At 40.8% G+C, this 143,790-nt stretch overlaps 4 protein-coding genes, 2 non-coding genes and 3 pseudogenes across 18 annotated transcripts in view; 2 read left to right on the top strand and 7 right to left on the bottom strand.

The window, feature by feature from the left end:
- The window catches only part of ZSCAN9 (zinc finger and SCAN domain containing 9), a 6,554-nt gene extending 5,363 nt beyond the window's left edge, over window positions 1-1,191 (bottom strand). Inside the window, exon 1 of one of the 5 annotated variants that reach the window (XM_004474191.5) lies at window positions 1,096-1,191. Coding sequence is in view for 1 of the 5 variants with exons in the window: in XM_023583388.3 (XP_023439156.2) it covers window positions 160-189 (30 nt within the window). In the remaining 4 variants the exon portion in view is untranslated. Of the gene's footprint in view, window positions 1-159 lie in introns of all 5 variants that reach the window. The other 4 variants (XM_023583388.3, XM_004474190.5, XM_004474192.5 and 1 more) reach the window with 4 other exon arrangements.
- A 6,112-nt stretch (window positions 1,192-7,303) lies between these two features.
- On the bottom strand, window positions 7,304-7,385 carry TRNAS-GCU (transfer RNA serine (anticodon GCU)). Its single transcript has one exon. It is a non-coding gene; the product is annotated as a tRNA-Ser (tRNA).
- A 53,978-nt stretch (window positions 7,386-61,363) lies between these two features.
- Window positions 61,364-61,438, top strand: TRNAW-CCA (transfer RNA tryptophan (anticodon CCA)). The gene has a single exon. It is a non-coding gene; the product is annotated as a tRNA-Trp (tRNA).
- A 9,922-nt stretch (window positions 61,439-71,360) lies between these two features.
- On the bottom strand, window positions 71,361-72,919 carry LOC101434281 (probable UDP-sugar transporter protein SLC35A4; annotated as a pseudogene).
- Window positions 72,920-74,160: 1,241 nt separating this feature from the next.
- On the bottom strand, window positions 74,161-76,791 carry LOC105747682 (zinc finger protein ZFP2-like; annotated as a pseudogene).
- Window positions 76,792-82,408: 5,617 nt separating this feature from the next.
- ZKSCAN8 (zinc finger with KRAB and SCAN domains 8) lies at window positions 82,409-103,624 on the bottom strand. Of its 2 annotated transcripts, none has more exons than XM_058285372.1 (6): window positions 102,774-103,624; window positions 93,186-93,695; window positions 92,436-92,568; window positions 90,041-90,120; window positions 89,612-89,735; window positions 82,409-88,969 (listed from the first exon to the last, which is right to left on the bottom strand). In XM_058285372.1, the coding sequence occupies exons 2-6, from the start codon at window positions 93,600-93,602 to the stop codon at window positions 88,008-88,010; spliced, it is 1,716 nt and encodes a 571-aa protein (XP_058141355.1). In that variant the 5' UTR covers window positions 93,603-93,695; window positions 102,774-103,624; the 3' UTR covers window positions 82,409-88,007. The 2 variants fall into 2 exon arrangements, with proteins under 2 accessions (XP_058141355.1, XP_012386704.1); XM_012531250.4 differs by lacking the exon at window positions 102,774-103,624 and adding an exon at window positions 97,434-97,896.
- Window positions 103,625-104,031: 407 nt separating this feature from the next.
- LOC101430778 (zinc finger C3HC-type protein 1 pseudogene) lies at window positions 104,032-108,047 on the top strand (annotated as a pseudogene).
- Window positions 108,048-111,000: 2,953 nt separating this feature from the next.
- On the bottom strand, window positions 111,001-120,784 carry ZSCAN16 (zinc finger and SCAN domain containing 16). Of its 5 annotated transcripts, none has more exons than XM_071211017.1 (5): window positions 120,645-120,748; window positions 119,595-120,003; window positions 118,586-118,724; window positions 118,368-118,503; window positions 111,001-113,426 (listed from the first exon to the last, which is right to left on the bottom strand). In XM_071211017.1, exons 2-5 carry the CDS (start codon window positions 119,964-119,966, stop codon window positions 113,423-113,425), a joined length of 651 nt encoding a protein of 216 aa, XP_071067118.1. In that variant the 5' UTR covers window positions 119,967-120,003; window positions 120,645-120,748; the 3' UTR covers window positions 111,001-113,422. The 5 variants fall into 5 exon arrangements, with proteins under 5 accessions (XP_071067118.1, XP_004474256.2, XP_004474255.2 ...); XM_071211016.1 differs by having other exon boundaries at window positions 113,346-113,426; window positions 119,595-120,047; window positions 120,645-120,755; XM_004474199.5 differs by lacking the exon at window positions 118,368-118,503 and having other exon boundaries at window positions 119,595-120,047; window positions 120,645-120,784.
- A 5,571-nt stretch (window positions 120,785-126,355) lies between these two features.
- On the bottom strand, window positions 126,356-141,065 carry LOC131275354 (zinc finger and SCAN domain-containing protein 31-like). Of its 4 annotated transcripts, none has more exons than XR_011647073.1 (5): window positions 140,989-141,065; window positions 138,755-139,215; window positions 138,476-138,623; window positions 128,090-131,045; window positions 126,356-126,613 (listed from the first exon to the last, which is right to left on the bottom strand). XR_011647073.1 is itself a non-coding variant. In XM_058285375.2 (4 exons), the coding sequence occupies exons 2-4, from the start codon at window positions 139,151-139,153 to the stop codon at window positions 130,105-130,107; spliced, it is 1,488 nt and encodes a 495-aa protein (XP_058141358.1). In that variant the 5' UTR covers window positions 139,154-139,215; window positions 140,989-141,065; the 3' UTR covers window positions 126,356-130,104. The 4 variants fall into 4 exon arrangements, 2 of the variants coding, with proteins under 2 accessions (XP_058141358.1, XP_058141357.1); XR_011647074.1 differs by having other exon boundaries at window positions 126,356-128,271; window positions 130,012-131,045; XM_058285375.2 differs by having other exon boundaries at window positions 126,356-131,045.
- Between the last annotated feature and the right edge of the window lie 2,725 nt (window positions 141,066-143,790).

Genomic DNA, 143,790 nt, shown 5'->3' with positions numbered 1-143,790 from the left:
TGGAAATACAAGGCCATAATGTGCAGAGTAGAGGCTATCAAGTTACCCAGACCTGGGCTTGACCCTGTTCCTAACATTTACTAATTGTGTAACCTTGTATCAGTTTCTTACTTCTCTCAACCTCAGTTTCTCTATGTGAAAAAGAAATAATAATAATACCTTATAGAGTTTGCGGGGGCAATGGCCCATGAATTAGAGACCACACAGGTTACTCACAACGTCTGGATAAAAAGTTTGGACTAGGTATAGAAGAGACAGAATAAAGGGAAATAATGTTCCTGTCCTTGCCTAAATAATGATGCCTTTACTTGAAGTTTTTAAAGTTTATCTTCAAAACAACCATTTAAGGTTGATCTTGTTTTCACTGAATTAGAAAAAGTTAGGTAAATTCCACATCCCGCGAACTTTCCACACCACCCTGTGGCTTCCCGAGGCTAACAGTTAACGTTGGACAACAGACCACTTTAATCCTCTCGATTACCCCTGAGATTTTATTCTAATCATATTCCACAGGATAAGAAACCGAGACCAAGAGAAGCAGGTTTCCCAAGGTCAAAGTCTTTGTGAGGACAGTCTAAGAATCCACAGAAGTCGAGGGAGAAGCTTTCCCCAGGAAAACGTAGAGGAGGCCAGAGAACGTCTGAATGGACGCAGCGGGGAGCGGGGAGCGCCCCAGGGCATGCATCTCTAACAGGCTCCCCGGGGGTGGGAATGCACGCGAAGGCCTGAGATGGCTGAAAGCAGGGAAAGGGGACCGGGAGCTGCCGCGTTCTGCACTGAAGAACCCATCCATTCAACGCCCCCTAATCTGCTCTTGGAACCAGAAAGTGGGCCGTGCACCGGCCCTCCACGGTACTGGCTGCGAAAAGCCCACTTTCAAAAGTGTCTGTAAATTCCTTGCGCAGGTTCCGGGCGTTTCGTACCCTGGGCCCTAATCCTGCTGTGGGCCTGCCGAGCCCTCTCCCCGCCAAGGTCCACTGCTCGGGGTGGCCGGCCAGGCCCAGAGGCGCCGGGCAGGCCTCCGCTCCGGCCTCTCCGGGGCAGAGGTTCACTTCCACACCCTCTCACCCCTCCCGGCTCCAGGGGCCCACTCACGAGACCCGGCAAAGGCGAGGAGGGAGAAAGCTACGGACACGGCCGGACGGCGCCGCCGGCGGAACAATGGCCGCCACGAGCCAGCCCAGCCTCCCGGGCCGGGGCTGAGGCACTTCCGGGCGGGTCTAGGAATCCGCGTCTCGATTCCTACCTCCCGCGCGTCCCTCCCCTTGGAATCCAGCTGCAGTTTCTTTGGCGTCCGGTTGGGTTAAACAGGGAGCTAAATACTCAGGTTTTTTATACGTCTGTGGGCCCCACACAGGTTTTAACTGGACCCACTGATGAAGTACAGATCATTAACTACTGAAAATGATGTTAAAAGCATTTAAAAATTAATACATTAATTATTGTTAATTTTTAAAAAGACACTCTCAGACAATGCCAAAGTTAAAGTAAAAGGTGAAATTTCACCCCGTCCTTCTTAGTCCCCACTTCCTTGAGGAAGCTAATGTCACTGTTAGTTTGGAATTTGTATGTATCATTCTGTTCGCTCTCTCTTGATCTCACACACACATACAGATAATAGGTGGTATTAAGCTATTTTAGATTTAGGTTTTTCTCCCCCACTTATATTTTGCTTTCCACTTCATTTATCTTAAACATCTTCATAGGTCATATATCATATAGGTACCAACTCATTTAGTGGCTTCATGGTAGTTCATCGACACGTGTACCACAACTTATTATCCCTGCCATTGCATGTTGATAGATATCTCCCTCCCTCCCTCCCTCTCTCCCTTTTGTCCCTTCTTTCTCTATTTTTCTTTCTCCACCTCTTCCTGTCCCTACCTCTCCCCTCTTCTTCCTTCCTGGTTTCAAAAGTTGTGTGGATTTTTACTGGTAATACAAAATCAGTCCAAAACCAATTACATTAACTTTATTAGAGCATAATTGTAAGCACTATCCATCACTCGTCAATTTTATTATACTATCCAGAATGATGGCCTTGCATAAATTAAACTATGTTTTGTTTTTAATAGATCTTCATTATTTATTTGATCACAGCAGTAAGAAAGTAGCTCATATGCCAGTGAAATTTCCAATGTCCTTTAACTCCAAATATGTAGCACTGTAAACTTCTTTAGTTGGTTTCCTCAACCTAGCAGAGGCCATTGAGTAAACTCAAGCTTCATGCTTTACTTCAACTTCTTCCAAATATCCAATGCATGTAATCTTTAAGAGTACCAGGGTGAAGAAAATTTGTGTTTATCAGTAGTTTGTTCTTTATATTGATGAGTAATAGTCCATTGTATGTATGTACCATAATCTGCTTATCCATTCACCAGTTTATCATGATTGTGGATAAAACTGCTATAAACATTCATGTACAGGTGACCATATGTTTTCTTTATCTTGTGTAGCGTTTTTATAAAGTAGGTATATGTTTAACTTTCTAAGAGACTGTCAAGCTGTTTCCAGATGGTTGTACTATTTTGTATTCTCACATTTAGATTGTTGCTAGATTTTCTCTAGGTTCTTGGCTAAGCTACATAAAATGAATTTCAAGAGCAAGCCAGGTTAGCTAGGCCAGTAATTTATTAAGGAAGGGAGGAAGAGAAATGGGAGAAAATAACTGATTAAGGGTCCCAGGTAGAGAAGAAGGAGCTGAAGAGATAAAGTGGGCTGATTTGCAGACTACAATTCCCCATTACAGGTTACAAATGCCCTGGTTTTACTTAAGTGGCCATTTTGCTTTGGTGCTGCCTTTTAAACTATTATATTTTTCCACCCCTTTGCTAATGACAGGGAAGGAGTACCAGCTGTTTGCTGTTTTGATTGATTACCTCACCCCTTAATCCCGCTCAAGCGCCCTGGAGAATATTCCAGGCTTCTCCTTGATTCTGGAGGAAATCTTTTTCCCAATGGAAATTCTCACAAAGGTCTTCCAGTAGTCATTTTGGGGGTGCCGATGGCCATGTGTTCAATGGAGGCAGTTTTTCTGCCAGGTTCCAGATCTGTCTATTGATTCCTAATCTAGCCTGCCTCAGTATTGTCAGGTTTGTTTTTTAAAATTATTTCAGGCATTCTAATTGGTATGTAGTGGTATTCTATTGTGGTTTAAGTTGAATTTTCCCATAACTAATGATGTTAGATCTTTTCATGTGCTTATTTGCCATCTATAGATCTTCTTTGTTGAAGTGTAAGTTTGAATCTTTCACTCATTTTCATGAGTGATGGATGGAATAGTTTTTCTATTGTTGAGTTGCAAGAGTTCTTTACATATTCTGGATACATGTCTTTTATTAAATATATGCTTTGCAAATATTTTCTCCTAGAATGAGCCTTGTCCTTTCACTTTTATTAACAATGCTTTTTAACTAAAGAAGTATTTACTGTTGATAAAGTTCAGTTTATCAGTTTTTCTTTTATGGTTTGTTTCTTTTGACCTATTAAGAAATCTTTGCCTAATTCAAAGTCTTCTCAAGTTTTGTGTTTTTTTTTTTTGTTTGTTTGTTTTTAGAAATTTTAAGGTTTTAGTTTTCACATTTAGGTCTCTAGCCATTGTGAGTTAATTTTTTGTAAATAGTGTGAGGTAAGGGTGTAGATTTCCCCCCCAAAATGGCTGCTGTCCAATTGTTGCAGCATCATGGCGTCGTTTGTTGATATCCCCTCGGATATTCACTGGATCACTTTGGCACCTTTGGGGAAAATCAGTTGCCCATATATGTGAGAGTATTTTTGATGTCTGATATCAACTTTTTAAATGGTGGTAAAGGATGCACCAATTTGCCCTCCCAAAGGACACTTTACTCTCCTACCGGAAATAGGTGAAAGTGGCTTTACTACCAAATCCCAGTTCACTTGGTCCTTTGCCTCTTTGCCACCAGGTGCGGAACATGGAACCTGAGTTCCGGCTTTGCTTGATTTAGCCCACCCCAGCTCTGCTGAGAATCTCATGGGCTGAAGCCACTTGCATAGCTTGGTCAAAGAAGCTCAAGAACTCCTGTTTTCACCAGAAACTCTGAAGCTGCCAATCCGTTTCACTCACACACCAGGTCAGTCGTTGCAAGACAGCCGCTCTGTGGTGTGCATTTTGGACTTTGAATAATCTGGCGATCTGAGTTCAAATTTTGAGAAAACCTTGTAGCCTAATTTTGTATTTACCCTGCAGGTAACTGACCTGGAGCAACCCATTTCTTCCTCCTTCTGAGAAAAAACCCTTTCCCGCTTAAGAATATATTTAGCTCCAAAGGAGGAAAAGTAGCAATATTCCAAAGACAAGGAGTTCTCAAGTCATGATTTAATGCCTCTTTATTGTGGCCCAAACTCGGCTGAGTCCTGAAGAACTCGGAATGGACACCGCGCTCAGGGAATTTACGGTCTCCTCGGGAGCCGGATGGAAGCAGCCCGGAGTACCTCGGGAGCCCAGTTTCTGAGATGGGGACACCCATGGCCTGAGGGCGCTTTCTTCGCTGCGGGGCGCGCGGCCCCGCTCACTTCCCGCTTCTCTGAGGGGAGAACTCGCGGTTCACCGGGACGATCCAGGCGACTCTGCCTTCTCCCGTTCCTTTCTCATCAGCCGCCAACGCCCCGACCGCGACACCAGCCCCGGAGGCCTGGAAAGCCTGCAGCGCGCAGACTTGGGGAGCGCGGGTCCCCGCCATCCACGCGCCCGCCCTGCAGGTGGCGGGAAGAGCTCAGGCTCCGCTGCGCCCCAGACACGGAGCGTGGCGGGCGGGGGCGCGGGGAGAGGGCGCCCGCCCTGGGCCTCTGGCCGCGCTCCTGCGCCTCTGCGCTTGCGCCCCGGAGAAATGAACGCCTGTGCGCGCGTGGTCTCCAAAGACTCCAAGAAAACCCCCGCTCCCGCAGCGCCCGGAGACTGGACGGAAAGCGCGGGAAGCAGCTTGGATGGAAAGAGAAAAGGCAGCGCTGCGGCTGTCAGGCTGCGAGAACCCACGTCGAGGGCGGCTGAAAAACGTAAAAATCGCTCTGAGCGCTTGCTGCCTTCTTACCAACCAGCCCCAGGCCCGCTGCGCTCCGCCCGGGCACTCCTGGGCACCCTCCCCTCCCTTCCACTCCCCTCCCCTTCCCTTTTTTCCTTTCCTTTCTTTTTCACTTTTCTCTTCTTTCCCTTTCCTTTCTTTTCTCTGCTTTTCTAATCTCTTTTTCTGGGTATACCTTTTTGCTAACCCGCCCCCGCCTCACGACACCCAGTCTCTCCCAATCTCTCGTTCATCCAGCTTCTCCTAAACCCTCCAGGAGCAGCAGCCCACCCAGCCGGATCCCCGCTTCCCGGGAGCCCCTGGAAGGCCTCATCGCCAACCCGGCCCTGAGCAGCCTTCTCGCTCCGCTCAGCGGCCTTTCCCGGTAACTCTGGAGTAGCCCGTCGCTCTGTGGATTCAAGAAATCAGATTTTGTCAGGCTACGGGTTGCTCCCGGGGGTCTTTGGCTGGGGTCTTCTCACCACATCCACAGTTACCCTCGCTCTTGGGGCACAGCCTCAGAAGCGGCGCCATCAATCCTTGCCGAGGGGTGAGGTTCAAGATCCACGCTCACGCGGACGTAGGAATCGTGGGAGGAACGTGGGTCCTGGGGCGGAGATTTTGCTAAGACTAACAGCAACTAGGTTAACCATGTTTTCGGGGCGGGGGGGGGGGAACCCCACAAAACAACAACAAAAAACTAGTGAAGCAGTTTTCAAACTTAAGCTTAAGTCAAGATCACCTGCAGAACCTGTAAAAGCATAAATCACCAGCCCCAGAGTTTGTATTTTTAATAAATTTCCAGGTGATGCTGTTGCTCTCAGTTCGGGAACCCACTTTGAGAACCGCTGAACTAGAGTAATTTCATCTGCTGTGTTAAGAGCGAATACTCTGAGTCCAGGGATCGAATTTCAGATCTCTGATTAGGCATCTTTATGGTCATTCTCCTAAAAATATATATATATATATATATCAAGTGAGCACTACTCTCAACCCATGCAAGGCTCAACCTCGCCAATCCCTAAAAATTATTAAATCTTGAATAGCCAGTCTAATTTAAACTGCCAGGGATTATGAGAGCATCTGTAACAAATCAAGATCAGCAAGCTAAGATAACCCAAGATTCCTAGTCATTTTCTTCTCACTGTGGGTTCTTTAGCTGGTCTGTGGCAAAGCTAGGTAGAGGTAGGAAATAATAATCCCTTTTATAGGCTGCATAAGCAGATGTGCTCCTGTCCCTTTTCCATCTTGTTGGTTCTGAGTGTAGAGCAATACAATCCCTATGGAGGAAATGTGGAAATATTTTGCATAGAAAGAACCCTGGGACACAGCATATCCATGTCTAGACATTTATGTTATACATATAGACACATTCAAAGTGGCATATGCATTGTTATTTGTTGCTGCACAATTTGTTAAAAAAAAAAAGGGAAAGGAACCTAAATGTCCTGTAATAGAACCTGTACAGCCTTAGAAAGAATGTTTTGTAGAAATCATGTTCTGTAATGATATAGAAAGCTCTTCAAGATATATTAAGTGAAAAAGAGCATGGTCAAGAAAATATGCATAATACTTTTAATAAAAAGAGGTAAGTATATACATATATATAATATACATTCACATTCTTATATACATACACTTTGTTTCTGGACTGATACTTGAGGGCTAATAACTGTAGTTTAACTGGGTAATAACTGGTAACAAGACTTTTCTGTATATTTTTTTATACTTTTTGAATCAGGTGAATATAGTACTAGTACTTATCAAAAAAAGGTGAATAATGAAGAAACACATCCTTTTTAGTTTTGATATATTTCTTTGTAAAGAGAAACATGCTCCTCCTTCTCAAAAACAGGGAACTTTAGACAATTAGGTTTGCTTTTAAACTTAGAGAAAAAATTAGTCTGAAATGCTTTAAATAATTGGTAAAGTGCAATGTGCATACTTTTGTAAATATGACTCTGGAGATGATCTTATCAGTTCTCTTAAATTTTTAGGCAGTGGTTTTCTATGGTCCTCAATTCTCAGATTGTTTCCTCAGTGGGGACCCCTTGCTGAGCAAAATTTGTGAGCGAAGAAAAATTATGGGAGAATGAAACATGAATCAAATATATCAGCTAACGAATTAAGTTCACAGCTACCGGCAATGCTGCTGAGGAAGCGGAGGCCATGGAAGATTACAGGGAATTACTCATTTGGGCGATGAGTAAGAAATTAACTCACTAAAACAACTGGTTTCCCTATCGTTTGAGATGTCTGGAATAAAACCAAACTCCTGTAAGGAACGACGAGGATGGGATTCGAACCCACGCGTGCAGAGCACAATGGATTAGCAGTCCATCGCCTTAACCACTCGGCCACCTCGTCACCCGCAGGATGTCCCTTTCCCGTTTCTTCCACTGTGGAAAGCTGGTGGTTTTGCAGCAACACGTTCCTCGCCCTTCCCAGGCTCGTCCTCGCACGCACACTCTGAGTCAGGTGTCACAAGCGCACGAAACCGACGCCGTGCAGGTACTTGCAAATGCCCGATGACAGATGAACCAGTGCGGGGGACGAGTCAGCCGGCTTGCCGAGCCCGCCGCAGCCCGCTGCCCTGTGTGGCCCCGGGGCACCCTGGGGACCCTCGAGGGCGCCTCTGCGCTGCACGGTGCGCGTGAGGGCCCGGCTCCCCGCCCCAGGGCCCGCGCTTCTCCCGGGACTCCTGCTCTGCGAGGTGCCGGAAGCCCTGCGATTCCTTCCCATTGCTCCTCTAACTTGCTCGACGGCGGGACCGCCTTCCCTTCCCCTTTGTTGCGCCCTCCGGAGCCTGATGTGGGCCAGGCTGTGATAAATCGGCCGCAGGTGAGGACGTGTTTGGGGAAAGGGGAGAGGAGCTCCAGCGGCCGGACGCAGCCGTCCCCGCTCTGGCCAGGGCGGTGGGAGAAGCGAAGGCGCAAGAGTGGGAAAGCTCTGGGCAAGGCGGGCGCCGGGGGACGCCTGGTCCCGCTGGGGCCACTTCCCTGACTCCAGCCCCGCTTGGGAAGCGCAACGACCTGCCAAGGTCCCCTCCAGCTCTGGCGCCTCGGCGATCAACTGACTGTGAAGGAGCGTTCACCCGAGAGTGGGTGGGCAGCTGGGTATTACTGCAGAATTGTGGAGGGAAGTGCTGCTTTCCTGCCAAGATGTGCGTGCTCTTTTTCCTCCCTGTGAGATCCCTCACCTCTGTTCCCAGCTTTGTCGGGAGGCCCCAGCCTCTCTCTCACCTGTTCCTTCACGAAATTTCAGAGTATCTGCTGCCAGCACCAAACATCCGTCAAGGGACCTTTCACCGCAAGATCTGCAAGGGAGGACTGAGGACGCCCCTGGCCCTTTTCTGAAGGAACAACCTCATTTGTTCCTTTAAGTGAGGTATGTTGTAGTTTTCCTTACACTCTGAGTTTTCCACTCCCCTCAAACTCACTCTCTAGACTCAAAGACAACCACTCTTCATGCCAGTAACTTCAGAACTATTCCTAGAGGACCCTTTGGGGGTGGGGGTGGAAAGAGAGGGGTAGGGAGGGGGATTTCTGCTATTAAATATAAGAGTTTTACTGGGGTGTGACTTGGACCACTCTCCCTTCAGCTGGAGGGCAGGAAACATGTTTGTTTTGGGCATCATATTACTCCAGATGGAATCTGCAAACTCTAACTATTGTTAATGGGTTAAGCACAATAGTCTAGATTTAGTACGAAGGTACCATTAAACATCAGAATCAGATACCGGGAAACGGTATTTTTAATTAATTTAACCATTTGGTCTAATAATCCTATTTAAAAAAATCATGAATGGACGGTGGGTGTAGCTCAAGTGGTTGAGCACCTGCTTCCCATGTACGAGGTCCTGGAATCGACCCCTGGTACCTCCTTAAAAACAAAACAAAAAACACATGAGCTTGTGGTGAGTATTAACAGGGTTAATATCAGTAAAATGCTTATTACACTGTTTGCAATTAATAATCTCTATATAATTCATTTTATGTCATTGAAGTTGTTTTTATTACTGTTATTATATTCAGTAAGAAAAGAAAATCACACAGGGAAAAGTATATATATATATATATATATATATATATATATATATATATATATATGGCCAATTTACAGAAGAAAATCAAATGGTTAATGAACATACTAGGAGGTGATCTGCCTAATTTATCTGTAAGCATGTACCATTGAAAACAAGAAATCATTCTTCTCCCCTACCCCAAAATTTAGATTTCTGAAATAATGTCATTGCAGCTCTAAGTTGACCCAACCAGACTGAAGAGCAATTGTGTAAGATCTATTAACATTTACCAGTTCATACTTTTCCTTAAACCCAATAGTCAATCCACAGAGAATTATGCTAGAAAAGTAACAAGGCATCTATATACCTTGAAGACATCATGTTCCATGAAATAAGCTAGACACAAAGGACAAAAGTTGTCTCATCTCACTGATATGAAATAATTAGAACAAGCAAATTCATAAAATCAGAAACTAGAATACCCCCCAGCATGGGACATGACTCCCAGTGATGAGCCTCCCTGGCACCAAGGTATTACTACCAAGCACCAGCTGATGATGTAACTAGAAAAAGACCATGAATAAAGGGTCAACTCAGACCAGCGGAATAACACAGCCTACATGTAATATCAGGTGTTAAAACTGCTTTTTGACTTTGGATAAAAGGGGGAAATGGAAAGGACAAATGAGTTTATATGGCTATGAGTCTCCAAAAAAGAGACAGGTGGTCATCAGAGGGGTAACACTTATGCACACCTCAGCAGGGTGCCAGAGACAGCCAAAGTAGATAGAAACCCAGGTACTGGTTCTCCTGAGGGTTACAGAGACCCACAGGTTCTCTGGTCATGGCAGATGACTCTGGAATTCAGTGCCATGTCAGTTTGCCATACTTTGGGGTTTGTGTTCCTGAGTGTGATGGAGTTGGACTCAGATATGACCTTTCTACACATGCCTCTTCTGTTACTTTTACCAGACCTGTGGTCGGTGCTGGAGTTGGTGTATACTCAGGAGACCTGAATCTCTGGACTGTCCATGTGACAGCCAGGCCCTGGGCCTCAGCAGACTTGCACCTCCTACCCTCTGGTTTCTTGGACTTGCCCTGGCCAGCTGACAGGGAGGTGAAGAGGGTCAACCACCACACCAGGGAGCCAAGAGTGCCTACAACTACAAGCAGGAGATTTGCATCCATTATCCATGTGGAATCTAAAACCCCTCTTGATGTAGAGGGGGACTGGACATAACCATCCCAGGATCCACAGGATGGAGGAATAGAACATGGATTAGAGTGGACTTACTGGTGTTCTGCTGGGGAACTACTGTGGTTAGTAATGGAAGAAATTGTAGCATTGATGTGGAGAATGTGGCCACAGTAGCTGCTGATGGTAGGGAGAGGGAAGAGATATGATGTAGGGCATTTTCAGGACTTGGGGTTGTCCTAGATGGTGCTGCAGGGACAGATGCTGGACACTGTGTGTCCTGCCATAGCCCACTGGGTGGACTGGGGAAGAGTGTAGACTACACTGTAGACCACAGTCCATGTGGTGCAGCAGTGCTCCATAATGTATTCAGCAGGTGCAGTGAATGTGCCATGATGATGGAAGAGGTTGCTGATGTGGGAGGAGTGGGGTGAGGGGGGTGGGGATTATATGGGGACCTCATAGTTTTTAAATGTAACATTTAAAAGAAAATGAAGAAAAAGAAGATAAAAAGGCAAGGAAATGGTTCCCCCATGAGAACCTCCTGAGGAACCAGTTCTTCCAACACCTTCATTTCAGCCCAGTGAATCTCATTTCAATCCTCCGACCTCCAAAATTGTAAGAGAACAAAATGTGTTGTTTAAAAAAAATAAAAGAAAAAGAAACTGGAATACAGGTTACCGGGGCCAGGTTGGAGGTGGGGAAAGGTGAATTAATGCTTAAATTGCACAGAGTTTCTATTTGGAGTGATGAAAAGTTTTGGTAATGTCCAGAGGTGATGGTAACACAACATTGCGAACATAATCAACAGCACTGAATTATATATTTGAATGTGACTAAAAGGGGAAATTTTAGGTTGTATATATGTTACTAGAATAACAGTTTTTAAAAAACCCCATAGGACTGTACAACACAGTGAGCTCTAACACAAACCCTAGTCTATAGTTAATAATACTATTTTAATATTTTAAAAATCAAATGTACTCCACTACGCAAGGTGTTAATAATGGGGGTGGGGTGGGTATAGGGGAACTCTGTATTTTCTGCAAACCTACAATTTCTTTTTAAAAAAATAAGACGAAACATTGCAGAGTTCCTCCTTGAGGGCAAAATCGCTGTTGTTGAGAACCGCTGCCTACCTGCCCTGGCCCCTTGCCAATGCCTGCCCTCCTTCCCCCCTCCCCTGCTCACTCCCTCTGCTCCGGCCACTGCAGGCCTCCTGGGTCTGCACTTGCCTCAGGACCTTGGTCAGCGCCTGCCTCAGGACTATGATGTGCACCTGCCTCAGGACCTTAGCTCTGGCTGTTCCCTTGGCAGGGAATGCTCCTCTTTCTACAGCTGCTGGCTGCTTTCCCCATTTCCTTCAGCTTCTCCATGAGCGTTCCTTTGGCCTCTCTATCTAAAATATAAATCTCCTCCTCCAGCATTCCTATCCCTTCCATACTTATTCCTTTCTCCTTAATACTCACCATTATCATACCTAATATTTCACTTATTTATTTGTTCACTTTGTCTCCCACATTAAAATGATGAGAAGGTTCATATAGGAAGGTGCTAGAGTTTTAGGGTCTTTATGTTCTACGTATTTTGGGAAGGAAAACTGTAAAATTTTTCATTTCACAAACTATGTAGTTTGGTAACTGTGGTAGTCCCATCTCTTTATTATTATTATTATTTTTAAAGCACATAGTAAAATTTTTAAAAAAATCCATGCAGAAGAATTTCAATTCAAAGCCTCCCTGCTGTATGCCTCTTTCAGGAACCTACCTTAAAGCAATTCTTTATCTGAACATTTTCCTGGACCTTTACTAAAACCTACCTGGCTTACATCTGTGGAGTTACTGCAACTCAAAATTGGTCAAGACCTCAGCTAACATAATTTTGTGTCATCCTAACTTTATGGGTCCCATGTGTACTAACAGGCATCGCTTCTCCAGAGCAATAGCCAACATTTCTCAACTAGCTACATCGCACCTAAGAAATTCTCCATTTATCTGCAATCCTATATTAAATCTAAACTCTCTTGCCATCCCAGCCCCATCAAGGATAAACCCCATGGTTAACTGACCATAGTGCAAATATTGAATATGTTTGAAACTGATTGAACCAACATGCCTTTGATCAATTCTGAACTTACATTATTTATGGTGGTTCTTTCCTCAGAAGTGAATAGGGTAATTTTTGCATGAGATATGCTGTTACTTCCAAACTTTCGCCTATAGAAATTGCTCCTTTACACTCTTCTATCTGCTTAAGTACCCCAACTAGTATCTGTAACATGAGCATGTACCTTTGTTGTGGGAAACTGGCTTACCTGTTCCCTATTGTAAATGTTACACCTGTTCTATTGCAGATGTTGCAGTGCTTAGGTATTGCAGCTGTTCCCTAGTATTGTAGATATGTTGCGGTTCTAATAGCAAACAGCTGCTCGGTAGTTTACAATAAATATGAGGTGGAAACTAGAGTGGAGGCTCTCAGTTCCAGAAGCTGTGAGTCCCCTGGTCCCATCTTTACCTCTCTTGTGTCTCTCTGTCCTTTTATTTCATAAAGTTCTGCATTACCTTCCCTTCCAGCTAAACTCTCGTGAGCTGATCACAGCAACTGGTGCCCAACATAGGCCCCGAAGGGAAGCTCAGCAACTGGCGTGCAACAGGGACGTGAAGGGAAGAAGGATCCCTTGAGTGAAACTAAAGTTGGTGTAACCATGGGAGGTCCGTGGTTCAAACCCTGGGCCTCCTTGACCCGTATGGAGCTGGCCCATGTGCAGTGCTGATACGCGCAAGGAGTGCTGTGCCACGCAGGGGCACAAGGAGTGTGCCCCTTAAGGAGAGCTGCCCAGCGTGAAGGAAAGTGCAGCCTTCCCAGGAATGGTGCCATACACACGGAGAGCTGACACAACAAGATGATGCAACAAAAAGAAACACAGATTCCCATGCAGCTGACAACAACAAAAGCGGACAAAGAAGACACAGCAAATAGACACAGAGAACAGATAACCGGGGTGGGGGGAAAAGGGAGAGAAATAAATACATAAATAATAAATCTTTAAAAAAAAAGTAAAAAAAAAAAAAAAGTTGGTGTAACGGTGCAGAGCCCCGAGTGGTTTGGAAAGCCTTCGAAGTCCTCAAGGGTTTGCTTGTATTTCCTCAGGAGATGGAGAACATCCTGCATGGGTGCCAGCTCAGTGGATGGAGCTGTGCCATGGACGCCAAGAGAAAACAAAAGCTCCTGTGGAACCCAGAACCTCCGGTCATGCAGATGGAGAGACAGACGCTGCAAACTGCATGGCTGGCTCTCATTCCAAAGATTAGAATGGTTTTATATCAAAGTATCTAAACTACAGAACTTGTTCAAGCATGGCATCATAAAGCAAGTATGACTTGGGGACAGAAAGAGATTAAGAAATAAATTGAGAGGAGGAAAACTGGAAAAGAAATGTTGAATTATAAAAGGAAGCAATGAAGAAATTCTAGATTAATAGATTTGGAATTGCTTTTGTTTGTCTGTTCAATGTCTGTGTATATTGTAATTTGTGTAATTGTTCAAAAAAAGATAGAAATAAAAATGAAAAAAGAGAGGAAGGAAGGAAAAAAGAGAAAGGAAGGAAAAAGAGAAAAGAAGGGAAAAGAAGAAGGTAAAAAAAGAGAAAGGAAGGGAAAAAAGAAAAAGGAACAAAAAAGAAAAAAGGAAGAGAAAGAGAAAGGAAGGGAAAAAGAAAAAGGAAAGTAAAACAGGAAGAGAAAAAGAAAAGGGAAGAAAAAGGAAGGAAAAAAGAAAAGGAAGAAAAAAAGAGAAAGGAAGGATAAAATGAAAGATGTAAAATTAAGCAAATATTGGAAAAGGTAAAAAGTTTGTGGAAATGCTAACTGAAATGTTATAAGTTGTATTTTGTCCTAAAATAAAATGGTTAATATGGAAATATGCAGGACGGAACTCATATGCATATAGCAAGTTGTAAAAGTAATGTGGTAGGATTTAGTGAGATGTGTTTTGTAAAAGTAAAACAAGCATGAATGAATACAAAAAGTACAAAAACTCTCTGAAAAGGTCAACAATGAACTTTTGCAGTTCTTCAAGGCTTTCTGTCCTAACCTGATGGCAATGAATCTGGCTGCATAGAAGAAACCTGTGGCAGTGACCCTACTTAGAAACATCAGAAACTGGTATTTTAAGGGGCTGGAAAAGGCAAACAATTGGGACAAGCTGTAAGGTCCCTGCTGCTCAATCAAATTCTTAAATGTTTGGGTAAGACAAAACTATATTCTCTGCTCTAATTGATAAACACAATGTTTTCTTATGTGAATCGAGTTTGTAATGACTTAGCCTGTGGATTGGATGTGGCCAGGACTAATACCGAGTACGGGCCTATATAGCCTTGCTGGTTGGGGATTTTAAGCCCATGGGAAATGAAAGTCTTTTCATTAAATGTCTGCTAGTTGGAAGACTTATTGTTTGTTGTTGTATAATCTATGGCACTTACGGATTATGTATAAAATGCTTGAATACTAATCAGAACTTTAATAATGAAACGTATTGTATACTTAAGTGATTTGACGAACTGTAAGTGATATATAAATGTACATTGATGTAAATCTCTTGTTTTAAGTTTGAACAATCCTGGGACTGAATATATTGAGGAAAAAAAATTAATGAGTGTTGGTCAAACCTAAAAGTGAAAATATCATGCAGGAAGCTTTGTTAATCAGTGAAACATCATTTGCGTAGACTTTGCAAAAACAAAAAGGGGGAAATGTTGTGGGAAACTGGCTTACCTGTTTCTTATTGTAAATGTTACACCTGTTCTATTGTAGATGTTGCAGTTGTTAGATGTTGCAGTTCTAATAGCCAACAGGTGCTTGGTAGTTTACAATAAATACGAGGTGGAAACCAGGGGCGAGACTCTCTTTTCCAGAAAATGTGAGTCCCCTGGTCCCATCTTTATCTCCTCTCTTGTGTGTGTCTCTCTCTGTCCTTTTATTTTGTAAATTTCTGCGTCATCTTCCCTTCCAGCCAACCTATTGTGAGCTGATCACAGCATACCTTTACTAGGACAAAAGAGTAAACACACAGCAGTTAAAGTAAGTGGCTTTGGGATTTGTATAGAAAGAAAAGGGAAGATTCTTAGTTTCTCCTAGAACTCCTAAAAATGGAAAAGAAATATATGATTTATTAAAATCTATTTAGCAAACCCAAGGAAATATATTTTATTGAAGTTGAAGTACACATCAAAACACCAAAAAGGAATCCATACATGGCTATGTGAAAAGGGCAGCCCTCTCCAGCTCTATAGATACTGGCTTTACCAGTAATCCTCCCACACTAAAATTTTTTGATTTAGAAAAATTTTCACAAATATTGCAATTTTTATCTAAATGAAAAATACTTCCAGGAATCCCACAATTTTTGATATATAAAGATGGATTGTGTTAATTACAAGATAGCCACTTGGTGGAGCCAAAATCCATCAATAAAACTGCCAGTTTTGTGTATCATGATAAAAATATTGGTGGGGCATCTTTTCTCAAGAATCACAAAAGGTGGCTGAATCTTACGTGTTTTTTTTTAATTGTCATAGTGCTGATAAATCTGTACAGGTGGGCAAAGGTTTCAGGCCATCTCTATTCCCAGAAAATGAAAAATACTGAAAAAATACAAATGCATTATATGCAATGACTGAAGTTGCAAGGATGTATGTTCTAGCAATTGTCTATATATTTCCTAGAAAAATCGAAAACTTTCTTAATCAAAAGGGCACACCACAAGAGTTTCAAGGAAATACTGACTTTTTGTCTGTTTCGAAATTTTGCCACATTATCAGGGTACTTATTTTACTAGATAGGCTCTTAAAGAAACATGAAAGGCCTTCCTTGCTACACTGTTTCATTACCCCTATTATCCTTAGACCTCAGGAGAAATGGAAAGAACCATAGAGATATTTAAGACTAAAATTTACCAACTGTTAGAAAAATTTCACATCCTTTGGTCCTCATGACTGTGAGCTCATCATTATCAAAGCCATGCACAGTTTCCCTGTTTTGAAGTTGTCTTTGGATGGCCAGTAGATTAGGCTCATTGGCTAGTTCTGGTTTCTGACATGCTGACTTGATGATATACTCATTTTTCCCAAAAGAAACACTAACAGAATCTCTGCGTAACCTCCAGCCTAGTGATGGAAGGGATGTCAGTGTAAGTTTGTATTAAGAAACCTGCTGGAATAATGTCAGTTGAAAGAAAGTCAGAAAATAATCTAGGGACTGAATAACATCGTGAACTCAGGATGAGAATTGTGGTTGATAGCTCAAATACAAGAATGTTCTTCTATGAAATAGAACAAATGTACATGACTATTGCAAGATGGTGTGAATGTAAAGAAGCATGGGAAAAATACAATTAATGTAACCTATGGACTATAGTCAACAGCGATATTGTAATATTCTGGCAACAATGCCAAAGATGTACTGTGTTAATAATAGGGGGGCATGGAAGAAATGTACCAAATGTACACTATAGACCTAGTTAGTGGTAATAGTCTGATGATATTATCTCATAATTTGTAACAAACGTTCCACAACAATGTAGCATGTTGGTAGAGGGATGTTGTATGGAAATTCTATACATGTGCATGATTGTTTCGTCAGTTCACAACTTCTCTAATAAAAATGTGTTTTTAAAAAAAGAAACTCATGAGGAAGGACTAAACCAAGTCCTGATGCCCATAACTACTGTTCTAAAACCCCAAAGGATTTTCCCCTGACTGTAAGTTTCCCAGAGCAAACCAACCAACCAACCAAAAAACCCTGAACAGACCTCTGCCTGGAGTCTCACTATAATGCTGAATAAAACAACCTCAAATGCAGTTGTATCCTGAAGGAGAGAGCCCTCCCAAGATCCTCAGAGAAGCAGATAGTGTTCAGAATTAGAGAGTTTCCTTCCAAGGCGGTCAGATCGAGAACACAAGAGATACCTGTCCAGCAGCATGGACAGCCACATGCTGAGTTACCTTGTTTTTATGTATTGATTAATGCCATATTCCCTATATGTTGACTTAAAGCCATTAACTTTATTTTTACTAGAGAAGTGTAGATTTACAGAAAGATCATACACGAAATGCCAGAGTTCCTGTAAACCGATCCCCATTTTTAACATTTTGCAGTAGTTTAGTTGTTACAATTGAAGAGAGACTATAATAATGTACTCTTAATTGTAGTTCATGGGAAACGGACTTGGCCCAGTGGTTAGGGCGTCCGTCTACCACATGGGAGGTCCGCGGTTCAAACCCCGGGCCTCCTTGACCCGTGTGGAGCTGGCCCATGCGCAGTGCTGATGCGGGCAAGGAGTGCCCCCCACACAGGGGTGTCCCCCGCGTAGGGGAGCCCCACGCGCAAGGAGTGCACCCATAAGGAGAGCCGCCCAGCGCGAAAGAAAGTGCAGCCTGCCCAGGAATGGCGCCGCCCACACTTCCGTGCTGCTGATGACAACAGAAGCGGACAAAGAAACAAGACGCAGCAAATAGACACAGAGAACAGACAACCAGGGGAGGGGAGGGGGAATTAAATAAATAAATAAATCTTAAAAAAAAAAATAAAAAAGAATTGTAGTTCATAGTTTATATTAGGGCTTACTGTGTTGTACAGTCCTATGGTTGTGTGTGTTTTTTAAAAAAATTTTTGTCTTAGCAACGTATATACCACCTAAAAATTTCCCTTTTAACCACATTCAGATACATAATTCAGTGGTGTTGTATTTACAATATTGTGCTACCACTGCACATTACCAAAAGTTTTCTATCACCCCAAACAGACAATCTGTACCAACTAAGAATTAACTCCCCATTTTCTACCCCACCCTGCATGCTAGTAACCTGTAACTGGTTTCTTACTCTATGAACTTGCTTATTCTAATTATTTCATATCAGTGAGATTAGACCATATTTGTCCTTTTGTGTCTGGCTTATTTCACTCAACATGATGTCTTTAAGGTTCATCTACATTGTTGCATCCATCAGAACCTCATTCCTTTTCCTGGCTGAATAATATGTCTGGACATGTTCTTGATCATCACAATTGAGGGGGGTGCTACAGGCATCTAATGGGTAGAGGCCATGGATACTATTAAGCATCCTACAATGCACAGGGGGACAGCCCCCCTCAACAAAGAATTACCTGGTTGAGAAACCCTGATGTCGGGCCCTCTAGATCTCTGTTAGGTCTTGACTTTTGCTTTGAGTGAGATGGAAAAGTGAGATTTTGAGCCGAGAACTGGCATCATCTGAATTGTGTTATATTTTAAATGGTTTACTCTGTCTTCTGTGTTGAAAATATACTGAAGAATGATATGGGCAGAGTCAGGGGGCTATTTCAATAATTTAGTTTAGAGATGACAATGGCTTGGACCAGATCAGAGTGGTAACCCTAAGAATGGTGACAATTTGTCAGTTCCAGGACCTATTTTTAAAGGTAGAGCAAACTGACAGATTGCTGATATATGGATGAGATGAGGAAGAATCAGTACTCCAAGATTTTTTTAGTAATTGTAATGAATGGCAATGAGAAAGGCTACAGAAGGGGAACATTTGGAGGGAATATCAAGAGCTCAGTTTAGGGAATATTAAGCTGTCTGTTAGATGCCAAAATGATGATGTTGAGTAAACAATTGGACACAGGAATCTGTAGTTCAGAAGAAAGGACAAAGCTGGAAATATGAATCTGGGGGTTATCAGCATATAAGTGGTGTTTAAAGCCATGAGACTTGATGAGACTCAGCTAGGAAATGTGGGGAAAAGTAGGAGGTCCAAAGAATGAGCCCTGGTTACCAAAGGAAGATGGTGAGATACAAACAAAGGAGCCTGAGAATGAGCAGTTGGGAAGTGTGGTGTTCCAGAGGCCAGGTAAAAAGGTGCTTCTAAAAGAGGAGAAAAGTCCACTCTCTCATGTGCTCATGATTGGTCAAGTAATATGAATACCAAAAATTGGCCATCGTATATAGCAGTATAGTGAAACGGAGGTAGTTTCTGACCTTTGCTATAAGCAGTTTCAATGGCAAGGATTTACCGGAGCCAATTCAAGAGAATGAGAGAAGAGATTAGAGACAGTGAGTAGAGATAATTATTTCTGAGTTGTGCTTTGAAAGGTAAGTTAGAAATGGGATGACAAAAGGATATAGCCAAGAAATTTTTTTAATGAGAGAGACTAAAGCATGTTTACATGTTGATGGGGATGATCCACTAGAGAGAGAATTGATGCTACAAAAGAGAAGGGGATGATACTAGAGTAATATCCTTACATAAGTGGAGAAGGAGGGACTGTCATCAGACAGAAGCTCAAATAGCTTACTCCTTGTAATATCTGAAAAAAGGGTAAAGTGTATGAGCACAAATACAAGTAGGTGAGCAGATGTGTTGGTGAGAGCTTGTGGAAGGTCTCTCTGATTTCCTTAATTTCAGTGAAATATGAAGTAATTTTATTATTTGAGAGAGGCTATTATCTGAGAGAGGGGGAGTATTGGGGATTTGAGGAGAGAGGAGAAAGTATGTGCTAAAGATCTAAGAGAACGGGCTGGTGAGTGGAGAGAGGAATTGTGTGATTGCTGGCTGGCACCATCCCACCCCTTGAAGCCAGTGGCCACCAGTGTAAAGCAAAACTTCTCAGCGTGACGTGGTTTTCCCCAGCCACAGTCAGCTGAACAAGGGTAGGGAGGGAGTAGGATTATTGTTCTTTAGGTAGGATAGTGATTTTGCCAAGAGAGTACACTCAAGTAGAAAGAGGCAGGAACATGGAGCATGTGCAGGGGAGAATTCCAATGATCAGCCAGGAAATCCAGCTGGAGAGAGAGAAATGAGGATGTGAGGGAGGGGAGGGATTAGAGGCACAAAACTCTAGACCCCCCCCTGGAAAATATCTGCCATGCCCACCACCATCTCCAGAAGAAAGAACAATTTTAACTGGGTGTGGGACATAGAGGCAGGTGGGAGCTCAGTGCCAGATTTCATTTCAAACCGAACAGTCCTAAATAAGGAGAGGGGAAATAGTTTAATTGAATTTCTGTATTTTTATTAATTAGATTGTGATCATGTCATAGTAATGAATTCACTTCATAACAAATCATTTCACTGTTCTCTATCAGTGGAAATTCAGGTTGGCTCAACAATTATTAAGTGATATTATACATGATGCACTGGACTAAGTATAGGTGGAAAATGTAGAAATTAGTAAAGCATGGATCCCAACCTAAGACTTGCTATTTTTTCAGATAGGAAAGGAAATGGGAGTATTTCTGTGAATCAGAGAGAAGCCAGAAACAAATAGTAAGCTGGCTTTGAACACTTTCCCTAATATGCCTTAATAATACATTTTCTATTTTCATTAATACCTTGTACACAATCCTGCCACTTAATTATGTTAGAATCAAGGAACGATAGAGTTGGAAAAGTTTTCTGCAGTCTTCCTCCCCTCCCCACCCAAACCTTACTTTTTATATTTATCTCATTCTCATTCATTTTGGAAAACGAGCAAAGGACGTGGCTGCTGAGTCAGAGCTGAAGGGAAATAAGCTTTTTCTCCCTTGCGATCACCTCATTCCCATGGCGGTCACCCGACAATGCAGTGGAACATCAGGAAGAGTGAATTGCCCCCCTGATGCCATCACCTGCCATGGTCTTCCCATCTTCCACTCTTTCCATTGCAAGTCACACCCTGGGACTTGGGGCTTACAGCGGTCTTGGTCTTGATCATCTCCCTCACCTGGCCCCTGAGCTGGACCTGCACACCTGGAGCAGATAACTGTGCCTCTCATCGCCTGACTCTTCCAGCAACATAGGCACCTCCTCGTCCCTGTGCTCCACCACCCTCAGGGTAAGGTGGGTGGTCTTCTCCTTGCCAATGCCATACGATGACAGGCTTCTCTGGGGCTTTAGGGTCTTGGGCCCAGAAGGCTCTGGTCCTGCACAGGAACCTTGGTCCTGGACTGGACATGCTCACTGACTTTCCTCATTCTGTCACCCATGTTAGCAGTGAAGGTCATTAATTCCCAATCCATGGGATGGACATTCACCGGCAGTGAGAACAAAGGGGCAGTTGCCTAGAATATCTGCCACTCTTCATTGTACCCCACCTTCATTGCACCTGCCCTTCCACTGCCTGCCCAGCACCCCTGCTCCTTTCCACCAATCTGTGCTCCTCCCTTGCTTGACATATCTCTTGGAATTGCCAGGTTATAACACTAAAAAGAAAAGCAGCTTCATTCCTTTATATCAATACCTCTTATTCACCCCAAAATACCCTTAGTGATTTCTCACTTTTTTACTTGCCTCCTAACTAGATAGGATTTGTCAAATGTTGTGGTGGTTTGAAGATGTATGTTCTTAAATTTAATCCATTTATGTGGGTATGGGCCCATTGTAAGAAGGACCATTGATGAGGTTTCTTCAGTTAAGGTGTGTCCCACTTCAAACAGAATGGACCTTAATGCTATTACTGGTGTCCCTTACAAGAGAATGAAATTCAGACAAAAAGAGAGAAAACCCTGGAAGCAATAAGCTGGAATCAGCAGAACCTGGAAGAGAAGGAGGGACAGCAGATGCCACCGTGTGCCTTGACATGTGACGGGGGAGCCAATGGAGGAGGGACAGATATGCCACTGTGTGCCTTGACATGTGACAGGAGAGTCAATGGTTGCCAGCAGTTGGTCTGCAGGAAGAAAGCAATGCATTGATTTGGGCATTTTCTTGGCCTCAAAACCATGAACAAATAAATTGCCATTGTTTAAGCTGGACAATTTCATGCTATTTACTTAAGCAGCCCAGGAAACTAAAATGTTAAAAAGTAAATCCAACTACAGAGCTTCAAAAGATGTACACCTTGGGAGCAGATGTGGCTCAGGCAGTTGAGCTCCCACTTCCCACATGGGAGGTCCTGGGTTCGGTTCCTGGTGCCTCCTGAAAACACAAAAACAAATAAGCAAAACAAACAAAAGCTGATGTGGCTCAGTGGTTGAGCATAGGCTTCCCACATATAAAGTCCTGGGTTCATTCCCCAGCCCCGAGTACCGCCCCCCTCAAAAAAAGATGTCCACCAGACTCTTAAAACAATTCCCAGAGAAGAGAGAGTTTCCAAGACTCAGCAGCCTCCATGGATCTCCATGGGGCTGCTCTGCAATGACTTTGGAAGGAAACCCTGGTTAGGACACATAAGCTCTGTGCTGTGACTTTCTGTTTTAACGTCTGGTTCCTTTAGAATGTAACACACATGTTCAAGTGACACCATATGTTCAACGTTACTTGCTAATCAGTGTTGCCTGTGTTTGTTTTTTAAAAAATCTACCTATTATAGAATGTGATCTCCTTTAATTAGATCAGGGCCTCTGATGGGAAGTCACTGGAAAGCTGGGAGGAGCCCCCTCATGCCCCACCCAAAAGCCCCTTCCCAACCTGCCTGTGGGAGACGTGGTGTGAAATTCCTTCATGGGGCGGCCCTCCTCCGTTGAGTACTGCCCGCATTCCAGATTCTCTTCATGATGCCTATACTCTTAGTAAAGAATTGGGTCATTAACAACTTGAGGTTCTTCCATTTTGGGAGGAGAAGGAAGCCTAAATTTAGGAACCCTGGACCCCTAAATGGGATGGGGGAGAGAACCTGAGGCAGTATTTTCATAATTTCAAGTCCTGCCAGCTCTGCTGCGCCCACAGCCCAGTCCCATTTCCTAGCATTTTCCCTGACACTGGCCAGTTCAAGGTCTCACACAGGAGAGCAATCAGAGCCAGGTGACCAGCTTCACCCCAAGGACCCTCCTTCCATTCTGCAGGTGTCCACTCCTGTCCCTCTCCTTCAGGAAGCCTCCCGGCCACCTGCCTCCCTGGACACTGTCCCCTGTCCATTTCCTAAAACCTCTCTCCAGCTCTTGGAGGTGCATTTCCTCTCCCCATTCCTTTGTCAAACCCCAACTTAACAAATCCAGGGACCGTTGGGAGCCACCTCTGCAGTCAAGGAGAAGAAACCGCAGGCTGAGAGAGGCTGAGGGAAGGGACCTCTATGTGGCGAATATGCAAGTGCTGGGGTGGGAAATCCATGCCCGGACTCTTGGGTTTATCTTCAGGCAGCTTTGCTGAGTCCTTTGTCCCTGCACTTCCTCAGACATTTTCTTTCACTTTTGATGGGGTAGAGTCAATAAGCAAAGAAATACTTTCTGACCAGGCATTTCTCCTCTTGGTCAATCCGTTTACACCCCTCCTTCCAAATAGGGCGTGCACTTTCCCTGTTGGGAATTTCCGGATTAGCATGCCCACCTCCCTGGTTGATGGCTGCCCAATCCCACCTCTGGGTCCTGCTGGCATGAAGACTGTGGTGCTCGATGGGTCTACCCTGATGCTTTCCCTCGGCATCGGTCTGTCGGGGGCCTTCCTGAAGGCCAGGGTGCCCACCCAGGAAGGCAGGATTGGTGTGGGGATGTGCTTTGAGCAGCTGCCCACAGAGGCAGGATGAGTGAAACCTGCCTGGAGGGGATGTAGGAGAAATAACCCCAGACTGAGGAAAGAAGGGACTCCAAGTTCCAGGAGTGCCACTTGCTACATTACCTTGGGCAAGTCTGTTCACCTCCTTGGAATGTAGGTTTCCTGATGCATAAGGTGAGATGATTAGAGGCAACTTTGGAATCCTGGGTTATGAGCTCACATAACCCACTCTTTACCTGTTCAGAACCCAGCAAGCCAAATCCACTGCTTGAGAACAATCCAAAGCCAACAATCAAATGCTGATCCTTCCTCCCACACAGCCACAGCCACAGCCACCCACCATTTCCCCACCTTTCCCCCTAGACTCTCCCCACTGCTCTGATGTCAGAGAATACCTAAGAGTTCACTCCCTTGCTCTTGAGATTGAAATTGAGACAAACAGGTAGTGCATGAGCTCTGTGACTTCAGTGGATTTACCTGATCATTTTCCAAATTAACAATTTCCCTCGCCCAAACTCTTAGCACATTGCAACAGAAGCAATTGAAAAATGGCCAATCACCACATCAGGGAACCGAGAGTCTAAAACTGCAAGCAGGAGAATCCCATCCATCAGCCATGTGGGATCTAAGCGCCCTTTCAATTTAGATGTGAAGTAGACATCGCCATCCCAAGGTCCTCAGGATGGAGGAATAAAAAATATGGATTAGAGTTGGGAAAAAATGCTTCAAAATTTTTCAAAGTAAAAAACCTGTAGGAATGCCAAGTTATCATCTTTGCTGTTTTCAACGATCATTTATTATAACTTCACTCACTGATCCCATTTTGTTGTCCAGGTTTCTTTCCTGGAGAACTTGGATTTACAGAGGTGCCCATGTGGAGTAATGAGATCCAAGAGCTCAGTCCAATATTTTAAAAACTGAGCATCTATTTGAAGCTCTTGTAAGACAGTAAATAAAATTGGACAAACTAATTATTACTTAAATATTAGGCATAGTTTTAAAAAATAATCCCCTAATTATGATTGAGTTATATTCCAAAAATTATCCCTTAGTTACTTTTCTGGCACTTGGATGCATTTCTTATAGATATAATATTAATAAAGGTGATTAGATTCCACATAAATAATTTAATCTATAATGGACACAAAGTATATTACTATTATTTGTGTACTAACCAATATTTTTAATATTGTATCCATGAGGAAATGGCTTCTGAATTATAACTTGGAATGCCAGAGCACAATTATGCAACATTAGAGAGCCAAGTTTCTGTTGGGAAGGTCTAACATAGGAAAAAGAGCATCTGTGAATATATAATAAACAGAGTAGCCTGCATTGGGCTAACTCTCCTGCCAATTATACTTACCAATTCTGTATATATAAATGAAATATATATATATATATATATATATTTAAAAAACAACAAACTGTTTGAAGTCAGGAGAAAGTGGAAGGTAACTGATCTTTGTAAAAAGGGAACTATTCTAGGTAAAATCCACATTCACACGGCTTTTCTGAGGGCATTCCTCAGTCCATGCAAACCAGGTAGAAAGAGCTCAAGCAGAAAGCTGCTGTCTTATGGGCCTCTGAAGATGGAATTAAAGGCTGCCAGGGAATTTGGAAATTAAAGGGGGAAATCACAGAAAGGAGGAGGCTACAGAGGGACAAAAACTACATGAAAAGTTCCCTCAAATTCTTAATGACCCCTAAACAACCTCTGGAAGTCTAAAAGAGCCAAGGAGAGATTTCAGAGCTTCCCACCACAGGGAATTCAAGTCCCATTAAATTAGAGGAGCATGGTAAGCACCTCGGGTTTCCACTGAAACCCTGAAAAGGTCAGACCTTAGAAGTAAAAATGACAACCCAGGTCTAAGTGGTTCAGCCTAGGACTAGGGAAAAACTGAAATGACATGTCTGACAAATCCTAAAAACAATCTTTCAGAAGTTCAAAGTGATCAACCAGTTATGTATCTGCTTGCTAAATAAGATTCAACACTCTTCAGAGGAAGATAATGGGATACAGAGTATCTGGGGTATATTACTCACACTATACAGTATAAAATAAAGAAAAATATTAATCACGTGAAGAAGCAGTAAAATTGGACAAATACAGGCATATTTCTAAGATATTATGAGCTTGGGTCCAGACCATCACAATAAAGCAAGTCACACATTTTTTTTTGCTTTTCCAGTACATATAAAAAGTTATGTTTATACTATATTGTAGTCAATTAAGTGTACAATAGTATTATGTCTAAGAAATAATGTACATACCTCAATCTGAAAATGCTTTGTTGCTAAAAAATGCTAACCATCATCTGAGCCTTCAGCGAGTCGTCATGTTTTTGCTGGTGGAGGGTCTTGCCTTGGTGTTGATGGCTGATTACTGATCAGGGTGGTGGTTGCTGAAGGCTGGAGTGACCATGGCAATTTCTTAAAATAAGATAACAATAAAGTTTGTCTCGTTGATGGACTCTACCTTTTGCAAAATATTTCTCTGTAGCACGTGATGCTGTTTGCTAGCATTTTACTCACAGTAGAACTTCTTTCAAAATTAGAGTCAATCCTCTCAAGCCCTGCCATTGCTTTATCAATTAAGCTGATGTAATATTCTAAACACTTTCTTGTCATTTCAACACTTGTCACAGGATCTTCACCAGGAGCAGATTTTATCTTAAGAAACCCCTTTCTTTGTTCATCCATAAGAAGTACCTCCTCATCCATTCAGGTTTTATCATGAGATTGCAGCAATTCTTCTGTACATCTTCAGCCTTCATTTCTAATTCTGGTTTCCTTGCTACTTCTGTCACATCTAAAGTTACTTGCTCTGCTGAAGTATTGAATCTCTCAAAGTCGTGCATGAGGATTGGAGTAAACTCTTCCAAATTCCTGTGAATGTTGATATTTCGACCTCCTTCCATGATTCATGAATGTTCTTAATGGTATCTAGAATGATGAATCCTTTCCAGAAGGTTTTCATTTGACTACACAGATCCATCAGAGGAATCCCATCTATAGCAATGATAGCCTTAGGAATTTATTTCTTAAATAATAAGAGTTGAAAATCAAAATGACTCTTTGATCCATGGGCTGCAGAAGGCATGGTGTGTTACTAGGCATGAAAACAACATTCATCTCATTGTATGTCTCCATCAGAGCTCTTGGGTAACCATGTCCATTGTCAATGAGCAGTATTATTTTGAAAGGAAACTTTTTTTTGTGTGCGTGAGCAGTATTCTCAGACGTGGGCTTAAAATATTCAATGAATCATGTTGTAAACAGTTGTGCTACCATCCAGGCTTTGCTGTTTCATTCATAGAGCACAGGCAGAGTAGATTTAGCATGATTCTTGGGGGTCCCAGGATTTTCAGAATAGTAAATGAGCATGTGCTTCAACTTAAAGTCACCAGCTGCATTAGCCTCTAACAAGAGAGTCAAACAGTCCTTTGAAGCTTTGATACAAACATGGATTTCTCCTCTCTATCTAGGAAAGTACTAGAGGATATTTCTTCCAATATAAGGCTATTTTATCTACATAAAAATCAGTTATTTAGTGTACCTCTTTCATAAATTATCTTAGCTAAATCTTCTGGATAATTTTTGTAGCTTCTACATTAGCACTCACTGCTTCACTTTGCTCTTTTGTATTATGGAGATGGCTTCCTTCCTTAAACCTCATACTAGCTTCAAACTTTTCTTCTGTAGCTTCCTCACCTCTTTCTAATCCTTTTAGAATTAAAGAGAGTTAGGATCCCAGAGCTAGCTCCTGGGATCATGGTGCTCCTGAGGGGTATGGAGACACACAGGTTCTATGGTCATGGCAGTTGGTTCTGGAGTTCAGTGCCTTGTCAGTGGGTCCCACTTTGAAATTTGTGTTCCGAGTGTGATGGAATTGGACTCAGATGAAATCTTTCTATGCATGCCTCTTCTTTCACTTTTACTGAACCTGTGGTTGGCACTGGGGTTGGTATATACCCAGGAGACTTGAATCTCTAGACTAGCCATGTGCTGGCTGGGTCCTAAGCCTCAGTAGAGTTGCAACTCCTACTCTCTGGTTCATTGGACTTACCCAGGTCAGCTAACAGCGAGGTGAATATGGTCAATCACCACACCAGGGAACTGAGGGTGCCTACAACTCCAAGCAGGAGAATTGCATCCATCAACCACGTAGCATCTAAGCCCCCTCTCAATATAGAGGTGGAGTGGACATCACCATCCCAGGGTCCACAGGATGGAGGAATAAAATATGGATTAGAGTGGACTTATTGGTATTCTACTATAGAACTATTGTAACTAGTAATGGAAGAAACTGTAGCATTGATGTAGAGAAAGTGGCCCCAGTAGTTGCTGAGGGCAGGGAGAAGGAAGAAGAGGTATGATGTGAGGGCATTTTCAGGACTTGGAGTTGTCCTAAATTACATTGCAGGGACAGATGCTGGACATTATATATCCCACCATAACCCACTGAATGTACTGGGGGAGAGTGTAAACTACAATGTAAATTATAATTCCTGTGGTGCAGCAGTGCTCCAAAATGTATTCCCCAATGCAATGAATGTTTCACAATGATGAAAGAGGTTGTTGATGTGGGAGGAGTTGGGGGGCTGGGGTATGGGTATATAGGAAGCTCTTATATTTTTTAATGTAACATTTTTTGTGATCTATGTATATTCAAAAAAGTACAATTAAAAAAATAAAGAAAATGCAGGAGAATGCTCTAAGGTCATTAAAAAAATAAAATAAAATAAAGAGAGTTAAGACTTTGATCTGGATTAGGCTTTGGCTTAAGGGAATGTGGCTGGTTTGATCATCTCTCCAGACTACTGAAACTTTCTCAATATTAGCAACAAGGCTATTTCACTTTCTCATCATTTGTGTGTTCACTGGAATAGCACTTTTAATTTCCTTCAAGAATTTTTCCTTTGCACTCACAACTTGGCCAACTGTTTGGCACAAGGGGCCCAGCTTTCAGCCTGTCCTGGCTTTTGACATGCCTTCCTTACTAAGCTAAGCCTAATAATTTCTAGCTTTTGATTTAAAATAAGAGACATACTACTCTTCATTTTACTTGAACACTTAGAAGCTATTGTAGGGTTATTAATTAGCCTAAGTGCAATATTGTTATGTCTCAGGGAATAGGGAGGCCCAAGAAGAGGGAAAGAGATGGGAGAGGCTAGTTGGATGAGTAGTCAGAATACATCCAACATTTTTCAATTAGTTCACCATCTTATATGGGTGTGGTTCACGGCATCTGAAAACAATGACCATAGTAACAGCAAAGGTCACAGATCACCATAACCAATATAATAATAATGAAAAAAGCTTGAAATATTGCAAGAATTACCAAAATGTGTCACAGAGGCAAGAAGTGAGCATATGTTGTTGGAAAATTGCACCAGTACATTTGCGAGGTTGCCACAAACCCTCAATTTGGAAAAACTGTAATATTTTCAAAGTGCAATAAGGCAAAGCACAATAAAACAAGGTAAAAACATTCTGCTCATCAAACCCACAGACTAGGAAAAGTATTTATATGAATCTGACAAAGGACTCATAGAATAAAGAACTCCTACAAAACAGCAATGAAAAAGAACAGCGGGCAAAAGACTTGAACAGACATTTCACAAAAGAACTACATGGATAGCCAATAAGTACATTTAAAGATGCTCAACATAATTAGCCACCAGGGAAATGCAGATTAAAACTTCAATGAGTGCATCTGCCTACCACATAGGAGGTCCAAGGTTCAAAACCAGGGCCTCCTGACCCATGTGGCAAACTGGCCCACGTGCAGTACTGATGTGTGCAAGGAGTGCCGTGCCATGCCGGGGTGTCCCCTGTGTAGGGGAGCCCCATGCACAAGAATTGCACTCCTCAAGGAGGGCCGCCCTGCGTGAAAAAAGTGCAGCCTGCTCGGGAGTGGTGCTGCACACAAAGAGCTGATACAGCAAGATGATGCAACAGAAAGCAACACAGATTCCCAGTGCCGCTGACGAGAATGCAAGTGGACAAAGAACACACAGCGAATGGACACAGAGAACAGATCACGGCGGGAGTGGGGGTGAGGGGGAGAGGGGAGAGAAAGAAATAAAAAATAAGTCTTTAAAAAAAAAACAACAAAAAAATCTTCAATGAAGTACCATTTCATACCCATTTTATTTAGCCAATGGCTAAAATAAAAAAGACACAGATATGAAATGTTGTTAAGGATGTACTTATGGGAGTATAAAATGAGGCAACCACTTTGAAGAACTGTTTGGCAGTGTCTTAAAAAGGTAAACATTAGGGAGTGGGTGTGGCAATGAACAAAAAACAAGAAGCAAACAGACAAGGGAGCCCTCTTGGGGGGGGGGGAGTGTTTAAATGTCACATCCATCCTATGACCCACCAATTCCATTCATATATTTACCCAATGTAAATCAAACCATATGTCCATAAAAAGATTTGTACCAGAATGTTCATGGCAACCTTATTCATACTAGCCAAAAACTAAAATCAAACTAAATGTCCAACAATAGGAGAATGAATAAATAAATTGTGGTTTAGCCACACAATGGAACATTACTTAGCAATACAAAAAAGGAGCAAACTAGTAATATATGCAATTACATGAATTGATCCAGGGGTGGACTGGACAACCTGATCAAAGGGACTCACAAAAATCTCTACTGTTATATTTTCAGAAGTTTTGCAAGACCTTTTTTTTTTTAATTTGAGGTTCCGGGACCTCATATGAGGGAGGCTGGTGCTCAACTACTGGGCCACATGGGCTCCCTTGAGTTGCACCCTTGTCTGTTTTCTCATTGTTTTGCTCATTGTTTGTTTTCTTTGGCAGGCACATGGGAACCAAACTGGGACCTCCCATGAGGAAGGCTAGAGCTCAACTACTTGAGTCACATCTGCTCTCCTGCAAGATATTTTAAAACAGTGTCATTATTAAAACAAATTACAAAACTTACAATTTTAAGTTAACTTACAATTTGCTATTATTAAAACAAATTATAAAAGCTTACAATTTTTAAACAATTTAAACCAGCTCCTAATTATTTTGATACATTTTACCTATGCACTTGAAGTTGTGTCTGTTGTAGCTATAGGTAGAAATACTATATAATTCTGTGATACTGCATATTTCTTCTCAACTCCATGACTTCAGTGACTTCATGCTGTTAATCAGTAATTGTGTGACTATTTACACTGTGGAAATCTGGAAATCAATAAGTGCTTCAAAACAGAGCTTGGTTTATTATTTTATCAGTTGTTTAGACTTAAGAAAATGATGGAGAAAATGTTAATAATGCGTATTAAATTTAAAACTGTGTCATGTCTATTGTAGACAACACCAAAAAATGAGGAGATATTCTACCAGTATTTGAATACCCTTATCAGTTTCAGCAAAGAAGTCCCTCAATCATCGATCAATGAGAGACATAGTATTGGTGCTGTATTAGTTAGTCAAAGGGTTGCTGATGCAAAATATCAGACATTGGTTGGTTTTTTAAAGGGTATTTATTCGGGGTGGGAGCTTACAGTTACCATGCCATAGAGCATAAGTTACTTCCCTCACCAAAGTCTAGTTCCACATATTGGAGCAAGATGGCTGCCAATGTCTGTGAGGGTTCAGGCTTCCTGGGTTCCTCTGGGCTCAGCTCCTCTGTTTCTTCCACAAGGTCAGTTATAGACTATGAGGTTCTCTAGCCTTTGTCTCGCTCCACAAGGTCAGCTGGAGACAATCAGGCGAATGGCTCTGTCTCTTTCCCCTGGGCTCCAGCTTAAGATTTTAGCATCCAACTCCAACATCAAAACTCCAGCATCAGAAACCCACAACTCTGTCCTTTGCCATACCTTTTATCTAATGACATGGCCCAACTAAAGTCCTAATCATAACTCAATTAGGCTTCAGGTACAGATCAGATTACAAACATAATCCAATATCTATTTTTTGAATTCATAACCATATCAAACTGCTACAGGTGCTAAGAGAGGTTTCAGTTGAGAAAACATAATTTTTAGGTGTGAGAATTTTTAAATGAAAGACTTGTTTTTTTCCCCTTCTCCTTTGACCACCTCTACTGTGAGCTCAAGCAACGATGTTCACAATGAGAAGTATATTCCCTGGGCTTTAGCCATGAAGGACCCCCTAGATTTTGAGCTACTGGGAGTGGAAACCTCTATGTTCTCTATAGCACTTACAATAACACGTGTCCTATATTCTCCTGCTAACAGGTCTCTTTTGTTTCTTTCCTTTTGCTATTGGATTTTTGAGCAACTCAATCCTGATCTTTGCCCAGGTGACATCCACTGAAATTTTGGGGACACCTCTTCCCCCTATAGCAACAGAAGAGCTAAAGGGACTAGCTTTTTAGTTCTGAAAAAGTGATAGCATTCACAAAAGCATCAGCCCTCCTCTTTGCCCAGTGCAGGGCTCTGGGTGATGATGCGTGACAAACCATCCTCTTCTTTGGTCAACGGGAGTCTGAAGGAATGAAGGAATCGCAGGCAGATCATGATTTTTTTTTACAGTTTTTGTATTTACTACTTTATGGTTATGAAGGAAAAAATGTGAAGGTTTTGTTAAACTGCAAGAGGAGTTTTGGAATTTGCCTCTTTTCTCCTTGGGCATAAAGATATATTTAAAAACTGAATTAGAGGAGGTGGACTTGGCCCAATGGTTAGGGTGTCTGTCTACCATCCGCGGTTCAAACCCTGGGCCTCCTTGACCCATGTAGAGCTGGCCCATGCAAAGTACTGATGCGCACAAGGAGTGTCGTGCTACACAGGGGTGTCCCCACGTAAGGAGTGTGCCCCGTAAGGAGAGTTGCCCAGTGCGAAAGAAAGTGCAGCCTGCTCAGGAATGGTGCAGCACACACAGAGAGCTGGCACAAAAGATGACGCAAAAATAGAAACACAGATTCCCGTGCCACTGACAACAACGGAAGCGGACAAAGAAGACACAGCAAATAGACACAGAGAACAGACAACTGGGGTGGGGAGGGGGGATGGGGAGAGAAATAAATAAATAAATCTTTAAAAAAAATAAAAATAAAAACTGCAATAGAGGCACTTGAGGATGCTTGGAAGGGCACTGCATCTGGAATGGAGACAGTTAACATCTGACACTAATATTTGCCAACTGAGTGTCATCAAGCAAGTCATAATTGCTCTGAGCCTCAGTTCCCTCTGTGTAACTGAACCATACCCACCTCACTATGGCAGAAAGGAGGCACTCAGTGATTGTTGTGGGTGAATGGGTGGCTTAGGGAACCAGGGCAACCTCTACCTTTACTGAAGGAACTGTAGTTCAGCTGGCTTAACTGATAAACACAGTGGACATAGTCAGTGGGAGGTCAAGATTAAAACCCAGGTGTCCACATGCCTGTTACTACACCACACTGCTCCAGCTATCAGATAATGCTAGTTTTCAAATATCCCTTCAAACATGCAGCTGGAATCACAACTCAGTAAAAAATAATTTTTACAATATTTATGCTTTGCTTTTGTTATTGGCAAAATCTACTTCCTAATTTGACTTTGGCCATTATTGTTTGGATAGGTTTAAAGTTCTCACAAGCAGATAAAAGAGTGAGGAGATAAGAGCAAGAACCATAAAACTTCTAGAAGAAAATGTAGGAAAATATCTTCAACCCCTGATGGTACGTGGTGGATTCTTAAAGGAGATAAAAGGAGGACTGAAATGGACTACTGATATTTACTGTATGTAGAAGTTTTAATTAGCTTTACAGTAAAAGTGTGGAAATGTACAGAGTTGATGGTAACATAATATAGTGAGTAACAGCTAGTTTAGATATGGGAATGTGGCTGAAAATGGTAGTCTAGGGATGTAAATGCCAATCGACAGAATGCTAGAGAATAATCTAGGGACCGAAAAGCACAGTAAACCCAGAGGTGGATGAGAATTGTGGTTGATGGTGCAGATGCAAGAGTGTCCTTTGTGAGCTAGAGCAAATGTACATCACTATGGCAGGGTGGTCAGAATGTGGAGAAACATGGGAAAAATACAACTGGAGTGATCTATGGACTATGGTTAACAGTGAAAGATGTACTGTGTTGATGATGAGGGAATGTGGAAAATGTGTGCCAAATGTATGCTATGGACCTGGAAATAATCAGATGATATCTCATAATCTGTAACAAATGTTCCACCATAGTGTGGTGTATTGATGGAGGGGTGTTGTTTGGGAATTCTGCACATGTTCATGATTATTTTGTAAGTTTACAACTTCTGTTACAAAAATATATTTAAAAAATAATAATAGGATGAGTTGGGGGAAAAATACACCAAATGTAAGATAAGGACTATAATTAGTAGTAAGATTTTGACAATATTCTTTCATAATTTGTAACAAATATCTCACAACAATGCAAGGTGTTGATAGAGGGACCCCTGTATGAGGTTATGTGTGTTTGCTTTGTAAGTTCACAACTTTTACTATGTACTTATTGTTTGTGTATGTTCATGTATAAATGATATTAAAAAAATAATAGGCTGGGTTGGGAAAAAATAGATAGCATAGCAACAAATATAAATGTAAGTAATAATTAAAGTATAATAAAATTAATTATAGCATAATTGTAATTTTTATATTGCAGCTCTATTGGACATAATAATCTCTATGAATGAAATAAATTATTGGTTTAGTTGTTTAATTTCCATTTAGTCCATAATTCTTTCTGTATAATCAAATTCCTAGTTCAGAATCCTTCACATTTTATTGGAATGAATTATAGCAGATAACAATTTGCCAACTCATAATTTTATGAGGCAGAAAAATTCAAAATCTTGTTCAACCATAGTCATGCTAAATCATAATTGATCCAGATGGACTATTTTAATTAGAGTATAAATAAGAAAGGGTTAAAGAAAAATGAAGTATCCAAAAATATATCTCTTCTCCAGTCCTCCTCAATTAAAAGCAAGTGTTTATTTTGTATGAAAAAATTACAGAATACTGATCACAGGAACAGTTTGCCAGTTGCCCTGAGTAATCATTGTTCATATACTATAACATTGTTATTTTACATTTCTTGGGTCTACTCCAGCTCTTCTTTGGATACTATTTGCATGGAATACCTTTTTCCAACCTTTCACTTTTAAGCTGGTTTTGTCCTTAGGTCCGAGTTGGGTCTCTTGTAGATAACATATAGATGGCTCATACTTTTTTATACATTCTATCAGTCTATGTCTTTTGATTGGGGAGTTCAATCCATTAACATTCAGTATTATTACTGTAAAGGCATTACTTCACCCATTTTGTCCTTCAGCTCTGTTGTCATATCATTCTATTGCCTTTCTTCTTATTCTTTAGTTTACCCTTCCTAATAATCTTCATTTCTAAACTTTTCTCCAAATCTCTCACTCTTGTTTTTTCCTTTCATACTGAAGCACCCCCTTTAGTATCTCTTGCAAATCTGGTCTTTTGGTAAAATATTCTATCAGTTTTTGTTTGTCTATGAAGACTTTGAACTCACCCTCATTTTTTAAAAACAGATGTGTTTTTAAAAAAATTTATTTCTCTCTCTTCTCCCACCCTCCCCCCCAGTTGTCTGCTCTCTCTGTCCATTTGCTGTGTGTTCTTCTGTGTCCACTTATATTCTTGTCAGCAGCACCAGAAATCTGTGTCTCTTTTTGTTGCATCATCTTGCTGCATCAGCTCTCCATGTGTGCAGCACCACTCTGGGCAGGCTGCACTTTTTTCACACTGGGTGGCTCTCCTTATGGGGTGCACTCCTTGCATGTGGGGCTCCCCTATGTGGGGACACCCCTGCTCACCCTCATTTTTGAAGGACAGCTTTGCTGGATGCAGAATTCATGGCTGGCAGTTTTTCTCTTTCTGTACCTTAAATACATCATACCACTTTCTTTTCTCCTCCATGGTTTCTGCACCTAATCTTATCAAATTTCCCTTGTATGTGATGCTTTGCTTTTCTCTTGCTGCTTTCAGAATCCTCTTTTTATCTCTGATATTTGTCATTCTGAATAGTAGGTGTACAGGGTAGGTCTATACAGATTTATTCTATTTGGGGTGCTTTGTCCTTTATGTCCTTCATGAAGATTGTTGAGTTTTTGGTCATTATTTCCTCAAATATTCTTTCTGCTCCTTTTCCATTCTCTTCTCCTTCTGGGACACCAATAATGCAAATGTTTGTGCATTTCACATTGTCATTCAATCCCCTGTGACTCTGTTCCATTTTTTTCCATTCTCTTTCTGTTCTCCTGTCTTTTCCAGTTCAGATATTCTGTCTTCAAAGTCACTAATTCTGTCTCAAAGCAATCCAAAACTGCCTTTCATGTATTTTTTAAAAGATTTATTTATTTAATTCCCTCTTGTTGTTTTGGGCTTGCTGTCTGCTCTCAGTGGGGCTGTCAGCTCTCTGCGGCAGTGCAGGCCAACTTGCCTTCATCAGGCAAGCTGGTAGACAGGAGCCCAATTGCTTAAGCCACATCCACCTCCCAGCCTCTCATGTATTTTTAATCTCATCCATCATGTCTTTCATTCCCATAAGGTCTGTTACTTTTCTGTGCAGCCTTTCAAATGGTTCTTCATGCCTCTCAGGGTCTTTTTAATATCCTTTACTTCTTAGGCATTTTTTCTTTAAATTATTTGAATTGATTTAGGAGAGTTGTGTGATTACCACTGATTGTCTTAAATCCTGTATATCTTCAGGATATTTTGTTTGTACTTTTGGCTGGATCATCTCTTCCTGTTTTCTAGTATGGCTTGTAATTTTTTGCTGATGTCTAGGCACCTGAATATATAGGTGAATTTACTCTGATGGCTAATTGCCTATTTTTTCCCCACAGTTCTTCTTTGATATTTGATTCAACTTATTCTCTGTCTTTAAAATTGCCCGGCTTAAGTTTTCAAAATCAGGCCAGGGAGTCACGAGTGGGGCGCAGAGTTTCTCCCAGGAGTTGGATACAGAGACTGCAGTTTTTGTCCATGCAATTTCCAGACTGGCCAGAAGATGGCGCTAGTCAGCACACCTTTCCACAGAGGCGTTTGTCTCAACCTTCTTGTGTTCCTGTGTTGAATCTCCAAATCTGAGATTCAAAGCAGGCTCTGCTGACCAAATTCACTGAAAAAAAGCACCCCGACCTCCTCTCCCTTTTCCCGTGAAAAACAGCTGACAGGGAGGAAGGTGTCTGTTCCCCTCTCCGTCGGCTGCAGTGAGCCGGGGTTTTACCCCAGCTTAATATCTTGGGGGTAGGGGAGGGGAGTCCTTCCTGGCTGCCACCTGGGTTTGGTAACTCACATTTGTTGTTTCCTTTTCTTCTACTCTGTCTCTCACCATCCTGGGAGTTATGTAGCACTGTCCTGGTCTGCTGACTCCCAAAGCAGGTTCCTTGGACAGCTTTTGGCTCTTTCTCCATTTTTTGTTTTGTTTTGTTTTAAGAGCATTCAGCTCTGCCTGTTGATCCATCGCCATCTTCCCACAATCCTGTGAACTTTCTTAAGCCAAAACCTTGTACACTATCCTGTAAATACCGTACAAATTATCTTTGACCATTTCCTTTAGCAATTGGAATGTTTTGTTTTTTGTTTTGAACTTCGCAGGCCTTTTTTTTCCCCCTCTTGGTCTCATCTAATGAAATACCCCTGCTTAGCCTGAAGAATGCTGACCTGCTAATTAGCAAATGGCAGAAAGTATTCCCGTATTAGTAAACTATTACAACAATAATGCACTGTAACAAACCACCCTAAAATTCAGGGACTTAAAACAAGGATTTATTCTCATGCACATGGATTTTCTTCTGCTAATTAAGGATAGATTCTATTGGGTAGTTTAACGCTCAGGTGGACTGGGCTTGGCTCTGAGCTGCTAGGTGTGTCCAGGTCTGCCCCACTCCTGTTTGTTTTAAGCCCCAGGGTAAAGGGGCAGCAGTGACCTGGAGCGAGCTCTTCTCTTTGGGGAGCGCAAGATCCAAGGTATACCAGTCAGGGGTTGAGCAAAGAAGCAGAAACACTAGGAAATACGTATGATAAGGGATTTAAACTTTCACAATAGTGTGAGTTGGTTAAAAAATCTGAGGCTCTTTTTCTGTATGTGGTGCCGGAGCCTGATGTCAACATAGTAGGCAGTCGGAGAAAAGAAGGTCGATGTGAAATGGAGGAAACAAGGACAAGCTGCAAGCTAGAGCACACATCAGTCTCTCATCACCTCCAGTACTCCACCTTCAATGGGAGTGCCCTGTAGGAGAAACCAGGGCCCTTCTTCAAAGAAGTACACATGTTTCCCATCCAGGAACCAGAAAAGCAGATGCTGCAGCAGGTGAGCCAGTAGATAAGAAATGTGTGTGCTGCAGCAGCGTCTCTGCTCTAACCTTCTGAGCCTACAGAAATATGGCCCCTACTTCACTTCTGCCCTCTAAACCTCCTCAGAAAGTCTACTGTGCGCCCGATCAAGGAGCTATGTGAGGAAGGGAATTTGGGGGAAATGTAGTTCTGGCTTAGCGAAGTTGATGCAAAATAAATCCACCAACATGCACATTTAAAGCCATTGCTTACTTTATTTCCACAAATATTCCATCGGTCAAAGCAAATTACATGGCTAAGTGGAGTGTGAAAGTATACTTCACCCACAGAGAAAGGAGGTGGAAAATAAATATTTGCTTTACACTACTCCAAATTACCATATCTCCTCTTTTCCTTTAGCTAAAGAAAAGCAGACACTACTCTAAGTCACAAGGCTAGCCTTAGGAATATTCATTGATGTATCAGGAAAATTCCCAGCATTGAGACCTGTGCAAAGGTGTGTGGGGAGGGAGCAGCTACTGGAACTCAGTGAGGAGAGCTAGAGCCATAGCCAAAGGAGAGGGTCCCTTGAGGAGAGTACAGGCAACACAACTTTTGAGCAATTCAGCAAGGAGGCAGCTAGAGGAATTCATCCTGACCTCACTCTTCCCAGCCTCCATTCTTCTGAAGTTACCACCATTTGTTGTGGGTCTGTTTTTATGAGGGCTGGTGGTGGGTGGGTAAAAACTTTGGAATGAAGTGAATTTGAGGTGCCAGCAGGACATCCCAGTAGACGTTCACAAACATATGACTGGTAATTGGGAAGGAGTAGAAGCTAGAAATGTAAATGCAGGTATAATTTACATAATGGGGATGAAAAAAGGAAAGTGAATAAAATCAAGTATGTAGAGCAGCTGGATGGAATGGGGTGGGGAGGAGGTGGACATTTATACATGGAGGGTAAAGGAAGAAGAAAAGGAGAGAGACCTTCAAGCTTATGAGATACAAGGTGGGCAATATAGCCTGGTGATCCTGGTGCTGTGGCTGAGATCAGGACATGTCTGCTCTACCCCTATATATCCTTTGACAAGAGGCTCAGTCCTCAGACTCACCTAAGGATGGGAGGGAAACAGAGACAATTCATCTCACAGACCAAGGCCCTCAACCGATGCTCAAAGAAGAAAAGTAATTTCAGTATTAGGCAATGTCAAAGTGAATAAAAGAAATCTCAGGAATTTCAAAGGAAAAAATATTGAATTTTAACAGTGCTTTCAGGGGGCACCTTTAATTCTGCCAAATACTTTTGGTTATATGCAAAATGTTCTTTTCTAAATTTTCAGATTTTTTAAGCTTTTAACCTTCATGGAATCACTCTTTGATGTAGCATCACTGATGTTCTTTAGATAATGAAGGTCAAGAAACATTTTATTTCTCTGGGAAGATATCTCATGCTGATAAAATCCTGAATTCTACCTGAAGTTTTCAGGAAACATCTCACCAGTTGTGGTGACCCTCTGGTCTGAGCTTCCACTCCAGGTTTTACCCCCATCACCACACAATGTGACTTCTCTGATGTGGGTCAGTGTGGCTCTCCATCTGAGGTTTCCCACACTTTCCGTATTTTCTTTGGATGTGAAGCAGGCTAGATAGGAAATGAATAGATGGATCTGGAACATGGCAAAGAGTCCACATGTACATCAATATCCCCAAGATAGCTCCTAGAAGACTCCCCCCTACACACAAGATTCTGCCATTCAGAACAAGATTTCCTCCAGAAGCCAGGAGAAGCCCTGGATATTCCCCAAGGACTTTATCATTGGGCCGCCCCAGGGATTGATGAGTGGGGTAATCAATCAAAACAGCAAACAGCTGGAACATCCTCCCCTTCCATTAACAAAGGGGCAGAATAATTAATGGTTGGAAAAGCAAGCATGAAGACCTCTTGCTCTCCTGCCGTTGGACCTCTGTTTTGGCCTTCAGTGCCCTACTTTCGTCATGTCCCCCTGCATGGATCAACGTGCAAGTAAACCCTGGGTGTTTATAATCTGTAATGGGAAATTGTGGTTTGTAAATCAGCCCACTTTATCACTCTTCGGCCCCTTCCTCTCTACCTGGGACCATGATCTCTTATTCTCTCCCATTTCTCTTCCCTTCCTGCCTTAGTAAAGTACTGGCCTAACTCACATGATGAATGCTTGAAATTCCTTTCTGCAGCATAGTCAAGAACCTTGACAAAATCTGGTTACAGATGGACTCTTATGTTTATTGAAATCTGACTTCTAACTGCCCAAACTTAAAACTCTGGAAGGGTTTCTCTCCTGGGTGGACTCTGAAGCGGTGACTAAGATTTGCCTTCTGAATGAGGCTTTGCCACACTCCATATGGATAAGGCTTTTCTGTGCTGTGCAGCTGTTAGTGTGTATATTTCACATGGCTGATAAAGGTTTTCCCACATGCAGTGCAAGGTTGAGGCTCATCCCACAGTGTGGATTATCTGGTGGGACCTCAGGCTTCATATTCAACACATCCCCACACTCATGTGTTGTCTTATCCTTGTGTCATTCCCATACTTTTTTCCCAAATTATCAGTTGGCTCATTATTTTTTTCTGCACTTGACTCACTCGTTCAGATATATTTTTATTATCAGAGATATCTGAGACATATATTATCAAGTTTCTTGCTTCATACCTCAGGTCACCTTTTGAAATAGTAGACCATGAAAATAAGAGGAAAAAAGGATTGGAAATTGCTATGTTTAAGGTTTGAAAGGACAAAGATTTTAAGTTTCAAAAGAAGAAATAGCATATTTTAGTTTTAGTGTTTGAAGAAAGAGGTGAATCGAGGAGGCTAGAGTAGCAGTATCAAAAGTGTGCAAGTGGGGAAAAAATGAAACTTGGCTAGGCAGGATGTAGGTAAATCAGTGTGTCTGTAAATAATGTGGGAAAAGGCAGGAATTAGGGAAGACCTAGAACACTTCGGCTAAAATGTTTTTATTCAAAAGGCAGTGTAGAACCAGAGAAGGCTTTCCATGGGAAAATGCCATCATCAGGAGTTTTAGGAGGAGAAATCGACAGTATTAAGGAATATATTGGAGCAGGCAATACTTAGGGAACAGAAATGATAAGAGAATTACAGATATGGGGGACTGTTAAGACAAAAAGCTTGGGCCAGAATGCATTGCAGATCTGAGCGATTGCACAGCCCTGAGAGCAGAAAAGGATCGAATGTTGGAAAAGTCTCTACTGAGGTGGAGTTGGAAGTAGGGGCCGCAGGAGTAGGCACTGCTCCGAGAGAAGTCGCTCTTCAGCTGTTGCTTTAGTGGGTCGCACAGGGTTGGGAATAACAAAAGCAGTGGTAGACAGAGAAGAGAAGCAGGCAGTCAGGTGGAGCCATGTGTAAGGCGGGCTCCTGGAATTTTGGAAACTTAGCCAGAACGTAAGAAAGCTGCCTTTTAGCTACTGCACAGAGAGCAGAGTGCAATGGGGAGAGGTTCCTCACAGCTACTGCCTTGGGAAAGGAAGGCACTCTCAGAACACTGGCGCCCATTTCTACCACCTGCGCAGACCACACTCCCACAGTGTGCTTGCTCTAAGAGTTAGTTTCTCTTGTGCTGGGGCCAGACATCATCCTCCCAGGGCAGGTGGTGAACGTCTGAACCTACAGTCCTCTCTTACTTCTTCCTGCCTCAGAGGAAATTCAAAACTTCCTCACCTTGAAAGGGGACAAAGGCCCTGGTGTCATGATAATGAAGGGATCTTCACCAAATAGCAAGAAGGAGCAAAAATGCAAATCTTCTGTGAGTTCCTGGAATGAGCCTGGGGTCAGAGTTCAGGAAGTCACACTGAGGGTGCTTCCTTCTCACCTTGAGTCTGAAGAAGGGCTGGTACCTGGGGGACCTAAAGAGCTGAAGGATAGAAAGACCCCAGAGCAAAACCAGCCCTGCCTTGTAAACATCTCTCATTTCTTCATTTCCACAGCCAAAGTGCCTACCTAAACATCTGTCAAATTATACTTAGTAGGAACTATATCAAACAGAAGCAAGAACAGCTAGTATAGAGTAATGGTTAAGAGCTTGGAATTTGGTGTGACAAAATTCAGGCTCCTGTGCTGCTGTGTGCCCTTAAGCAAACAAACCTCTCTAACCTTCAGTCTTCTGTTAGGGGACAGTAAGAAAACAGGGCACTGGGCATTAAGAAGTTTAAATAAAGTCACATAAGGCAGAGTTTTTGACAGACAACACACTCTTTAATGTTAGTTGCATCATTTGTGTAAAACAAAAAGTTTTAGTATGCTCCTGGGAGGTCTTGTGATAATGACTACTGGCCTTCTCTTCCTCAGCTTTCTGCCCTTCTCATTCTGTCCACAGCCTCTGTTGGCCTCTGCTTGGAGTTCTTCCTCTTTCCGAAAAGATTATGGTGTCTAGACTTTATGATCTAGTCAATATTATTTCTCTAGGCATTTATATTTTATGCCTTCTCTCTCAAGGAGAAATGAAAGACTTGATGTCCCATTTGACCAGAGGTTGTAAGCTCCTCAAGCAAATCTTAATGAAGATATATCCTCTTTGCTTACTTAACCTGATGGCCCCACTATGTTTAAGTTCCTGGGCTTGACCATGACTCAAATCTATATATTCCACATCTAATGCTTAGCCTATACCTTACATAATAGGCGCACAGTAAAAGCTGGAGAATTTGAAGAGATAGTAACCATTTCAACATCTTCATATCATGCCGTAACTTCAAAATCTCTGTTGCACAAGGGCCATCTCAGATAAGCTCTTTCAGAATTCATTTGCCATACCCTGACCCTCAACAGCTTCCCCTTACCCCCCAGCCAAATTATCTTCCTTGGCAATGTGGTATTTCTACAATTCATCTGTTTATTTGCTCAACAACACTTATTAAGCACATGTCAAGCAGGTCTCCATTAATAATTCAAGAAATCCCTCCATATTCCTTTAAGATTAGAGTTGAAATGGAAAAAGGGTTTAAATGGCCAATTCCTCATTTTACAAAAGAGAGAACTTAAGTACTTCCTGAGTATTGCTTAGAACTGAAGTCTGAATGTTGAAATACAGCTATGGTCTGTTGGGAAGGGCACTAGACTTTTCCCCATTTACGGAATCTGAATCATACCTATATAGGATGACGGAAAGCCCTCAATAAATGTTTGCTGAATAAATGAATGGGTGGATTTGGGGAAACAATCCAACTCTTCACTTCAATGAAGAATTATAATACAATGACCATACCTGACTGCCCAAATGACACAATGAGAGGGAATCAAGTTTAGAATGCAGGAGGTATCCAGATGCCCATTCTTGTTTCAAATGTTGGATTGTATTTATTTTTCTAATATCCCTTCAGTCAATTCACAAAAAAAGCACCTCAATAAAAATGATCCCTGGTTCGTATTTTTTTTGTTGGCATAATCTGCCTTCCTAATATTTGATTTGGGACACTGTTTTTTATAAGTAGACTTACAGTACCTAATAGCAAAAGAAGGGGAAACAACTCAGTCAATTTGCTTGCTAAAGAGTAGCTTTCAAAAGATAGTATTTCACTAATTCATAACCAGGCCTGGAAGCAAGTAGAATATATGTATGAGTGTGTGAGTGTGTGAGTGTGTATATATATACACACACGCCACCAAATGCTCTACACCTTTGGAAAGAAATCCCATAATGTTTCCTTTTGAGATCACCTTTGTTTATATTACAGTCACACATAAGGGGTCAACAGGTACTTCACTTGCTTTTCTCAAAGCTGTACTTATCAAAGCCTATTTGCCTTTAAAGGACGAGTGCCAACATGTCATCCGCAAAGTCTCCACTGACACCCCCAGTAGAATTCATGTACTTTATTTGGACCGTTTAATATCATTACTTGCTTACTCAGCCTATTCTCTTTGTATGACTATAAGTTCTTCAGGTTCAAATTCATGTTCTGTTTAAGTCCTTGGCATAATCCATCACACGTATGCTGTGCTTTGTAAATTCTCTATCCCTGTGGAAGCATGGGCTGAGTAGGTTAACACTGAGGTCGGCTGTATTTATATATGGAGACTGTTAGTTCTGTGGGGTGAGGAAAGTCTAGAAAGATCAGGTTGACATTCACAGTATGCTTCATTGCCCTGAATTTAATCTCTATCAAGTGTTCACAGCCAAGGAACTCTAGTTATTAGGGGGATTAGCTGGCGAAATGACTGCTGCATCTATTCAGTACGTCAATCAACTTGGGAGAAGAGGCCCAGTTTGCAGAAGAGAATATTCCTTTTCCCCCTCTCTGACTTTAAAGTCTCTGAACTTATTTCCTTTCATTTTAAACATCGAACATCATTTTAAACGTTTCCCAATGTGACCTGAGGAAAAAGTCCAAGAGTTGTTCTTGGCCAGTGCCATTCCTGCAGCTGGGCTCTTCTAGGCCCTTCCATGGGCTGAAGACATTCTGGCACAGAGACAGCAACGATGCCCCCTCCTACTTCCTTACGCTGAAAGCTGGGAGTTCTCCAACTTTAGCTGGTCCCCTATCCATGACGAGTGGTGACGGGTACTGTCATGTTCTATCATGTAGTTTTCCATCTTGCACTTTGACTCTGAATGAACTTAGTGTGCCTTAAATAAAAATACTAGGGTAAGGACTAGATTAAATAATTTAATGTTTCATACCCATGAAATTAAAGATTAGTGTATTGGAATTTAAAGCTAATATACCAAGTAGAAAAACTCTGAAGGTCATTATTGATTGTGCTGTATAACATCATTTCGATTTAAAACAATGTTTCTATGGAAATAATCTCAGGTAGAAATCTGGTTTCCATTTGTCACGGAGAATGCTGTTGGTATGTATTTTATAATGATGTGGGCTATGGGTAGAAGGCTCTTTGTCTCTTCAGAGATAACTAAGTTGTTTGACTTGTGGGTGTGGAACGGTAAGAGGCTGCAGTCCTGCCCTTAGGGACTGGCAGCGGCTCCAGTCCCAAGAAATGTTTAACAATGCAAGGGCTATAAACTTTAAGTATTTAGGGGAAATGCAAAAACCAAATACGCTAAAGGCTTATCTAGAATGTCTGGAGTCCATGCTAAAAGCTTACCTGAGATGTGGAAGATATATGCTAATTGAAGCCTATTGAAAACTGAAACAAAAAGACCATTTGGCCTTTCCTCTCTGTATAAAAGACGTTTGAAAATCTTGTTCGGGGCTCGGGATTCAAACTGAAAGCTCCCGAGTCCGGCCGGCCGTCAATAAACCATTTTTCCTTCTCAAAATCATTCCTGAGTCCTGGCCTCTCTATACTCAAATAATTGAACTTCTCTTAAATTCCACAACATTTTTGGCGACTCCGCAGGGACTACAAATGAAGGCCAGAGATGGTAGCATTTTGCTGCCCCTTCCAAATCCCCGAGGAAGCCGGGAGGACTCGGGTGAACCCCAAATCTGGGCGCCCCTGGATTAAAATTTAATCCAGAAAAGATGTGGGCTCCACCAGAATCTTCCCAACAAAATCGAGGGCAATAGAAAGTCTAAAGAGAAAGATTCTGGGAACGAAAAAGAACTCCGAACATGGAAGAAGGTAAGACTCCCCGGGTGAGCACAGTCTGGAAGGCCCTAGCTTTAATTGCTAGGAAGGGGAGGCTGATCACCTCCCGAGAGAACCCTAGTAGCTCCAGAAGGCTGGGGGGAAGCCGTTCTCTCTAGGCTTGGGAAAAGGAGGAAAACCGGGGAAAAGCCCTGGTGTTTTGAGTTTGTCTAACTGCATGTTAGAATCTGGTACTAGTCTTATATCCACTAAAGGAGTGGAGTCTCGATTTTAATAGGAAGGGCTATTTATAAGTTCAAGTCCTAATGTCCTGGAAATTAGTCTAGATTAAGGGAAACAAAACTTAGTTACAAGAAAATGGATCGGCTTTTCTGGTAGAGCTTGGTCTGGGTGTAAAGTTTAAACAGTGGAAAAGTCTAGCTAAAATCTTTTGTTATAGTGCTAATTTGTGAATGAATTCGCTTTATACCAAATGTTAAGTGTTCTGAGGTTTGTGATGGCTGTAGGGGCAGCCATGGTGAAAATAAATATATAAACTTGTAGGTCAAATTAGTGACCTTTGTGCTTCTGTCTGTGTCAGCTCAAAGCTAGTGTTAAAGTTGTGTCCTTATGTAAAGTGAAATTACAAGTGAGCTGGAGCCCTCCCTTGCCATTGGCAAGGGAGTGAAATGATTCTGGGGCAAAAGCTGAAGAGTCTAGATGTTTGCAGAGTCTAGATGTTTGTGCATGCTCTGCTGTCTTGTCTCTGGTCTAGCCCTTTGCCGGGGCTTAGAGGCCATCTGTGTCCGTGCCACGCACCCAAGTTTGTTAGAAATGTCCCAGTCAGGGTGGCTGAGTCCCTAAGAGAGTTGCCAAATTTGAGTAAGTTCTGTCTGCCCATTTTAGCTGAAAGCTGGAAAGGGGGGAGCGGCTTGCCCCTTTCCAGTGAGTCCACCCTTCTATTCATAAGCCGCATTCCTGTTTGTTGTGCACCCGACTGCCTAGAAGGGGGAGAAATGAAGGGAGTAAAAAGCAGAATCAAAATAAATGCGGTAAAGTTCCCTCCTTAAGGTGTCAAAGCCAAAATACGTTTGCATTCTGCTCAAGTTCTTAGAAAGTATTGTAGTAACCTTAAGTAAGAGAATGTGTTCTGTAAAAGTAAAATTTGTCTTAAAAGTATAAATAATTATAAAAGTTTTACAAAGCATTGTTTAAAGTATTTAAGTGGCTAATTGCAGAAAGTCATTATTTAACAAAACTGAATTGATAATAATAATAATAAAAAGCAATTTTATAACAAACTTATTCAGCAGGCAATCTCCCCTGCCAACTTGCTTCCAAAAAACTGTTTCTGGTATTACATGCTACTAAGTATTTAAAGTAAAAAAAAGTTCATTATTTTAACAAACTTGTTTAGTATTAATGGCAATTATATGTTGTAAGAAGTTTGCCTGGTAACTTAGTATGTGAGATATATAGAGTGTGTTTTTATTGTTAAAAAAACAGAAGATAATTTTGTACTAAGATAAAATAATTAATTATTAGAAAGAGTAGAGTGTAAGACAGAACCTGAATAAATACTGAAAGTGTAAAAAGTTTGTAAAAGGAAAATTTTTATAATTAAATTGAGTAAGATCAATATACAAAGAAAATCTTTTATCAATAGCTTCTTGTGCTTTAACCTCATCATATCCTCAATGTTTGAAAAAGAGTCTTACCTCTTTTAAAAAAACATTTTGTGTTCTAAAAATCAAATCCTAAAAAGTAGCCTTTTATTTCAAACTAACTGCAAGAAATTTATTCTTTTACTTTAAAAGAAAAATTAAAGTAATGGTTAAGTTCATTTAATATGTTATAAGTTAAATAAAAAGTATTTAAAAGTGTTATAAAATTAATAAATTTTTAAAAAATTAATAAAAACTGTAACTAAAAGTTAAAATCATTTATAAATGCATTTATATTATAAAACAGTGAAAAGACAATAACTGAAATTATAGCTGGGTAAATTTAGCCTAAAACTATTATTTAAGTGTAAATTCTACACTAACCTTTCCTTTGTTTATGGTTACTTCAAGCCTAACCTCACCCTTTGCCTTTGCCTATGGTTATTTCATAATTGAGAAGAGCTGAGACATCACTGTCTCCTCTCCTGGTATTAGTAACCCTTTCTCTCATGAATTCAAGTGTAAACTAAATAAATTGCTGCCTGATAAAATAAAGTTAAATGACCACTAGAGTTTTATTATCTCCAAAACCAAAAAGGGAGGTAGAAGGAGAAAAGTCTCCTGCCTTGACGGTCAGTGTTCCTAAGAGTAGCAATTCATGAGAGAAAGCAGTCTGTCTCCCTGAGGCTTCAAATAGCCTCAGTAAATATATATAAAATTAATCTTGTTGCTTATCCAAAATTCTGCTAATTTCAAAGTAAAATATAAAGTTCTAAAACAAAATAGTGCTAAAGCATTGAAAACATTTTAGTTATTACAATCCATTAAGTAAAAAAAAAAATTCTTGTAGTAAACTGCATAGTCATAGTGCAAATTAAAAAGAGTTTCAAAAGTCTTTGAAAAGTTTAAAGTAACTAAAGTCATGTTGTTGTGTCAAACTATTCATGTCTGCCTATTTGCTCAAATTGTTGAAGTTAAATATGCAGTTATATAAGTAATATGTATTTCTAGACCCCTAATTAATTAAGCTAAACAGTATATAAAATAATGCAAATTACAAGTAATATCAATAAGTTGTGTTTGTGTCTAACTCTTTGTGTCTGCCCATTTTTTAAAAAATGCTCAATGTATGTCTTCATACATCAAGATAATATCAAATTAACAAATAAAAATTCTTAAAAGAAGTCTATTCAAATTGTTAAAAATTAAATATGCAGTTATATTTATAAATATTCTTAAAGCCCAAATTGAACTAAGCAAGATGAAAAAGTCATAAAAATCTGATTATAGAAACAATTGAAAAAAGGCCTCCTCTTTGCAAGAGCTTTTAAGGCAATACTATGTGTGGCAGATTAAACCTATCTACTAGGCTAAAAAATTAAGAATCAGTTTGCCTAGTAATTTCCCAATTTAAACCTTTGTCAGCCATAAATTGAAAAAAAAAAAAAAACACACAAAGATTAAGTTAATTTTCACATAAAAAAAATGTTGATGTAACCTAGCGGCCTGCTGCCTCAGTCTCCCACTCCCGGGTTGGACAGCAGTAGAAGAAACCAGTTTAGGCCAGTCCTATGGGCAGTAGAAAGATGCCCAAAAAAGAGCTAACTAAGTCGGTGCCATTTCAGCACTAAATTCTATTCCTTATTTAAAAAAGGAGAGAGCAAGTAAAAACTAAAATAGTTAGAATGTGATAGAAAAAGCAGTTAAATCAAACTTTTGTGTAGAAAAGTTAAATCTCAGATAAGCTGTAACTTCTGAAGTATCCAATCTATGGAAAAACAAGAAGAGCTTGCATGCTAAGCTTAGGAGTATATATAAATTGTGTCATTTTTCTTTGTTCGTAGCACCAGCCATATCTGGCTCTGCACCCCTTCTTGCAAAATTGAGAATAAATTATTTTCTTCTCCACAATCTGGTGAGCCTTAATTTCTCCCAGAAAATTTCTTTCCAACAAAATAAAAGTAATTAGTGGCTCTATTAACAAATTTCAGTAAGTAAAAAAAAGTCCATAAAAACTATAAAGAAATCTTTCCTAAGTTATAATTTTTAAAAAATTAAGTAATTGTGTAATGTGTTTTAAAACCTAGTAGTCAGTATGCATGTGTTTTAAAACCTGGTAGTCAGTTATGCTTTTAAATTAATAATTTTCATAACTTAAAGAAAAAAAGTTTTTAGCTTCCTGTAAAAAAAAAGGAAAACATTCCTTGCATAAACTATTATAGTTTCAATTTTATTTAACTTGAGTGTAATCTCCCATAGTTAATTTATAAACTAAATTAACATTATGTACGAAATCTTTAGAGTAATAAAAATTGTAAGTTCACATTAGTAAAATTAAGCTAAAAAAAATTGTAAATATGCTCTCTTAAATAAAGAGTAAATTTCTTTCATTAGTAATTGTAATTTAGTAAGTTTATTTAAACATAAAGTGTCTAGTCAATGCGGTTATAGTCAATTATAAAGAGTTTGTAAAACATCTTCCAAACTAAAAATGTTTAAATAGTTCTAGTTGTAAAAGTCATTGTTAACTAAAAAAACTTAAATTAGTATTAGTAGCAAAAATAACTTCATGATAATAAACCTGTCTAAAGGCCACTGCAAAATACACATTTAAGTAAATAGTAATAAAAAGTTGTCTCAATTCTATTAGAAATATTCTGTTTTCATTCTAACAATGAAAAATAATATTTTTCCTCTATTACTAAAGTAAAGTACCTACTGTTATCTTCATAGTAAAATTGTGTAAGTAAATAGTCATTTAATATATGTATTGCGTTAAGTTGTTTAAAATATATATAAAACAAAGAATAAACTTTAACATTGTCAAACTCTTGTGCATTCGAACCAGGCCTTGTATACATTACAAGTAGCCTCTCCATGTAAGTTATTAGCTAAGCTAGTCACTGACCCCTCAATTAAAAATATGTGCTATATCAGTCTCTAGTTCTGCTCCTAAAGTCAATAGAAACTATATTGCAGTTTCAAGCTCCTGCAGCAGCCAATAATGACTCAGTACAGCCAAGTGTACAATAGATATCGCCTCCAGACTGGCACTGTTCCATAGTGCCAGAGAGCACTATGCACCAGGCTAGTAGAATACTAGAAAATCTCTCTAAAATGAAAGATGCTGCAACTTGCTCACTGCGTTGAAAAACATGCTAAGTAGAGCCATGATACCAAGATACTGTAAGTAAAACTTAAACACAATTGGCATTATGGCCTGCTCTCATAGAGAAATAACATGTAAAGTATTACAAACCTAAAACTCAAAACTAATAATTGCAACTCTGAATCCTTATGCATTAAGTAATACATTAGTTAATATTAAGTGCTGCACTTTTATCCTGTACTAAATATATGCCTAATAATTGTAATGTTATCTTTCCTATTTTGGATCAAGTGCAGAAGTATATTAGACATGTTAAATTCCTGGTAAAATCGTTTTCTAAACAGTTAATAACATGTCTATAAAATAAAGTGGCAGTCTCAGCCAATCTGTTAGCAAAAGTGAAGCTTACTTGCTGATGGTAAGTCACCTATTAAACAAGTCAAAATTGCTAGAAATTGTACAATGAAAACCAAGGTGTAAAAATCTTTATTCTGTAGTTCTGATCACTCCCACAGGTAAAAACTAAGAGTATTTCCAAATTAGTGTTCTAATCCTGAGTAAAGCCAGTTGCCCAAAAAGTGCCAGTTCACCAGGAGCATCTGACAGAGCGAATGAGTGTCAATCATTGAACAGCTTAGAATGTGTCTTCAAACAAAGCTAAGTGTCTGTTGCAATTTCTCTCTAAAGATAGATAACTTAAAAAATATATATATGCTGTTCCCACCAGCTTTTAAAGAATGCCATCTTTATAAGCACCTAACCTTGTCTACCTCTGTAATCCAATGTGTCCTCTTTTAAAAACAGGTATTCCAAATTTTTAATTAAGTTTGTTTCTTTCAGAGTGAACATCTTATTAACCATATGAAAACTTCATCCAACTTCGTACAGAATGCCAGATCCATCTTCCTCCAGTTAAAATAAATTAAAGAGTTTTTACACCTTATTAGGCAATAACTACAGCCCATGGCCAGCAGGAAGCAGTTACAGAAAAGAGATCGTCTCCCTTCAGCACCCCTTTTAAATTAAAGGTGTAAACTCTTTAAGAGTAAAATAAAAGTAATAAATAAATCTAGAACCTGACTAGAAATCCACGTGAGTGCCAGTGGCAGCAGAATAACTGCAAAAAGCCCCTGCCCAAGATTCTGCTGTCCAGAATAAAAAGTTCTAAACTTCTAAAAACAGTCCTAGATGCTGTACTAAAGACTGATAAATAATCAGTCAAGACAACAAACAGCCATCCACCTCATAGCTCCAACAATAATTATGCCAAAGCTTAACAAGTAAACTTTAACAAAAGAGGAGGAATGATGTGGGCTATGAGTAGAAAGCTCTTTGTCTCTTCAAAGATAACTAAATTGTTTGACTTGTAGGTGTAGAACGGTAAGAGGCTGCAGTCCTGCCCTTAGGGACTGGCAGCGGTTCCAGTCCCAAAAAATGTTTAACAATGCAAGAGCTATAAACTTTAAGTATTTAAGAAAAATGCAAAAACCAAATACGCTAAAGGCTTATCTAAAATGTCTAGAGTCCATGCTAAAAGCTTACCTAAAATGTAGAAGATATATGCTAATTGAAGCCTATTGAAAACTGAAACAAAGAGACCATTTGGCCTTTCCTCTCTGTATAAAAGACGTTTAAAAATCTTGTTCAAGGCTCGAGATTCAAACTGAAAGCTCCCGAGTCCAGCCAGCCGTCAATAAACCATTTTTCCTTCTCAAAATCATTCCTGAGTCCTGGCCTCTCTATACTCAAATAATTAAACTTCTCTTAAATTCCACAACAATAATACTGTGGTGGAATGAATTATGTAACCTAACAAAATACTGTTCTTAATCTTCATCTGTGTTTCTGTGGGTGTGAACCCTTTTGTAAATTGGACCCTTTGAGGATGGATTACCAGGTAAGGGGTGGATTCATGTGTGAACAGGATTGCCTGTTTAGGTGTGGACAGACTGAATCAGGGCGAGCCTTAGTCCTTATGACTAGAGGTTTTATAGAGAGGAGGCAGAGCAAGCCAGAAGTCAGCGGAAACCAGAAGGGCAGACAGAGAGAGGGCCGGCCGTGTGATGGGAGGCAGAGACGCAAGCCAAGGAAATCCAGGGATTGCTGCGAGCCAGCACCAGAAGATGCAGGGCAGAGAGCGTGGCCTTGCCGACACCTTGATTTTGGACTTCTAGCCTTCAAGACTCATGAGACACATTCCCATTGTGTGGTGTTTGTCATCGCAGCCTGACAAACCAAGACAAATACACTTAACTTCTCAGAGGAAGCTGGGTATTTATGGAGTCTTCCTAAGTAAGTAAATGTGACTGACAAAGCAGGACTTCCCTAAAGCATGCGTATGCTAATCTGAGGGAGATAGGTGCCCTTTAGGTGGCAGTTTCTTCTCTCTCTGTCTGTCACACACACATCTCATTTTTCAGTTGTTTCTCTGATCTACCTTTTTCTAAAAGCAGCATCTCTTTCCTTATTAATCCTGACAGGTTATTTTGCAGTTTAATAGAAAATGGCAGGTTAATTGGAAAGTATGGTACTTGCATCTTTGCTCCTTTGACCAAAAACTACAATGGTTGCTCAAGGAGAAAAAAAAACAATAAAGGGATAAAAATAAACAGTGTAGGGAAGCAGATTTGGCTTACCTGATAGAGCATCTGCCTACCACATGGGAGGTCCAGGGTTCAAACAAGGGCCTCCTGGCCCCTGTGGTGAGCTGGCCCACGCACAGTGCTGATGCAAGCAAGGAGTCCCACGCAGGGGTGTCCCCCACATAGGGAAGCCCCATGTGCAAGGAGTGCGCCCCATAAGGAGAGCCACCGAAGGCGAAAAAAAAGTGCAACCTGCCCAGGGAGGCGCTGCACACGGAGAGCTGATGCAGCAAGATGACGCAACAAAAATAGACATAGATTTCCGTGCTGCTGACAAGAATACAAGTGGACACAGAAGAACACACAGTAAATGGACACAGAGAGGAGACAACTGGCAGGGGGGTGGGGGGAAGGGGAGAGAAATTGAAAATAATAATATCAACAGTATAAATCGCAGGAACATCTAGAGAGCCCGAGCCTTTCTCAAAATGGTAATTAAGAGTATAACCAAAGATAGGGTCTTGGTTCTTTGTAACTACCGGCAAGGCATAAAGATTGTTTTACTCAGTTGGGCGAGGGGCTATTACGAAGTAGGCATACCTCTTAGGTTCTCTGATGCTCGAAGAAACTGAAATGGAGATACTATATCCCCAATATTCTTGCACTCATTATACAGTAATAGTGTATTCAGCACAGCTTTCTAAAGTGTGCGGTAATCTGACATATGACTAAAGGCCTTCCACAATCAGGATAGAGATACAGACTTCTGCCTAGAGTGGATCTCTGACCAGGAACAAGGCGTGACCACTGAAGGGCAGCTCGCCCCCATTCCTCACACCGATGGGGCTTCTCCCGGTGGGTATCCTTCGGGCTTGCGTAAGGCTGGTGCGCCCTTAGAAGGCTTCCCCACGCTCTTTATGTGGGTAAGGTTTTGTACCAGTGTGATTTCACTGATGTTCCATGAGCCCTGGCCTCTGGCTGAAGGCCCTCTCACACTCTGCACACTGGAAGGGGGTGTCTCCAGTGTGTGGCTCCTCAGATGTCCGGTAAGGTGTGAACTGTGGAAAGATTTACCACATTCTTTATATTCACAGGGCTTCTTCCCACGGTATATCATCTGGTGTAGAAGCAGACCTGTGCTCTGACTGAAGGCTTTGTCACTCTCCTTACAGTGATAGTGTTTCCTTATAGATATCCTGAGGAGAAAGAAGATCTGATCTATAACTGAAGACTTCCCCACACCGAAAACATTTGCAGTTTTTCCCTAGAGTGAATTCTCCAGTGTTGAATAAGCCTGAGCTCTGGGTAGAGTCTTCCCACACTTTAAAAAAAATTTTTTTAGGAGATGCTGGGGATTGAACCCAGGTCCTCGGGCATGGGAAGCAGGCATTCAACCACTGAGCTACATCTGCTCCTCAATGAGAGTTAAGTGTTGGCTTTTTGTTTGTTTCTTTGTTTTGTTTTTGAGAGGTTCCAGGGACTGAACCTGTGACCTCATACATGGGAAGCAGGTGCTTAACCACTTGAGTTACATCGACTCCCTTTTCCACATTTCTTACCATTATGTCATTTCTTTTTCATGAGGTTAATCTTTTGCTGTTTTAATTTGTCCTTGTATTGAAAAGTTTCTCCAGCTCTTGGATCTTGGAAAACATCTTCACTGAGTCTACTGGATGTATTCCTTGATGAATATCTTTCTGGAGAAATCTGCACTGGAGCCAAATCCCCTTCATATTCCTGGTCTTTGCTCCTAAAACAATATGTGAGAACTTAAAATACATAAGTAAATGTTTCTTGTTATTAAATCCATAAGATACAAATTAAAATGTTAAACATTTTCTTAGTTTAGTCATTCAACAGGTACCATAAGCCAGACATTCTGACACTCTAGGAGCAAAACCAAGTAAAACCTTGTTCTTATAGAGCAATTAGTGAGGGAGGCAAATTCAGATCAAATACTCATATCAACAAAGATAAATTTTCTACTGTGTTAAGTGTCACAATGTTATGAATGTTTAAAACAGGAGATTTCAATCTAGTTAAGGGGGACAGGAAAGGCCTTCTTGAGAAGGAGACAACTGAGCTGAGATCTCAAGAATGGGTAGCAGTTAACTGGGCATAAGAAGGGACAATTCTTTCAGGTAGAGGGAACAGTATATGCAGAGGACTTATAGGGAAAGAGTCTGTTCAGTACGAAACACTCAGAGAAAGTCAGGGAATAGAATGCAGGTAGCAAGGGGGAGCACAGTACAAGATGAGGCTGCAACGGCAGGTGGACGGCAGACCACCCAGGACCTTGTACAGCAGGCTAAGGAATTCTGTCTTTCCCCTAGAACCCTGGAAACTACTGAAGGATTTTAATCAACAGTAGGCAACATATGCACTTAGGAAAGGTGATACTGACTGTAGCCTAATGAGCAGATAGGAGCAGGACAAGAGTAGATACAGAGAGAGTTAGGAGGCTCTTGTAGTCATCTAAGCAAGAAATGATGGCCATCTGGAGTACACTGGTGATGATGGAAGTGGTGATGGAGAGACAAGTCACAAACCCAGCAATCTAGCCCAGGATATATCAAACCATAAGGCTAGAGGGACTTATTCAATACTTGTTCCAAAGGCAATAGAGTAGCAATAATAATATCCAACATTTACTGAGAACTTACTATGTCTCAAGCACCACATTAAGCTCTTTATGTACATCATTGTCTGCAATCTTCAAAGCAACCCGTTGAGACAGGTACTATCTCATTGTTATTACATTTGATGTTACTGGTTCTGAGCAGAATTCTGTTGCTTTTCTAAAGACTGCTGAGTAGTGGAACAAGGATTCAGTCCAGGTCTTTTTTTTTTAAGATTTATTTTATTTATTTATCTCCTTCTTTGTTGTTTGCTCTCACTGTCTGCGCTCTGTGTCTGTTTGTTGTGTGCCATCTTTTTTTTTTTAGGAGGCACCAGGAACCAAACACAGGAGGGGCCTAATTGCTTGAACCACCTCCACTCCCCACTTGTTGTATCTCTCATTGTGTTTCCTTGTTGTCTCCTGTGTTGTGTCATCTTGTTGCATTAGCTCGCTGTGCCAGCCCATTGTGTCAGCTTGCTGTCTTTTTTTTTTTTAAAGATTTATTTATTTTTAATTTCTCTCCCCTCTCCCCACCCCCCATTGTCTGCTCTCTGTGTCCATTCACTATGTGTTCTTCTGTGTTCACTTGCATTCTTGTCAACAGCACTGGGAATCTGCGTCTCTTTTTGTTGCATCATTTTGCTGAGTCAGCAGAGTCACTCCTGGGCAGGCTGTGCTTTTTTTGCGTGGGGCAGCTCTCCTTGCTGGATGCAGTCCTTGTATGTGGGGCTCCCCTATGTGAGGGACACCCTTGCACGGCACTGCACTCCTTGTGCGCATCAGCACTGTACATGGGCCAGCTCACCACACCAGTCAGGAGGCCCTGGATTTGAACCCTGGACCTCCCATATGGTAGGCGGATGCTCTATCAGTTGAGCCAAATCTGCTTCCCTCAGTCTAGGTCTTTTGATTTCAGAACCTACGCTCCCACTAACTACTGTAAGCATTATTCCTACTATAATAAATGCCCAATGTACCAAAGATAATTAAATCTTTATATTATTGTTTGTATCCTCTATAAGGATGGAACTCATTTTTTTATATCATATAAAATTTAAAGTTCTTATTCCTTTTATTTTTTTATGGTGAAAAACATTTATTGATAAATTCTTTGTGCTCCAAGCTAAAATTTCATTCCTTTTAAATTATTTTTGGAGAATGCAGGAAGAAAAGGAATTTGAGTTTGTTTGTTTTTGAGATAGGAAATGAGATTAAGAAGTGTGAGTAAATGCAATGAATGTCTCATGATGATGGATGAGATTGTTGCTATGGGGGGAGGAGTGGGATGACGGGAGTGGGGGGTATATGGGGACCTCATATTTTTTTAATGTAATATTAAAATAAATAAATAAAGACAAAAAAAATAAGTGTGATTAACTCAATTTATAAGGAATAAGTTTATCTTATAACTCCGTTATCTTTTCAGTAGAATTCTAGTCTTAGTTAATTTCAGGACTGGGACATTCTCAGTACTTTAGAGCTCTGAGCGAATGGGTTTATTATAAAATGGATGAGTAGATGAGAGAATGAAGTCGAGCTATCCCTATGTGTTCACTTCACCAAACAAGTAATTTGGTTTTTAATGAGCGATGGGTGAGTTGGGATGGGACCACCTTCATATATCTGTGTTCTTTGTTCTATGTTGTTACCTCAGCAGTACTATGAATTTCTTTAAAATGGACTCTTCTAGTGGCAGCACAAATAAAATATAGTTTTGATGTAAATAGCCGAGAAAAACATACATTTTGATATAACTTACCTAGCATCCCTTTAAAGAAATTGTTACTCTGTGAAATATCAGTTATACATAAGGTGCTATCTGCTTTTTCAGCTTTCCCTACATATCAAAATCCTGTTCATCCTGAAAGTTCCACCTAATTTCCACCTTTTTAATATGGACTTTCTCAGTTCTTCCAAGTAGGATTGTTTCTTGATCTTGTTGGTTTCTTTTTCTCATTAGGTTGTAAATTCATAATGTTTGAATCTGTGTTTTACTCACTTTTTGTATGTACTTTTCATAAAACACATAACACATATGTACCCCATAATCACTTTTCACAAGCTTAATAACTTCAGAAATCTGTACTGGGCTAAGTCGCTGTGAAGAGGGCTGTTATATCTGACTTTTGAAATCTCTTTAGGTTCTGAGGTTAGGGAAGGACATGAAAGTCAAGTTATTAACATTTATAGTACGTCTTATTACTTTTACTTGAAGTAAATCAAGAAATAACCTATTTTTAAAATTTCCTTATTATAGTTTCCCGCTTTTTACAAATAATCTATGAAAAGGCCAAAGAAGTCTTCATCTTGTTTCTATTTAGTTTTCTCTGCCATTAAATGTAACCCTCTTATGTGGCAGTCACTCTCCAGATAAGTACATTCAAATAACTTCAGGGCTCAGAGTGAGAATGAAGCTGGAGGGTGGGGACTGGAAAGAACTGGAGAGTACATGCCTTATCCATAGAGGGGCACTGACAACTTACTGGGCCAGTGATGCCAGGTCTTCATTTTTCAAAATAAGTGGAAATGTAGGTTTTTATGTAAAATATGTAAATTTTTAAAAGTTGGAAACTAACTCAATTCTTTAAAAACGATGAACTACATAAATATTTGTCAAATGTGGGATTAGTTTAGGATGTTTGTTTTCATCTCTGGGGTTGTTCCTACTGCCAGAAAGCTTAACATATCAGCACATTCCCTGGGAGAATTCATCCAATTTAATGAAGAATGTTGAAAATTCATGTCCTCAAATGTACATAGCCTCTATGAGAGTCTTTAATCTATGTATTTTAAGTTTTAAGGTGTCTAGCTTCAAGGAAATTTAATGTGGTATCCACTTCTGTGTCAAGATTACTTATTTTTTGTCACAATATTTACCAGCTGTTTCCTCTGGCCTGTAGACTTCAACCTCCCAAGTATTTCCAACTTGAGCCTTAAAACAAGCCTAAATGAAGTAAATGCTTTGTGGCAGTAAGGGCAAATGATTAACTCTAACCTCTTCTGAGTTTTCTTGCTTAGAATGTTATTTGTACCATCCCTATAAAAATAGGAATATAATGAATACACTAGTTTTTATTTCACTGTTAGAAATTTTCTAACCAATTTTTTTCTTTTTCTTTTAAACAAATCAATTTTATTCATACATATTAATATAGCATACAATTCATCCAAAGTGTATAATCAATGGTATTTAGTATAATCACATAGTTGTGCATTCATCACTTCAGTCATGATTAGAGCATTTTCATTATCTCAATAGTAATAAATAACAGATAAACAAACAAGAAAACTAAATGTTGGGAGAAATTGGAATGCTTATTCACTATTTGTGGGAATGTAGAATGGTACAGCCACTGTGGAGGACTGTTTGGCAGTTCCGAAGGAAGTTGAACATAGACTTGCCATGGAACCATGGCAATACCCTTGCTAGGTATATACCCAGAAGAATTGAGAGCAGTGACACAAATAGATATCTGCACGCCGATGTTCACAGCACAATAGCCAAAAGTTGGAAACAACCCAGGTTTCCATCAACCAATGAGTGGATAAACAAATTGTGGAGTATACACATGATGGAATATTATACAGCATTAAGAAGAAATGAAGTCGTGAAACATATGACAACATGGATGAACCTGGAGGACACTATATTGAATGAAGCAAGCTAGACACTAAAGGACAAATACTGTATGATTGCCCTATTATGAACTAAATATATTATGTGAAATATGAATATGGGTAAAATTGCAAATATAAGAACATTTTTTTCTTTCAAGCTGAATAAATATAAGTTAATACTACAAAATGTTAATGTTAATGTTAAAAAAATTAGACTAAGAATACTACATATTGTATGATTCCATTTATATGAAATGTAAATATAAATTTATAAAGATGAAATGAGATTGGTGGTTATGTAGGTCTGAGGAAGGCATGCTAAGGGGTGTGAACATCGGCGTGCAGATATCTATTTGTGTCACTGCTCTCAATTCTTCTGGGTATATACCTAGCAAGGGTATTGCCATGGTTCCATGGCAAGTCTATGTTCAACTTCCTTCGGAACTGCCAAACAGTCCTCCACAGTGGCTGTACCATTCTACATTCCCACAAATAGTGAATAAGCATTCCAATTTCTCCCAACATTTAGTTTTCCATCTTTTTAATAGCAGCCAGTCTAACAGTATAAAATGATAGCTCATTGTACTTTTGATTTGCATTTCCCTAGTCACTAATGATGTTGAACATTTTTTCATGTGTTTCTTCACGGTTTATATTTTTTTCTTTGGATAGTTGTGTTTTGCTTATTTTTATATCAAGTCCTCAAAACAGTGAAAAGCATCTTTCATTCAAAGTCAGAGTGGAAGACAACATCAATGCTTTTCAGGATGTCTATTCCAAAGGCTGAAAGGATAAACATAATGGGGATATTAGCATCCATTTGGTTATGGCAGACAGTAAGGGGACTGAGCTTGAGGTATCTGCTGGCTTTTCAAGACAGTTGGAGGGATGCAGGAAGAACATTGCAGACTCTGGTATCTGATGTCTTTTCAATCTCACTGCCAATTTGTGAGCAAGTCTAACTGGAGTGCTGGCTGGCTAAGGGTATTTCTGGAATTTTTTTCTCCTAGAGATAAACTGGAGAAGGAGAGATGTGCATTACTGAGATTAAAAAAAAAAAAGGGGAGGGGGGACATATGAATAAAGAGCAGAGTTGGAGACACAGACATACATTATAACATTTTCCTAAAAACTCTACCTTTCCCCTAAGTTGGCAAAATGAGCAAGTCATTTCCTTGAGAAGTCATTTTTAAACTTATCTAGTTTATCTCTGATTTATATAACTTTAAAAACAGCATCATGTTCCCCACTGTTTTAGTTTCTTTGGCTGCTCAAGCAAATACCTTGCAATGGGTCAGCTCAAACAATGGGAATGTAATGGCTCACAGTTTTGAGGTTAGGGGAAAAAGTCCAAATCAAGGTGTAGCAGTTTGATATAGTTATGAATTCCAAAAATAGATATTGGATTATGTTTGTAAACCAATCTGTACCTGGACGTGATTAAATTATGATTAGGGCTTTGATTGGGCTATGTCAGTAAGGCATAAAAGGCATGGCAAAGGACAGAGTTTTGCTCTTGGAGTTTTGATGCTGGAGTTTTTGAGCTGGAGCCCCAGGAAGTGAACACACAGGAGATGAACCCAGAGGAATAGAGATAGCTCCTTACACATGGCAGAAGCCCCAGGGAGAGAGACAGAGCTGTTTGCCTGATAGTCTACAGCTGGCCTTGTGGAGTGAGCACAGCAGCTGAGCCTGGAGAGAAATGCAGCCCCAGTAAGAGAGGAAAACTCAGCCCAGAGAGAAGCAAGTCCCAGGAAGAGAGGAACCCAGGAAGCCTGAACCCTGGCAGATGTTGGCAGCCATCTTACTCCAACACGTGGCAAAAGACTTTGGTGAGGGAAGTAACTTATGCTTTATGGCCTGGTAACTGTAAGCTTCAACCCCAAATAAACACCCTTTATAAAAACCAACTAATTTCTGGTATTTTGCATCAGCACATGTTTGGCTGACTAAAACACAAGTCTTTCTCCCCAAAGACCATGGCCTTTTGGGGCTGGCTGCTGGAGATCTGTGGTCCTTACCTTCTTCTGGGATCCACTGATGTTCAGTTTCTGGCTGCTTGCACTGTGGCTTTCTCTCTCCCTGTCTGAATTTCATTCCACTTACAAAGGATTCCAGTGATAGGATTAAGACCTATCCTGATTGAGGTGGGCCACACCTTAACTGAAGTATTCTCATCAAGAAGTCCTATTGGGGAGCAGATGTAGCTCAAGTGCTTGAGTGCCTGCTTCCCATGTATGAGGTCCCAGGTTCAATCCCTGGTACCGCCTAAAACAGAAACAAACAAATGAAAAAAAAACAACTCTCACTGAGGAGCAGGTGTAGCTCAGTGGTTGAGCATCTGCTTCCAATGTATGAGGTCCTGGGTTCAATCCCCAGTACTTCCTAAAATAAATATATATAATAATATATATATGTCTTATTTATAGTGGGTTCATGCCTACAGGAATGGATTATGTTTAAGATCATGTATTTCTGGGGTATATGCAGCTCCAAACCATCATACCCACTCATCCTGCTAGGTTTTTCTTTGCGGAGTACACTGTTCAGTATCTGAGAACCACGAATCATCAGGATATTCAGGGTATGTGATGACAGCAACTTCAAGAAGCAAAAGTGTCAAAGGCTCACAAAAAAGAAGAGTAAAAAAGAACGGGAGAAAGGAGCAGCACCATCCACAGCAGACTCAGGACAGTATGTGAGCAGTGTGCTCCAAAGGCAAGTTGCCAGCTTCTTTCAGTATTAGGTATGATATCAGAATCTCTTCCAGCTTAGAATAACAGCAGTAATGGGGGTAACACATTGATGATCTCTTGCATTTATTAAGCAGTGATGGGGTCTGTCTTCAGCACAGCTTTCTAAAGTGTTCAGTAATGCCATACTTCAGTAATTCTGATTAAGGACCTTCGTGAAATCAGGATATACATAGAGACTTCTGTCCTCTATGGATCCTCTGACGACAAACAAGGCTTGACCTCTGAACCACATTCCTCACACTGATGGGGCTTCTCCTCAGTGTGGATCCTCAGGTTTTGAGTAAGACTAGTGCTCCCTTGGAAGGCTTCCCACGTTCCTTAATGTGGGAAAGCTGTAAGGTTTTTCCCCAGTGTGACTTCTCTGATGTTCCATGAACCCTGACCTCTGACTGAAGGCCCTCTCTCTCCAGTGTGGATCCTCAGAAGTCCAATAAGGTGTGAACCTTGACTCAAGTTTTCACCACATTCTTTATACCCATAGGGTCTCTTCCCACTATGGATCCTCTGGCAAAGAACCAGGCCTGTGCTTTGACTGAAGGCTTTACCACATTCATTACACTGATAAGGTTTTATTTCATTATGAATTCCCTAGTGTGAAAGAAGGGCTGATCTGTAAATGGTGGCTTTTCCACACTGACTACATTTATAAGGTTTTCCCCAGTGTGACATCTCCAGTGTCAAACGGGCCCTGAATTATGAGCAAAAGTCTTCCCATACTCCTTAACATGTATGTGGTTTTTTTCCTGTGAGGTTGACCTTTTGCTGTTCTAATTTTTCCTCATATTTTAGAAAACACTCAGTGAGTTTCTTTCTGCAGAAATCTGCCCTGGAGCCAACTTACCAGTCATATCCCTGGACTCAGCTCCTGAAAGAGCAAGTAGATTATTTAAATACCAGATGCTCCATGTAAGTGTTTTGATGAAAGATTAGCAATAGCAATTGGTATTAATGAATGCTAACTATGCATCAGGGAATGTACTAAATAACCAAGTAATATCTATCCCAATGGTTTTAAGACACTCAAGGTACTTATCATAGAGAGTGAAAAATAATTGAAAGGCTCTTGAACCCCAGCCCAGATCTAAAAATTTAGAGTGGCAGGAGGGAAAATGTAAATTTCCCAACAGTCTTTCAAAGGTTTCTCAATAAACTGCAGCTTGCAGTATTCGCCCCCTGCGCAGTTCCACCCACAAATATCTTGGCTACCCTGGGACTTAGCCAACAGAATATAGTAGAAGGTAGCTGTGCCAGTTCAAAGACTAAGACTTAAGAAAAGTATTTTTGTGCTTTTGAGAGCCCTGTCTGGTTATCCTGCTAGAGAGATCATCTGAAGAAGATATGTGGCGACTGAGAATGAGTCCCAATCTCAGAGTCTTGCTAAGCCCAGTTTTCTAGCCATCTCCTGCTGGGGTGCCAGACATGAGTCAAGGATCTTGAGTATTGTAGTACTTCCCACCTACCACATGGGAGGTCCCAGGTTTGGTGCCTAAAAAAGGAAGATGACGTACAATGAACAGACAGCAAGAGCAAGCCACAAAGGGGGTGGGGATAAATAAATAATTCTTTAAAAAAAGAAAGAGAAAAAGGGAAAATAAAATGAATAGGTCCCAGAAAGCAGAATGACCTAGAATGAGACATATAACACAACATGTTTTTTTTTTAATGGTTTATTTATTAATCCCTTCATTGTTTGTGCTCACTGTCTGTTCGTTGTGTGCTCTGTGTCTGCTCATCTTTTTTTTTTTTTAGGAGGCACTGGGAACCGAACCTGGAAACTCCCATGTGGGATGGAGGTGTCCAGTCATCTAAGCCACATCTGCTCCCTGCTTGTTTTATCTCTCATTGTGTCTCCTTGTTGAATCTCCTTGTTGCATCATCTTGCCATGTCAGCTCACTGTCTTGCTCATCTTCTTCAGGAGGCTAACTTTTTTAGGAGGCACCGGGAACTGAACCTGGGACCTCTCATGTGGGAGACAGTGCCCAATTGCTTGAGCCACATCTACTCCCCCAACACTGATTCTGTAAAGTTTTAAAAAATATTTAAGGAGGGGGGAGGCACGTGCAATGGGACTAGGATAGGATAAAGATAAAAAACAGTAAAACAATGTATTCAAATAGAAGTTAGGCCACACTCAGACCAATGATTATTATGTGCCGTGAACTGCATTCATAATCAGTCCACAGTGGGTACCCCAGGACATTTATTGACCAGGTCTTGGACTAGGGCAGAATCCTATGGCTAACCATTAGTGGCCTCTCTTCTGGTCATCAACAAGCCATAAACAGGTACTAACCCATAAACAGAACCTGTTGAGCAGTCATTCAACAAATATGTTTTTTTGAAGACCTTTTCTGTGACAGTCACTGTTCTACATATTAGAGACATAAAGGTGAGCAAGGCAAATGTGGTATGTTGTTCAGCATAGCACAAATTCATTCAGGCTGCCCACAAAGCTCCATCTTTTTTTTTAACAAAGAGGTGGGAAATTTTGTGAGATGATTTGCAAAAATAAATATTTACTTGCAGCACGTCTCTGATCTACTAATACTATTTTAAAAAAAAGAAGTCTTGTCGAATTGTTATACTTGGATCCCAGGAATCAATCTTTTTTGTCAAAATCATTCTTAATGATATTATTTTAATTAGTCGTGAATTCCATTCCAAACCAAAAGCAGTAAAAATACAATAAATAATGTTTGGATTATCCAAAACTGTAATTAGTTATGCACATTTCCCCCTACTCTTTACCATTACTACAGAAAAAGAAAACCGCAAAAGACAGTTAAATATTCACCAAGCGTAGCAGTTAGATATGGTTATGAATTCCAAAAATAGATATTGGATTATGTTTGTAATCTGGTCTGTACCTGGGTGTGACTGAGTTATGATTAGGGCTTTTACTGGGCCACGTCATTAGGGCGTTGAGTCCCTTGCCCCTTGGTGGGTGGGACTCACAGATAAAAGGCATGGTAAAGGACAGAGTTAAAGGCTTTTAATGTTGGAGTTTTGATGTTGGAGTGTGATGCTGAAGCTGGAGCCCCCGGGGAGAGAGACAGAGCCTTCACCTGATAGTCTACAGCTGTGGAGAGAGGCAAAGCCTAGAAAGCCTCATAGTCTACAGCTGACCTTGTGGAGAAAACAGAGGAGCTGAGCCCAGAGGAACCCAGGAAGCCTGAACCCTCACAGACATTGGCAGCCATCTTGCTCCAACATGTGGAAATAGACTTTGGTGAGGGAAGTAACTTATGCTTTATGGCCTGGTATCTGTAAGCTCCTACTCCAAATAAATACCCTTTATAAAAACCAACCAATTTCTGATATTTTGCATCAGCACCCATTTGGCTGACTAATACACCCAATTATGTCACAGAAATTTGTTTTAATTCCTCGACTTTGCTGGTAAAGTGACATGACAAATTCTCTGTTACAACATTTGTCTTTAATTCCATATAAAGGGATTGTATGCATTTGAATTTTCTCTTACTGGTGACACTCAATGTTGAAAATCATAATACTATACCTCTATCACAAATTTGACTATTGAGGCTCATTTTTGTCATTTAGCCTCTGATGTTTGGAAAGGGACAATTTTCAATAAAAGGTTTTCCCACATCCGTTCCCATCATAAGTTTTAATTCCAGTTTGGACCCTCTGGTGTTTGATAAAATCTAAACTTTAACTGAAGGATTTCCCACATGATTTACATTCAAAGAGCTTTCCCCCATAACGCTGCACTACATAGAGATGCAGTTTAAGAGTTGATCTACACTGAAAGCTCTCCCATAGTGACCATACGTATAGAGTTTTATTCCAGTGTGGATTTTCTGATGTATCATAAAGGATTTTGCTTTTAGTTGAGACCCTCTAACAATTCTACATTTATGGGTTTTCTTTTGGTTTTCTGGTGATTAATAAATGCTGGCTTCCAAATGAAGGACTTCCCACACTTAACTTTATTCATTTTTTTTTTCTTTTTTCGGCGCTCTTGTCCCTCTTGTACACGTCCCAACTGCTGGTGGTAGTTGGGTATGGGCCCGAGCTCCAGCGCCATCCATTTTCAGGGCTGGTTGATTCGACAGGTGAGTTGTTACACACTTCTTGGTGGATTCCGACTTCCATGGCCACCGTCCTGCTGAACTATATTCATAAAGGTGATCTCCAGTGTGGGTTCTCTGGTAGGTGATCAGAAGTGAACCACAAGGAACTTTTTTATAATATTCTTCAGACCCAAAGGATTTTTCTCTATTGTGGATTTCCTGATGTCTGACAAGATTACTGTGAAATTTAAAGGTTTTGCCACAGTCTTTAATCTCACGGGGTTCCTCTCCACCATGGCTTCTCTGTTGTTTAATGGGTCTTGTGTATATAGTGAAGGCCTTTCCAGGCTGAGGATATTCATAGGGCTTTCCTCCAATTTGATGTGCTGGTATTTAGTTAGGGCTGCTGGTCAGCTCAGGCTTATTTTATTATGAAGTGATATTTCTGACCCATACTTTTGCATTCTCTATGTAAGAGAGGCTACTTCTTTTATTAGAGTTGCTCAAGTTGAAAATCATGTGCAAGCTTAATGGAGGTTTTCCAACTCCCTGATCATTGACAGACTTGGTCTTTAGGTGTCTCACGTCCTTTTTATCACAGTGATAATCCTCTTTACCTTGGCACAGTGTAGGTAGTGTTTCCTCAAAGAGGTTCCCTCCTCACTTGTGTACACTATTCAGAAGTCTATGGGCTTCTTCAGTGTGAAACTCCCAAGTATTATCCTCATTTAGTCCACTGGGCATCTCCCTCTATTCTGGTCTTTTGGAAAACTCTGCTTTGAGATGGACTCCTTGTTTAAGGCCAAGACTCAATCTGGGAAACAACAGGCAGTGCATGGAATTAGCATTGTTTCCTCAGAGACAGAAAGGGGGATTCAAATGTAACATATATCAGAGTACCCTATGGCGAGAACTTACCTAAAACTCAACTCTTTATATGTGAAAGCTCTAAGAAAGCACACATACTTGCTTTTTCGTTAATTTATGTTCTAATCTTTAGCACTTTTTTCCTTATACTTTCTTTAGGTATATTTTCCTGTTCTTTTGTAAGTTCTCAAAATGGATGCTTAGCAAAACAGAAGGTGAGTGTTCCAAGAAAGAAAGAAACAATGTGCTATGAGAGGTTGTAAAAGAAAAAAATTGCAAATGGCTACTGGAATAGTAATCATTTGAAGAACTATGTTTGTTTAGAAATAGAACTCAATCTAAGGCTTTAAACCACCTTCAAGTATACAATTCAGTGATATTAACTGCAATCAAAATATTGTACTGTATACAAATTTTTTGTCCATAGGACTATACAACCAAACAGTGAACCCTAAAGTAAACCATGGACTGTGGTTAAAAGTACAATTATAAAAATGTTCTTTTATCAATTGCAAAAAATGTATCACACTAATGCAGGGTGTTTATAATTATAGGGTGATATATGGGAACTCTATATTTTATGCATGTTTTTTCTGTAAACCTAAAACTTCTCTAATCATATATATAGTGGTATCATCACCAATATCCATTGCCCAATTTTCATCACCTCAAACAGAAACTCTGTACCATTTGAACAATTTCCCCTACCCTCTCCCAAAATCCCCCAACCCTGATAACCAGTAACCTACTATCTATGATATCTGCTTATTATAGGTATTTCCTGTGTGTGAGATCATACAGTATTTGTCTTTTTTTAATGTCTGGTTTATTTCATGCAACACGATGTCTTCAGAATTCATTCCTTTCCACAGCTGAGTAAAGTTCCATTGTTTGTATATAGCACATTCTGTTTATCCATTCATCTATTGGTAGACATTTGGTTTGCTTCTACCTTTAGGTTATAGTGAATAATGCTGCTATAAAAATTGGTGTATAAATATCTGTTCAAATATCTTTCTTGTTTTTTTAATTTTTATTTTATAGTTTACTTTTTCCTGCTTTCTTTTGATTATATACCTGGAAGTAGGATTACTGGGTCATGTGGTAATTCTATGTTTAACTTTCTGAGGAACTATCTGCCAAACAGACTTTTTAATGAACTGTGCTGTCACCAAGTAAGACTGTTCTAAACTTCTTTAGGGCTGAAGTGCTCTCTTTCATGCCCTTTTAATATGGAAATCCCAACTAAGCTTCCAAATTATGATTAAGATCCAAAGTTCTTTCCTTAGAAATATATTGTCTATACTTCTAAATTCCTCTACTGCTCATGCCCATGCTGAAGTGGGTTGGCCTTATATATGGGCAAGAATACAAGCTCAGCTATCCAGCCATCCATCCCCCACCTAACTCATTACTAAAAAGGTTCATGGTGGCTACACTGAATATCCGTGTATTCACGGATCCGTGTATTCATGGCTAACTTGAATATCTTGACAAGTTCTTGTCAAGAGAATTTGGTCATGAATCTCAAACCAATTCTTGCCTAATGCTTGCTTATGGCATCTGAAATTTAAGGGAAACTACTTCATAATCATTTAATTTTCCATCCATTTAGATTCTCCAAGTCTAACCTTTTTATTGAGCAAAATTATTATATAAAGCAAAAACCATGAACATACTCTTTGTCATATGCAGAAATGCTTCGCTGAGTTGAAGATTTATGGGAGAGTGAACTGAAACGATACTCAACAACATGGATCAATCTCACAAAAATAATGTTGAGAGAAATAAGCCACACAAGAGCATGGTATATAAACTTTATGGGATTGTTTTAAGGCTTCATTACAACAATTTTATGTGTTTCTCTTTATAAAACTATAGTTGAAGACAATGACCACTCTGTTACTCAACATCCTTCACACAGAGAGTCAAGCAATGTTTACCTGAATTTAGTCCCAGGGAAAAATTCATTTCTGTGGTCAAATATTACTTTTGTTAGAAATATGAAAAACAAAATACCTGTCATATTTCCACCTTGTCTCACTGCCAGAAAATTTCAAATTAATTTCAGTGCTCTACTGTATTAATTGATCTATCTCTAAAAGGAGAAAAGTTACCATCTGTAATGGATGAAATAATGTGCCTTGGGAAAGTTATGGTCCTGCCGATACCTTGATTTCTGGACTCCAGAACTGAGTTTTAAGTCGCCATGTTATTGGTAATTTGTTATGACAGTGTGAAGGAAGCAGATGTAAGCTGGGTCTGCTTTTACACAATTTATTATGCAAAGTGTAAGTGTACCTTAAATCCTTTTTGGAAGTGGGTGTAATATAAGCCTTAAACAAAAAAAATGTGTGCTTAAGCCATACCTTAAATTGAATAATCCATTTAGAGAATCATATTACAATAAGCCTACATTAACAGAGTCTCAGTTGAGTCCTTAAATTCTAAAAGAGCTTATGCTAAATTAAAACTATATAGAAATGTACCACAGGATTGCAGAAAAGAATATACTATTACAGGCTGAAGGCAGAGCACACACGAAGATACAATGAGAATAACCAATATGTACTGGAGATAGAAGCAAATAAACCAAATGGAGAAAGGGACTGAAATACTCCATTAGTGCATATCACAAAACCAGTGGTTAACACTTAATTATCAAAATCAGATCCATGAGAAGGGCACAGGGTCAACAAATGGGAAAATGATTTCTTTTGAGCCAAAGGGACTGGCAGCCCCCAGGAAATATTTCTCCTCTGCTGAAAGTACATTCTGAGAAGTGAATGGTCAACACAGGTGGGATGTCCAAGTCTCAAAAATACTAGTGGTAAGGGAGGAGGTTGATCTTGAGATGGGTCCCTGGGGAGGGGACTTAGAGCTGAGGTAACAGCATGTCTTCCAGACAAGAATGCCAACTAGGGAAACGAAGTGGCTCAAGCAGTTGGGCTACCGTCTACCATATATGAGGTCGGCAAGCTGGCCCATGTGGAGTGCCGCCGGTCCACGTGGAGAGCTGGTGCAGCAAGATGACACAGCAAGAGACACAGAGGAGATACTATGAGAGACACAGCAGAACAGGGAGCTGAGGTGGCGCAAGAGAATTATCGCCTCTCCCCCACTCCAGAAGGTCTCAGGATTGGTTCCTGGAGCCACCTAGTGAGAATACAAGTAGACACAGAAGAACACACAGCAAATGGACACAGAGAGCAGAGAATGGGGGTTGGGGATGAGAGAAATAAATCTTAAAAAAAAAAGGAATGCCAACTATAGCCTCTTTTTTAGCCAATTTTAAGAACCTAAACCCAGAACGCTTTATTTTTTTTTTAAAGAGTTATTGATTGATTGATTTCTCTCCCCCTCCCCCCCACCCCAGTTGTCTGTTCTCTGTGTCTATTTGCTGCGTCTTCTTCTTTGTCTGCCTCTGTTGTTGTCAGCGGCATGGGAATCTGTGTTTCTTTCTGTTGAGTCATCTTGTGTGTCAGCTCTCTGAGTGTGCGGTGCCATTCCTGGGCAGGCTGCACTTTCTTTCATGCTGGGCGGCTCTCCTTACGGGGCGCACTTCTTGCGCGTGGGGCTCCTCTACGTGGGGGACACCCCTGCGTGGCAGGGCACTCCTTGCACGCATCAGCACTGCACGTGGGCTGGCTCCAACACGGGTCAAGGAGGCCTGGGGTTTGAACCACGGACCTCCCATATGGTAGACGGCACTCTAACCACTGGGCCAAGTCCACTGTCCAAAACACTTTATTAAGACCTTGTTGCTTATGAGGTTAAAGAAACACTGATGGGGCTACTTAAGTTCCCTGTGCCTGGCCCCAGTCATCGTGTAGCACGTCCCCAGGCTACTGGGATCTGGGACACTACTAGGTAGGGACAGGACCCAGAGTGGGGAAGGATTAGAGGGGGCAGTGGGCTTCAAGTGGGCCCTTGAGGCGAGCAGAGAGATCAGGAATGGAGGCTTAAGCCAGGGCCCAGGAGCAATATTCCCTGAGATGAGTCAAGCTCCAGTCCTCTCGGGTTTCCAGGAAAAAAGCTGGGCTGGGAGCAGCACTGTGGAGGGTGCAGGGGTTATGTCTTTCAGGTGCCATAGAGCTGGGGGAGTTTGGTAGAGTGACCTGGAGAATGGTTGCATAATCTGTAGCAATTGGGCTTTCTTGCATGACAGTGGGGAGTGAATACCCCTGATGGGGAGGTCGTACACCATGGCTGGACTGGTGCTGGGCAGCCAGCACCATACTTGGGGAAAGGGAACCTGCTGGAGTGACCACAGTAGGCAAGGAACGGCATCCGGGCCCATAGCCCCCTTTGAGCCACATTAGTGCAGGATGAGGCATGGGACCTCCCATCAGGGATGTGGTCATTCCTCAGACCTAGGTACTGATGCTCCCTTGATTCCTTAGTCTGGAAGGACTTGAGGGGTGTTAAGAGTTTTAGCCAAACCCACTCTTCAAGTATCCCAGGAGTACAGCTTCATCCACCTACCTCCAGAAGCTGATCTGGCTGCTCGAACTCTCAGCTTTTCTCACAAAGCACTTGCTTCAGTGAGCTGAGGGAAGGAGGAGGCTGGGAGGTGGCTCTAATGGTGGCACCTAATCTACAGGGTCAAGGATGGAGGTCAGGAGTCGGGGTAGAAGTGGTCAGGAGGCTAGCAGCTGCTATAGTACAGGTGCACAGCCAGGTGAATGAGCAGCATGGCCAGGAAGAAGGTGGCTGTTAGTTGCAGCTGCAGCAGGGCTGCTAGAGCATGGTGTTGACTACCAGCGGCCAGGACACAACAGGACCAGGACACAGCAAAGAGGCGTGTGATGCTGCTGGCGTGTGATGCTGCTGCCGTGCTTCATGACAGCCCACGTGAGCAGTCCATTTAGTGCCCGGCTCAGCACCGTGAGAGCTGCCCATGCCAGGAAACATTCCAAGGAAGAGGGACCCAAAGCCACTGCCTGCATGCAGATGTAGGCCCAGGAGCATGCTGAAAGCATAAAGGAGGAGGTTCTGAAGGGCAGGGGCAGCTGCTGCCACATCACAAGCAGCGCCGTGTAACAGGGATGTCAAGCCTGAGGTAAGGCAGTATAGGAGCAGCAGGTCCAGTGATATGAGGGCATGGGGCCAGAAGCAGCTGCTGGGCAGTGCCTGGAAGAGTGTTCTGGGGGTCCTAGAGGCCCCCAGCTGCATAGCAGGCCCTGTTGGCAGCAGCAGCAGCCGTGCTAAACCCTCAAGAGCAGAACAGCAGTGCCAGAGGCAGGGGCAGCAGAACAGGGCTGTGCTCCCAACCTTGAGATTGCTCAGCACCTGATAGGTGCTAGGGTCCATGTCACGCTGAAGGAAGATCACTGGGTTGTTGTTAGCACCACAGAGCAGGGCTGATAGTGTGTAGGGGGCAGCCTGGCGCCAGGGTAGGGCCCTCCAGGGCCATGCTTGCCAGCCCACCAGAAGGGAGAAAGCATGAAACAGCAACTTGATCAATTCAGTCAGTAGCAAGGCCGAGGAGAGCTGGAGGGCTCTTGGCCATCCACATGGAGCAGTGCCAGCAGCAGGGCATGGGCACCACACATGGCAGTGTGCATCAGGGTCCAGCAGGCCTGCCTGGGATGGCCCAGGCCTGGCATACCCCCATCCTCTATACTTATGCCCATACCAGACCCTGTGGGGGGTGAGATACATTTGGGGAAAATCAAGTTATGGAGCCAGCTCCACACTCCACAGTAAAGGCTGAAAGAGGAAGGGGTTGGTGGCCCCTGAAGCCAAAGTCTTGAGGCCAGTCCCTGGGGTTAGGGAGGGAAGGAGTCCAAGGTGCAGGCTGAGCCACTGTTCGCCTTCTGCAGGAAGGGTGGAGTCAGCTAGGGAAGCCAGGGGAGCCAGATATGGCGCTGCTCCAGCTGCTCCCCCATGGGACCCAGAGCTAGTCAGGCCCCTTGCACAGTGACTGCAGATAGTCCCTCAGTGTCTTGTCCACATTGGGCACAGCTAATGCTTGAACTGTAGAGATGCCAATGCAGGTGCCCAAGGCAAAGCCCAATATTGCTGATGCCCTCAGTTTAGCTACCACATAGGCAGCCAGGAATCCTCTGAGGCAAGGGAGGACAGGAGCAAGCCATCCTGGCCCACACCACTTTTGTCTGCCATGTGCCACTGCAGGTGCTCCAGCTGATTCTTGAGAAATGCTAGGTCCTTAAGCTTGGGAAGAGAATCCTTGTCATCCGCCATCTTCCCCATTAAACTTATTGCCCCTTTTTATCATGGTACTAAACGTCATACTAGTGTAATAAGGTAAGAAAAAAAAGGTATTCAGATTGGAAAGGAAGAAATAAAACTGTCATTGTTTGCAAATGGTATGACTGTGTATGTAGAAAAACCAAAAGTGCATAAAAATTATTAGAATGTTAGATACAAAGTCAATATATAAAAATCTATTATAAGTCTAAGTTAATAAAATTTAAAAAATAATGAAATTTTAAAAATAATGCTACTAATATTAACAATTACATGGAAAAAGTATCAAATGACTAGGAATAAATCTAACAAAGATTCAGGATTTAAGACCTTTTCACTGAAAACTATAAAATATTATTGGGAAAAATTCTTTTGATCCCTGAGACTATTCATGAGGTTCAAAAGAATTTCAGGCCTGTTAACCCAGGGTGAGAAATCATTTTTAAAACAGAAAAACAACAATCAAGGAATTTAAAAACCAAAATCTGTCTCTTGAGTTTTCCATGACACATACAGGATTTGGGTTAAGAAGTTAGGCTACTGTCTGGTAGACAGCTTTATTAGGATTTCCAGACATAGCAAACACATTTCCCAAATTGAACTCATTAACTTTCTACCACCTTCTAACTATGAGCTTTCCTGGTTGCTATTAAGCATCAAACTTCACACAGTCATTCAAATAAATCCTTTAATGTCATCCTAAACCACTGCCAATTCAATGCTGCAAGTTCGCCAAGCTTGTCCCATGTTCAAACCTCTGAGTCTTTGTGTATACTCCATCATACTTTGAGAAACAAACACTAAATGCAAGGGTCAGAAGCACCTGAAGCTTTTGGGAGGCTTTTTGTGTCTGCTTGTTTGTTTGGGTTCAGGAAGCTCAGTCAAGTTCATAGGCTTATTGGGGTCAGTAAGTCAAAAGGCCTGGGGCTCTGTAAGTCACCAAGAAAAACTTTGAAATCTTCTGGGATTCCTACCTAAAAAGAGCTAGTCTACCTTCTGCAAGGAGATCATTAACCCACATAATGATCCTTAAGTGCATAGTGGCACATCAGGGACACAAGAAGGAAGACCAATAGGTTGATATTCAATAAGGATATGTGGTCTTTGTCTCACCAACCTACCTTACCTTCAATTCCAAAATTTATTAATAATATCTTTTACCTATAATATTGGTAGTAACAACAACCCCCCCAAAAAGCTCACATATCAAATAGAATGAAAGAATGATACGGAGAGAAATAAAAACTTTTTTTTTTACATTGTAGTATAGAGTTTTAAAATGGCTTTACCTTAGGAGTTGTAAAATTGCATTCTCAAAAGTTGCGTTTTTTAGAGTCTTAACCAGTCATCATGCCTATGGAGTCAATTTTCAGTGACTTCTTGCTTCTTCAGTATTCCAAGGGACCAAGTGTCAATTAAAGCATTGACTGTAATCATTCCCATCTTCTGATGGTGATTTCTGATATGGAAACAGGCCTTTTGGGTATGTTCACTACATAAATCACTGATGACACTTTCCTTTGGCATGTATTTTCTGGTGTTTAGTAAGATTAGAGCTTCCATGGAAAGCCTTTCCACATTCATCACACTTATATGGTTTCTCTCCAGTATGGATTCTCTGATGTTGACTAAGGGTTGATATCTGGTTGAATGCTCCACAACTCATAGGGCTTTTCTCCAGAGTGAATCCTCTGGTGATTAATAAGGGCTGAGTTCATATAGAAGGGCTTCCCACACTCCTTACACTCATACGCTTCTCTACTGTGTGGATTCTCTGATGTTTGACCAGGGCTGAGCTCACACTGAAGGTTTTTGCACACTCATCACACTCATATGGTTTCTCACCAGTATGGTTTCTCTGATGTTTGATAAGATCTGAACTCACACCAAATGCTTTATCACACTCATTACATTCATAGGGTTTTCTCCATTGTGGGTTCTCTGATGAACAATGAAATGTATCCTCACAATGAAAGCTTTCTTACACTCCTTACAAGTATAAGGCTTTTTACCAGCGTGGACTCTTTACTGCACAGTGAGGGCAGAGTGCACACTGAAGGCTTTTCCACAGTGATCACACTCATAGGGTCTCTCTCCAGTGTGGATTCTCTAATGTGGAACAAGGCCTGAGCTCCTGGCAAATTTCCCACACTCGCTGCATTTATACCACCTTTCTTCTGTGGGCCTGCCCTTATGCCATTCTAACTGGCTCTCATACTGAAATGCTTTTTCACACCCAGAAACTTTAAAAGTATCCCCATGATATGTGCTGGGGTCTTTTTGTGGGGGTCCATCCTTACAAAACTCCTTTCACATGACATCCTGTTCACACCTCTGACCTTGATTCCTAAAACAATAAACAGATCTTCCAAATGTGATTTATTTTTTGCTGCTAAAGCAATGTATGATATACACTTACTAGAAATCTCAAACATGGTCAGTAAGACCAGGACACAGCAATCATATCACAGATGAAATGTTTTCATTCAGCCTGTACCATAAATAATACAGTAACATCACAAAAGTATTGGAATGAATGAATGCCTAACCCAAATGGCTATTTAAATCTACCTTCTATAAAGGTATCTAAAAAATAGAGCTGGGACATCCTGGTCCTCCCAGTTTTCTTCTCCTATAGGCAACCACTTTTATTAATTTCTTGCGTCTTTCCATACATATGCATTGTATTCCAAATACGTATTTTTATATTCTCCTTTCATCTTTTTACACTATATATTATTCTATATCTTGTTGTTCTCACTTCACAATGGCCTTTCTGGACAGAGATATCTTCTTTATCCTTTTTTCAGCTACCTGGTATTCCACTGTGTTCTGCTTCCTTTTTCCAAGTCTGTTTTAAGCTTCTGATTTACTTGCTCTAAGGGGGAGGTGAGGCTTCCCACAAATCAGCCAGGAGGCTCGTAGTCACATGGACAATGCCCTCCATGGCTTAGAAGCTGTACCATTTCTAAGTGTTGCTGTTCTGTCAAGATCTTCTGAACAGTAGCTCCTTGGAAACACAAATACACACACACACACACAAAAAAAAAACAAAACAGAAAATCTCAGTGCAATGGTCAGATGCACATGAACTCCTAAGAGTTCAGAAACACTTACCACCCACGCATGTGATATAAGCTGCTCTGTCCTTATTATAAAAAAAAAAAAAGTAGAATCCTCAGATCTCCCTAAACCCCACTTTTCTACAGCTGGCTCACAATGGAATTATCCTTTCCAGTCCCTGCCCCAGTGTTTCTTCTTTTCTCTACTACCTTATCCTCACAGCCTCGAACCTCAGGTATTGACTTAGGCAAGTACAAAGAAAAAAGTAAAATGTTCTCCATCAATTATCTAATCTTAACAAAGCTACAGAGGTGTATGCAGTACCTTTCTGAGCAGTCATTAGATACTTACGGGTTAACATTTTTAATAAAGAAAAGCTTTCAGGGAGAAAGAAGGGATATTCATTCTCCTTTCTCAGAAAGAAAAAAATAAACAAAAACAAAACTGGGAAGGGGTGAGGAAATGCAATATATAGATACAAAAAAAGTTTCACACAAATACAGCATTCAGCTAAGCTGGGGCAAAATGAGAATATTTCAACACTTTTAAACTTCCAGATGACGCTCAACCACCAACGTCATTAACAACGCAAAGGGGAGCTGAGGACCCAGGGCCAAGGGAAAATAAGGTCTCTTGCATCCTATCGGGTCCCTCCGAAATTCAGAAAAGTAAGTTAGGGCCACTCCTGTCATCAGGTGGCGGCCGAGCCAGTAGGCGGCACCGGGCACTGGGGAGACCCGGCCAGAGGGACTGACTTTTTGGAGCACTCCAACAGTGTCTCCAGGGTCTCTGGGTGTCAGCATTGCCGGTGCGACAAGAGCCAGGCGGGAAAGCGGGGAAGGAAAAAGGAAAGAGAAAAGGAGTGTAGGAGTGGAGGATGGAGGCGAATGAGGACAGGGGAAGGGGCGGAGCAAGGGGAGGCGCCGTGGCCCAGCGCACAGCCTCCCCATCTCCGAGATCGTCCGTCCCGGACCCACTCAGAACCTGAGGAAAAAGGTTACACCCCCTGCCTGACAGCAGCAGGCCCGCGAGCCGCCTAGAGAGGCCGACTTCCGCGGAACCCGCCTCGGGACGCGGGGTCCGCTCTAGGATGCGGATGTTTGTCCTCTCGGTGGTTGGCGAGCGGACGCCTTGAGCGGAGGCGTGGAGAGAGGGATTCTAATCGCTCCCAAGAAGGCCTTTCACTTTGAATCTTTTTATCTTGTGGGGCAGACAAGCTAGTCCTCCCTCACATATAAGAAAAATGAGGAGTAAATTTTCCGAGGTCAGATAACTGATAAAGCAGCAGAAATGAAATTTGAACCTAGACTGGCCAAATTCAGAGCCAACTCCTTCCACCCCCCACTCCCAGGTAAGCCACCGAATGGTCCCTCTGGGTTTAACACTTAGGGAGTGAGCCCTAAATTCATCGGCAAATTTATTACCATTCTAATAAAAATACCAACTTATCAACATTTTTATAAGTAGATAAAGTCTTTATAAATTCACGTGAAATAATCAACAAGCAAGACTGCCTGGGTAAAAGCTGAAAAAGGAGGGCAGCGAAAGGGGGCTTGTCCTAAAGGATGTTAAACTGATTGTAAAGACTCAAACAGTGTGGTACGGCAGGAGTGAGGTCAACAGACCAATGGAACAGAATAGAAAGTCCGGAAATAAATGCAAACATGCAGAAATTCAGCATATAATAAAGGCAGCGAAAAAAGATGAGTAGACTCTTCAATAAATAAATAAATAAATAAAGTAGACTCTTCAATAAATGAGTGAGTAATCATCTGGTAAAAAATCTAATGGGATTCCCCCCTCACTCTGTACACTGGGATAAATGCCAAGTAAATTATATTTGTAAATAAACGAAGCCATAAAAGTATTAAAGGAAAACATGGGAAAAGTCTTTTATAACTTCAAAGTATGGATGACTCCAAACCCGGAGCCATAAATGAAAAGATTGATAAATTTAAGCCACACATGCAAAATCAAATCTCCTGCAAAGTAAAACACACAAACAAAAATACCCTAACCAAAGTCAAAGACAGACAAAATATGGAAAACATATTTACAACTCATATCTCAGACAATGGGCAGTAAAGATGCAGCTCCTTAAAAACAAATTGTCGAAGTAGAATTGAAATGGATGCACTCCTGCTTCAGCCTCACTCTGCACATAACCCTACTCTGCTAAGAGTTCACAAAGACAGTTTTCTTGATCCCATTAACTGGAGATTTTTGTTTTTTAATGTCTCCTCAGGTCCCTTCTTTCCTGAACCTCCACAAACCACAGGTCAAAGTCTTACATTTACAACTCTCCTGTAGAGGAAAGCTTCCCTGGGATTGACGCTAGGGTGGTGTATCCTTAGGTGAGAGCTGGGGAGACTGAATCTCCCTCTGCTCTCAGAGGGCGTATTTCTTGACTGTCTGCAAGAGCCGGGACCTGGAAGAAAAATTAAACACATGAACTTATGAATCACTGTAAAAAGAAGTAATTTAACATAAGTAGAGTAGTGGTAAGGAGAGGAAGAAATAATTACAACACCTGGAGAGCACTTACAACGTGTATTTTTCATGTAATCCTCGTAACTTTAGCTAGGTGCTTTCGATGTGGGCTATGGGTGGGAGGCTCTTTGTCTCTTCAGAGATAACCTTAACCTAAATGTCTGCCCTGACTTGTGGGTGTCGAAAGGTAAGAGGCTGCAGTCCTGCTCTGGTGACCACGGTAATGACTCCAGTCCCAGGAGGCAATTTACCCATGCAAACTCTATATACATACCAGTCAGTCCAGGGAAACACTGATGGTGGTGATGCCGAAACTTAAGGGAACTTGGACTTGTGCATAAATTCAAAATCATCTAATTCTGTATCCAAGTGTGCCTAGTCTCTAGGAATCCAGCTAAGTGATATGGGCTTTGATTGTTCAGAAAGGATATAAGACTGAATGTGTATTTAAGGTTGCATGAATGTGGGCAAGATGCTAATTCAAGCTCACCTGAGGTGTAGGCTATATGTTAATTCAAAACCTACCTGGTTCTCAGGCAAAGACTTAACTAACAAAGAAAGTCGTTTTCTTTAATCAAAGCACCATTTGACTACCCACCCTGTATAAAAGGAACTTGAAAGTCTTGTTCCGGCTCAGGTTTGAAACAGAAAGCTCCTGAGTCCGGCCAGCCATCAACAAACCATTTTTCCTTCTCAAAATCATTCCTGAGTCATGGCCTTTCTATACGCAAATAATTGAACCTCTCTCAACTGCTACAACACTTTTATCATCCCCATTTTACAGATAAGGAGGTAGAGGCACAAAAAAGGTTAAGTGACTTGGCTAAAACACAGGTAGTCTGGCTACAGACTTACAGGCCTAAAAAAGAGGAAAAAGTAAGAATCCTTAGGAGACTAAAAGTGTTAAGATGATAAATACCTCTCCCTTCCCACCTATTGTCTGGATTCATCCAACTCTCACTCCAGAGCCTCCAGTTTATCCTCTCCCCTCCCCGCTCCAAGGCTGCTCCCCCTCAGGCAATGCTACAAAAGTCAGGCAGGAAAGTGGGAAGGGAAAAGGAAAGAAAAGAAGGAGTGTAAAGAGTGGAGGGTGGAGACGAATGAGGGCAGGGAAAGGGCTGGAGCAGAACAAGGCACCCTGGCCGGCTCACAGCCTCCCCTTCTCCGTGCTTCCCCTTCTCCGAGACCCTTCGTCCCGGGTCCACTCCGAACCGTCTTGTGCTCTTCAGGCAGGACAGTCAATAACTGCCCTTTGATGGGCTTCTTCGCCCCAGCCCTTGTCAACTGAGGGGACTGTCGCGGACGGTCGCCTCAAAAGGAAGATTCCTTTTGAGGGCCTTTTCTTCAGGAACACCTCTTCTGTAAATGAAACATTTTACTCAAAGAAGCGAAGGCCGCCATAGTTGTCACACTACCAAGGTTTACAGGAGAAAAGAGGGCAATGTCAATGAGGGGCTAATTTGCAAAGCAGGGCTGTCCAGTCACATCTGGGACAGCACGGCAGAGCTTCGCAGGCAGGCTGCGGCCCTGCGCCGCGGGGGTCTCCCTGCCCTGGTCTCGGGGCACTACCGGAGGTGGGCTTCGGGAGCATGCAGAGGGGAGACAGCACAGCTGTTGCTGGAAGGCGGCTCTGGCCTCTGCGTGGATCAACAAGTGACTCCCAAGCGGAAGGGCGACCACTTATCGCCAAACTGAAGAAACAGCCATTCTGCGTTTGAAAGGCAAGGCCACGGGCCCAAGAAGAGGCCCGGAAGGGCAAGCCTCGCCTAAGGGCTCCTTGCGGTGTTTCTTTTTGTTTGAGCAGGTGAGCTGAGCGTCTGGTCGTAGTGGCACCAGACGCACCGAGCCACGTTGGGGTTTAATCCCGAGGGTACAGCCCCAGCCCTGGACCCCGACAGCCTGAACCTTCCCGGGGTGGAACCCCAGCCTTCCTCCCCTGGGACCGGCCAGCGGGGACCCGAGGGGCTGCGGCTGTGCGGTGCCGTGTGTCGCCATCACCCGGGGCCGCAGCCCTCCGGGACGGAAGCTCCCCAGCGGGCGGACCTCCCCCAGCACTTCCGGGGCGGGCCGGGAGCCGGAAGTGCCCGGAGGGCGTGCCTTCGCTCGCAGCCTACCCGCGGGCCACTGCCTCCACGCGGGTCCAGCCTGGCCGCGGGCCACTGCCTCGGCGCCTCCAGCCCAGAGCAGCTTGGCACTGATTTCCTGTAGCGTCTCGGGCAGCTGGCCTTTGCTACCCGAGTTTCCCCCACGGTAGGCCCACCCTTGGATGTTGGAATTTAGAGTTTGTAGCTGGGAAAAGACACAAGTGCGAAAACGACATTATCCTTCAAATTGACCCACAGGGCTGCAGCCCTGGTCCTCATGATCGCCGAACTGAAAATCAACGCTGTATGTCCGTTTGCACTCTTGACGTTTAGGAGCCAGACACAAAGGAGGAGCTTCAGCATGGCTACCATACGGCAAAATGTCTCAGAGTACTCAGTCATTTGTTAAAGAATTTAACACAAGACACCACATTCAGGATACTTAATTAGAATGAAGCATTAAAGATCGAGGCATAAAATATGAACCCAACCCATGGCAGGGCATGAGTTAAAAAACACAGTAACAAGGGAAGCGGACTTGGCCCAGTGGTTAGGGTGTCCGTCTACCACATGGAAGGTCCGTGGTTCAAACCCCCGGCCTCCTTGACCTGCATGCAGCTGGCCCATGCGCAGTGCTGATGAGCGCAAGGAGTGCCCTGCCACGCAGGGGTGTCCCCCGCACAGGGGAGCCCCACGCGTAAGGAGTGCGCCCTGTAAGGAGAGCCGCCCAGCACGAAAGAAAGTGCAGCCTGCCGCACACACAACAAGATGATGCAACAAAAGAAACACAGATTCCCATGCCACTGACAACAACAGAAGCGGACAAAGAAGAATACACAGCCAATAGACACAGAGAACAGACAACTGGGGGGAGGGGGGGGAGGATAGGGGAGAGAAATACATAAAGAAATCTTAAAAAAACAAACAAACAAAAAAAACCCCACAGTAACAAGGGCCAGACTGGAATGAATAACCAGCCAGAAAAGAAATGCACAAAGCTCCAGGCGATCTGAATTCCACCAGTACCACTAAACGGTGACTTGGCACAAGCCACGTTGGTCTCTGGCCCTCCATACAGAGAGGAATGTGTTGGCACACTCAGTGATTTCAAAGGTCACTTCCAAATCTGGCATTCTATAGACTATGAATGCAGTTATTTCCTTAGTGTTTTACACATTTAAAATTCATTTTCCAACTGGAGTTGATTCTTTCTAAACCTGTTGAAGGAAGTACCATTCAGCTGCAAAAAGAGACTGTTCTAAACGCCCATTTTTAAACTAATTTAGGAAATCACATTTCCCTCTATGTATGTATCTGCCTTCCTAACCAGTATTAACATAGTATCTTAAAAACTTTGTAAGTGAGAATGGGCTTTACCTGGGAAACTGACAACAATCTGAATTGAAGTTTTCTTGGGGAATTGGTAATTATTCCTGTCTAAAGGATACCCAAGGGACTGCTTAAGGTCATGTGTAGTCCCCAGAGCTAAATCCTAGAAAAGTTACAGCCCCCCCACCCCCAACACACACACTCTGATGGGACAACCACAAATGTCTCCAGACATTGCCTAATTTCTCCAATTAAGGACCACTGATTTAACTTCAGATACAAAGTCAATTTTAACACAGACCTTTTAACACAGTAGTCAAGGGTTTCCTTCTATCTTTCTTAACCAAGAAATAAGTAAGTCTGGCCAAACAAATGAAAAGAGTACTTCAGCTTTTTACCCATATTCTCTTTGGCCTTACTCTTGGCTGTATTTTCTGAGCAGACAAAATACTAGGAAGAGACATATATCCTTGAAAACAACTTAAAAATTTCTTAACACCATAAATAATACACACAATAATTCAACAAGCATTTATTAAACTCCTACTTTGTGCTTAGCACTGTACTAGGCACTACAGGGCACAGAGATACAAATGTTAAAATTATTATTCCTGCCCTCAAGGAGCTTACAATTTAATTTTGGAAATAAATACAAATGGGAAACTACAATACAGAGTGCTAGAAAATAATTACAAAGCAACATATTAGTAAGTGCATGGAACACAGTTACAAACTAAAAAGATGAATGCTGAGGCAGCACAGAATAAGGGAGATCTCAGTGTGAGGTGAGGTCAACCAGGGAGAGCTCACTCAGAAGATAACAAAGGATCTAGGCTTTGAAGGGAGTAATGAAATGGGCTAGGGCCAAAGAGCAATCTAAGCAAAAGGAACAGCATGAGAAAGGCACAGAGGCAAAGGCCTGTAAGACAACAGTTGGCGCTTGAACACGATGAATCAAGGTGACTATGCTAGAGAGTAATGAGGGCGCTAAGGCAGATTAAGCATGGAGGACAAGGTAATGAGAACCTGGAACACCAATGCTGGGCCTTCTTGAGTGAGAACGAGGCATCATGAAAATGGAGTTGGAGGAGAGTTGTCTTGGAAGTGATATAGAAGACGCAAAAAAACTGGAAAGAATTATAGTAACCTGGCCTCAGATGATGTGGATCTGCATTGGGGGCAATAAGAGGACAGTAGAAATGTAAAAGATCCAGCCTCAGGAAGAACAAGGCGCAATAAATTAAGAATTAGATCAACTTACGAAGATTTGGGACATGGAGAGTGGAGGGCAGAAAAAGATTAAAAGCCTGGGATAAGAAATATGAAGAATACTGACTCTGTTTAAGGTAAAAACAAAAGAAAAGAGCAATGATGTCTATTTGAAAGGAAAATGGTGCCCAGGAAAAATGATTTCAATTTTCAAGTAACAAGTCTATTAAGTATTTGTGGAAAATTCCCACATCATGAGATAATTCACAGGGCAGGAAATACTAAGTTATTCAAATACAAAATGTAAGTGTAAACAGTCAAAATGGATGAATAGGAGTGAGAATAGAAAATAGTGAATAAAATCAGAACATGGGGATTATTTTCAGTGGGAATGAGGAGAAAAAAAGACTGAAAAAGAAAAGCCAGAAATTGGAGAAAAATTACCTGAAAGCAAAGGAGAAGGCAAATTCTTGAGATGCAGGGGGAATTAAATAGCATGAAACAGAAATGAGATAAAAAGAAAAGGTCTTAATATTTACTACTGGTGCTTCTGAGGAAATTTCAGAGGACTGCTGGGTACAAAAGTCAATAAGGAGAAGTTTGAACAGTAGATCAATGAGGAAATGGGGTCGAAAAAAGTCTTTAAAACACCAGGAATGAAAGGGGAGAAACAGAATGGTCACTGGAGATGGGCAATGAAGCTGAGGGTTTTCCGCATTTTATACTGTAGATGAACTTCACATGGTCATCCTAACTGTCCATCTGCTTGTCCTGGTGAATAGATATTTCATTTCTATCCACAATTCTATTTTCTCTTAGGTAATTTACAGAGAAATTTATCTGAATCTCTTAAGTCTTTCCATTATCTTCTCAGTTACTTTTTTAATTTTTTAGATACTGGCACAGAGCGGACCTTGTACATGGGAAGCCAGAGCTCAACCACCAAGCCACACTGGCTCCCCTGAGATGTTTTTTTTGTTCGTTTCACTTGTTTTTATTGTTTTTTTAAATGAGGCACCAGAGAACGAACCCAGGACCTCCCATGTGGGAAGCAGGCATTCAACTGCTTGAGCCACATCCCTTCCCCCCAGTTATTCTTTTATAAGCATGTTGTGTACAATTTAGCTTTCTAGTACTACTAAAACATCAAAAGTTTATTAAATTTAAAGTTGATATAATTACAACCCAAATGGCATTTTTAACCATTTTCCAGTAATTCTAACAGATTTGCACTATACTGCACATTCTTATGCAACATGATTTATGAACAGGAATATTTTTAAAACAGCTGTCCAGGTGTAAGGTGCTCACTGGAGGCAGTGTAAGCATAGGACAGTGGTTAAGAACATGGGTCTAGAATCAGACTGTATAGGTAAGAATCCCTACCCTATCACTTACCAGCTGTGTGATCTTGGTTAGCCAACTTAACTTTCTGAGTCTCAGTTTCTCATCTATAAAATGGGGTAACAATAATATCTATCACATAAAGATTGGCACACAGTAAGTGCAATAAATGTCAGCTATTATCTGAAGCTTCAGAACAAACTGCCCCATATGGGAATTAACCAACACATTCAGGCAATGCCATCTTGCTCCACGGAGAAAAATTCTGAAAACCAAGACACCTTCCCTAGTACTATATTGGAAGAGTTATGGAAGAAACACATTCAAATGCTAGGTCCTAAAACAAAAAGCTAAGGATGGGAGAAATACTGGTGAACAGTTCATTTTAGATTAGGAGTAAAAAACAAGAATCTGCAGCATACAGGAGCTTAACGCATGTATGTTCAGATAAAATGAAGTTTGAGTCATTCATACTTAGGAGCTCAAAATAAGGTCACATAGATTGATTAATGATAGTCTAATGCTAAGAGTGAGAACTAGGGACCAGGAATAGGCTACACTAATGTAAAGACAAACAAAGCCTTCTTCTATTGTCTTTTATCACTTGACCATTCCTTTTTTCTTTTTTTAAGATTTATTTTCCCCCCTTCCCCTTCTTCCACCCTGTTTTTGCTATCTCTGTTGTCTTCTCATTTTCTCTCCCCTAGGATTCACTGGGATTCGATCCTGGAGACCCCCAATTGGGAAGAGAGGCTCCCTGTCAATTATGCCACATCAGTTCCTGGTCTCTGCTGCACCTCACCCTGACTCTCCCCTTGTCTCCCTTTTGATGTGTCATCATCTTGCTGTGTGACTTAACTGCGCGGGGTACCGGCTCACCACACAGGTACTCGCATAGGCACTGGCTCCCTCCTCTTTTTCACCAGGAGGCCCCAGGGATTGAACCCAGGTCCTCCCATATGGTAGGTGGAAGCTCCATCATTTGAGCCATATCCGCTTCCCATAGCTATTTCTATAAATGTGTTCAATCACCCTTGATAGTTCTTTCAAGTCACAATCTTTTTTCATATGCACCCAAGTATAATACTAATCTTTCTGGGCATGTTCATGCTTTTCTTTTCTCTGAATTTCTGCCAGATTCTTGGTAATTCTGAAACTTAAGTAATGCATACACATTACTCTGGGTACTGATCCCTAAAGAAAGATATTAGCTGATACATTTATAGTCATTCCAATATGCTGCTCTGCAAGAAGAGCTTTTTTAAGAAGGTAATCATACTCTAAAATATGTGGGAGTAGTGTGTGTTTGTATGTGTGTGTATACTCCCTCTGACAATGTACCCATTCTATGTAATATTTGCTCAAAGGTAGCACTGGCTCCAACAGAAGTAGTATCTCAGAAGATAAGGCACAACTGGAGCAGGAGAGCAAGGATCTAGAGACAACCACTTGTTTCCAGCTTCTTGAAATTTCAAGTACAAGGGAATTAGGAATGGTAATCTGCGGGTCAAAAGCAGGGGTAAGAAAATAAAGCATTATGGAAAGGACTGTTTTGGAAAAGTTAACCAAAGAATTCAGGATGGCAAGTGACAGATGAATACCAAAGAGTTTAACAAAATAGGTACAGAAAACCTTGATGTTCATCTTAGTGGTCAAGGCAGCCCGAGTGGGATAAAGAAGGGATGTTGTAAGGAAGGGACTTATGATCCAAAAGATGGACCTCTATGACTTAAAATTTTATGAATGATTTTTAAAAATACCAATCATAAGATAATGTGGTTAGTAAGTGTGTCCCTCATGATCACAATGTGAAACTGTGTTACTTCTTTTGGAATTTTCTTCAGAACCTGTATCATATTCATTTGAGTATGCTTAATGGAATCCATTCCAATTCTGAGTTGATGTGGTTCTTGGCAATAACTAAATGTTACTGAATTCCAAGTCTAGCTTATAAGTGGGTAACCAAGTGGTCAAAAATGAGATATGATTAAAGACTAACAGAACTGGTTTTCTTGTATGGTTTATTAAATGGGAATTCTGAGAGTGCTCCAAATATGTACAGGAATGGTAGCACTACTATAATTCTCGTGCTTAAAGGACAACCCACATTTGGATGTGTAAGTTCTGATGTATTACTTTAAGCCAGTCTCATTACTTTATACATTATCCCTCAGTAAACAAAAGCCTCAAAGATGAACTACAGTGCCTGTGAAGATAAGATTAATATTGTCTTTGCTGGTAAATGGAGATTAAGGATTTCAGATGGAGGTCACCAGAATTCAGAAGAATGAGGAATTGAGAAGTGAGGTATTTGGCAGATTACCATTGTGCACATTCAAGTTATAAAAACTAATGGCAAAAAACAGAATAGAGAGTGATGAGTGAGGTGGTGAAGCCCAGGGTAATGATAACAGTGACAGGGAACCCAGACGGGTGGCTTGAGCAGGCTGAAAGGAGCCAGAGAGCACTACTGTAACGGGCCAACAGGGGTGCATGTACATTCTCTGAATGACTTTTATCATCTTCTTCAATGATCTCTGTCTCCTCTTTCTCCCATATGATGCTAGAACTAGGATAGTGCAAGGACCTATTCATACCACAGCTTACAGTGGGGAGGTGGAAGGGAGACGCAGAAGTCTCCGGAAGATACAACTATCCAAGCTCAAGAGCAGCTGCGCTGAGTCTCCACTCACCTCTTTCTCTGCATCACTCCCACAACCATCACTAATGCGTCCACTTCCTTTGCTGACACAGGTACTGGGACTGGGGGTGGTGAGGCATACAGATGCTCAGTGACTCAGTGGAGTCAGTGAAGGTGATATATGAAGAAAAATGCTGGAGTGCTGTTAAAAATATAGCATTCTGAATTTGCGTGGGAATATGGATTTCCACTGACTGTAAGGAACATTAGAATAAAATGTGCACTTAAGCATAAATAGATTAAATGTCTGTAAAAATTTTCCTATTAACTAAGATCTTAGAAAGCTAAATACAAATATAAGTTTCACATAGAGACTGCTTAGAACTCTAGAGCAGCCTCTTAGATCAAATTAGGGGTACAAGGGCACCTTCAGGGAAATGGGAGAAGGGACTCACAGAAGATGGGAAGCAGAGGAAATAGGAGAAGCCTCTCCCAAACCTATAGCTACTCACCCTAAAGATAAAGTTAAGTGCCTAGAGCCACAGACAGGCAGTTTGCTGTAATGCTACTTTTTTTAAAGGAGGTACTGGGGATTGAACCTGGGACCTTGAACACGGGAAGCAGGCACTCGAACCACTGAGCTACACCTGCTCCCCTTGGTGCTATTTTAAGTTCCTAAAGTATACCTTCGGCCCTCAGGAGCTCCATTCCATCAGGCAGGCTCTCAATACAGTCAAGCCAATCAACTGCATCAAGGCACCTGGCCCAAACTACTGAAGAGCTATTCTAACTTTGCCACCACTATTGACTGACACTAGATAAAGGTGTACTGGTGACAAACTTTCTCCCTTTGTACTATACTGAAACCAGCATGTGGTTTCTCTAATGCTGAATAATGCTTGAACTATGACTGTAGCTTTTCCTAAACACCTATGGATTCAGATTTTTCTCCACTGTGGATTCTCTGATGTCGAATGAGACTTGACCTCTGAATAAAGGCTTTCCCACACTCATTACATTGATAGGGCTTCTCCCCTGTGTGGATTCTCAGATGTTGAATGAGGCCAGTGTTCCCATTGAAAGCTTTCCCGCATTCTTTACATTTATAGGGTCTTTCTCCAGTGTGGATTCTCTGATGTTCAATAAGGCCTGACTTCTGACTGAAGGCCCTCCCACACTCAATGCATTTGTAGGGTTTTTCCCCAGTGTGGCTTCTCTGATGGCCAATAAGATGTGAGCTCCGCCTGAAGGTTTTCCCACACTCATCACACTCATAGGGCTTCTCCCCGGTGTGGATTCTCTGATGTCCAATGAGGTGTGAGCTATGACTGAACGCTTTCCCACACTCATTACATTCATAGGGTCTCTCCCCACTGTGGATTCTCTGGTGCAGAATAAGGCCTGCACTCTGACTGAAAGCCTTCCCACACTGATTGCACTGATACGGCTTCTCCCCAGTATGGATTCTCTGGTGCAGGATCAGGCCTGTGTTCTGACTGAAGGCTTTGCCACACTCCTTACAGTGATAGCGTTTTACTTTGTTGTGGATATCCTGATGGGACAGAAGGGCTGACCTGTAACTGAAGGCTTTACCACACACATTACACTGATAGGGTTTCTCCCCAGTGTGGATTCTCCAGTGTCGAACAAGGCCTGAGCTCTGAGCAAAGCTCTTCCCACATTCATCACATTTATGTCGTCTCTCTTGTGTGGGAGTTCCCCGCTGCCTCTCTAATCTGCCCAGAAGATCTCGGGTTTCTCCATGCTCGAGACCCCCGATAACATTCCCGTTGCATTTGGCAGCTGTCTCTCCATGTGGTTGGATTCCAGCCGATATTACCTGTTTTGGAGCAAATTCCCTGTTCTCATTCCTGGTCTCACCACCTGAAATAAAAATGTAATACACATGAAGCCAACATCACTTCCTATTTTTCTATGTTAGGAGAAAGGCACTGAAGACAAAGGGAAGGGAAAATCCACACCACCATGTAAAGTTTATATATGTCTCCAAGATGGTGTCCTAATATGAGCAGTATGAGCAGAGCCAAGTAGAAGGTGCCGTGAAAGCAGAGGAAGCCTAGAGTAGGGAAAAGGTCATCTCAGGAGAGGTGGAGCTGCTGAGAGGGAAGGAGTAAGATTACTAAAAGATCTAATGAGTAGACAGAACTGGGCAAATGCCTCCACAGAGTCATTAAAAAGGAGGAGGCACAATAGACCTAAGTGAGAAAAATCTATGTAAGGATCCTATGGAAACTGAGAATGGGATAAAGGTGTGAATTCAGACAATACTAGAGAGATAAAAATTTTCAACTGGCAAACAGACCAATACTCAGTCACAAGCTGTAAAGTAAGCCCTGGATTGGAGGACAAATAATTTCATTTCTACCTGAAGAAGATTCAACACGGTATCCTTCTGTTGGATCCCAAGTTCTAACTCAAGTCTTTGAGAAAGCCCATAGCTACCACACATGTAAAAAACAAACCAGACAAAAAACCTTAAATGATAATCACCAGAGCTTTCCTTACCCAGGGAGAACATGCTTCTGTAATTTTCTGGCCTGCTCTCTCTACACAGATCCCTCTGTGATGGATCAAGAAGCCACTCCTCTCGGATAAGGGACACAGCCATGTCTTCAATCTTCTCCAAAGTCTGAAACAAAGCAAGATTACCATTTAGGGACTGAGTTTGTTTCACAGGTTTGACATCAGAGAGACCCAGCGCTGGGAAAGAATTCAAGAGGAGGGAATGTATTGTGTAACGGGATCTGAGTAGCTGGCAAGAAGAGGAAAATGCCCTGGGTCTTTTGGGGTAAATCAGAGATCTTTCTTTCTCTATGCGAAAGAATCCAGGGTAACTTTCTGGGTGGATACTGCCTAGAGATGTCTTGACATGCTGCAGATGCCAAAACTAATGACAAGCAGAACTATGGGGTTTCACTGAGGAGCAGAACTCACCTGGAACCCTGCTGTGAGAAGTGCAGCTGCCATCTCCTGATCTCCAGGGTTTCCTTTCTGGGAAGGGATAGGACTCTGAGCTGTAGACATGGTTGAGAGAGGAGAAAGGAGCTATAAATGAGACAAGCATCTTGTAGTTGTGGGCACCAGCGCTAACCCATTCCTAATTGTTTGTATTTCAGCAGGTATGCATGCCAGAGACGTTGTGTATGATGCACTGACATCCTTAACCCACAAAACATCTCTACTCTGATGTCCCACCAAGCCTGAAGTTAAAGAGCAAAAGGTAAACAGGAATCCCTTTCCTGAAATCTTTACTACCACCAAAGCTACTTCTATCCTTGTGCTTGTATAAAGTATTTCTTTAGGTCCTAATCTCTCAGCAAACTGAATATGAAAACCAGTCTCTATTAAACTTCATTCCCTTTCTGAAATGCCTACCTTGGCTGCCAGCATCTGCTTCTTATACATACCAGAAAGCTTATTCCCAAAATCAACATAGATTATGGTGTCTTGGGTAACAAGCTTTAGGGCTTTAGACAAGAAATATCAACTGAAAAGGTTTCTAAGCTGCTTCTTTGGAAATATTAAAAACCCATTTATATAAAATAAACGATTATAATCTTCATAAATGAAAAAATATGAAATGCAGAGGAAGTATCAGAACAAGATGGAATATCTTGTTCTGCAAGAAAATAAGGACATTCTCAAAAAAATGATGGAAATGTCAAATGGAGAAAGAGGAGCCAGACTGAAGGGGCTTCCTCTAGCTAAATCTGAGACAGTTTAAGCAACAAAATATAGTAACAATATTTATGGAATAAACTAAGAATTTGAGTCCATATTGATTAATAAAATAAGTAAAACAGGAAGAAAGGAATGTTCTCCCTTACAATGAAAAGAAATAATAAATGCAGAAGGAATGACAGAATTAGAAAAGTCACCAGCTTTTAACAATCTTAACAATTATTTAGTTAACAGGCATCAAAGGATGCTTAAAAATAGTGTTTTGGCAACAAACGTTTGGTAAGTCTAAAGACTGTATAATACAGTAATTACGGTGGTAGATAAAAGGATTGTGGTTAATAATACAAACACAACAATGTTCTTCTATTATAATGCATTAACAATATGGTGATGTATGGGAAAAATACAACAAATGTAAAATATACTATAGTTAATATTTTTCTAGCAAAAGCAAAGAAGGTACTATATCAATGCTAAAGGTAAAAAAAAAAAAAAAGAATATGGGATTTAGTTTAATGAAATGTGAACATGATCAAGTTTTGTTTTTTTTTTCTTTTTTCATTTTCTTCATTTAACAAGGAGACCCTGGTCATGTCATCTGACCAATCTGTGTCATTTAATTTTCAGAACACTGGAATAACAACTGGGTTTGTTTTTAGGGTTAAATAAGATAAATGGGCCTGGACAAGATTTTTTAAAGTAATGCTCCCATAATTTGTTAAGCTGCCTCTTATCTGTTATTTTATTTTTCGAAGTTGTAAAAGTTAAAAGTTAAAAAGTTAAAAAAAAAAAAAGTCTGCTGAGGAACAGGATATTTACATAGGCTCAGGAGTATCTCTCCACAAATTACTAAAGGAAAACAGAAACTTTACCATGATTAACCTGACAAGAATAACCTAGCAAGAATAAGCTTAATCAAGTCACAAAAGTTGACTTCGCCAGTAACAGGACAAACTGCTACTGTGTCCCTAAGAAGAAGACAGCATCACTTCTGGTGTATTCCTGCCAAATATGTACAACCTGAATTTAAACAAGAGGAAACATCAGACAAACCCAAATTACAGACCTGTATTCTCAAAATAACTGACCTGTATTCTTCAAATGTGTCAAGATCATAAAAGACAAAAAAAAGGGTTGAGGAATTATTCTAAATTAGAGGAGATTTAAGAGACATAACAATAGCAGTATGTGATTCCAGACTGGACTCTGACTAAAAAGAACATTATTAGGACAACTGGCAAAATATGAACTGTGAGTATATATTATATTATTCTATCAATGTATTATATTAATTTTATGTTTCCTAATTGTAATGACTTTATTATGGTTATCTAAGAGAATGCTCTTATTTGAGGAGACACAGACTGAAATATTGACAAATAAAGTGGCATAATGATACCAGCAAAACCTCAAAAAAGCCTATGTTGTAAATGTAAATACAATGGGGTAAAAGAAATGTGTGAACATATAAAAATCCCCAAATTGGTTCTTGCATTTACCACTGGAACTGAGAGGCTATATTTGATGCCTAGATAAACTTGATCTTGAGACTGGTCTGTAAACACTGATTGTAGGTCACGGTTGTCCAGGAATTATTTTCTTTCCTTTCCAAATCTCCCCTCTTTACTAATGAAACCCAGTTCCTCACCTCTCTCTTGTGGCCGAGTGGCTGGAGCTGAGCTCTCTTGCGGTTGGAGCTGAGTAGTTGGAGGCTCAGGTACAGATTCTGAATGCACAACCTCCTCCCAGAGTACTCTCTGTCCATGTGCACGAGCTGGGACCTGGAAACAATGGGACAGATGGATTACAAGGGAATCCTTTTGAGAAATGTAGTGAATAGGGTAAAGAAGACGACTAGTAATAAAAGCACATCTAGAGGAATACATGCTGGGGGACAGGAAGAAGCACTCTCATTTACAAGGAATCATTCCTGCTCACTGATTTCAGTGAAGGCAAAGAGTTCTGCTGATGCTGTCCCTGCTGTATGAAGCACAAGTATCTAGTGCTTCCATGGGAGGGGAAGGAGAATGACAAACAGAAACTTAAAGCAGTGCTGTTCAGTGGAAAGAACCTTTGGTAAGGGACTAGGAGACTTGAATTTGGAGTCAGATCTACTTTTAATGCTGGGAGCTCCTGAGAAAGTAGTTTAAGCTCCCTATGCATCAGTTTCCCTTCTAGCAAAAGGAAACATCAATAAAGTTGTAGGGATGTTGCAAAACTAAAAACAAACTAACAAAAAACTACAAATAACTCATGCCACATTATAACTGCAACTATTTCCAACCTCACCTAACAGAAACCAATGCTCAGTATTTATTCTCACACTGTGGGGTCAATGTCCCTCCACCCAGCTTCCAGGATTCCCCCAGTCGCAGCATGCACACCTCCTTCTACTTACTGGTCGCCCTAGTATATCAATCTGTCTTTCCAAATCCTCCAAGAGGGTCACCACCTCCTCTCCATTCTCTAGCTGATGCTCCTTAACCAGAGTCTGGAGCTCCTCGGGCAGGATGGTCAAGAACTGCTCCAGCACCAGCAGCTCCAGGATCTGCTCCTTGGTGTTCAAATCTGGCCTCAGCCATTGATGGCAAAGTGCCCGGAGTTGGATCAGAGCTTCTCGGGGTCCTAGTGTCTCCTGGTAGCATAACTGCCTGAAGCGCAGGCGGAACAGCTCTTGGCCAGGAGGGTTATTTTCATGCAGGCTAGATTCCTGGTCCCAACAATGATCCTCCTCTACCTTGACAATTACAAGGTCCTCTTCAGGAGCCTGGTCTGGTGGGGATGAAACTGAAGGCTTTCTTGATTCTGCAGCCATTTAGGGATAGCAAAGTTCAGGAGGCTCGTTTCCACTACCTTCTTTATCTTCTTGGAGAAGAACCTTCCAAGGTCCTCTTCCCTAAGGGTATTTCTAAGAGTTTGAGAAAATGACAATAGGGTTAAGAGAAACTAAAGACCAGAGTAATTGACTAAGACATCTTAATAAGCTCCATGAACTTCATGGTTCAGCCATTTAAATGATCCCTAGACCCCTTACATCTTTAACCTTCTGTCATGCAGCCCATGCCAAACTTATCTGGGGAATAATCCCCTCTTCTGCTTTCTTTACTTGAGGATGTGAAAAACAGCTAAACAAAGTCAGGGAACCATGTAGACTAAGTTTAATTCAAATTCCATATTTAACCTCAGTTGGCCCTCGGGTACTGCTCGTGACTCCTCTTAGTTCCCTACACAAGTTGTACTGATTTGTTTGCATACAGTTCAGCGACCAACCTTCTTCTCACTCAAAAGCTGATATCAACTTCCATGTAATCTAGTTCTAGTTACACATTCTCAAGAGCTGTCCCAACACTTTTCTCTTTTCCCTTTCACATTCATTACCCTACGTGCTCCTCACCTTCCCTCCTATGTCAAGGTTAACGTTGTACTGTGGACCTTATCTCCAGCTCTAGAACTCTCTTCAGAGTAATGATCCCACATCTCCAAAGAACCTGGATGCCCTGTCAAAACCTACAATCCAGTAAATCTAATCCCACACTAGTGAACTTCCAGAATGTTAAATAAATGAAATCATACAGAATGTAGCCTTTTGAGTCTGTAATCTTTTACTTAGCAAAATACATTTGAGATTCATTAATATTTATGCATGTATCAGTAGTGTATTCTTTTTTAAAATTTTATTTTTACATTATTTATTTATCCCCACCCCCACCCCCAATGTTTTGCACTCACTGTCTGCTCTTAGCTCTCCACAGCAGTGTGTGCCAGCTTGCCTTCACTAGGAGATCCTGGAATCCAAACTGGGGCCTCCCATATGGTAGACGGGAGCCCAATCGCTTGAGCCACATCTACTTCCCAGTAGCTTATTCTTTATATGAATGTACATTTGTTTATCCATTTCCGAGGTGAGGGATATAAGTTGTGTCTAGTTTTTTGTGATCACAAATGAAGCCATCATAAACATTTACATATGAGGTTTTGTGTCAACATAAGTTTTCATTTCACTTGGGTAAATATCAAGAAGTAGAATTGCTGGGTCATATGGTAAGTATATATATCTCTATAGGAAACTGCCAAACTGTGTTCTGAAGTGCTTATATCACTTCACGTTTCACTAGCAATATACGAGAGTTACAGCTGCCCCACATCTTGACCAGCACTTAGTATCATCAGTTTAAAAAATGTGTTTTTTAAAAATTTTAAACATTCTAATAGATGTGTAGTAGTATCTCATGATGGTTTTAATTTGCATTCCTTTCCTGTCTAACAGTGTTGAGCATCTTTTCAAGTGCTTATTTTCTGTCTCTATATCTTCTTTGATGAAGTATTTCTTTAAAATTATTTAGAATTTTTTTTATGACAGAGTTTTGAGAATTCCTTACATATGCTGGATATGTCCTTTATCAAATATGTAATTTGCAAATATTTTTTTTCCCCCAGTCTTATCTGTTCATTCTCTTCAGTGTCTTTCGGAGAAGTTCTTTTTTTTTTTTTTAAGTCTAATATCAATTTTTTTTCTTTTACAGAATGTGCTTTAAATTTCCTGCCATGTTTTCTTCTAAAAGTTTTACATGTAGGTCTATGATCGATTTCGAGTTAATTTTTATATAGAGTTTAGGATACGGACATTCACTTATTTTGCCTAAGGATACCAAATTGTTCTAGCACCATTTGCTGAAAAGTTTAGGCTTTCTCCAGTGAATTGCCTTTGCATTTTTGTCAAAAATTAATTGAGCATATATTTGTGGGTCTACTTCTGGAATCTACATTTGTTCCATTATCTATATATTCTTCTGTCAACATGAGACAATCTCGATTGTTGTTACTTTTTAAGTCTTGAAATCAAGTAATGTGTGTCCTGCAACTTTGTTCTTTATTTTCAAAACTGTTTTGGCTATTTAGTTCTGTTGTTTTTTGATATAAATTTTAGAATTGACTTGTCCATTTCTAAAAAAAATTCTGGATTTGTTTTAAATCTATAGCTCAGTTTTGGGAAAAATGATATTTCAATGATAATGAGTTTTCTTTTCTATGAACACGGCATGTCTTGCCATTTATTTGTCTTTCTTTCATCAGTGCCCAAACTACCTGTTTTCCTTTAAAAGCCTTTCTTGATGGTTCCAACTAGAAATGACTTCTTCCTTTCTCTATACCTGTCACATGATTGTGCACTACTTTAATGTTACTCTTCTCATAGCTGTGTATTATTTGTTATATAGGTGTCTTGCTTTCCTAACTTAATTGCCTTATGCCCCATGAGTAGAGGTCCATATACCTTATTGATAGAACCAAAGAATGTTAGAGGGCTATATTTAAAATACCTAACATACACTGTGTCTTTATATGTAAATCAAGCATCAGGTCTTGTCCATTCCCCATCCAGATTACTCCTTTTAGTGGTTAATTTTCCATTTTTTAATCTCTTTCCTCTCTAATCTGCCAGTTTTGAGGATTACAACCAATAACTAATAGAGTACAAAGAATGTGCTACAAAATTAGCCCATCATGTACTTTCCTTTCAAATAGTTTTATGTGCACATGTCAATATTAAGTTACTAAGCACTTTTTGATAAAGACTGCTTCTTATAAACCATCCTTCCTAAAGAACACCTAGCCAAGTGTACTGATTTATGAACTTAAATAATTTTAAGGTTTCTACTGGGTCTCAAATGCTATAATCCTGTGAACTAATTAAGACACAATGCCAGCTTTTAACAATGTTATTTTTTCAATAGGTATCCAAAGCATGTTTTCTTTCTTTGGACTAATTAAGTCTAATTTCAGAATTGTTTGGGAACTGCAAACAAACCAAGACAAGACAGATACTTTCCAGCCATTAAAGATCAAGAAAAGGTAGGTGAAACAAAAACCGTGCTTTGTAGGTATCTCAAATTGCCTTAGCTGAATATTTTAACATGTACCACAACAGAAATTCAGAGCATGCATGCAATTGCTAAAACAAAGACTGCTGCATAAATATACCTAACGGATCTAATTAAACAACTGAAATATGGATTGCTTTTAAAAGTGGTGGTGATGGCAGTTTTAATGTAGCCTGACCAAAATCGTTCATGACTGAATTGAGTTTTGGAAATGGAGGTCCTTCCAAAGATTTCCCAAGTGTTTGCTTTAGTTTTATTAAATAAGTAAGGTATTCTAAATAAGGGTGGATTCTATACTATCCAGAAATTGTCAAAAATGGTTTTTGTACAATTATCCAGTCAACATTTTTAACCCCTCAAAGAAGTTAACATAAGTGGAAAAGTTTCTGTTGGTAAAAAGCAAACTATGAGAATCTTGTGACTGAAACGCAAAAAACTGCTAAGTGGAAACAATTCAGACCGTGGAAATATTTGGATAACAAGCTAACCGTGAGGGGCCTTTTCGGTTTTAAGACTAAATAATCTACTTCAAAATGATACCACAAAACGATTAGCGATGAAGAACGCGAACCCCCAGAACAAGTTCTCAGTAGAAGGTTTGGGCACGCTGGTCCAGCTTGCGCCGGCCACCAAGACCGTGCCGGGCGTGCGAGTCACCCCGGGACGCCGAGCCCCGCACAGGCCCCCTCGGGCCTGTCCGCAGCTGCGGCCTGGTCAGGGCACAAAGCGCCTCCCTTCCTCCGGCCTGGCGCCCGAACCGTACTCACCGAGTCTCAGAGGCGGCCAGGGATGGGAAGGGAGGCCGCAGAGGGTGGACGGACCCAGAGAACGGGCGGGCGCTAAGGGAGGAGAGCCCTATTCGACACCGGGCCCTCCAGCCGCTAACTCCCAAACCCGCGGAGGAACAGCCCCCGCCGACACGCATCTAGCCCTAAGGCACTTCCGGGAGCTCTCTAGGAATCCTGGAGGTTTGGAAGCTCTATGGTCGGCCTGCCCAGGGGACCGGGCACCTCGGGTCTCCGCTGCGCCTTTGCGTTGCAAGTTGCGCGGCCCCTCGGGATCGTCACCTCCGCCCTGCGCCCCGGCCCGCTGGCTGAGGTCACGGTCCCCCGGGGACAGAGCCACTGGCGTCCGGAGGTAGAGGCTAAGAGCCCGAGGAAGCGAGGACAGCGACGCAGGGCGCGCTTCATCTGTCTCTACGATGCTAATCAACTGGGCTCGCGCTTGGCCCTGTTAGATACCCCCGCGCCTTACTAGTCTCTTCCTGAATATACTTAGTCCTCCCATGGGCTGCACATTTGAGCAATTCTTGCCAGACATAATTCAGTTATTTTTTTTTAAATCCCTGTGGCACTAAAGTAATAATACACGTTATACTATTAAGTTTTTTTAAATGAATTATAATTGAATAAATTTTTTGAAACTTCACACATTCCCCACGCTTTCCTATCCTAATGAATCGCAATCTCTTACAAAATCTGCTTTGCGGTTTATGTTTTTAAAGGTTAAATCCCTGACGTAAGTTTCAAGAGGTGACCCTAGTTTTAATAATAGTTTGAAAAAAAAAAATCTATGTTCATTTTTTATATACCTGTTGTATTAAAGCTTTTAACTTTTCAGACTAAATAGGATTTTGGGGTGGTGGGGTAGGGGGAAGTGTCTTTTATTTTGGTTGTTTTGGTCTCACATTTTTTCCCTTCAAACCTTTCCTGACTACTCATTTATTCTAAATTTTCAGATGCACCTCCCAGTTCCACCTTAAGTTCTCCCTTTTATCTGCTCCTGCTAGTAGCCACCACCAATGTTTCCATCCTTTCTTCCTGAACCCCAAAATATCTCACCCGACCACCAAAACCAAACCTTAGTATTTTTTAACGGATTTTATCATCTAATTATCACAGTTAAACAAGTAGATAACAATAAACACCAAGAAGTTACAGTGCTTCTGGCATCCTTCAAAGCACTTATTTTTGTTCTTTATTTCATAGTTCTTGCCTCCCAGCTGAGATGGTTATTGGAAACAGGAAAGCTCCATTTTCAGTTTCTTCTTTTATGTTTAAAAAGTTTTGTTTTGTTTTTAATCCAAAGTTGTACACACAGGTACTTTAAAAGAAGTCATGTCATGACCTAGGTAAAGATTTCTAAAACTGTATAACACAAAAGGCACTAATGATAAGACACAAAATTGATAAAATCGACTTCATTGAAATTTCAATTTTCTGCTCAATTAAAAGAACCATTAGGAAAGTGAAAACAGAAGTCAGAGACTGGAAAATATATATGTGATATTTGCAACGTACATATCAAATGAAGAAGTGGTATCCAGAACATATAAAGGAACTTTCACATCATTAGACAGACAACCCAAGATAAATCGGCAAAAGACTTGAATGCACACTTAACAAAAGGAGATATAGGAATGGCCAATAAGTAGTAAAAAACATACTCTAAATCATGATCAAGGAACTGCAAAATTAAAACCACAATGAGTTACCATTACCCATTAGATTGGCTAAAATTAAAATAAAAGACTGACAATACTAAGTGCCAGTGAGGATTTAAAGTAAATGAAACTCTCAATGCTTGTAGAAATGTAAAATTTTATAACCAGTTTGGAAAACTAGCATTTTCTAATTAAGTTAAATAAATACCTACACCATGACCCAGCAATCTCATTTGTAAGTATTTACCTAAGAGATAATGAAAACCTAAGTCCACACAAAGAATGTTTACAGCAGCTTTCCTCACAATAGCCCAAAGCTGGAAAAACCTAAATATTCATCAACAAGAAAATATAAATCAAATAGTGATATATTCAAACAATGGAATACTAAGAAAAAGGAGCTACTGATAAATGAACAACACAGATGAATCTCAAAAATATGTTGAGTGAATGTAGTCTTATATGAACAGATGTTCAAGAACAAGTACAATTAATCAATGGTTATAGAAATCAGAAGTGTTTACCCTTGATCGCAGTTGTGGTTACATGGTTACAAACGTGTAAGTAAAACTTCACTGAGCTAGGGGAGCAGATTTGGCTCAACTGATAAAGCCTCTGCCTACCACATGGGAGTTCAGGGTTCATACCTCAGGGCCTCCTGACCTGTGTGGTGATGCACACAAGGAGTGCCCGGCCACGCAGGGGTGTCCCCCGCATAGGGGAGCCCCATGCACAAGGAGCAGCCCTGTGCGAAAAAAGCACAGGCTGCCCAGGAGTGGCACCGCACACGCGGAGAGCTGATGCAGCAGTATGATACAACAAAAGGAGACACAGATTACCGGTGCCGCTGACAAGAACACAAGCAGACACAGAGGAACACAAGCGAATGGACTCAGAGAGCAAACAATGGGGGTGGGGAGGGTGGGGGGAGGGGAGGGGAGAAAAATAAAAAATAAATCTTTAAAAAAAATTCACTGAGCTATATACCTAAGATTTGTGCATTTTACAAATAAATATAAATTTAAAAATAAGAGTACTCTTAGGTTTCTAGTAAAAAACACCAGGTTTCACTCATTTTAAATCTTTCCTTTTACTTTTGTTTTATTCTGTATTTCTACATAACGTGCTAATACTGTTATTTCTTGATTTTCCACAAATTATCTACTGACTTTCTACCATAGAAAATAAGAATTTAACCATCTTAGATCACTAATAATTAGCTATAACAGATAACTTCCTAGAGTTATTAGGTCCAACAACAATAGAAGCCCAACTAAAGTAAAAAAAGGTTAGACTCTGGTTACTTGGCTTTCCCTGTTTTATCAGCAGGGGATATGTTTCTAGTAAGACCTAGTATTCTCGAAGCCTAAGCCTCACAGGTGTTCCCAAATTCTCCTTAATTGTTCTGCATTTGGCTTCAGAAGAACACTTCACATAGAGTATATGGTGCAGCACAGTAGCTCTCAAATATTTTGGTTTTGTGACTTATTTTACACTCTTAAAAATTACTGAGGGCCCCAAAGAGCTTTTGTTTATGTGGGTCAATGTAGTGATAAATGCTTAATTAAAAATTAAAACTTCAAAATGTAAAAAATATTTATTCTTTAAAAGAGCAAGCCCATTATGTATCACCTTCAATAGCATTTTATGGGACTTAACTATAGATTTTCCAAAACAAAAGCAATTTAATGAGAGAAGTGGAATTATTTTACATTTTTATATCTACGTCCACTGCCTCCTAAGAACCTACTGGAATAAACCTATCTTTATAGGTTTATAAGAACCTACTGGAATAAACCTATCTTTATAGGTTTATAAGTATATAGGTATATATCTATTTGTATATATATAAATATATATGTATCATCCTTTCAATACATTGTTGGGGTCTTTTTAATATTTGGCTTAGAGTTTATGGAACTATGTTCATGAGTGAGATGGTCTGTAGATTTTCTCTCTCACACTGTTCATGTTAGATTTGGAATAAAAAATATATTAGCCTCAAAAAATGGGTGGGATGTACCTCATCTTTATTATCTGAAAAGATTTATATTATATAATAGAAATGATTTATTTCTCTAATGTTTATTCCTTCTTCACTGAAACTATATGGACCTGGAGTTTTCTCCTTCTTAAATTCATGCAAACACACTTGGTTTTTATTAATAACATCACCTATTTCCAAGTGATGGAGGCTTGAGAGCCTTCTTGACTTAACCTGATGAAATATGGATATAAAGAAAAAATTAACGGGGACAGCAGTTTTCTCTTTTGAAATGTTTTTCTTCTACATCAATAAAACCACCATCCTCAATTCTAGTCCATCTTGGCTCATCTCCTACGAAAGCAAATTTAAACTTCTTTGCTTGCCTTTTATTTTTAATTATATTTTAAAAAATTAACATAGTAAATCTGACCAAAATTAAAACCTAGGAGTATGAAAACTAGAAAAACCAACATCTCTTCTACCTTCAAATGCTACTACCTAGAGTATTGGGAGACAGTTCTCCAAGAGTCTTTGGTGTTTCTCCAAGTTTTGTGACTGATTTTCTTTCAGATCTTTTCAAAGATGTATCTCCTTCTGGGGCAGATCTGTTTCCTGACTAGGATAATAAAGACAAGAATGCTTCACTCTGGGACAAGGTGGGCAAAGACTGGGTTTTCCTCAGTTTAGGTCCCTAAGCTGGGATGCAGAACCACTATGTGAGCAGTATCCACCTGGGCTCTTCCATATCACCCCTGTGTGTTTTGAGGGCAAGGGGAACAGAAGCTCATGATGGCTGATTTCATGTCCTTTGTCTCTGACCCAGGAATCTAGTGTCCTCTGTCAGTATCCAATAAACTGTGGCAGATTAACTTGTTAACTTTCAAGTAGGTAAAATCTCCACAGCTCTTGACAGAGAGGTAATTATACACCGTTGGAGTGTATCCTTTTCCTTTACATGTACAAATACCGCACATAATTACCTTATCTAACTACAGAGTTTTCTTCCACGAAAAATGGAATTTATATTGTTCTATCACTCTTTTTTCATTGATAATTTATCATTTTAATAGCTGAAGAGTATTCCATAATAGGATATGCCATAATGTAATTAGTCCCTTATTGACACTTAGATTTTTTTTCCCTAGTATTATCAATCTTGCCTGCCTTTTACTGCCCTCCAAAATGCTACTTTCACTCCAAAAATCAGGTGTAGATTCCCAGTACTATTCACAGACTCATCTCATTGTTTCCTGCTTTATCTAAAGACTGGTCTATTATTCTAATAATAGGTCTCTCCTCAAGATTGCATCATTCTATCTAGTACTCACCAGATTTTCATTTATTTTACTTTCTATTATCACCTTTATTCTTTAAATAGATTAAAAGCTTCCTCAGCGTAGGCGTCCAATATTTGTTCTGAGACCTTCCTCTTACTTCCAATACCTGGTGGCTCTTTAAGCATGCAGCAGTATCTCCATACATTTCTGACAGGAAAAGTGGTTTATTTGGACTTGTCCTGTCAAGTAGGTAAATTTAATCCATCCGATTCCCTTCCTTTTTCTGTTCTAGTCTTAATTCCTTCTCCCTAGATTAACTTCAGTCATCCAAATAAGTACTTACCAAGAACCTACCATGTGCCAGGCGCCAAGTTAGGGAAAAGTTCTAGAGTGAACTTACCCTGACTGTCCATCTTTTACATTCTTCATGGTTTCTCCCTTACCCAGGCCCTGCACTTTACTTTTCTTCACCAGTCCTCTCACACGGGCTCGAGAAAAGCGTCAGGCAAGTGGTGAATTAGTCCCACTTGGCCTGATATGGACGAGAGATATCAGGCACGAGGGAAAGGGGAAAGGAGAGAAATGATCGAAGGCTAAATTTTTACATGCACTCTCACTCTTAATTGTCACAATCACTCTATGAAATATACACTACGTTATTATTCTCATTTACACAAACGAGGAGAACGAGGCTTGGAGAGGTTAAGAATTTGCCCTAAGTCCCAGACCTAGCTAAAGAACGGCGGACCCAGAATTTGAACCCTAGTTTAAAGGATTCTAGCGTCGGTACTCTTCACCCATTTCGTGCTGGTCCTCAATTTCCATAAGGATCAGAAATACAAACTGGGGCCACTGTTGGTCTTCCTTAGTTCACACGGCCCTGGCATCCCAGGGAACAGCAAGCATCTTCGGTGATTCCAGCGTCCTTTGAGCCTCGGAAACGCTGACCCCGAAACGAGAATGGAGGAACGCCCCGGGCGCCCCCTAGTCTGACCCAAATCCGAAGGTCCCTGGTCTGCCTCTCCCGGGCGAAGGAGGCACTTGCCAGCCGGGCTGGCCTAAAGCACAGGACCCTCCTCTCCCGTTAGCGGTGACTGGGATCGCTGCTAAGGCGCAGCCCTGCTACACCGCTCCTCTTCCTGGAGGCCCCACGGCTTCGGCCCCCTCAGTGCCGCGGCCGCAGGAACCCGAGCTCCGCGAAGCTCGGGGATGGGTAGGGAAGCTACGCCAAGAGCCCGAACCGGAAGCTGTGGCCGCCTCAGAAGCCCGCTCCGAGAGCCACTTCCGGGGTCTCTCACGGGACTCGCGGAGGTTTCACAAGCCAGTGGTCGTTCGACTTAGCCAGAAGCAGCTGGCTTCCGCCAGGCCTGTCAGAACCGGCTCACCGACAGTGCGTTCTCGGATTCCCCTCAACGAGCCCCCTCTTTCTCCACTTCGAAGGTCCTGGGTCTCTTCTCACCGCGGAACGTCAGTGTTTAGGGAGCGAGGAAAGGTCGGGCCCGTTTGTCCGCCCTCTCGCGACGTCTAGAGTCTTCGCGACTTACGGTTATTAACGGCTGCGGAGCGGCCCTCTCCAGGCCTGTGTGAGCAGAGCTTAGCGTCCTAAGCGTCTAGGTCTGGAAACGGCCGGGACGGGACGGATGGCCGGTGAGTGTCGGGATGAGGGTGAGGGGCTGGTGGTCATGGCCTGTGGAGCGGCGGCACCATACAGTTTGGGACTGAAATTAGGTATATCTTTAGGGAGCAGTTCAGAATCATGGTAATTGTTTACATTACGGATATTGGTTAAAAACATTAACAAGAGCAATAACGCAGTAAATTCATGCAGGTCAAATACTAATTAACTGACTTAAGCAGCTTTGAGGAGAAGAAAATGCTGACCTTAGTACTAAGGAAAAGACCTAACAGCACTAATAATACCTCTTAACAATGTGCCAGATGCTGTTCTGAACGCTTAACATTTAGTCTCTTAATTCTTACAACTTTGTCAAGTAGATACCATTATATCATCATTTTACAGATGGGGAACCTGAGGCACAGAATAAGTGACTTAGCCAAGGCCATGTATGATAACTGGCAAGACAAGGATTCATACCCAGCCAGTCTGTTCTATGTTCTAATGCCTTTCATGGATTACCTGATTTTATCTGTTTAGAAAATGTGTTACTTAATGTGTTTTTTAGATGAAAGTGTAAGTTTGTACAGAGATATTTTACTGTAGCAGTATAATAAACAGTAATTTTCTGTTTGTGATTCTCTAGTAAAAGAACTTCTTGAGCCACTTAAAAGTTTAAGTAGCCTTCAGCCATTTTGTTTGTAATATAAACGACTCTTTTCCTCTTCTGCCTCCTGATCTTAGTTCCTAATGAAAGTGAGGAAAACTATGTCTGGGAAGAAGGTAGTGGCTTGGGGGCAAAAAGAGGGTGAGAACAAGAGAAGGAGAGTTCCTAGTAATATCTTCATGCTGGAAGAGCAAAAGCATCTGTTTTTGAGGAGCAGGCATCCCAGAAAGACAGAATTAAAATGATTGAGTAGTTGAAATATGAGGACAGAAACAAAAACCATTTCTTAGTGGGACCTACATTGGGTTCTACAGATTCCCGTTTCTCTGGTGCTATTCCCAACAGCATATGTAACAGGTAATCCTGCCTTCATCCTGGACTTTTTCATGAGCTCAGAATTCTCTCTTAGGAATGGGAAGAGAATCTATAATAGGGCCTAAAAATAGCAAGTCTCTTTATACCTCCACTGTAGATTTGCAGACATAGTGGTGGGTTGATTTCCCTTTCTTTTTCTGGTCTCCCTTGACTGAAGCTTCTGCTTGAAATTTTAGCAGGTAAATATAGTGTAATTTTTCAACTGAGACCAACTGTAAATACTTGGATGAAATGAAAAAAAAAAGATCTTATAAAAGCTTCTCAGGGCAAATCAGGCAGTGAGGAATTATAAGACAAGAATCTGGAGGGCTAAGCTCAGCACTCAAAGCCACTTTTGCACTGAGGGCATTTAAAAAATCAGGGGGAAAAAAAGTGTGAAACTAAACTTCCATTTTAGTGACCTCATAGGGCTAGGGACCAAATTCAAAGGCCAGGGTCTGCCAAAGGTGGTGACTCTTAGAAATTATTCCCCACTTTTAGTTGGGACTCCCCAAAGGGCTACATCAGGCTAAGCAAACCAGCCCTAGCATGAACTTGCATTGATTGGGTTTTGAGTCATTAAGATTCCCAGGGAGCTTAAAGCCTTCAACCTGGATTGCCATAATCTTGAACCAGTAGCAACCCTAGGAACCTGGTAGAAGCAAATGAAAATTACGTTTAAAGGAAGATATTCCTCAAATTATTTCTATGAAAATTTTTTTTTCAAATGCAAAATCCAGCACACTGTTGGAGATAACCAGGTAAACAAGGGGACAAGTCACAAGAAATACAAACTAAGAAGCAGACTCACAAAAATTTTAGTGTATTGGAATTAGGGGTTGACCACAAAACAGCTATGCTTGCTATCTTCTAAGAAATAAAGATAGGTTTGAAAATTTCATTAGGGAACTGGAAACTAAAATGTAAAATGTAAAGCATATTTGAAGATTTGGAAAGAAAAATTTCTAAAAAACCCAGTAACCAAAATTAACTTAGTGGATGCTTTTAACAGATTAGACACAGCTAAAGACATAATTGGTGAATTGGAGGATAAGACAGAAGAAACTGCTCAGAATTGAGTAAATGAATGCATTGATAAACAGATCTTTTTTAAAGCAGAGCCTCATCTCTTTTCTCACTTGAGAATATTCTGAATCTCATCTGGGTTGTTGGTAACTTCCCTTTAGACAAAGGAGTTCTTTAACAAGGGTGTCTTCCATGGAGAATTTTAAGGAGGAAAGTATAATAATATTCTTCATTTTAATAAATTAACCCCATAATCCCAGATTTTTAACACCTCTGCTCCTGTTCCATTCCTCTATAGATTCTTTGTCCTACTTTTGTTTTTATTAGGTTGTGTCATATGAAATTATTTGACTGACTTACAAAAATGGCAACTTCTTATGCTTAACCTAATACATAAAAGTATTTTCATGTAAGAATTTAGGTGTTTAGGACCATGATGGCTGTGCCCAGTGAGGGGCCTGTGTCCACTGCAGGGGTTGAAAAGAATTGGAGTGCAGTTGTTCACTCCCCTGAAGGGACCCCCCAGGAAATATGGCAGCTCATAGTTGAGGGGATTGCCCCAGCAAAGGGAGGTGTGGACGCAAAGGACACATCTGCCACATTCCATTCAGTTAATGGATAACCCCAAGCAGAAAAACCTCCATTGGAATCTACAAGCAAAAAAGCGTTCTTAGGCAAGTGGAAACATGTACTTCTTTAAAATGGGCAGGTAAGCCTTCTGAGCTATTTTCACTTGTCTGTGTAAAATATAGTTGGGTCACAGTTGAATGTGATAGGCTTAAGTGCTTCAGCTGTCAAGCTTTTCTCTGGGCCAGATTACAAGCAGCTTTTGACTTTGACAGATATAAGGAACAATGTGCTGACCTGATGAAAACCTTGTGTGCTGCCCAGAAGTTCTGTTTCTGGCCAGAAAGCCCCTCTCCAGATTGATTTGGAATGTTGCCATTGGATGAGTGTGCTGTTCTTCTTAGTGAATTCCTAGATTGTTTTCAAAGTTTTTGTCCCTTAGACCTCCAGCTTCCTTCTCTGAGGCCAGAAGCCTTGAAAACTATATACTCAACAGAGGACAAGATTAGTCTTGAACTTTGACACCTGTTTGAAGATGAACTTGATCACCAAACTGATGAGAGAAAAACTACACCCAAGTTACGCTCAGACATCCAAGTCCATGTCACTGCCTGTGTTCTCTCTCTGTAAGGCTGAGCATTTAGTTCTTCCTTGCAGCCTATGCAGCTATCCCTAATTCCGTGTTTAACAGTGTATGAGGAAGGTGGGGTTCTGGGGCTTCCAGCAGATTCAGTCATCCATGACCAACCTGGATATGTACCCTTTGGCTTGATCAGCCAGGCCCATCCTAGGCCCTGACAGGTAGCCAGAGCACTTCCCTCTGGTGCCTGAATCTCCCTGGAGGATGATGACGCATAGCCAGGATGCCACATTTTCCCCAATCTCAGAGCAGGCCAGAAAGAGCTCAGTCTCATCATCTCCCAGACTTGGAGCTGGGACACTTTCAGTGTCTGACCATCCTGAGCTGGAGGCTGCCCAGCACCAGAACCTACCCCGTGACCTGAAGCATGGGATAGGAGATACCTTTGACCTGAAAGTGCCATCTAGCCTTCTGTGGAGAGCCACACAAGCTCACCTCTACTTTTCTAGCAGCTCAGATACATCTTCTCAAAGCTTCTTTGATCCTACCTCTCAGCATAGATACTAGTGCCCTTGGGTGAATATCACACTTGGCAAGGAAACCAGGGAGAATGGTGGAACTGAGATAGATGCCAGTACCCAGGCAGAGCTGGGCTGGAAGGCAGTGCTAAATGCCCTCTTGGCCCACATGCAGTCTAACCAGCCAACTGAAACAGACCCCATGAGTCTCTGAAAAGTCAAGGAATATATTCTGAGTATTCTGGCAGTGGTGATCTTTATGCTCATCCTGAAGATAATCTATCCTCTTCCTGTGGAGAATAGAAAGCGGCTTTTTGAAAATAAAAATAAATTCCCTAAGGAAAAAAAAATTAGGTGTCTACAACAATCTTTCAGCAGGTTGTTCTAGCTTTATCCCCAAAATGTACTTTGAATCTGTTTATTTCTCTTCATGTTCATTGCTAACCCATGGTCCCTGTCACCACCTTTTTCTCACCAGAATTTCTGCCATAGCTTCTTGACCAATCTCCTTGCTTCTGCTCTTGCCTACCTAAGAAGCTAGAATGATCTTTTTAAAAACAAAAATCAAATCATGTCACTCCCTTCCAATGATGCCCCATCACATTTAGAATATACGTCCTGGCCCCTGCTCATCTGTGTGACTTCATGCCAGTTCATGCTCCCAATTCCAGTACTTTAGACACAATGACCTTTCAGTTCCTGTAACACATCAGATTTGTGCCTACCCTAGAGACTTAGGTTCCCTGTGCCTGGAATGTTCTTCTGCATATGTTCAAAGAAACATTTATATTTCAGCTTGCACATAAGCACTCCAGAAAAGCCTTTTTTGATCACTTGTAGTAGCCATTCTCTCTCTTTCATTTCAGTTCATTATATTTTAAATAATGCAGCCCCATAAGAGCAGAGGTCTTATTTATCTTCTTCCTTGCTATAGCTCAGTACTGAGAATAGGGACTTGGCACATAGAGCATGTACTCAATAAATACTGAATGAATAAATGAGAAGTAGGAGGTGAAAAGTCTTTGGTGTCATAGAATTTAGCCTCACAGAGGCATATAACCTCACAGTAGTGCTGTCCAACAAATAAAAATATAATGTGAACAACATATGTAATTATAAATTTTCTATCAGCCACATTAAAAAAGTAAAAAGATGAAATTATTAAAATATTTTAAACTATTATATCCAATATTTTATTTTAACATGTAATCAATAAAATATCATGAACTGTTTTTTAAAAATATTGTCTACAAAAACTTGTTTTATACTTAAAGCACATTTCAATTTAGATACTAAATTTTCACTGAAAATATTTGATACTGAAATTTCATAAAATGTAAAGTTGAAAAAGTAGATTCATATACTCAAGTTGTTCCAAACATACTTAAAGGTTTTCCAATAGTTGAATCAAATATCAATTTTTAAATGTAAGTTAATTAAAATTAAATAAAAAATTAGTTCATTTGCACTTGCCACATTTCAGGTACTCAGTACTTGTGCACATCTAAATTAAAGGTAAAGTATCAGCAGTTGTTGCGTCAAGGGGCAATGGAGTAGCAACAGTGTGGCTTTGGGGGAGGGAAGTCTGCAAAAATGCAATGTCAGCTCTTTATGCAAGTCACATTTGAGGACACATTCCTCTGATCCTCACAAGTAAGTCAGGTTTGGCTTCCTAAAGTGGACTATTTCCTTAGAATGATCACTGCACAGACTTTTAGATACTCTGGGAATCAGATTGTGGGGTAGGCAAAGGGTCCAGCTGGTCAGTTGTAGCATTTCTAAATAAAGTCATCTTATAGTATATGATGTGGAACAGTTGTGGAAATCAGATCGTTTTCCTGTAGAGCAGTAGTTCTCAACCATTTGGTAGTGTCTAGAGACATTTTTACTTGTAGGTTCTGTTGTTATCTGGGAAGAGGCCAGGAATGCTCCCATAGGTCATACAATGCAAAGGACAGTTCTCCACAACAAAGAATTATCTGGCCCAAAATGTCAGTAGAACCAAAGCTGAGAAACTTTGATATACAGGATTTGAGTAAGAAAAATTGAGTTAGCTTTTACAACCTCAGTATAACTCCCTTGTGATATTACTAAGGGGAGAATAGTTTACTTTGAAGCATATCTAAGTTTCCAGTTGTTTTTTCAATCAACATACTTTGTAATTAGACTTTAATGAAATAATTTCATGCTTAAAATGATAAATGTGGACTCTATTCAATGAAGATAAGTGATGTGCGCTGTGTACATGAGACAGAATACCTTGGGATCAGAAACTGATCCTATTGACTTTTGTAACTTGTATCATATGACCAACTATCTTAAATATGAGTGATGCCGAAGTCGTATTAGGATTGTCTCCTCTCTTTCCTCTAACCGCACCCCTTATTTTATCTATCTTCCTTTCTCTATACCCTTGCTCCTCTTTTTGTGTATTCACTTTTCCTTCCATTTCTTTCTCCTCTATTTCATTTTCTCCTTCTTCATTACTGCCCACACCTACTTCCCATAGCCCCTTCCCTCCCACTAATCTATTCCCTCCCTTTGTGGCTGTTGGCTCTTTCTCAGAATCACCAGTTCACCACAAACCCCTGCTCCTATAGTAGCCTCTTAAAATCAGTCTGTCTGCATAAAACTACAAGTTCCCACCCTCCTTAAAAAGAAATATTAATAAATAAAATAATCCCTCCAAAAAGAATGGAGGAACAATGCATAAGTTTCTGACACAACTCTCTTAGACGCTGTCTTCCATGTTCAGGGTTCTCTGAGAGAACAGGTGCTATCCTGTTGATCCAGGAGTGGAGTGCTCTCTGCTAGAACCCAGTGGTTTTGCTAACAGTGTTCAGTGTGTTAACATTTTCTCATCTGATAACTATGATTGAACTCAGTGCTCTTCTTTCCAATTGGCTGCAGCCTCCCCAATTTCTTCCTTGTTCTACAGATTTACAAGGATATTGCCAGCTTTGCTTAGATTAGATCTTTTTGACCTCCTGATTCCTTTGGTTTATGCCTGTAGTTGCCCCAGGTCCACTGGCCTTTTTTTCTTGCATACATATTACTCTAGGCTGTCTTTGGCCCCATAAGTTTGTCCCTCCCTGACTTTTACCATTTCCCCTCTAGCCTACTCTCTAAACCTGGGGTGGAACTAGTAGCAATCTGACACCAAACCTAAAAAGCATAGCAGCCTATCTCAGTGCTCCAAATCATTCTCCACTTAGCCACTGAGAATGTCCAACTCTTTTGAAGAGAATTTTGGCAACGTAGTGTTTCTTTGCAAGTCTAAAGATAAAGGAGAAGAAGCCATTTTGAAAGCACCTAACTTTATTTTTAAATAGAAATGTTGCCAATTCTAAAGATTTAATACTTTTCTCATCATGAACATTCAAAAAGAATCTTTGTTTTAACTGTTTCAAATGCTTTGGAATATTGTTCAGATAATTATAATGTTATAAAACAAGTGTAGTGTGAAATGATGTTTTAAAAAATTTTTATCAGTTGCTGTAAAACATTCAGAGTAAATTTACATTTTTTTAAATTAAAAGGAGAATTGCAAAAAGATAATACAAGCTCAGTTTATCTTGATGGTGTTTGAAGAATGATTTAAGATTCACTTTGCTATAGTACTAGATATAAAAATGATTTTGATGGTTTTCCTAATCTCAAACACAATGCAAAAGCAAGTATACATAATTAGTATCTTCAGTAAGCCATATGAAGAGATTAGATCAGGGAACCACAGATTTGGGACAGCTTGATGGTTTTGTGAATTTGAAATTGTTGGGCTTGTGGCCACAATTCCTGCCAAGCTATAAATTCTCAAATTAGGGATGTAAAACTATTGCCAAGTACACGAAATGCTAATGTATTCAGAAGCCAAAAAGAAAAAAAAATTACTATCTCTTGAAGTATTGGTATCCTGAGAGTTCCAGTTTTTCGTTAGTGTAACTTCTCTGACAGGATCTAATCACATACTTTTCATAGAGGATAGGTGGTAATTTTAGCTTTCAATTTAGATTATTATATAAACTTTAATAATCATTTTCCTCCAATTATAGTATATGCCCTTTTATTCAGGCTGAAAAAAATGCCATGAAGTTATCATTACTAAATTGTTTGTAATTTTATCCTTCTTGCCATTGCAGCTTCTTTGGGTATTTAGCTGCCTTTCTGAACTCAGAATCACACAATATCAAGGCTGGAAGGTACCTTACCAGTAATCAATTTAGAACAGCAATGGCCATTAAAACTTTCTGCCAGGATAGAAATGATCAACATCTGTTGTCCAATACAAGTAGCCACTAGCCACATGTGGCAACCGAGAAACTGCATTGTTGCTAGTACGACTGAGGAACCAAGTTTTCTTTTTTATTTAATTTTAATTATTTAAGTTTAAATTTAAATAGCCACATATGCCTATGGCTATCATATTGACAGTGCAGTTCTAGATTAACCTCTCTTCATCTCCCTCACTTTACAGTGATCGAAGACCCAGAAGAGAAGTGTCATCCAAAGTTACAGATCCCTAATACTCTATTATTCCCCTTTCCAGCAGCGCCTGCTAGTCAATCACTGGTTTTTCTACTACTTTAATGTTTTCTTCAGTCTGCTGCCTTTTTAAAAAAAACACTGGCCAAACAAAAATTTTCCACAAAATGATCATACTCCCTATTTTAAGATAAAAAAGGGATAAATATTTAGACTATTATACCAGTAATGTTAGAAAATAATTAACATTGTTTTAGTTCTTAATTTCAAAAGCAGTTTTCATCTACTTTAATTTATCCTCACAATATACCTGGGTGTGCCTCTAATTTCACCTATATTTTACAGAAGGGGAAATGAAGGCAGAGAAAACATTTTAATATCTTGTGTAAAGTCATACACTGAGTGGTTAGGTTAAAAGGAGTTAAAACAAAGAGAAGTGGAATTCATTGTGTTTCAGCCAGGGAACACGAACATCTTGGGCTTCAAGTGAACAGCATTGTCAGTGGACAAGGCTTTCTACAACGATAATTCTTAATTTCTCCCCCAAACTGAACTAATTTAGAAATACAAGGATATTTTACTCAGGTAGATTCTCTGGTGCCAGAGAAAAATTAATGATTGAAGCTTTGCCTACATTTAGGAAACTCGTGAGATCTCTATGGTAGATTCTCTGTTAACTATTTAGGTTTGACTATCTAGAGAAATTTCCATACTTTCATGATATTAATAGAGCTTGTTTGCCATATGAATTCTTTGATGTCGAATAAGGGCTGAACTTACGCGGAAGGGCCTCCCACACTCATCACATTCATAGGGTTTTTCACCTGTGTGGATTCTCTGGTGCTGAATAAGACCTGTGCGCCCACTGAAATCTTTCCCACATTCTTTACATTTATAGGGTTTCATTCCAGTATGTACTCTATGATGTCCAATAAGATGTGAGCGCTGAATGAAGGCTTTTCCACACTCATCACATTTATAGGGCTTCTCTCCAGTGTGAGTTCTTCTGTGTTTACTAAGATCTGAGCTGTGACTGAAACTTTTTCCACATTCGTCACATATATATCGTCTTCTTTCTCTCTGTTGCCACTGTAATCTGCCTTCATTTCCAAAAGCATCTCTGGATTCAATGTGCTGAGGAACCTCTTTGTTGAATTTGTTGTTTATCTCCCCAAGGGATTCCATGTCTTTGGACATATCCTTGGTCTGGTTCAACTCTTCATTCTTAGTCTTGGTTTTATCACCTGTAACAAACAGTGCACAAACAGGTCCTATTCTAGTTTCAGGTAGCAAAAAGCCTATAGAAGAAGGAACATGTAAATGTTATATATAAAATAATAAGTCACATAAAACATACAAATCACATTTTTTGTACCATCCATACCATACCTTCACAATATAGGAAGGAAATTAAGAAGAGGCCAGCAACAAAGCAGCAGAATTTGTTATTTAGGAGTAGATTTAGAAGGGAGGAAAAAGACCAAAGTGTAGCTCAAGTTGCTACCTGGCAATCCTGTACCAGGTAAAAGTTAGGGAGAAGCCATGTAGGGACCTTAAAGAGGTGGGAGTAAAAATGAATAAACTTGTTCAGTGTAAGTACTCTATAAATAATTATTGAGTTCTATTTAAAAAGTTTTAATCATTTGAAGGCAGTAAAAGTTGTCACCTATTTGGTTATGCTGAAAGTACCATTTCAACCAACTTAGGAATCCCAACTGTGAAACAATCATTTATGAAAATGGTTACAGATAGTTTTCAGTGGTACACTCAACAACTTGGCCATGATGGAAGAAACAGCAAGAGCTACCAGGTTTCATTGTCCGGGCTGGGTACAGAAAGCACTGGCTCTGGCCTAGCCCTCTGCTAGTGAGTTCTATTTCTCATTGTCATTACCATGGCCCCTTCCTGCCAAATCTTTTCTCAAATCTGCCTCCCTACAGTCATTTTTACCAGGCAATGGACTTTCTCAAAGTTTGATTATTTGCTCTAAGATAACATTGTTTTGGAATCTACATATCACTTTATCTCTGGCTAGAAATCACAGGACTAGCTAGATTAGAGTCAAAAGGTCCAGATTCCAATGTTGGCTCTGCTGATAATTGTTTAAATTTTGGCAGATGATAATCATTTTGGATTCCTTATCACTTTTCTGCCCTCCTCATCTACTGTTTGGATAATCAGATGAGGGAATGTATGATGAAGCATTTGCAAAAGTATATGTGTGACAGAAGTATTACTAAGCTTAGTAGGGTAATATTTATAGAGTAATCATAGATATTCCCATACTTTTAGGAAAAATATTCTCATTAACATATTGGCTCAGCAGCTTCTTTTACACACTGGAGTCACTGCAGGCTGCCTTTCCTGTGGCCTATTGATGAAGATGGATCATATTTTTTAAAAAAGACACAAAAGTTGGCACCAATAGTCAAGTCACCATCTCCAGGGTGATTTACATCCTCAGAATGAGTCTCTCTAACTTCAATAAAAAACTGAGAAAAATCTCTCATCAGGACTTTTAAAGACTTTCTTTAATCCACAGTTTTCCTTGTACAGCAATTTAACAGCTTTTCCCTTAGAAATGGAACTGAACAATATAAAGAATATTGCATGGAAACTGTCAAATGTTAACTTTTCTCATCTCAGGGACCTACAAAGTGTACTCCTTGGCTAACTGAATTGAGTTCCGGGATCCTGCTTATGTATCTCTTCTAAGTGCCAGCTAGTCCACATCTTGTTTCAGAACTGACAAAATTAAGAATCTTTGGGCGCTAGCATTTTCTGTCAGGGCCATTCTTCCAGTGTTTTTTGGCACATGTAATACCAAGAATCTTTATCAGTTACAATTCCAAATTGGTCAGCCCTGCAGGTCACTGAGATGAGGTAAGTCCAGAGAGACCATTTCATTACTAAGGTGTACCAGCTTCTTGAATGTCCAGAAGAGAAAGGATAAGATTTAATGCTGAATGAAATGCAACTGGAACAGACTTAAGGACACTCACTCACTACCGATGAAGAGAGTTGTGGGTTTACAGCATATCCAAAAAGATCCATTTACTTTTAAAATACTGTAAAACACATGAAAAAGAATTGTAAGATAGTCAGCTCTCTATGTTCTTCTGTTTTATATAAAGATAATTCTCTATTAAGTGACTACTCTTATAATGACCAGTGTTATAGATGGAGATGATTCCTTTTACCTTAGCTAACAGCTAATACTAATACTATCTGCTGGTGTAGATACAGTGATTTTTTAAAACAAGAAATCCTGCATAAAAACACTTGGTCTCTGTATTCAATTTTATTTTTAAAAGACATTGGCTTTTTGGGACATTATCATGATTGATGGTTTTTTAAAATTGTTCTGAACTAGCATGCCAGAGTCCTAAATTCTAATTTTAATCTCAGCTCTACCTCTAAATCCTTATGGAAGCTTGGACAAATGATAACTACTGTAGGTATTTCTTCAGCTGTAAACAAGGGGTTGAACTAGATATTAAATACCTTTAATAAATGTTTGTTTTTTAGTGGAGAGGGTAGTGGTGGGGGCACAGATAAAAACTGTGGAAGGTGCTGGTGTTGCACCTCAGGAAAAAGTCCTATTTATATTTTTCAATGTAGACAAAATGGACTTCCCCAAGGTTTCTCAGACTTCACAGAATAGCTGGATTTCCTGAAGTATCTCACAGTTTAGATTACAAAAGACAATTCATATTTTAACTGCATAGTATTCTTCCCTTGAGAGGTTATTTTGGCAGCAGCACATGAACAAGTCTCTACAATTTTAGGTATAAGAAGTGTGCATTTTTCTGGTCTTACGCTAACAGGAAGCAGAGTGAAAGTACCCCAGGAGTATTTACAGAGAAACAGAAAGGAATACCATACAAAATTTAAAGGGTTGCATAGACAAGCCATTAGGGATAATCAGTGATTCTCTGTTTTACATAGTGGAATTAATTTAGCATGTTGACATGCTAATTATTATTGTGACCTATTACATACCTCCTCACAGAAAATAGGTGAAGACTCCACCTAATTAAGCTTACTAAATCTTTTTAAATACTCAGCACCTTTTAGCTTCTGCCCCCTGCAATCTACTCTTGTTAAGACTACCATTAACTGCCTAAATGCCAAATTCAATGGGTTTATTTAAATTCAGTTCAAACTCAGTCCATATCTGTGTCCTGTCATTAGCACTGGCTAAAACTATCCTCCTTTGGTTTCAATCCTCCTTTGGTTTCAAAGACATCACTCATCTTCTCTTTTATCTCCTTGACATCCCCTGCTTTGTCTCCTTTACAAAATCTTTCCCCACCCAAACATTAAATATTGGCATCCCTCAGAATTTTGCATGAGGCAGTCTTCTCTTTTTACTTTTTCCAAGTTCTTTCTGGTCATCCTCTACACTCATGTCTTCTGTTATCTACCTAGGGATGACTCCCACATCTCATCTACTCCCATACCTTTCTCTTAAATCTATATATTTCAAACTGCACTGCCTGGGTTTTATTTTCTTGGATATTTCACAAGCACTGAAAATTCACATGTATGAAAACGAATTCTCTCTAACTCTTCTGCAACACATTGACATCCTCCTCCCTTCTGATTTTCCTATATCAATTACTGGCACCATTATTCACCCAGTTGTCCTAGCCACAAATCTTGGATTGTATTAAAGCTACCCCACCTCCCTCTACCATATTCATCAGATTTGTTGATTCTACTTCCTAAATATCTTGAATTCTCCCCTTTCTCCCTCTCCAGCCTTATTCCTCCCTCTCTTATATGGTATAAGAGAGTGATATACACTTTCTGTATATCAGAGTGATCCCCCTCATATTACTACCTTTTCTTCCCCTTATATTTGTGTACTCATTCTCTTTCTAGACTTTGGAAAATAGAGAAAGAAGAAAATATAAGTCATCTGTGATTTTGATATCTGGAGATAACCACTGTTCACATTTGGAGATACCCTTCTAATATTTTTTTCTAGTACATGGGAGCTATTTAAAAATGGAATCATGAACAGTGATTCTGTAAAGACAAATCTGTGTCACCCATTCCTCTACTTAAAATAACCTACATCGAACAGGATGAGGTTCCATTTCCTCAGCATGACATCCCGGAGTCTACTAGTCTATGCTTTTCCCACTCAGGAAATCCTCTATATCAAAAATTAAAGTCAGAGCAGTAGCTATTATTAGAATGTAGTATGCGCTCACAGTTTGCTCACTGTTGTCTCAGCCTGGAATTTCTCCCCTTCCCAGTTTCCACCCATGTGATCATTTCAGCCCAAGCCAACCTACTCTGATACATTAAGGCCTGCCTCAGGGATAGCCATCCTTTCCTTTGTAGTTCACAGCAGACCTCTAGTATAGTAATGAGCTCAAGGTACTGCAATCACTTCCTTCTACCCTGCTTCTGAAAGAAAGGAATTTAGGTTTCTTGTCTTTGTATTCCCTACATTCAGCATGGTGCCTGGCATGTAGCCGCTGCTCAATAAATGTTGAATGAAAGAAAAGTAAACAGAACAATTCTCTATCTCAGCTCCAAAACCAACCAATAACCAACACTCTACCCCTCAAGTTAAAGCACAAAAAAACTCCTTTAAATAATGTATAATTCAATGTTATCCTTTCCAAATATCAACCAGAAACATCTTAGCTCAAAATAGTTTTTCAGATTAGACAAATCATCTGGCAGGGATTCCGGAGAATGAGAGAACCATATTAGTAAAATTTAAATAGTGAGAATGGAATTCAGAATAAACCTGAGTATAGTATATTGTCCGGGGGAGGCATTATGGACACAAGAGCCTCTAGAGGGGAGGGAACACTGAGAAGGGTAGAATTTGGGCATACTGGGATTTAAAATTTGTCTGCACTTTACTGTAGACTGGAGATATACTAGACATGCATGTTTGTAATTGTGATTAATGAGCTTGTGATTAGTGGGATGGGGACCAAACCACAACTAAAACCTAGTCAGTTTGGTACACAAACACAAAACAGTTCATTGAACTGACTGATCCTTGCTCTCATTTCTTTCAGTGTGAGAGTGTCCTAACTTCTGCAATTTCAAAATGGAAATTTAAGGGAATGTGGAATTAGAATCACCATACAACACCAGATAGAAATATAAAGTATTATTAAATTGAATAGGTAATTAAAAAACCCCACACTTACCCCACTACCTGTACCCTTTGGGCTAGAAAGCAGCTTTTGAGTTGAGTGAAAAGCAAAATTTTAATTCTTTCAAAGATTGGGCTGAAGGAAAGGGAATAAATCTTCCACAATAACATGAAGGACAAACAAGCAGTACCTAAAAAGGAGAAGATGGAAGTAAAGAAAGTTCTTCTCTAACTAAGGAGCCACCTCACACCCATAAAAAGTTTGCTCCTTACCATTCCTTTGGGATCCCCCAGATTCCCATTCCAGCTGGGTCTTCTTGGGATGGAGCTGGATAGTCAGTGACTCATATGGCTTATCCAAGGGGGCCAACTTGTCCAACAGAATATCCTGTATCTTTGAATTGGCTGGGACCTGGGAACAATGAGGTATGATTGGACTTGTAGATTTTGTGGGAATTGAAAGAACTGGAGAAAAAAAATAAAAAAATCTGCCAGGGACCTAGGAAAGGGGACAAATTCTCATTGCAAATGGTAATAATAACTGAGAGAAGCTAAACTGTATAGCTCAAGACACCAGAGACTGAAATTCAGTGACTCTTCCCATCAACTCATGGAAGTCCCAGATCATGGTTTTGGGACATGGACAGTACCTTAAAAATCATCCAGCCAACTTCCACCAAGGGACAGTACTTTTTCGGTAATTGTTGACAAGTATGGTAGCCAGTAGCCACTGCTATATGGCTAGTCCAAATTGAGATAGGCCATGAATGTAAAATACACACTAAATTTCGAAGGCTTAGTGCAAAAATTAAGATTACCTGATTACATATTTTGGGTTAAATAAAATATATTAAAATTAGTTTACCTGTTTTAATGTGGCTCCTAGAAAAATTAAATATATGGTGACACATTTTTCTTGGCCAATACTGTTCTATAATATCCTTTTCTTGTACCTGAACTTTAATATTGCTATGGACAAGAACTACATTACCTTATAAGGTAGCCCATTTTATGTATGGGTAGCTATGTTAGACAATTCTTTGTTTTCCTATGATATCTGCCTTCTTGTAACTCCGTTGATCATATCCTTCTAAACTGACACAGATTCAATCTAATGTCTCTTTACCCAACTACACTTAAGTGGCAGTCACATCCCTAAGCCTTGACCTCTAGACTATACATATTAAATACATCCATGTGTTCTGTCATATGTCATATACCTTTTGCTTTGGTTGACTCCATATTCCCTAATCTCTCAGTCAAAAGATCACCCCCTTCCCACCTGCTTTCGGGGTTCATCAAGCTCTCTCTCCAGATCCTCCAGCACAGTCACTGCCTCCTCTCCAGTCTCTGGATGATGTGCCTGCACCCATGCTTGCAGGTCCTTAGGAAGGATGCTCAGGAACTGTTCCAGCACCAGCAGGTCTAAAATCTGCTCCTTGGTGTAACACTCTGGCCTCAGCCACTGGCAGCAAAGCTCCCAGAGCTGGCTAAGAGCTTCCCGGGGTCCAGGTGCATCCTGATAGCAGAGCTTCCTGAAGCACTGCCTGAAGTGTTCCCTCTTGGAAGGACTGTACTTTTGTCCCAAGAAATGGTCCTCTACCTTTACCAGCAGAAGTCCCTGCTGTTCCTCAGGTTCCAGGGTTGTGGCCATTCTGGGCTTTGTTGCTCAGAAGATTCTCTATCTGGGACTGATTCAAGGAGAATCTCTTAGGATTCTGCCTCAGAGACTCTCCTAGGGCATAAAAAGTTGTTACTGTAGAGAAATGACAAAATGATAAACACACAAAGCTGAACCACCAGGGCTGAGTCAGAGAAACAATCTCATAGGCTGTAAAAAGAACAGTGAAGCAGTGGCATGGATTTTCATCTGTGCCTTTCTGTGTGATTTAGAGGAAGTTGCTTATCTAGATTAGAGCTGTCGATTCTCAAATATTCTTTCTAGGGTTGATGTGCTGATTAAATGAGAACGAATGCAGAGCTGCTTGGCCTGGCAGCTGGCACTAGCAAACGCTAGGCAAACACTAAGAATGAACGGCTTTGCTAAAAAAAACACAAACAAAAACGTACTTCTATTCTACAGCCTGAGATGAATGCGGTCTGCTTGTGTCCCCAGGATTGGGGGGCTATGGTTGGGTTATGGACGCCAACCCAGGCCCCCCAAAGACGAATTCGCCACCAGCGCCCCTCTCACGGGTCCTCCCCTGTAGATCTGTCAGACAAGCGGGTGAGGGAGGGCCAGGAGTGGCATTCAGGCCGCCACGGGGCAGGTGTGCATGGGGGTGTCGTGCCCTGGCCTCTCCTCTTCACCGCGGGGCTGCAAAGAACTCACCTTACTCGCGCAAAGAGGAACAGGTGCGTCAGCCGGGTCCACAGGCGGCCTGAACCCAGCCAGCCTCCTGGCAACCAATCGGGCGAGCAGTGGGCGCCCGCGGCGGGCAGCAGGCGCTTCGGACCGCTCTAGGACGCCTCGCCTCGGTGGTGGTGGGCAGCCGGCACATCCGGCCGCTCTAGGACGCGACGCCTCGCCTCGGTGGCGGCGGCCAGGCCCGCCCACTCCACCCCGGCGCCTGGACTAATTTGGCCCTTGGGCGCCAAGTTGCTCTTTGCTGCTGCTCAATCTTTTTTCGCCTTCTCAAAACCTTTTTTTTTTTGTTTGTTTTTTGTTTTTGTTTTGTTTTGCTTAATTATTGAATTGCTTGAATAAGCAATGCGTGCACATGGTTAGAAATTTAAAAAGAGAGTGTCCCCCAGCATCTAGTTTTGGCAACCATTGTTTTTTGTATCCTTCCATAATTCCCTTTGCTTTTTATCCCCAACACAAATGGTAGCCTACTATACACTTTGTTCTGCTCCTCAATTTTTTTCCTCCTATCAGCAGGTCTTGGGAATTGTATATAAAGGATTTCCTCTATCTTGCCGGCTCTATAAACACCTGCATAGTATTTCATTATGTAGATGTACTGCGATGGTTTGAAACTGTACTACCCCAGAAAAACATGTTCTAAAGTCATTTCCATTCCTGTGGGTGTGGACTCCTTTTAAGTAGGACCCTTTGATGAGGTTGCTTCAGTTAAGGTAGTGCCCAGGCAATCAGAATGGCTCTTAACGCTATTACTGGAGTCCTTTATAAGGGGAATGAGAGGAAGCCATGGGAGGCAAGAAGCTGAACCTGGAAGAGGAGGGAGAGACCAGGAGACGCTGTCCTGTGCCTTGCCACAGTCTTCCAGGTCAAAGCATCGCCTTGATGCCTTGATTTGGACTTTCTTTTAGCCTCAGAATCATTAGCAAATAAATTCCCATTGTTTAGGCCAAACCCTTTCATGGTACTTTCTTGATATTCTTTGCCCAGGAAATTAAAACAGGTACCATAATTTATTAACTACCCACTGATGGTCATATAAGTTGTTTCCAATTTTTTGCTTTTTTAAACACTGCAATAAACTACTGTTTATTTCTCATTTGTAAGGAAGTACCCATTGTATATATTCCTAGAAATGGAATTATTAGAGCTAAAGTAGGGGCGTTATACTTTTTTTAGTGTCAAATCACCATTTGTAGATCCTCCTGGCAGTGTTCTTGTTTCCCTGTACTTGTCAACACAATGTTGCAAAACTTTTTGAGGTTTGCCTATTTGATGGGTGAAAAAGGCTCTCAGCATTTTTCACATCTTTGCTTCCACAAATATTGATTATGCACCTACTATCCCAGGCACTAGTCTGGAAACTGGAACTATAGTTTTAAAGAAAACAATGCCTTTGCCTTAATGGCATTCATAATCTAGTGAGTGTGGTTTTAGCAGAGAATACTCAAAACAAGAAAAATATTATATTATTAGACAGTGAAGGTAGTTGTTAGAAAATAAAGGGGAGAAGAGATTTGGGAGTGAGAATAAAGTAATGCAGTTTTATACAGGGAGGGCTTCACTAGTAAATTGACATTTGAGCAAAGCTTGAGGGACATGAGGGAGTGGAGCATGGAGGGTAAAGGTGTTTTGGGGAGAGGAACAGCAAACTCAAAGGCCTGAGGTGGAGTGTATTCTAGGAACAGGAAGGAGGCTTGTGTGTCTGGAGCGGAGTGAGCAAAGGCTAGAGTAGAAAGTGAGGTCAGACAGGTGAAAAGGGTTCTGGGTGAGGGGAGGAGACAGATAATGAGAACTTGGATGAGTGCAAGTTGTTTTTTACTTCACCATTAGGGTTTTTTTTTTTTTTAAGATTTATTTATTTTAAAATTTATTTCTCCCCCCTTCTCCCCCCGCCCCCCCCACACACACACTCTCAGTGTCCATTCGCTGTGTATTGGGAGTAACATCATCAGACTTTGGAATTGAGAAAATTATTCGGGCTGGTGTGTTGAAACTATTCTTGTAAAGGAAGGGTATTGGGTAAGGACAGAAGCAAGGAGCTTCTGCAATAACCAGTTGTAGTCGCTCAGACCAGAGTAGTAGTGGAGATGTAAGATTAATGAAATGAAAACATAGTACCTATGATTTGTTATTGGGCTGTTTACATTGGTTAGAAAATAAAAACAGAAATTCCCACGTTATGTATGCATTCATCCTTTTTCATAGGAATTAATATGTCTGTGAAGCCATTAAATTGCTTGTTAAATTACTTTAATCCAAGAGTGCATAATACCTTATGGTCTCCTGTTGATAGTTCTACATTATGTTTTAAAGAGGGTTCCATTCTATGGTCAAATATATTTTGGAAACACTAAGTTAGAACAAATAATATTAATTGGAATTTCTTAATGTCCTATAATAGCTTGACACCCCCTTCTTCACTTGACAGGGCAGGCATATTTTCATATTCTTATCTGTCAGTATTGCAGATATGTGGACAAACCTCACACTTTAAATTTCTCCTTGTTATATTCCATCCAGTCCTTGCTCATTGGCCCCCCTTTCTGATAAAAGGAATAGCATGTGCCCGTTGCAGAAAATGCTTAATATGCAGTGTTCCACCTGTGATGTGACTGTGTAGCTTGTCATTTCCCTTTGTCTAAATTTGTTATTTCAGCCTTCCTGTTGATTTGTGAATTATCTAATTCCCTCCAATAAATTTGAGGTTTAGGTTAACTAGGGTTGGTTTCCATGGGTTTGCAGGTAAACACCGACAGGTGCTCTTCCTGATTCTGAACTACATTTGCTATGCCCCTTTCACAGGGAAATATCAGGTAAGTTTGCCTCAGATTTTCTTATATAGTAGTGTTACCAGATTTTATCTAGGTTCTTGGCTATACTGCAGAAATGAATTTCAAGAGCAGGCCAGGTGAGTTAGGTCAGTGATTTATTCAGGTAGTGGGGGAAGAGAAATGGGAGAAAATAACAGAGCAGGGGTTCCTGGTAGAGAGGAAGGGGATGAAAAGAGATAAAGAAGGCTGATTTACAAGCTACAGCTTCCTCTTATAGATTATAAATGCCCAGGTTTACTTGTGTGGCCACATAGCAGATGAAAAATGGTGAAAGCAGCACACAGAGGGCAGGAATGGGTTCAGAGGCGAGAGAGCAGGGCGAGAGAGCGCAGCGAGAGAGCGCGTTCAGACCTTGTGGTCTGCTTTATAAACTTTTATTCCACCCCTTTGCTAATGGCAGGGGAGGGGTTCCAGCTGTTTGCTATTTTGATTGATTACCCCACCCATCAATCCCCTAGTGAGGACCCAAATGATAAGGTCCCGAGGGAACATCCCTAGGGAACATCCGGGGCTTTTTCTTGCTCCCAGAAGTCTTTGTTCTGGATAGCGGAATCTTGGGGGTGGGAGTCTTCCAGCAGCCATCTTGGGGGTTACTGATGTGGACACTCTGTCAGGTTCCAGATCGGTCTATTAATTCCCTATCTTACTAGCCTGCTTCAGTAGTGCTGATAAGGGTAAGAGAATTGGATCAGTTGTTTCAGGGGCACACCTTCTGCTTTCTTGGTGTGGTGGAGGCTATGAGTAAGTAATTAATAAGTTCTTGCAGTTAATCTTTCTGAACCCCCATTATAATTATATCACTTTTCTCAGCGAAGTGGATTCTAGTTATCTTTTTTTCTTTTCAAAGATTTATTTCTCCCCAATATATATCTAGTATAAGCTAAATACTTAGTATATACTTAAGGTGAAATTTCAAATCATTCGATAAATGAATAGTGTTGGGACCACACTGAAGGTGTTGGCTGGGAATTTGGGGGTGTGGAGAGGAGAAGCCAAATAATTTCTTGTTATACTAATTCTAGATCAAAGAGTTAAATTCATTAATTCAAAACAAATGTATTGAGTGCCTAACTTAGCCAGGCACTTCACTAAATGCTGAGGATACTGCAAGGAACAAAAGAGGCACATGTGCTTAAATAGAAAACTTGAAATCAGTATAACCTTGGAATAGGGAGAAACTTTCTAAGCATGACTTAAAACCCTAAAGACATAAAGTCTAAAGCCATAAAGGAAAAGAAACTGTTCACATAAAACTTAAAAATTTTTGAATGAAAAAAGAACTAAAAGTAAAAATATAAGCTCAAAGTAAAATTTGCCAAATATGTAAAAGAAAGAGGGCTGCTTTTCCTGATATTCAAAGACCTCTTACGACAAATAATAAAAAACTGAATAAGCCCATGGAAAAACTGGCCAAGGATTTAAGCAGGTATTTATGAAATACAAACATTAAAGTATAATAATGAATATGCAAAGGTCTTCAAGTTCACTAATAAATAATTAAAATTGAGAGTTTTTTAACCTTCCAGTTTGCTAAAGACAAAAAGATTGATAATACCTGATATCACAAAGTTTGTTGAGAAATAGTGCTATTAGTTGTACATTTTTAGAAGGGAGTTAGCAAGACCTAATAAAATTAACAAATCCATAATACTTGAACTAGCAACTTTGCTCCTTGGAATTATCCATATAAAAATGCTTACATAAATGTTTAAACATATGTAGTGGATTTAAATTGGGAAACCCAAATGTCCATTATTTGGGAATTTCATTATGTCCATTACTAAAATGCCACTCATTTTTAAAGAACTAAATGATGCCAAAAGTATACTAAATGAAAAAAAAAAAAGTAAGTTACAAAACAGTATGATATAATCCAGTTTTGTAAAAGAAAAAATAAATGTGCACAGTAAATTTACAGAAAACTTGCATTTTGTACCTTAAATATTTCTGAAAAGCTTAAAATTTTTACAAGAGTTTATACTGGTTTAAACAAGAAAATAGACAAATGTTTTAAAAACTCTATTCATTCTTTGAAACCTACAAAAACTTTTTCCTGTTTGGAAATGTCATTCATATTCCTTTGCCTTCCTTGAATTTTTTTGTTAGATATGTCATCCTGTAAAAGGTGTTACTCATTTAAGATGAAATTCAGACCCAACCTGCCTCTGCTTCTGAAGGGCAGATGTAGGTGCTGATCAAGTAAAGTGTAGAAAAATAACTTGCAAGTGGGCTTCAGAAAACTCTCATATCCAGGTAGAAAATTTAAGAAAAAGGGTAGCCACTGCCCTTCTCTCCATAAGAAGTATATGATCAAAACCCTAAGTCCCTCCCCATGACTATGGCACGTGCCCCTCATTGCCAAATAGCAGAATAAATAATCTAGAGGATGCTTAACTATTTCCTTCTTCCCCTTTAGTGCCCAGCACACTGTCAGCATGTTTTTCCCTCCTTATCTAATATTCTGCTTTATCAAATTATTATACTAGGTTTATACAAAACCACCCTACTTCCTGGATGACACTTGTACTACAGGTTCTGACTTCCCGCCCAGAATATCCTTCTTGTGGGACCTGGCTTCAGTTGCTCCTCAGAGAATCGACTCACCAGTCTTGGAGCATCAGATTGCAATAACTTAAGGCTTCTGACTAGTCTTTGGCTTAGGTATGCACTTCCTCTGCGTCAGGTGTTCTTAATTGAATTGAAGTTCAAAAAAACATTATTCTTGTGGGGACATGTTGGTGTGGGTGTGATATATTTTAAATAATACACAGTATAGTGTGGACTTAGTAAGGGTTCTGTATTAGTTAGTCAAAGGGGTGTTGATGGAAAATACCAGAAATTGGTTGGTTTTTATGAAGGGTATTTATTTGGGGTAGGAGCTTACAGATACCAGACAATAAAGCATAAGTTACTTCCCTCGCCAAAGGCTATTTGGAGCAAGATGGATGCCGACGTCTGCGAGGGCTCGGGCTTGGGCTTCCTGGGTTCCTACGTCCCTAGGGCTTGCTTTCCTCTGGGTTCAAGGTTCCTTCCTGGTGTTGGCTTCTCTCCTCTGGGTGCTGACTTCCCAGGTCTTCAGCATCAAACTCTAACATCAGAAATCCCCTGCATCAAAAGCGTCAACTCTATGCTTTGCCATGCCTTTTATCAGTGTGGGGACTCAACGCCCTAATGACGTGGCCCAATCAAAGCCCTAGTCATAACTCAATCATGCCCAGTAACATACCAGATTACAAACATAATCCAATATCTATTTTTGGAATTCATCAAATATATCAAACTGTTACCGGGTCCATGGAACAAAACAGGTTAAGAACCCCTGCTTACTTGGATAAAGGCTCTCTGACAACTTTATCACAGTGTAAGCACATAACCTGGTGTATGACAAGGAGGGCCCATCTCCTCTCCCTCTATTTTTTTCTTTCAGAACAACAAAGCAAAACAAAAAAACCCATGCAAAAAAAGCTAAGTGGTCTAATAACAATAATTGACAGGTACATATTCTCATTTTTTTTCATTACTTTAAAAGAAAGAAAATAAACGAACTAAGCATTTAAAGAAATTAGAAAATGAGCGAGGAAAAATTAGGAAAAGAGACAAAAAGAAAAATATCAAAGCATAAGTAAATTATTTAGAAAATAGAAAATAGTAACAATAAATCCACAAATGGAATCTTTTTTTTAAAAAGATTTATTTACTTTACTTCATTTATTTATTGCCCCCCTACTTGTTTGTGTTAGCTCTCTGTAGTGGTGCTGCTGTCAGCTTTCCCCAGCGGTGCTCCTTCTGGGGCCTCCCATATGGTAGACAGGAGCTCAGTCACCTGGGCCACTATCCGGCCTCCCCCACAGGTGGAATCTTCATGAAGAAACTCATAGAAATGACAAATTTATGGTAAATCCAATTGAGAGAAAAAAATTTAATTATAAATGATAGCATATGCATGCTACTAAAATTAAAAAAACAGCTCAACAAAATTGGTGATTTTCTGTGGAAAAAACTGCTAGTTTCAAAATTCTTCCAAGGAGAAAAATCTAAATAAACCAATCCTAAAGGATATAATTGAAAAAGTTATCAAAGAATCATCTCCAGAAAGGCCCAGATAATTCTGTAGCTTTTTAACTTTTACAAAGTATTTATTACATATGTACAATGAATTCTTTCAAACTTTTCCCTTTGGAATATATAGAGAAGTAGAAAGTAAAGGAGAGAATCATTCCATTTTTATCACCTAAATACAGTCACTGACATTTTGTTGTCATTTCCTTCCAAATGTCAATATTTTTACCCTGTTTACATAGCTGTTTTCTAAAAACACTTTAATAAGTTACTTAAAAATTTAATGTAATAAACATTTTAATTTTATTATAAACATCTCATAAGTATAATTTATACCTATAATTTATATATCATTTGAGAGAATAAATAGCAACTTTACAGAAGAGTTGGGAGGTTTGCATGATAAATAAGGTGCTTAGTACAGTGTCTAGTACATTGTGGGTCAAATGGTAGCTACTGTTGTTGTGGTGTGCAAAGGGTTTTGGCTTTTACATATATTTTATTTATATTGGGTATTATTACCTTGCAACATAGTATTTCCTCTTAAGGAGAAAAAGGTAAGTTTCTTCCCACAAAGGAGCTTCCCAGATGCCTCTGGAAGAGAAGCCAAGAGTCTATTTTTTGCTGCTTGGAAGAACCCTCCTGCTTGGTTGGTTTTGCTGAGAAGGTAGAGCCCAGGGTGAGCAGAGTTCACAAATCAGAGCCTGGAATAGCAGAGAAGAGAGTTGTCCTTTGTCTCAGCACTCAGAGACCCACACAGCAGTAGGATTCTGAGTGGCACCCAAGGAACACTGAACTCAGATTCTGGTTAAGATCATTCCTTTTAGGCATTTAGGCTCCAGGACACATAAATAAAGGAGTTGATTATGCCTTAAATTACTCGGAAGTCATTGAGAAGTCACTGATAAAAAGAACCAGTTCTCCAGCCTCCATGGACCCTCAGCCTTTCCCCTTACTTTCAAGGTCCTTTCTCTTTTCACCTAATAACATTGCTCTTCCCAGTTTTTCTTACTCCTCCAACCTTTTCCATTGTACTTTTTTTACCACCTTTTCACATTTTCTCAAAACTTTTCCCTTTCCTTCCCTCATAAAGTTAATCCCCACCCTCCCCCTTATTCTTAGCTGCTTTTTCTTTCCACCTCTCCCCACTCTCCCATTCTGGCCTCCTCCTATTGCTTTCTCACAACCACTCCTACCATTAAATGCTTTAAATCTCAGTGGTTCTCTTACCAATCTAGTCCCTGCATTTAGCCCCAGGTTTCCTCACTTTATTATATTTAATGTTGACTCCCTTCATGTATGCTTTTAAGTTTTTCATTTCAACTGGAGGACTAGTCTTTAAGGATTCTGTTAGAAGATATTACAGTTCTTTTCAAGGGATTACTAAAAATTCTATCCAATGAAAATGTTAAAATGACTTTCTTCTACCTTTAGGTGCTCAAAGAATAAAAATTTATTTCTAAATCTAAATCTTTACATCTGTTATCAGCGGTAAAACGCTTTCTTTAAAAGAAGGATTAACTGGAAGTTCAATAGATAAAACTAATTAAAGTGAAGTTGCCTTGGTGTTGAGGAACCTGGAATCCTGAAGCCTCTTTAAGAAATCCCTAGGGCTTGGGTAGGGTTCATGCAGGTAAAGTGAATGAATAAAGGGGTGTTGGGGGGGGGGGAGTGTGCAGAAAGATCATTGGAAGCTGTGTCGCGGTGGTGACCTTGGCAAATTGGAGAGTAGGGACAATCAGTTAAACTGTTGCCATGTGAGAATGTGGTCACCAGTGTAGCAGTATTGTCCATTTTTGTAAGAGAATTTGGAAAGTCAGATTTTATGTGAAATCTCCTGATTCTTAAATAGTTGCAATTACTTTAAATATATAAAAACTAGTGGACAAAAAAAATTGTACTATATGGATTAGATATACAGTCCATTTGGCCTGTTAGCTACCTTTCACTTAAGAGTTGAAGTCACTGGGAATTAGCATGATAAATCTTGATCTACCCCCACTGAACTATACTAACACCACAAATCACAATTAATTCCAGTATTACAAAATGGCTTTTGTTTTTCACAATGATTTTAGTGTAGATAATTGACAGAGTAATATATTAAGTTAACCAAAATTAAGTTTTTTTCATGTACGTCAGGTGTTAACTCTAAATTCACACTCTAAACAAAATTAGTACTTCAACTTCAAAAAAGAGAAAAAGGAAAAGGAAAAGGAAAAACAGCAGTAATCTCTACAACCTCCAGTCATATAACTAATAGGACGTTTAGACTTCCTGAGCCACTTGTTTTAGAGTAGTGAGCTTGAGAGTATAGCATGACCCCCTCCCTAGTCCCACTTCATCAGTGGCAGAGCATCAGAAAGTCATTTGGCAAGCTTTCAGGTACTTGCCTGTCGTAGCTTCTATATGTATTTATAAATAGTGATTGCATTTTTCCTTACATCATTGTATTGGTATCATCCTTTTCTAGTTAATGCTTTTCTGATGTTTCACAGGAATGAGCACAGATGAAAAATTCTGTATTACATTTGATATCACCGGGGCTTCTCTCCAGTGTGGATCCGCTGGTGTACAATGAGGTGTGAGCTCCGCCGGAAAGCTTTTCCACACACCTCACATTCATAGGGCTTCTCTCCAGTGTGGATTCTTCGGTGTCCCAGAAGATGTGAGCTGTAACTGAAAGCTTTCCCACACACATCACACTCATATGGCCTCTCTCCACTGTGGATTCGCTGGTGTCCAATAAGAGCTGAACTATGACTGAAGGCTTTTCCACACTCATCACATTCATATGGCTTCTCCCCACTGTGGATTCTCTGATGATGGAAAAGGCCTGAGCTTTGGCTGAAGCTTTTCCCACACTCACTACACTGGTATGGCTTCTCTCCGGTATGAACCCTCTGATGTTGTATCAGATGTGAGCTCAAGCAAAAGGCTTTCCCGCAGTCATTACATTGGTATGGTTTCTCTCCTGTGTGGGTCCTCTGGTGTCGAATAAGGCCTGAGCTGTAATGAAAAGCTTTCCCACACTCATTACATTGGAAAGGTTTCTCTCCAGTGTGGGTCCTTTGATGCTGAACAAGGTGTGAACTGTAATAAAAGGCTTTTCCACACTCATCACACTGATATGGCTTTAATCGGCTGTGTGTTCTCTGATGGTCAATAAGTTGAGAGTTTTGAATGAAAGTTTTGCCACAGTCATTACACAAATAGGGTCTCTCTCCTGTGTGGACTCTTTTATGTCTAATGAGGCTTGAGTTTTGAGTGAATCTTTTCCCACATTCATCACACTTATATGGTCTCTCGTTTGAAGTGTTTTTCTGATGTCTTTCTGAACATCCTTCATGTTCCTGGGTTTCAGTACATTCTGAACCCTCTCCATTGACTTGGCCAGGCAACTTTTCTTGGGATTCCATACCTGCAGTAAGTTCTTGCTTTTGAGTCAATTCTCCTTTATCAATTCTGATCACATCATCTGAAATAAAAAAAGCAAAGCATTCAAATGTCACTTGGATTACAGGAGGTAAAATTAAACACATATACTAGAAATATACAGGTTAAAGATACCAACAAAATGGTTTTGCAACATTTGAGGAGGAAATTGGAAGGTGAAAAAGAAAAGAGGACTAGCTGGGGCTGGATTGGGATGGTGTGATTCAAGAAAAGATTAGAGAAAAATCAGAAAGGAAGGATAAGAGAAATCCAATTAACAAGAATAGTAAACAGTAAGGAAACACTCTAAGACAAAATTAATTCACCATGGAAGGCCAAAAGTTGAGAGAAAGGATGAACGATCAGGAACTGTGGGAGCAGCAAAAAGAGAAGGGAAGCCAGTGGTGGCAGATACCAAACAGAAGCCAGGAGGCAGCTTTGTGCAGGTTGCCCTGATATCTCAATATTGAAAAGTGGGGAGTAAGAGCACAGGGAAGTGTTCCATTTACATATGCGCAGGGCAAAGAGATTGAAGTCTAGAGACCCAGGACAAAAGACGATGTTATCATGTAGGGGTAGTATAGAAACTGCTTTGGCCCAAAAAAGAACTCACTATTCTTGCAGAGGAGAACAATGGGAATCTGTCAAGCCTGAGGCTGCACTCCATGGGTTATTCAAGTCTTCTTAGGCAAAAGAGTAACACAGAGGAAGTCTCTTTAACAAAAGACACTAGATTCCCATCTGTCCTTAGCCAGGTGTATTAGCCAAAGGAGTGCTGATGCAAAATACCAGAAATTGGTTTTTAAAAAGGGTATTTACTTGGGGTAGGAGCTTACAGATACCAGGCCATTAATCATATGTTACTTCCCTCACCAAAGTTTATTTTCACATGTTGGAGCAAAATGGCTGCTGACATCTGCGAGGGTTCAGGCTTCCTGGGTTCCTCTGGGCTCAGCGCCTGTTTCCTCCACAAGGACAGCTGTAGACTATGAGGCTTTCTAGGCTTTGCCTTTCTCCACAAGGTCAGCTGTAGACTATCAGGTGAAGGCTCTGTCTTTCTCCCTGGGGCTCCACCTTCAGCATCAAACTCCCACATCAAAACTCCAACATTAAAATCCCTCAACTCTGTCCTTTGCCATGTCTTTTATCTGTGAGTCCCCACCCACAAAGGGGTGGGGACTGAATGCCCTAAAGATGTAGCCCAATCAAAGCCCTAATCATAACTTAATCATGCCCAGGTTTGGACCAGTTTACAAACATAATCCAATATCTATTTTTGGAATTCATAAGTACATCAAATGGCTACACCAGGGAAACCACTTTCCCATAATTCTTCTGCCTGTCTTTCCTATAGAAGTTCCTCTGAGCAGTGTTTCCTAACAGCCCCACTCCTCCAGGACAGGAGATATGGCCATATCCTCAATGTTCAATAGTTTGTAAAACAACAACAACAACAAGATCACATGAGGTTTTCCACTCAAGGCATATTCTACCTGAATTAATACCAGTTTAGGACTCAGAGTGAAGTGCAGAATTTGTAACATGTAGAAAGAATACATGGAAAAGGCATATGCTTTGAGTGGCTAAGAGGCATTAAGTGGGAAAAAAAGGAAAAACTATGAAGACAGAGAACTAGGAAGCAGTACAAGTCAGGCTAAACCCTGGGAAGACGTATTAGGATTGAATGTACCAGAATGGGTTGGCTAAAGAGATTCTGGGATGAGGGGAAAAAAGGAGCCATAGTCAGACAGCACATTTGAGATCTTGGAGAATGTGAATGAGAGACAAAGCTCACTGGCAGCCTGTCTCAGAAAAGCAACTCTGCACCTTTGAGTATTGGGCGAGTGCCCTTTCTATGTAAGGGCAGGAACCCAGGGATGAGGCAGATCTGAAAAAATGTTGCCAAGAATGAGATGAGCCTTTCCTTGGGGCCTCCTTTTAGGATGAGGCCTGCAATAATTTCCTTGACACATCAGTGTGCGAAACCTGGGAGATTAAAAAAAAAAACCTGTTAGTGGTTACATAAGGTTATCTTAAAGTCTTTGGGTATTTAAATTTTTTATGTTATAGGTACCTTAGATACATCTGTGCAGGATTTAAAGGCAACTTATGCAATGCAAGGACATGTTTTTTTTAAAGTCACTAGCAAATAATAAGTTACTACCGATAAGGGATGCAAAACAGTATTATAAATATAATAGAACTCCATGCAAGGAAGAGCTGGCACCGTCTCACTGCCTCATGCCAGAAGCTGGGATGGAGTATGCAGGCACACATAGAGAAAAATACAGACCCGTGACCAAGAACTGTGCCCAACCCCCCAGAAGTCACTGACTCCTTCATTGCCATCTGTGATATCACAGTGGGACAGGAGCCCTAAAACACCACTGTGTAAAAGCTGGTCTGGGGAACCAGGTGAAGGAAACAACAGAACTGCTAAACAAGGAAGGAAAGAATGTAAAGTAGATTAAAAAAGAACTCAAGTCTAAAAATGAAAAATTCAAAACATGAATGCTAAGAAAGATGGTTCACAAAATGACCAAGTGGCACATGAATTAAATCCAGAAGAAATCAGTTCAATAAAATAGGCTGTTAATATTAGTAGCTTAAAGACACTTAAAAGATATAAATGATGACACACCATCTGGCAAATAAACATGGAATTATTAAATAAAATAAGTAGAAAGGAAAGAAAGATAGGTGGTATAAAAAGTGAATAGAAAATTTAAATATAATTTATTTAAATAAAATTTTCAATAAAATGGATAAACTCGAGACAGTTAAAGGAAGAATAAACTGGAAGAGAGTACTGAGGTATCCAACTAGATGTACCATAGAGAGACAAGGACATAAAATAAATGAAAGAGCAATTAAGTTAAATGAAAGGTAGATTGGTAACTGCATTCTAACAGGTATCTAATTGAAGTTCTAGAAGAAAATTATTTAAATAAAAAAAGCACTATTGAACTAAAAGTCAAAAATTTCCCAGAATTAAAAACAGGGGTTCTTAGAGCAAAAATCCATTCCTAGATCAAGCATGATGAGCAAAGATAAGAACAACATCAGAACACATTGTGGTGAAACTTCAGAACATAAAGGTTAGGAGGAAACCTAAAAGTTACTACAGAGAAAAGATGGAATCACTGAAGAATAAAAAAGGACATTTAGACTGATAATAGTTGTTTAATCAGCAAATTATAAAGCTAGAAGACAGTGAAATAGCATCCTACAAATACTGAGGGAAAAATTTATAATTTTACACCAGCTAAACCATGACTAAAAAGGAGAACAAAATAAGAGTATTTTCAGGCTTGCAAAGATTAAGAGTATACCATCCAAAGAACCTCACTAAAATAATCATTAAAGGATGAACTTCAACAAGAGTGAACCCAGTGGGAAGATGCTGGTATAAAGAATGGTGTCCTCACAAATTGATAAAATGTCAGAAGTTTAACAACTGACAACTAAAGAAAAATCTGTTCCATATTTTAAAAAGAAAATGGTTCCAATGAGTGACCAGCTATACTCTAGGGACCTGGTGTTAAAGCAGAGCCTATTTCTGTAGTTATGGGAAAAGAACTTCAAAAAGTCCAAGAAAATATTGGAATTGAATTCCTCTGATAATGCCTTCTTCCTGCAAAATAAAGTTTCAGGCGATTGTGCTCTCAATGTTTAGGTAATCCCAAGGAAGATTTCCATAAGTGGTTCAATTAAATGTAGAACAATATTTGACCTTGTTGCTACTGGACCTCTTTATCAGTTAAAGGGGGTTATTCAAGAAACCATGTTCCTTAGTGGAATTTAGGACTGAGATCATTGCTGTATTTATTTTACAAAGGTGGATCATTAGATGATCCACACTATACCCATTCTCTACAATAGTTGTGCTGCCAAGTATACAATTATGTATTGTTTGTCCTAAAAATAATTTTGATTTTACATGCCGTTTGTAGATTGCACCTGACACACCTATCTTTAATTACTCCATCTTTAATTACCTATAGAATAAAATCTAAACTCATTTGCTGAGCAGAAAAGGGCCTTTGTGATCCACTGGGCGTCCTGATGTAGGATACACATTAGAATAACTTGTAGGGAGCCAAGAGTGCCTACAACTGCAAGCAGGAGAATTGCATCCATCATCCATGTGGCATCTAAGCCCACCCCCCCCCCTTGATACAAAGGGGGAGTGGACATAACCATCCCAGGTCCACAGAATGGAGGAATAGAGTATGGGTTAGAGTGGACTTACTGATATTCTACTATGGAACTACTGTGATTAGTTATAGAAGAAATTGTAGCACTGATGTGGAGAAAGTGGCCATGGTAGCTGCTGAGGGTAGGGAGAGGGAAGAAGAGATATGATGTGGGGACATTTTCAGAACTTGGAGTTGTCCTGGGTGGTACTACAGGGACAGATGCTGGACATTATATGTCCTGCCATGGCCCACTGGGTGGACTGGGGGAGAGTGTAAACTACAATGTAAACTACTATCCATGTGGTGCAGCAGTGCTCCAAAATGTATTCACCAAATGCAATGAATGTGCCATTGATGATGAAAGAGGTTGTTGATATGGGAGGAGTGGGGTGAGGGGGGTGGGGGATATATGGGGACCTCATATTTTTTTAATGTAATATTTAAAAAAAAAAAAAAGGAGAAAAAAAAAGAATAACTTGTAGAGCTTTAGAAAAGAATGATGGAGAACAAAGTTGGGGAACTCACACTTCCCAATTTAAAAACTTACTACAAAGCTACTATGGCATTTTGAAATTATTTTATGGATCCCAAAAAGAGAATATTATGTTTTAAACTAATCCATTCCTGTGGGTGAGATCCATTTGCCTGGATTATGTCAATGGGGTGTGATTCCTATTGAGTCTCCACCCCCTTGCTGGGTCAGCTATAAAGGGAAACACAGAAAGACAGACAGAGGAAAAGGGGAACCACGATATTAAACTATGCAATGTGAGAGAGCGGATTGCTTAAGCCAGGGGTTTTTAACCTTTTTTTCTCATGGACCACTTGCCAGTCAGGTGAAAACCATGGATCCCTTACTCAGTCCACACTATACTCTGCATTATTTAATAAATATATCACACCCGCACTAACATGTCCCCATGAGAATGTTTTTTTGAACTTCAGTTCAAGCTCACAGACCCCTGTTAAGCACAAAGCCCCCAAAAGGCTGGGCCCATGGAGCAGCTCGAGAGGAGACCAGCCCTGTATATGCCTGATAGCTACAGCTGACCTTGGGAAGAAAACAAAACAGCTGAGACTGATGTAGGAGGTCCAGAAAGAGTTAACCCCTGTGCCTGAATGCTCACAGCTGAGCTCCAAGATTCTGGAGGGGAAGGCAGAGACTCCGCAGAGACTGATCGCTATTTTCTTTATAATGTGGCAACATGCCAGGTTCAGCAGCTGATTTTGGTGAAAAAGCATCTCTGATGGTGCCTCAGTTGGGACTTTTCATGGCTTTGGAAATGTAACCTTTACAATAATCAAAATAGTGTGTACTGGCATAAGGACAGACATATAGACAAATGGAACAGAATTGAGAGTTCAGAAATAAACCTTCTCATCTATGGTCAATTGATTTTTCTCAAGGGTGCCTAATCTACTTAATTGGGATAGAATAGTATCTTCAACAAATGGTAGTGGGAAAACTGGATATTCATATGAATAAGAATAAAAGTGGGCCTCTACCTCATACTATATCCAAAATTTAACTAAAAGACCTAAATAGAAGAACTAAAACTTTAAAACTAAAAGATAACATAGGGGGATATCTCCAGGACTTTGTATTAGGCAATGGATTCTTAGACTTTACAACTAAAGCATGAGCAATAAAAGAAAAATTAGATAAACTGGACTTCATCAAAACTAAAAACTTTTGTGCATCAAAGGACATTATCAAGGGGAGCAGATGTAGCTCAAGTGGTTGAATGCCTGCTTCCTGTGTATGAAATCCTGGATTTATCTCTGGTACATCCTAAGGGAAAAAAAAAAAGGACATTATCAAGAAAGTAAAAATGAAAACCTACAGAATGGAAGAAAATATTTGTAAACTATATATCTCGTAAGGGTTTAATATCCAGAATGCATAAAGAAATTATACAACTCAACAACAAAAAGAAAAACAATCCAATTAAAAAATGGACCAAGGACTTGAATAGAAATTTCTCCAAAGGTACACAAATGGCCAATAATGACATGAAAAGATGCTCAACATCATTAGCCATTAGGGAAATGAAAATCAAAACCACAATGAGATACCACCTTCAACCACTAGAACAGTTATTATTTTAAAAATGGAAAATAACAAGTGTTGATGAGAATATGGAGAAATTGGAATTCTTGTTAAATGTTGATGGGAATATAAAATGGTATAGCTGCTATGGAAATCAACTTAGTAGGTCCTTAGAAAGTTAAATATAGAATTACCATATGAGCAAATAATTCCACTGCTAGAAGGGATTTGGACAGATATCTGTACACTAATGTTCATATCAGCATTATTCACAATAGTGAAAAGGTGGAAGCAACCCAGTCTGTCAAAAATGAATGGATACATAAAATGTAGTATATCCATACAATGAAATACTATTCAGCCATAAAAAGAAATGAAACGCTGGTACATGGTCCAACATGGAGGAACCTTGAGGACATGATGTTGAGTAAAATAAGCCAGACACAAAAGGAAAAGTATTGTATGATCTCACTTATATGAAATAATTATAATATGCAAATTCACAGAGACAGAAGATTATAGGGTAACAGGAGTGGGTATAGGATTGGGAAAGGAGAGTTAATTTTTAATAGGTTCAGAGTTTCTGTTTGGGGTGATGGAAAAGTTTTGGTAATGGATGGTGGTGATGGTAGCACCAGATTGTGAATATAATTGACACTATTGAATTGTATATTTGAAAGTGGTTAAAATGGGAAATGTTCTATCTTATGTTGTATATATGTTATCACAATAAAAGTTAAAAAGAAAAAGGAAAACAACAAAAAACTGTCCCTGGGCTTTACCCTAGTTCAACTGAAAGGAATTTCTGAGGGTAGGGTCCAGGCATTGGTATATTTTTAAAGTCATCAAGATTCACAATGAGAGTTAAAAATCCTGATGTGAGAAAGTCCCTGCCTACATTTCCAGCTTCATTTTTCGCAATTCTCCACCCTCCTCACATTTTATATTCCATCCATACTAAGGAGTTAAGACTACAGTCAGCTCCCATGTTACTTCTCCCCTCCTATACAATCCAAATGGAATATTTATTTGTGTGTTTAATTTCTCTGTCATGAGACTTATTGTAAGCTACGTGAAATCAAGGATCATGTCTGTTTTGTTCAGAGTATGCCTAGTGCCTAGCACAATGTCTGCCATATAGGAAGAACTCAATATGCATTTGCTGAATGATGAATAATTCTAACGTCTCCAGGGCATCCAGATGTCTCAAGTGTCAACACTCACCACAATTTAGCTGATGTTGAGGGTCCTGGGATTCATCCTTAAGCGGGGTCTCCATGGGTTGCGTCTGGAGATAGCTTGCTTCCTTAGCTGGGCCCAGAAGTACAGATGTCTCAAAGAGTACTCCCTGTACACAGGCCTGGGCTGAAACCTGAGGACAAGCACACTCATTAGGGCATTTGAAGGGACGATTGGGTACATGATCCCCAGAAAGCCCACAAAGGACCACCACAGTCACCTACTCCCACAACTCCCACTAGAGAGCATAAGGCCATTTCCTACCTGCTGTTCTGGTTCATCCAGCTCCTTCTCCAGATCCTCCAGCATGGCCACTGCCTCTTCCCCACTCTCCGGATGATGCTCCTGCACCCAGGCCTGGAGCTCCTCAGGCAGGATGGTCAGGAACTGCTCTAGCACCAGCAAGTCCAACATCTGCTCCTTGGTGTGCATCTCAGGCCTTAACCACTCACAGCAGAGTACCCAGAGCTGGCTCAAAGCCTCACGGGGCCCAGGCGTCTCTTTGTAGCAGAACTGTCGGAAGTGCCGGCGGGATAACTCCTGGTTGTTTGGGCTGCTCACTTGTGAGCCAGATTCCTGGTCCCAGCCAAACCCCAATTTCTGGTTTGCTTTAAAGAATCCCTTTGACTCTTCAACAGCCTGTGGAGACAGCACGTTGGCCATTCCCACACAAGTGTCCTTAGAGGAGGATTGCAGCTACAAGTGTTATACTTTAGGACACACTCCTAAGGTTACAGAAACCACAGTTAAAAAGAGAAACATATACACAGGTTAATGCATTATACGAGGTCACTCACTGAGTCTCTCAGTTTTGGTAGAAAAAGGCTTAACCCAAAATTAAAGATAGTTAAAAAATAAAAGTTTAAGGCAATTCAAGCTTTTTTTGGACCAAGTAGCAGAAGGAATGTTCATCAAGAAACAGCTTTCTTAATCATAAAAGTACTATTGGATGTTTGCTTCCCAAACACCACCGAAACAACTGGTTATAAAGCAAAATTGAGCTTATTCTTATGGGTGACAGAGAACACTATCTTGACAGGGCATTAGTAGCACCTCTGAGAGAGACTAAGGGAAAGAGAATATTTACAGGGTTTGGAGTTTTTAAGGTAGTTCTTTCCAAGCAGGATTTGGAATGGAAGAAGATCATAATAGTTGAGGACTGAGATACAGCAAGGTGAAGGTTTTGAGGAGAGGGTTTCAAAACGTCTGGTTGCTATCCATTGAAAAGTTGAAGTGTTGATAATGACTTAAATGGACTTTTTTTGAGGGGGAGTTCTTGAAAGACAAAAAGTCATTTGCAATTTTTATTTTCTGGGGCAAGAAGTGCCTGAAATAGTAGTCAAGTTGATAATGATAGCTGAGTGGTAAAATCTTGTTGTAGGTTAAGGTGTGTGTGAATGTTTCTCAGTCTTTCGTGTAATAGAGGAAAATAGTGCCTATCCGTTCAGGTAAATGTAGATTGCCAATTAGCATGGTGGGCAGTGGTTAAAGGCATGGGCTGGATTCCAAAAGATTTGGGCTTGAATCTTGCCACATTCTTTTATATCTGTGGTGGCTTAGCTTCTCTAAAACTTCTATCTCCCCACCTGTAAAAACACATTAAAGGTTTGATTTTTAACTTTTATTTTGAAATAATTTCAAACTTACAGAAAATTTTCCAAAAACGTACAAAACAGTCCCTGTACCCTTCACCCAGCTTCTAATGCTGACTCCTTACATGACCATAGCACAACTATAAAACAAGGAAAATAAGACTGGTACAAGGCAATGAACTAAACCACAGGCATGCTATAGCATCGTTTTGCTGATGATCACGGAAAACGTTAGGCTCTATGCCTGGCACGACGTAAGGAAAGGACTGCAGTTATCGCTGGGACCTGGTCATCTAGGTGCTGGCTCGGAAGATCATGCTCCACGTTCTTGGTTTCTGGACACTGAAGTTACGCCCATACCGGGAGGCCCTCTAGTGCCTTTTCTGCGCCTCGCATCTGTTAGCTACTTGGCATCTTCCAGAAACAATTCATTTCTCGGGCTCTAAAGGCTACCTTAGGTAAACTTGAAGAAAGGCTGTTAGAGGAATCATTCAAGATAAAGGATATGTGGCCACTTCTACAGGTTGCTTTGCACTAGTTTAGATCTTCCAAAGAACAGAAGTGAGTTAACGAGCCAGACTACGACATTAACCGAACTGGAACATAATCTGTGAACCAATGAGCCCTAGACTCGGGAAGGTAAGGCTGCCTGGGTCCCTTTAGCCATAAGGAACTGACAAACCCCACGAAAGGTTTCCCGGCGAGGAAGGCGGGTCAGCACAGACCCACCAGTGTCGGCGCCTGGAACCCAGGAGTCCGAGTCTCCGAAAAGGGAGACGGGTTGTGGCCGAGAGGGGCTGCCCCGCGGAGCCCGGGCGCAGGCGCCCCCCCATCGGGCCCCACCCACCCGCGCCCGGCCGACCTGGGGGCCCGGCGGGCGACACGCTGCCCTCCCGCCAGTCTTACCCAGGCCCCAGGGAGGAGGCCTTCGGGCCCTAACTAACGCGCTCGCGCCACGGCCCAGCCGGCGGCGGAAGTGCGTCCTCGTCTCCCGCCCCCGGGTGCCTGCGCTTCCGGCCGCTCGGGCGTCCGCGGTTTAGAGTCCCCCAGGCGCGAGCCCTTCGGTCTGGGTGTGCGGAAAGGGCCGCGGAGCGCTTGGAGTGCCCAACGGGAAGAGGGGCGCTTTACCAGCAGCGAAACAGCTCGCGAATCGGGCAGCACCGGCTAAACGCGGGTGTTCCAAAGCTTTCAGGGAACATTGGGAATTTATTGTCAAAAGAAAAAAGAAGAAAAAAGGAGGTAATGGCGAGTCAATTCTAGTGGCTTTTGGAAGGTCAAGGTAAAAAGAAACTTGTCTGAAAATGAGTGGTCGGAGCTTAGGCCTCTTTTTCTTGTCTTATTTCCTGTAAGTCTTGTTCTCCAAGCTGGCATCCCGGAAGTCTGCTGCGCCAGCGAAGACTGTCCCAGCGCCTCTGCTGGGAGCCCTTCTGGAACCCAAGGCCTGAAGTTAATTTAGAGTTCCTCTCACAGGAGTTTTGATTCATAACCTGCCTCATCTTAAAAAGAAGGTTCTAGCAAAGGCTCCGCCACGTTGCTGAATCCCTCCTCCCAGACATTGGGCAGCAGGTGGAGACCTGGTCGGAGCGCGGCTTCTTCATTCCAGTAAGAATCACCTCGCCCACCCTGCCAACAGGGCTCGCCGACCAGGGTCCCTAGTCCTGACCTTCATCAACCTTAGCCTATTTATTAGGCTATGTTGCTCAACCGCAGTGTGGCCGCGGTGTTCCAGTCGGTGCAAGCATGCAGTCTTTATCGCTCATAAACGACCCGAAAGGAGAGGAAGGAAAAGGAAATTTAAGGCACAATCTATGATAAACTCTGGTCTGCATGCTCTACTCACTATAGTCTGGGTACATGCAAAAGTGTGAGTGACCTGCCTGCGCCCTCACAGCCAAGAGGCAGAGTCAGGATGCAGCACAACCACACAAGAGTGACCCAGGCCTGTCCTGAGATCTCTGCAGTGTGGCCAGACTAGGGCACTGCACAGCCAGAGAATGCCAGTGCTCACTTTATTATTACTATTTTTTAAAGATTTATTTATTTATTTATTTCTCTTCCCCCCTTCCCCCCTCCCCCCCCCAGTTGTCTGTTCCCTGTGTCCATTTGCTATATATTCTTCTGTGCCTGCTTGCATTCTTCTCAGCGGCACCGGGAATCTGTGTGTCTTTTTTTTTTGTTGCGTCATCTTGCTGCATCAGCTCTCCATGTCTGCAGCGCCACTCCTGGGCAGGCTGCGCTTTTTTCCGGGCTGGGCACCTCTCCATATGGGGCGCACTCCTTGTGCGTGGGGCTCCCCTGCAAGGGGGACAACCTGCGTGGCACAGCACTCCTTGCATGCATCAGCACTGCTTGTGGGCCAGCTCACCATACAGGTCAGGAGGCCCTGTGTTTGAACCCTGGCCCTCTCATGTGGTAGGTGGACACTCTATCAGTTGAGCCAGTTCCGCATCCCAAGTGCTAACTTTAAAATGACAATTTCTGGGCTTATAATATATATTGATATTTTAAAATGAAACTGCTACAAGGTTCTTTTAAATGCCTCCAGAGGGAGTGGGTGTGGCCTAAGCATTTGGGTGCCTGCCTCCTATATGGGAGGTCCATGGTTGGGTTGGCTGTGCTTCCTAAAGAAGAGGAGCAGACACAGCCGGCAGACAGAGGAGAGCCATGGGGGTGGGGAGCGGGGACGGGGGTGTTAAGTAAGGCAATTAAAAGTAAGTAAATACATGTCTCCAAGAGAATTTAAATACCACCTAGTAGGTATAGTGTTACAAGCTGCTCAGTACTGATATGTATGCCACTAATAGGATGGTTCTTGATATAAACAGCCACGTTTGCTTGGGGCTAGCTAGTGATTAGGGAAACGGAGTTGCTCAAACTTGGAATCCCTAATTCTCTGATTACTAACTAAATTTAGCCAAAGCTGTCTCTTCTACAAATTAGGTAGAATATTTACTAGTATTTACTTCATAGAATTATTGTGATGAATTGGAAAATAGTACATTTAAGTATATTATGTTACAACACAGCACAAACAATTCTTTGATTTTTTTTTTATTTTCAAAAGTACTTAATTACAAAGAGAAAAGGTAACTTCACAGTGGTGAAACATGGAAGTGATAAAAGTTTGACATCTCCAATAATGAGACAAATCACAATCATGTGCAATCTTATGGATGCAGAGCAAAATGCGGCATTGCTTCTGGAATTATCCTGCCACCTGTGGATAAATTGAAGCAAATCAAAAGGAAACATCAGAAATCCATACTTCGATAGACATTTTATAAAATAACTGTCCTGTAATATGCAGCAGTGTCAAGAACGTGAACGTCAAGAAAAGACTAAGGAATTGTTCCAGAATGAAGGAGAATGAGACATGACGAGTAAATGCAACACGTGACTCTGAACAGGATCCTTCGGCTTTAAAAAAAAAATTGTCTTTTAAAAAAAAGATAAATAGATCACATAAAACATTACATTAAAACGTAAGAGTTTCCCATATACTGCACTTCCCACCCCACCCCCACTCCTCCCATATCAACATTCCCTTTCATCAGTAAGGTACATTCCTGATCATCAGTAAGGCACAAGTCCTGAAAATGCCCCATACCACAGCTCTTTCTCCCTCTCCCTGCCCTCAACAACTCCTGTGGTGACCATCTCCATATCAGTGATACAATTTCTTCCATTGCTAGAGTCACAACAGTTCTG

Source organism: Dasypus novemcinctus, chromosome 22, assembly GCF_030445035.2.
Source record: "Dasypus novemcinctus isolate mDasNov1 chromosome 22, mDasNov1.1.hap2, whole genome shotgun sequence".
Classification (NCBI taxonomy): Eukaryota; Metazoa; Chordata; class Mammalia; order Cingulata; family Dasypodidae; genus Dasypus; species Dasypus novemcinctus.
This window is presented reverse-complemented; position numbering and strand designations above follow the sequence as displayed.

Coding starts and splice junctions, on each gene's coding strand:
- ZKSCAN8 (XM_058285372.1), bottom strand. CDS start 93,602: ATGGCTGCAGAATCAAGAAAGCCTTCAGTTTCATCCCCACCAGACCAG. Junction 92,569..93,185: donor TTGATATACTAGGGCGACCA/GTAAGTAGAAGG, acceptor CATTGTTTCCAG/GTCCCAGCTCGTGCACATGG. Junction 90,121..92,435: donor CACTCGGCCACAAGAGAGAG/GTGAGGAACTGG, acceptor CCATGTCTACAG/CTCAGAGTCCTATCCCTTCC.
- ZSCAN16 (XM_004474199.5), bottom strand. CDS start 119,966: ATGGCCACAACCCTGGAACCTGAGGAACAGCAGGGACTTCTGCTGGTA. Junction 118,725..119,594: donor TTGATGAACCCCGAAAGCAG/GTGGGAAGGGGG, acceptor CATTGTTCCCAG/GTCCCAGCCAATTCAAAGAT. Junction 113,427..118,585: donor TGGGGGATCCCAAAGGAATG/GTAAGGAGCAAA, acceptor TGTTTGTTACAG/GTGATAAAACCAAGACTAAG.
- LOC131275354 (XM_058285375.2), bottom strand. CDS start 139,153: ATGGCCAACGTGCTGTCTCCACAGGCTGTTGAAGAGTCAAAGGGATTC. Junction 138,624..138,754: donor TGGATGAACCAGAACAGCAG/GTAGGAAATGGC, acceptor GCTTGTCCTCAG/GTTTCAGCCCAGGCCTGTGT. Junction 131,046..138,475: donor TCAACATCAGCTAAATTGTG/GTGAGTGTTGAC, acceptor TTTTTATTTCAG/ATGATGTGATCAGAATTGAT.